The sequence below is a fragment of the Helianthus annuus genome, chromosome 14 (assembly GCF_002127325.2).
Source record: "Helianthus annuus cultivar XRQ/B chromosome 14, HanXRQr2.0-SUNRISE, whole genome shotgun sequence".
In the NCBI taxonomy this organism is placed as follows: domain Eukaryota; kingdom Viridiplantae; phylum Streptophyta; class Magnoliopsida; order Asterales; family Asteraceae; genus Helianthus; species Helianthus annuus.
Genome location: NC_035446.2, coordinates 88,553,004 through 88,697,182, shown reverse-complemented (window position 1 = coordinate 88,697,182; position 144,179 = coordinate 88,553,004). Strand labels below are relative to the sequence as shown.

At 36.8% G+C, this 144,179-nt stretch overlaps 4 protein-coding genes, 3 long non-coding RNA genes and 2 other non-coding genes across 31 annotated transcripts; 6 read left to right on the top strand and 3 right to left on the bottom strand.

The window, feature by feature from the left end:
- Positions 1-485: 485 nt before the first annotated feature.
- Positions 486-6,024, bottom strand: LOC110905585. The gene is made up of 3 exons (XR_002573246.2): positions 5,907-6,024; positions 2,171-2,257; positions 486-694 (listed from the first exon to the last, which is right to left on the bottom strand). It is a non-coding gene; the product is annotated as an uncharacterized LOC110905585 (long non-coding RNA).
- A 17,307-nt stretch (positions 6,025-23,331) lies between these two features.
- LOC110908638 (probable aldo-keto reductase 4) lies at positions 23,332-26,635 on the top strand. Its single transcript, XM_022153584.2, has 4 exons — positions 23,332-23,799; positions 23,993-24,165; positions 24,262-24,364; positions 26,123-26,635. The coding sequence occupies exons 1-4, from the start codon at positions 23,386-23,388 to the stop codon at positions 26,456-26,458; spliced, it is 1,026 nt and encodes a 341-aa protein (XP_022009276.1). The 5' UTR covers positions 23,332-23,385; the 3' UTR covers positions 26,459-26,635.
- Positions 26,636-46,189: 19,554 nt separating this feature from the next.
- On the top strand, positions 46,190-46,296 carry LOC118487053. The gene has a single exon (XR_004880220.1). It is a non-coding gene; the product is annotated as a small nucleolar RNA R71 (small nucleolar RNA).
- Positions 46,297-78,213: 31,917 nt separating this feature from the next.
- LOC110908640 (probable aldo-keto reductase 4) lies at positions 78,214-80,451 on the top strand. Its single transcript, XM_022153587.2, has 4 exons — positions 78,214-78,688; positions 78,881-79,053; positions 79,157-79,259; positions 79,939-80,451. The coding sequence occupies exons 1-4, from the start codon at positions 78,275-78,277 to the stop codon at positions 80,272-80,274; spliced, it is 1,026 nt and encodes a 341-aa protein (XP_022009279.1). The 5' UTR covers positions 78,214-78,274; the 3' UTR covers positions 80,275-80,451.
- A 603-nt stretch (positions 80,452-81,054) lies between these two features.
- On the bottom strand, positions 81,055-83,891 carry LOC118486261. Its single transcript, XR_004878137.1, has 5 exons — positions 83,596-83,891; positions 82,055-82,140; positions 81,679-81,952; positions 81,388-81,462; positions 81,055-81,269 (listed from the first exon to the last, which is right to left on the bottom strand). It is a non-coding gene; the product is annotated as an uncharacterized LOC118486261 (long non-coding RNA).
- Positions 83,892-93,471: 9,580 nt separating this feature from the next.
- Positions 93,472-105,138, top strand: LOC110906922 (auxin-induced protein PCNT115-like). The gene is made up of 6 exons (XM_035982548.1): positions 93,472-93,684; positions 94,027-94,230; positions 100,157-100,163; positions 103,495-103,660; positions 104,329-104,431; positions 104,698-105,138. The coding sequence occupies exons 1-6, from the start codon at positions 93,472-93,474 to the stop codon at positions 105,028-105,030; spliced, it is 1,026 nt and encodes a 341-aa protein (XP_035838441.1). The 3' UTR covers positions 105,031-105,138.
- Positions 105,139-105,410: 272 nt separating this feature from the next.
- Positions 105,411-105,887, top strand: LOC110906923 (G-type lectin S-receptor-like serine/threonine-protein kinase At5g35370). Its single transcript, XM_022151979.1, has 2 exons — positions 105,411-105,470; positions 105,543-105,887. The coding sequence occupies exons 1-2, from the start codon at positions 105,411-105,413 to the stop codon at positions 105,885-105,887; spliced, it is 405 nt and encodes a 134-aa protein (XP_022007671.1).
- Positions 105,888-106,408: 521 nt separating this feature from the next.
- Positions 106,409-106,568, bottom strand: LOC118486818. The gene has a single exon (XR_004879986.1). It is a non-coding gene; the product is annotated as a U1 spliceosomal RNA (small nuclear RNA).
- A 1,493-nt stretch (positions 106,569-108,061) lies between these two features.
- On the top strand, positions 108,062-115,259 carry LOC110908641. 23 transcript variants are annotated; one of them, XR_004878134.1, is made up of 21 exons: positions 108,063-108,465; positions 108,894-109,338; positions 109,441-109,627; positions 109,719-109,793; positions 109,871-110,983; positions 111,064-111,213; positions 111,289-111,363; positions 111,453-111,647; positions 111,806-112,052; positions 112,132-112,188; positions 112,289-112,441; positions 112,990-113,055; positions 113,136-113,285; positions 113,361-113,435; positions 113,525-113,719; positions 113,878-113,985; positions 114,078-114,142; positions 114,222-114,267; positions 114,378-114,465; positions 114,584-114,670; positions 114,995-115,259. It is a non-coding gene; the product is annotated as an uncharacterized LOC110908641 (long non-coding RNA). The 23 variants fall into 23 exon arrangements; XR_004878132.1 differs by having other exon boundaries at positions 114,378-114,670; XR_004878127.1 differs by having other exon boundaries at positions 113,878-114,142.
- Positions 115,260-144,179: the final 28,920 nt, after the last annotated feature.

The window sequence follows — 144,179 nt, the reverse complement described above, 5'->3', positions numbered from 1 at the left end:
AGTTTCGTGTCTTCGTGTAATCGTCACTTATGTCCGAAGAATTAGGTTTTGGCATGTGTAACATTTTCAAAACTTCATTACCATTCTATTATTATATTTCTTTTTAAAATTTTCCTTCACTTGTTAGATTTTACCTTTACATGCACATACAGGTTAAATTTACGTACCTGGGGTCAATTTGTCTTATCACATGCCTTGGTGCCGGTCCTAGACCGCATTCACGGATCATCCTCTCCAAGCAATTATGCTTACCTTACATACAACATACTGTTAGTTTTCTTCAAATACATACTTAAGTACATACTTACCTTTGCTTCTACCCTTAGATCTTGATCGAGTCTCGGATTGTACGGGTTCCTTGTCACAAGAGCACACAGGTTTGAGTCCAAGTATTTACCTCCTCATACTTGATTTCCCTCAAACCAGGGCTCTGATACCAACTTGTAAGACCCTTATCACACTTTAACCCAAAACGACGCAGCGGAAAATGAACCGTAAAATTTCTTTCTTTTAACTGCTCTAACACACTTGAATACTGTTTAGGTCAATCCTTTTAACATAAATACATCATTAATCATTTATTTAACATAACTATGTTAACAAATAGTTACAAACAACGTAACCGCTTTCCCGTACAATCCATGATCTTCAACTCGACCCTCGTTCACTTGTCCATCATGAATATCTGACTAACCTGCGGTCACCATATATAACCAACACGTTAGTACATGGTGACATCATATATAATTTAAAACATATACTTAAAAGGCTATATCGCATTCTTATTATGTAAGGTATTCTATTGAACCATCCTCTCAATTTTATTTACTCGAGTCCGACATCAATTCCTCGAGAGTCCGGCGTTCGCATACCTACACTTCATTTCATTCTCAATAGTAACATGGTTAGGAATACGTAATCTCAAACATGTTGAAAGCCAACATCTTCACATATACGTATACCAGTGATCTACAATCATTAGATTACAACACGTATATACACACTCATATATCTAAGTACATTCATACGTATCCTATTCATATGTGCATACATACAAGTCCACACTACTTACACACGCTACAGTTCCATATCTACATACATGTATACAAGTCACATTCACTTACTCATATTCAAATATCAAAGGTTGAACGTCGCAAGCATCTAAAGTTGAGCCTTACTTACAAACATATCAATTAAAATCGATGCAGTTACAAATAAACATAACCGACTAACTTCCAACAAACATGGTGAACATTCCATTGACATGATGAACGTTCCATTAACATGATGAACGTTCCATTAACATGATGAACACTCCATTAACGTGATGAACATTCCATTAATATGATGAACATTTCATTAACATGATGAACATTCGATTAACATGATGAACATTCTATTAACATGATGATCATTCCATTAACATGATGAACATTCCATTTACATGCTGAACATTTCATTAATATGATGAATATTCCATTAACATGAAGCAGTTCACCAAGAATGAACAATTAAAATCCAATTACTTTTAGAAGTCAAGGTCAATATCGATGCAGTTACAAATAAACATAATCGACTAACTTCCAACAAACATGATGAACATTCCATTAACATGATGAATGTTCCATTAACATGATGAACATTCCATTAACATGATGAACGTTCCATTAACATGATGAACGTTCCACTAACATGATGAACATTCCACTAACGTGATGAACATTCCATTAATATGATGAACATTTCATTAACATGATGAACATTTCATTAACATGATGAACATTCGATTAACATGATGAACATTCCATTAACATGATGAACATTCCATTAACATGATGAACATTTCATTAACATGATGAATATTCCATTAACATGATGAACATTCCATTAACATGATAAACATTTCAGTAACATGATGAACATTTTAGTAACATGATGAACATTTCCATAACATGATGAACATTTCAGTAACATGATGAACATTTCAGTAACATGATGAACATTCCATTAACATGATGAAACTATCATCTTAATTTACATTAAGGATAAACGAAGTTCATATGAATTTACCTTGGTACTTACGCTTACCCGTAACTTCTTACATGGTTCCCTATATACAACATACCAAGCTTCATTTATAAAATAAGAAGTGATTCCGGAAATCACTTACCTTTAGCATCCATGTTCATGCTTGCCTCCTTGCTTCCTCGTGACCCGATAGCCATCCATGCTTGAGTCAATTGATAAGATTTCCGTCCTTACATATCATTACGTTCACAACATTGTTAGCTTATGTGAGCATACATGTCACACCCCCAAAATCCACCTGCGGAGTATCACCAATTGGGAGCGTGACTGACCAGGATTAAGCCATCAATCATATTGAACATAGCGTAAATAATTAAAGTAATTCATAAAACCCAATTCAATACAATTGATGTTCCAACAAAACACAGTTTAAGTAACGGAAGCATATAAGTAACCCAACATAGTTAATAGTTTTAAATGTCATAACAGTTCAACGTAGAATCACGATCCTTGTCCACAACGACCGCGCCTCCAGTGCAAGCTCCAAAAGTACCTAAGGTCCTGCAAGGCATGCAGCAACGAATCAACAACTAGTTGAGCGAGTTCACAGAAAGTAAGTACGTAATGGTAATTCGTAAGTTCATTAATGGGGGCTTCCCATGTATGTATGTACTAATAGTGGGGGTTTCCCATGGTTATATTTATTACTAATGGGGGCTTCCCGTGTTTATCCTTTCTAGACTATTGTAACCATGTGTTCTTCCTAACCCGAGAATAGGAATACGTACGAGGTCACGTAGGTTTTACGTGAGTGCCCTTCCCCGAGGACAGAGGTACGCATGAGGTTTACGTAGGTTTTACGTAAGTGTCCTTCCGACCCGGAAGACAGTAGTGGGTATGAGTTTACGTAGGTTTTACGTAAGTGTCCTCCCGACCCAGGAGACAGTGGTAGATACTAGTTTACGTAGGTTTTACGTAAGTGTCCTGACTAACCTGAGGACGATGGTATATAGTCTAGCAATAGTGTAAGTACGAGTAATTATCCATTTCAAATCTTCCAACCCAATTCCCAACTCGGGAATCCCATGCCTTGGCTGTGTGAACTCACCTTGGTTTGCTCGGTATGCTAAGTATGTGCTCACCGTTAATCAATCACGTCCTATGGTACGCACGTATACATAGTCAGTTTGTATTCATGAAGTTGGCACGTAAGTATATTCATAGTAGACATCGCATCAGTAAACACCGAGTATCACATTGCACGTATTCGTAATCATACAAGTACTGTTTTATACTTAACAACAGTTAAATATCTCAGTTAACTTTTAACAGGATTAGACTGAGTTACTGGACAGATTATACATTTGGCGAAACACATTGTTGGCGAAACACTTGTTGGCGAAACACTAATTGACGAGACACATTCTGTTTCGCCAACTACCCTTGGCGAAACACCCCCTCTATTTCGTCAAACACCTTTGGCGAAACACCCCTTCTATTTCGTCAAACACCTTTGGCGAAACACCCCTTCTGTTTCGCCAAAAATTCCGTTTCGTGAACCAGTTTTAGTTACGTCAAGAATCAGTTACGATTTTACAGAAAACCCTAATCATGCTAACAGCCGTCATGAACATCATCGATCATCATCATCATCATCATCTCACAGAATTATCATCATCATACAGAATCATCATACAGAAATCGTTCAACATATAATCATCATCTAATTATCATGTACAACCTATACCCTAAGCGTAACGGCTGGTTAATGAAATCCCGAACATCTACACTGTCTAACATATACACACAGGTAGATCCGATATTTGTGATCTAAGAATAATCAGAATCTATGCTAACAATCATTAACATGCATAAGCATTACAAGATTCATGAAATCATATTTAACATCAAGTTCCGCATAAGATTATGTACTCGATTAGTCATGCATAACCAAGTCAAGACCATCATACTCATCTCTGTTCCAGAAATCAAACATTCACAACATGTATAAAGAAACAGAGAATCAAGAAACCGATTTAACAAGCATGCAACTAACCGAGATGGATGACACGAGTGTTTGATCATTCACGAGTACTTGGGAGAACACAGATTTGCCGTCACACACACAAAGGAGTTCTAGGGTTTTCCTGATTTGCTAAAGTGTGTCAAATGAGCGGTTCCGTATAACTTATACGCATCTAAGTGTTTTGGGCCTTTAATGGGCTTGGCGAAACTGATGGACCGGCGAAACACTAATGTTTCGTCGAGTGGTTTGATGGCGAAACAAAACTCTGTTTCGTTGAGTATGTTCATGGCGAATCACAACTCTGTTTCGTCGAGTTGTTTGATGGTGAATCAGTCTAAGTGTTTTATAATAATTCATGTTATATTTTACAACAACAATAAATCACATATATGCACAATCATAACACGTTTCATTAAAACATAACATGTATGGTTACAAGTCAAACAAGTCAACTACTAAACAGTCAAAGTCAACGTGCAATAAATGTGAAAGTGAAAGTCGAAAATTCGAGTTGTCACAATACATACAAACATTCATTTTCTTTCCATTCATAGAATAATCGACTTTCGTTAGTCAAATGCCGTATAAATAAGACATATACTAATAGTCATCTCGTTTCGAATCCACACAACTCAACTATCATCATGCATTATAAATCATCTAGCACATAACACATTGACTCTCTACTCTAACAATCATGTCCAATGGTCATTCCATGATATTCATACATTGTTAACTTTTAGAAAGTCAACTGTCTTACTTACACACTTTTCATTTATGAACATGTATTCATCTTAACATGGTTAACCATTGTATTAACGTCCTACGCATTTCATACTTGTATTGTACGACATATACAATTACATGATCACCTAATTATATACACATACACATTCGCATACACATACACATACTTTCACATGCTAATGCTTTGTGATTCTACAATTGGCAATGCCATCCAAGGTAACTGGTATAACAAACCTCCAACATTATTCATGTTAGTTTACTATTAATTACATCATTTTCAATTATATTTATCAAGTTCTTTCATATAATCTCACATTCTAACTTCACCTAGACATTTCATCAAACACTTAGCGTGCGTACTACTATCTAAGCACTGCGTACTACTATCTAAGCACAATGTACAACCCTTTCATAATTTATTACCTATTTCTTGCTTTCATTCATCATATTCAACTAATTTCACATAACTTTCATTCTAATCATATTCATTTAACAATAATATACAACATCAAGCTTCATACATATCAAAACTATACTCAATTTAGCACATGCAACATCATCATCTTCATAACATTGCTTCCACAAGTGGGTTTTCATTAAAGGGTTATTGGATTTTATCACTCTAAACTATTGGGTATTTGTCGCTGTCACTCCCAACTATCACTTTGATTCTCATCACTCCCAACTTAACACTTTGTGTGTTGTGTCACTCTGGTTGAGTGGTTTTTGGCTCCCATTTTGTCGTTTAGGAGCAGATTCAACTGCAACAATTAGTAATTCACAAAGTGTTAGCCTAATATCACCAATAACACAAGTCAAACACTAAGAAATATTCACATGCGGAGTGACACAACACATAAAGTGTTAAGTTGGGAGTGGTGGGAGTCAAAGTGATAGTTGGGAGTGGCAGCAACAAATACCTAATAGTTGGGAGTGATAAAATCCAATAACCCTTCATTAAAACATCAAAGTAATCCGAAATTCGAGCATGATGTCATGTTCCATGAGATGATTTTAACTCATTGTCATTCTAATTTCACATAAACTCACGGATTGAACACAACCCATTTCATCAATAATCACCAAATCATAAATTGTAGCATACCTTATGCTTAGCAAGTAGAGGTGATCAAAGATTGATGTTCATGCACTAGATCAATCATCAATTGCTCCATTAATTTGCTGAATTTGTGGTTAGGTTTTAGAGGGTGTTCTTCCCTCTTTTCTCCATATCTCGTAACGCACACATACACACACAAAATTCTGCATTTTGTTTTCTTTTTAATTAGAACTCCACCCCAAAATCTTCACCTTTAGTTCCTCTTGTTTGATACTAAAACATAATTGGCACAACTTTCCTTCTTTAATAGTTTTTGTCATACACTTAACTAGGTTACATAGCGTAGTTATTTATTTCATGATATATCATATAGGAACATATGGTGAATATAAACATTCGAATTTTTGGGGCGTTACATTTAATCCGTTGTTCATTGCGTTTTAGGCTATTGTCCATTGTGTTTTAATGTGCTGTCCATTGTGTCTTTTATCTGTTGTCATCAATTTTGTTTTTAGTTTGATTCTCATTGTGTTTAGTCTGTTGTCCATTGTGTCTTTTATCTGTTGTCATCGATTGTGTTTTTGGTCTACTTTCCATTGTGTTTTTAGTTTGATACTCATTGTGTTGTATGTTATGTACATTGTGTAATACGCAACTGGGTTTTCTCATTGTGTTTTATGTTATGTCCATTGTGTAATACACAACTGGGTTTGCGATTTTTTTTTTCTAAATATAACAATATGGTACTCATATTAAAATACGCAACTATGGTGGTGGTGATGGGCGGTGGTGGTGTTTAACTCTCTGCAAACCGTAGAAAATCTTAGAAGTGACCGGGCAAAGTCTGCACCAAGAAGAGGTCACGCAGACGTTTTTTAATGAAACGTCTTCAGAAAAACAAACAGTCTGCGCGTGACAATGTCTGCGTATGGTCTGCACGACGCAGAAAAAGAGCTTGTGCAGAGCTTTTTAGAAAAAACAAACAACACCTAAATGATTTGCATTTATAAAATACTATATTTTAACCATCTTATCCTCCAATAATAAGTGATTTACATTTATAAAATACTATATTTTAACCGTCTTAGAGCATCACATCCAGCCCTCTAAAATTATATGTAACAACTGTCACTAAAATCAATAATTAGGACGATAATTAGTCAATAAGAAAACCCTAATTGAGACACCCAAATAATTCTGCACTAACCCTAAGATTTTCAGAATAATCGGAATCAGGATCAGGGCCCCTAAAACTCAAGGGGGCAAACCTCAGTTGAATATTTATCTAAATATTACGTTGCTATATTCTGATTGGACAAAATAATTGATTCATGCAAGCTAGTCCCGAGCCTAGGCAGCCTATAATTAGACTGCTTAGCTTACGGACCGTAAGGGATCAGGCATACAGTCCGTAAGGGAGTCCCAAAAATTAGTATAAATAGCCGACATTGGCACTTGCCTTCTGAATTGAAAACGACGTAAATTGTCCCTGTGTACGTCGAGTTAGAGCTGTTACACTACAATAAACACACACGATCACGAGGTGCTGCTGCAATCAGGGTAATAACTCGATCGCTATTACGATTCAACATCCGATCGATTATAACTATCCAACGATTGTCTGAGTGCTGCTCAAATTGAGCTGATACTTTGTTATTCATTGTGATTTCGACTTGAATGTTTGAGTGCTGTTCGAATTCGGACTATGCTCTGTCATTCGTTGTGAATCCATTGAATTATTAAGTATTGCACTTATTAATTGTTGTGAGGGTTTAATCTCGTGAATTGACGTAACTGTTGAATTAGTTACTAACCCGTTTGTGTGTGCATTGTTAATTAAATTAGGTTAATCACAGGCAAATCAGTAAGGCTTAAACTCTGCTCGTAAAATCTGCAAAGTGAGTCATTCTCTTTTTATCAACTGTTCTACAAAACTCCAAGTTATTTTCAAAGTTATAATTACAGGGATTAAGTCTATGTAATCACCAAATTACAGCTGGTATGTGGGGTTTTGTATACATTACTTATTTCCCGTCACACTTGGACAACGAGTTAGCCAAGGGGTGATCTGACCACAGTCACAGACACCATTTGGACAACGAGATAGCCAATGGGTAGTCGAGTGACAAGTACTGTGGGTAGTTGGTTTGATATCAGAAACATTGTAATTCCCCTTAATACTGTAAATTATAACAAGTGTGTCATTTTAATAAACTGAATGATTCACTCAGTATTTCCCCGCTGACAAAACCTTTTTCAAACATGTTTCAGGTGATCTGTTGTGAGCAAGGAAAAGTGCCGTGGAGTACTCTTAGCTTAGAAAAGTGGCTCAATGCAAATAAATAAAAGAAACATGTTTTGAAAAATAAAGATTTCCCTGAGAAATCACATTATTGTAAATTACGGAAATTTATCCCTAAATTATGAAACGGGCAGTTTAAATTATTAAAAGATCCTGTTTTAAAAAGTCTCCCGCTGTCGCCTAAATTAAATACCACTGGATTTCTATCCCGCGGCTCCTGAAACGGGTCAAACCGGGTCGGGGGCCGTGACAGAAATAAGGTGGTATCAGAGCCACTGTTTTAAGCTTACTGATTAAGCTCACTGTTCTAATTGATTTAAGCCTATTGAAAAACAATTAGGAAAATTTTATTTGTCATTCTGTGAATATACGTGCATTAACTGATCAATGGTTGAAATTACAGTATGAGTAAACAAAAGATTTCTGCTATCTATCGCAAATTAGATAGTACACCTAAAGAACAGGGAACCTCTTCCTCCAATTCTTCCACCAAGTTAGAGGAAGGAATCTTTGGTCGTAAGGCAAATTATGAAAACCCGCTTACCCCGGAGAAAAGGAATTTGATTATTAGGAAGGGTCAAGAGAAAAAGAAACCCCAAACCAAGAGAGTGAGGTTTAACCCAGAGATTCAGGAAATTAGCAACAATCCACCAGGGGAAAATAACCTAGATGAAAAATGGGCAAATCTGTATTTGCTCGCTACCGTAGCAGAAAATGCAAATCTTTAAACTCTAAATCTAGAAATAAGTACTTCCCAGTAAATAAATAAATAAATCTGAGTGTGTTCTGTTTGCTATTATGTTGTACAAATTAGTGTGCAATAAAAATGTTTATTTGTTAAACTTTGTTCCAAAGTTTTAACTTAGCATTTTTGTGCATTTTGCATATATGCTACACAGCATGAGTGAGCTATCCGAGGCGTTTCAAAACCTCAACCTCTATCCTGTGCCAATTGAAGTCTCCCACAACTTCACTGGTTACATTGCTAACATAGAGGAACCTCTGGAATTCCAAGCTCCACCGCTGGAAAAAGCAAAACCTAAAAAGAGGAGAAGATATGTAGGGTGGCGAAAAGTGCGCAGAAGGAAACCTAGAAGACTCCCTAAAATAGAAAATCCTGTAAGTGTGAGCAAGGGAAAGGAAATAGAAACCGGAGAAAGTTCCAAACCAGTAGAAATAGGGATAGACCTAAAGCAAAAGGGAATAGAGATCGGAGAAAGCTCTAAACAGCCAGAGGAGATCACATTCCAGGACGAAATAGACCGTCTACTGGCCAATTGTGATGTCATAGAGCCTGTCAACAATAATCTCTTCTCTTATCCTGCTACAGCCCAATTCCCAATAAACCTAGAATCAGTTATACCAGACCCACTAGTACACACACGACTATTAGGCCAAATGGAAGAATGGTGGACCAATGACTGGCAATTCCAGAATATAGTCAATAGTCCCTATAGTTTTCTCCCACAGTTTGATCCAGAACCTGTCCCCAATCCGCCAATGAGCTATGAAAACCTGGCCGAGCTTCATCAGTTTGGTGAAGAACTGATAGGCACTAGGAATAGGATCAGGGAAATTGGGGAGCAGATTTCCTGGAAGTATGACGAAAGGGAACGTCACTACTGAACTGCCAGTAATCCAAGAATAGTGGGGAGGGTTTGGAAAAGTTTGTTTGTATTATAACTAATACAGTAAAACTAACTCTGTAAAATGGGCAATAAAACAATGTAAGATAAAAGGTGTGTATTGAAGCAGGTATAATCTATAAAACAGAACAGAAGTCGAGAAAATCGACAATTTTGGTTATAGATATGTGTTGTGAGGATTTATGTGTTTATGTGTAATTGCTTTATTATATTTAACTAGCAATTATTTGACACTAATAAATTACACTTATACCAATTATCAGATGGAAAATGCTAGTAATGAACCAGTTAATGAAGAGAATCAATCTGAGCAAAATCAGGAAAACCAATACATGACCAGACAAGATATTGAAAATATCATCACTCAAGGGATAGCCAATGCTATTCCAGAAATCATGGCTGCTGCTAGGAAACCTGTTGAATCACAACAAATCATTCCTAGTAAACGTACTCAGGAAGATAATTTTAGCCATAGTGTAAATGGAGGCGGCAATCATGATAATCATGATAACAATCCGCAACAGGCCCCACTCCCTAAGAAAATGAAAGCTGCAACGCCTGGTTGCACTTACAAGGAATTTCTTGCCTGTAAGCCAGCAGAATTTGCAGGTAATGAAGGGGCAACTGCAACACTGCGATGGTTTGAGAAAACCGAAGCAGTAATTGCAATAAGTAAATGTGCTGAAGAAGATCAAGTGATGTATGCGTCAAACTTGTTCAAAGAGGGGGCGCTAGAATGGTGGAACACAGTGCTACAAGCAAAAGGAAGAAGGGTGGCCTATGCGATGAATTGGGAAGAATTTAAAAGTCTTGTCGAAAGAAAATTCTGTCCCGAATACGAAAAGGAACAAATGGCAAACAAGTTCCTGAGTCATCGTATGATAGGCGTAGATTGTCGAGGATATACTTCGACATTCTTCGAATATGCGAGAGTGGTACCTAACCTGGCTTCGCCAGAACCGGTACTCATTTCCCGTTATATTTGGGGATTAATTGGAGAAATCCGTAACATCGTTAAAGCTGCAAGACCACGCACTATTGACGATGCTGTAGAATTAGCCAACACCTTAACCGATGAACTGGTGCGCACAAGAGAAGAAGATCGAAAGAAGGAATTAGCTCAGAAAATTTCCCAAGGATTTCGTATGGGTAATAATAACCGCTTCAAAAGAAGAGGATCAGGGCAATCCTCATCACCTCCTGTCTGCAGAAATTGCAATAAGAAACACTATGGGTAATGCAATATAGTTTGCAACTTTTGCAAGGCAAGAGGACATTGTGAGGAGGATTGTAGGAAAAAAAAACCAGAATTTGCTATAACTGCGGAGAAACAGGGCATATCAAACCCGACTGCCCTAAGCTAGCCAAAACCACAGATAATAAAGGCAAGCAAGCTGAAGGGACAACTAAGAAGAATGCTCGCGCATTCCAGCTAACCACTCAAGAAGCCGAACTCATTCCAGACGTGATAGCGGGTACGTTCTTAGTACATAACGTCTATGCAAAAGTATTATTTGACTCTGGTGCAAACCAAAGTTTCATTAATACTTCATTCTGCCAAGCTCTTGACTTACCTCTAAATACCCTTAGGCAGATTTTTACAGTCGAAACGGCAGATGGAAATTCTGTCAACATAGACAAGGTATTGCAAGAAGGAGAGATGGAACTATTAGGCCATAAGTTTTCTGCAAACTCGTTACCTATGAATTTAGCCGGATTCGATGTAGTCTTAGGAATGGATTGGTTAGTCGCCAACCATGCTCGAATCCTGTGTGATAAGAATTCCGTAGAAATCCGTACCCCCACAGGAGAAGTAATCTTAATTACAGGAGATAGACCTCAGAAGCCATTAAAATTCATTTCAGTAATGAAATTGGCTAGTTATTCAAGGAAACAAGAAATGGTGTATATGATTTCTGTAATCATTAACACTAAAAGTAAGGAACTCCAGGACATCCCTATAGTTTCAGAATACCCAGATGTCTTTCCAGAAGAATTACCTGGGTTACCACCGGATAGGGAAGTAGAGTTTAGAATTCATCTAATTCCAGGTACTACACCAATAACCAAGGCACCTTATCGATTAGCACCTACTGAAATGCTAGAATTGAAAAAGCAGTTAGATGAATTACTAAGCAAAGGATTTATACAACCTAGTTCATCCCCTTGGGGTGCACCAGTGCTGTTTGTGAAAAAGAAAGATGGGTCGATGAGAATGTGTATCGATTATAGGGAATTGAATAAGGTTACAATTAAGAACCGATACCCACTACCTAGGATTGATGATCTTTTCGATCAATTACAAGGAGCTAGGTATTTCTCTAAGATAGACTTAAGATCCGGATACCACCAGTTGAAAGTACAAGAGGAGGACATACCTAAAACTACTTTCAGAACTAGGTATGGCCATTATGAGTTTACAGTCATGCCCTTCGGATTAACAAATGCTCCAGCCGCATTTATGGACATGATGAATAGGATCTGTAAACCATACTTGGATAAATTTGTAATCGTGTTCATTGACGACATACTAATTTATTCCAAAAGTCAGGAAGAACATTGTAAACACCTGCATGCACTCTTAACCTTGTTAAGAAAGGAAAAGCTTTATGCCAAATTCTCGAAGTGTGAATTCTGGCTGCAGGAAGTACAATTTTTAGGTCATATGGTGAATCACGAAGGAATTCACGTAGATCCTGCTAAAATAGAAGCAATTACTAATTGGAAGGTTCCACGAACGGCTATGGAAGTTAGAAGTTTTCTAGGATTAGCTGGATACTATAGACGATTTATTAAAGACTTCTCTAAGATAGCTGTACCTTTGACTAAGCTAACCTGTAAGGCAGTTAAGTTCGAATGGGGAACTAGACAAGAAGAAGCTTTTAGGATTCTAAAGCACAAATTGACGAACGCTCCAATCTTAGCTTTACCCGAAGGAACCGAAGATTTTGAAGTATACTGTGATGCTTCAAAATTAGGATATGGATGTGTGTTGATGCAACGCAAAAAGGTAATTGCGTATGCCTCTAGGCAGTTGAAAAAGCACGAGGAAAATTATACAACTCATGACCTAGAGTTAGGAGCCATAATTTTTGCCCTTAAGATTTGGAGACATTATCTGTACGGAAGTAAGTTTACTATCTATACAGATCATAAAAGTTTAAGGTATATATTTGGGCAAAAAGAGTTAAACATGAGGCAAAGAAGGTGGATGGAAATCCTAAGTGATTACGACTGTGATATTCAATATCACGAAGGGAAAGCGAACGTAGTAGCAGATGCCTTAAGTCGTAAGTATCATGAAAAGCAAAAACGAGTCCGTGCTCTTAGGTTAAATCTACAATTAGATTTAATGAAACAATTGAAGAAAGTTCAGGGAACGGCAATCAAGGACGATGCCGAAGGAATGAAAGGTTACCTAAAGGAACTAGAACAAGGGAAGGATGGAATTTGGAGATTCCACAAGAAACGAATTTGGGTACCTAAGCAGGGAGAATTAAGACATAAAATTTTAGAAGAAGCACATAAATCTAGGTATACTGTACATCCAGGAAACAATAAGATGTACCAAGATTTAAGAAATAGTTTCTGGTGGATAGGAATGAAAAAGGACATAGCTGAATATATAACCAAGTGTCTTACTTGTTCGCAAGTTAAGGCAGAACACCAGAAACCTTTAGGACTACTAGAACAGTTAGAGATGCCTGTATGGAAATGGGAACTCATAACAATGGACTTTGTTACTAAGTTACCCAAAACCAGAAAAGGTAATGATGCTATTTGGGTAATTGTGGATCGATTAACCAAATCAACTCATTTTCTACCAATAAAGGAAACCTTTAGCATGGAAAGGTTAGCCAAGTTGTATGTAGATGAAGTAGTATCCTTACATGGAGTCCCACTCTCCATTGTATCGGACAGAGATAGTCGTTTCACTTCCCGTTTCTGGACAAGTTTCCAAGAGGCAATGGGAACCCGACTCAATTTAAGTACTGCATATCATCCTCAAACGGACGGACAAAGTGAAAGGACAATACAAACAATGGAAGACATGCTCCGAGCATGTGTAATTGATTTTGATGGTAATTGGGATAGCCATTTACCATTAATTGAATTTTCCTATAACAATAGTTATCATTCGAGCATCGAAGCTGCTCCATTCGAAGCACTGTATGGACGCAAGTGCAGAACTCCCGTTTGTTGGGAAGAAATAGGAGAAAGTCAATTATCAGGACCAGAGATTGTGCAAGAAACCACTGACAAGATATCGCAAATCAAGGAAAGACTGAAGACTGCTAGAGATCGTCAGAAGAATTATGCAGACAATCGCTGCAAGCCACTAGAATTTCAGGTAGGAGACAAAGTACTCTTGAAAGTCTCTCCTTGGAAAGGAGTGATACGATTTGGTAAGAAAGGAAAACTGAGTCCAAGATATGTTGGACCATTCCCAGTGATCCAACGAATAGGACCAGTAGCTTATCGTTTACAACTACGAGAAGAATTAGCTGGAGTACATGATGTGTTTCATGTATCCAATCTCAAGAAATGTCTATCAGACGAATCCCTGATAGTACCTCTTCAAGATATAGAGGTAAATGAAAAGCTGAAATTCGTAGAGAAACCCCTACAAATAGAAGACCGGAAGATCAAGTTTCTCAAACACAAACGACTAGTGCTAGTGAAAGTCAAATGGGAATCCAGAAGAGGACCAGAATACACTTGGGAACTGGAATCAGAAATGAAGCGAAAATACCCTCATCTATTTCAGTAAATCTCGAGGACGAGATTTTCTCAAGGTGGGGAGGATGTAACAACTGTCACTAAAATCAATAATTAGGACGATAATTAGTCAATAAGAAAACCCTAATTGAGACACCCAAATAATTCTGCACTAACCCTAAAATTTTCAGAATAATCGGAATCAGGATCAGGGCCCCTAAAACTCAAGGGGGGCAAACCCAGTTGAATATTTATCTAAATATTACGTTGCTATATTCTGATTGGACAAAATAATTGATTCATGCAAGCTAGTCCCGAGCCTAGGCAGCCTATAATTAGACTGCTTAGCTTACGGACCGTAAGGGATCAGGCATACGGTCCGTAAGGGAGTCCCAAAAATTAGTATAAATAGCCGACATTGGCACTTGCCTTCTGAATTGAAAACGACGTAAATTTTCCCTGTGTACGTCGAGTTAGAGCTGTTACACTACAATAAACACACACGATCACGAGGTGCTGCTGCAATCAGGGTAATAACTCGATCGCTATTACGATTCAACATCCGATCGATTATAACTATCCAACGATTGTCTGAGTGCTGCTCAAATTGAGCTGATACTTTGTTATTCATTGTGATTTCGACTTGAATGTTTGAGTGCTGTTCGAATTCGGACTATGCTCTGTCATTCGTTGTGAATCCATTGAATTATTAAGTATTGCACTTATTAATTGTTGTGAGGGTTTAATCTCGTGAATTGACGTAACTGCTGAATTAGTTACTAACCCGTTTGTGTGTGCATTGTTAATTAAATTAGGTTAATCACAGGCAAATCAGTAAGGCTTAAACTCTGCTCGTAAAATCTGCAAAGTGAGTCATTCTCTTTTTATCAACTGTTCTACAAAACTCCAAGTTATTTTCAAAGTTATAATTACAGGGATTAAGTCTATGTAATCACCAAATTACAGCCGGTATGTGGGGTTTTGTATACATTACTTATTTCCCGTCACACTTGGACAACGAGTTAGCCAAGGGGTGATCTGACCACAGTCACAGACACCATTTGGACAACGAGATAGCCAATGGGTAGTCGAGTGACAAGTACTGTGGGTAGTTGGTTTGATATCAGAAACATTGTAATTCCCCTTAATACTGTAAATTATAACAAGTGTGTCGTTTCAATAAACTGAATGATTCACTCAGTATTTCCCCGCTGACAAAACCTTTTTCAAACATGTTTCAGGTGATCTGTTGTGAGCAAGGAAAAGTGCCGTGGAGCACTCTCAGCTTAGAAAAGTGGCTCAATGCAAATAAATAAAAGAAACATGTTTTGAAAAATAAAGATTTCCCTGAGAAATCACATTATTGTAAATTACGGGAATTTATCCCTAAATTATGAAACGGGCAGTTTAAATTATTAAAAGATCCTGTTTTAAAAAGTCTTCCGCTGTCGACTAAATTAAATACCACGGGATTTCTGTCCCGCGGCTCCTGAAACGGGTCAAACCGGGTCGGGGGCCGTGACATTATACATATATTCCACTAAAAACAACTCCTATATCAATATATTTCCACTAAAAACAAATACTTTTTCTCTCTCATTTTCAATTAAATAATATTTTTATACCTTTATCATTACATTTTTCTCTCCCCTTCACTCACAACCACTTTCAATATATATTAAAAAATTATTGTGGGTGAACAGTGTCCCCCCAAATATACAGATGAACAGTAATATTTTCTCTCTCCTCCACTCACAACCATTTTTTATACTCTTTATATTTTAAAAACCCCACATTCACAATTTAGTTCTTTGGATGTGAATGCTCTTAGCCTCATAGTTTGGTTATTATTATTTATTTGTCTTTTTCTACTGATACAAAAAATAAAGCATTCAATAAAAGAAAAAAAATATTCTCAATAACAGAAAAAAAATATTATCTATTTGTCGGGTGCCGTACTCTTCGTTGATCTTTCAATTTTCAAAGGTCAAACTTTTACGTCTGATATCTTTGAAGCCAAAATGATTCCTCATTAACCTTGAAGCATAAATAAGTCGGCAGCTTGTAACTTACTCAAGATAATGTTATAATGATTTAAGCAAAATTACCAAAATTGTTTGTTCTAAACGAATAATCATACACGTATATATTTAATTGTTTCTAAATACATCTAAAACAAATTCACAACGGGTTTGTATAGAGAGAATAATGTTTATATGAGGCCATCTCTGTTGACAGTACGGGTGTTTAAGATCGGATTATCCCGTTTTTTGATATCCGAAAATTTTGGATAGCGAATATTAATATGTGAATCCGTATCCAAATACAAATTCAGATATTTAAACGGATATTCAAATTTATAAGAAAAATCAGAGAATCCGTTTCGTGCGTAGATTAAAACTAAACTAATATTCGATTTTCTAAATTTCCAACGTTGAAACAAAAAAAAATCATTCAGAAATACACTTCTAATCCGATTATTTATTAATTTTACTATATTTCAAACTAAACATAATGCCCATATAATATATATTTAATGTATTTTATTTAGTTTTCGGATCTCTATTAATCCGATTATCCGAACTTTTAAGAAATCAATATCCGAATTTGAAATTTCGGATTATCCGATCTTCGGTTATCCGAAATTCGCTTTCGGATCCGATTTTTTACAACACCCATAGTTGACAGATATTCATTTAACATTCTATTGGTTATGTTTTCAGATGTTCTTATTTGATGTTCTTATTTTATCTGGCTTCCCGCTCGTTATATGGAAAAAGGTTTTGTTGCTATTTAAAGAAAAGTTACTGATCTATTTTATTTTTAACAGAATTTATTTCCTTAGCAGGCAAATTTCTTTAATCCTTTTTTAATCCTGTCATCTGTGAAACTTGAAATCAAAATGTTCAAACTTGCTTGTTTCTGAAGACTTTTTTTTTTTGAACGGTCGGATTCTATGATTAATAGAACAGGGCCAGCATATGCTGTAAAAACCCAAAGTACAAACAAAACAAAATAAAAACGAAATAGATTACATACACCCCGCTATTACGACTTATTTTACTATATCTCGAATATTAAAATCCACCCATCTCTCCCAAACTATATTCCGAATTTTCGACCTACTTTTCAACCAAATGAAGCTGTCTGTCATTATATTTTCCACTATATTGTTGTCGAGTCTATAATTACCTTTAAACTCCATTTCATTTCGAGTCTTCCATAAGTTCCACATAGTTGATTGAAATACTGCATTGATGACTTTCTTCCACTCTTTTGTTTTTGCTATTAGAACATCAAATCCATTAGTATATTTTTAATAGATGAAAATAGTTAAAAAATTAGATGTCTTTATCAATAATAAGCATTATTATTGCAAAAGCCAAGTCTGGCTGTCCCTACCGTTAATTAGTCATTTGATCCCTCAAATTGATAAAAAAAAGGATCCAATTGACACTTTCTATCTTGCGCACTCATTTTACCCCACCACAATTATATGCATGCACCAAAAAGTCATTTCTGCATAAACTATTATCTATAGATAAAGTTAGTAGTTTAAGATACCGTGTGTTACATGGACTGTATAAAGAAAATACTTTTTATAAATCTATTGATTCAATAAATTACACATAGATACAGATACAAACTACTATAATCACAATTTGTTCCCGTATTACGATTATTAACATATTTTAACACCCCTTACTCTTTAACACGAAGTGGCTTCTCTTAACATAGGAACACGAAAAAAATTACAAGTCGTTTTATGTAATATATTTTACTTTATATAATATATAACATGATTTATTAAATAATAATACAAAATAATGCATGAAATATGGAAGAAGTTAAATTGCAATATACATTTTTTTTCTTTATATTTGTTGTATGAAGGACTTGAAGTCTTAATTATACGACCTTCAAATCTAAGTTTATCTAAAGGCTTTTGCCTTTGCTAATGGGTCACCAACCTCATTGATAATTACAATACACAAATAACAAATATATAAACAATCTATAAATCTCTAAATATTTCTTTGTACATCATATTATTCGTCTTATTTGTAATATTTTTTATCTTTGTCTAGTATTAGTAACTTGACTTTGTGTCTTCTTTTTATTCTCGATAATATCACATACATTATTCATCTTATTTGTAATTATAAGCTATGAAAACATTTTAAATATGGAAATTGTTTTCAGTTATCATTCAAGATTTTATTAAAAAAATAATAATAACAATACAAAGAGGTAATGCTTATTATATTGATTTATTTAAATAGAAAAAATGCAATTTAAACTATTATCATTCTTGAACATAATTAAAAACTTTAATTATTTTATAATTTGAATGCGTAAATATATATTATAATTTTAGAAGTCAGTTATAATTATATAAGCTACAATTATATATTATATTTTAAAAGGTCATTGCATTTATTAGGAGTCTTAGGAATGCCGACTTAAAAAAGGAAACTGAATTAAGAAAGTTATAACGAAATTACATTTACAATAAAGAACTTTATATAAAGGAGAACACAATATCAAAATTAAAGTAAAAAATATCACAAATAAAAATATTTAATTAATTTTAAAAAAAGGATTGTAACTAAAAAAAGCAATGATACATCAAAATAATCAAAAACATTTTTAATTATTTATTATTTTTTAAAAAATGCGTATGCAATCATTAATTTATTTAGATTAACAATAGAAAGTTTGGTAAAAGAAATAAATGTATATGATCTTAAACAAACTATTGACTACTATTTGGTGAATTAAAAGAATATTATTAATGTCAATAAATCAAACGATATAACTGAATATTTAAAATAACGTTGAAGTTTTCATTGAAAATGTTAAAGTAATTTAATATTGAAAATTTTAAGGGATCAACAAATAACTAGTTGAAAATCGGTGTAAAATAACTAATCATATGCAAGCTTCTGCAAGTAATTTTTCAATGAAGAAAATACTCTTACAAAAGATAACAAAGGAAAATTCATATACCTCAAAAAGAATACACATCTCTAATATCTCCTGTAAGTAATTTTCTACACATTAAAGAAGAAAATAATATTACAAACCCTTAATATGCTTGAAAACTAAAATGTCAAGATTGATTCTTATGGTCATTGTCATGGAAACCGTAATGAGAAGGGTAAGCATGTGAGTTTTGCAAAAAGTACAATTTGGTTAGTTATGTAGAAACATAATGAAAGAAAAAAACACAAATAATGAAGCTATACATAATTAATTAAGGTGATTAACACTCATGAAAAAAAAAGGATCACTATCGATAGACATTCATGTAAAGCAACAACCTAATAAAAATATATATCTATACATAACTACACATGGTTTTAGTAATTAACATTCATGAAAAAACAGTCATTATCAATGAACACTCATGTAAAGCAACAACCTAATAAAATATGTATCTATACATATCTATACATGATTTCAACATTTGAAGTTCAAATGAATGTATAGAACACCTATGTCAAAGAAAAAGGAATATAGGTTTCAAACAAACAAAATTAGGATTTAACATACATATTGTTGGTTGATTTTTTTTTTAATTTAGAGGTAGGGTTATTGGAAAGTGAATATGCAAACGCAATTATGGTGATGATATAGAGGAAATATTAGGGTTTGTGATTTGCAATCACATTTAAAAGGAAATGGTTTGCACAAAAAGGAAAGTCTGATTTCTATAAAATTTATGAGAAAAGAAGTGGAATAAAGGCCTTATATTTTCCCTCCTAAAGCAAAAAAAATGAGTATAACAATGTCAGATGGCAATTAATAGCTTAAATGACTGCTAAGTGGCCAAAGTTTGTTTTGCTTTACTATAATGTATAGATACTAATTAAGGTGGAAATATCATCAATATTAATATAAAACGGTTTTTAAGTTTTTTTCCTATTTATAACAATATTTTATTTGTTATTTTTATTTTTAATAACTTTTAAAATATTTGAATACGTAGCTATGTTAATACTTTTTAGCGTCATTGCTGTATGAGTTTTGTTGAAAACAGAGTGGTATTTAAGATAGAGTATTTTTTTGGATATCATAAGCTTTAGCGAGTACTAGTATGGTATCGGTTCCATGATGAACAAAAGAGATACCAACCACATATCAGTACTAAAAGGGACCTATACTGGTATATGTTTTTATGGTTTTCTATCTATGTAAAACACTTGTCAATATCGTTTTAGACTGGGTTTCTCTTTTGATTTCTATAGCGAGTGTCAGTACTGTGATTAACTGTCGATACTATGACTAACTGAACCGATACTGATCGAATTCCCGCCTCATCGCATGGGGAATCCTACTAGTTTTATATGAACTATAATGGATTACATATATTCATAAACTAGTTGTAGTATCCAACCTGTGCTTTGGCGGAGGTGTTAAAATTTGTAAGGCTCAATTTTGACGATCTGTACACTAGTATTCACCAATTGAAAAAACTAATGTCGAAACGCTGATACAGAAAAAACGCATTGAAACCAAATCCTGAATTTTATAAAGCATTATATTTTAAAGGTTGTTTGAAGAAAACAACTAAAAGAACGAAACCTTGAACAACGTCTACGGCTTATATGAGCGTGCTTCGATCACTTGTGCATTATCACAAAACTCGATTTACAAATAGGTTTTTAATTTATAAACATGATTTTTTACCACAATACTACACACATATGGGCAAATACACCTATCATACATGCAATATCATAAGGATGAGACACCATACTGAACCTCCAATAATATTTAGTCTAAATATTAATGATTATGAATTCAATGATAAAAGTAATATAAACAAAAGCACTATTAACTAGCTTAGATTAACCAAATATGAAAAAAAAGATATATCTCCTAGATGTAGAATCCTTTTGACCAATGAATGACTATCCAGAGTAACTTACATTATGACTGTTGTTCCTTTAAACTAGGCTCTCGCGAGAGTTACTTAGACGAGTTGATATCTAGATCGCTCTAAAATCCAAGGCCTTGCTACTATAAGACTTACTACAACTTAAAACCAGCAACTACTAAGTTGAAGTGCTAAAGTGGACTACTACCCCGCCACAACCTTAAAATTCTATGAAAGAAAGTATTGCTAAACTCTATAGACACAAACCAACAAACTTAAACCAAAAAGCAAGTTAACACCTCCTTATGACTTGGAATTTCATAAACATATTAGAGATGATGTAACACATGCCAATGATTTATCAATCAACCCAACAATGAATCAAAAGACCCTAACAAACTCCTAAACCCTTTTATATTTAATCCTTAGATAGCATACCTAATCAACCAAAGTTTACCACTGTATGCATCTATCGCCTACCAGGGTTCAAGCCCTAGAAGAAAGGTTTACAACCTAAAGATAGTATAAATCAATAATCACATGTAAGCCATATAATCAATATAAAAAGGCACAACTAACACATCATAAACCATCACTAGTGCTCTAGTGGTGGCTACGGGTATTTAAGTTCCACTTTTGGTGGGCCCGGGTAAGTTTTTCGACCTACTGAGTTGTGCTGTTGTGATCATAGGATAGGTAAAATTACTAGCGGACGATTATCAATTAAGAAAAAATAAATAGCGTATGTTTAATCTACACAGTGACGTCTCTAAGAATTTACGTACCCTTTCGAGCTCGAAAAATATGCCCATATACTTGAGACTTCACCAATTCTTCCGCTCGTTTCCTTTTTTGATTTTTTCGTCGTCCGGATGCTTATTTAGAAGCCATTAACGTCCAAAAATAATAATAGATGTTCACTTAACAAGATACGGGTTCAATCAACAATTAACAATCACAAAAATTAACAACATTTAACCGACTAACAACAATCAATAATCATAATCTGATGTTAACAAACAATTAACAATCACAACAATATCATCAAGTACCAGAATCTCATCAAGTATCAGAGAATCTGATGACATATAACAATAACAACAATTATCGGACCTTTTAACTTCATGATGAAAACAACCAGCAAATCAAACAGTGAAACAATTACGAACATATGAAATCAAACATTCAAACAGTGAAACAATTACCGAATTACGCACTGTGCCGTCGAGTTCTGAACTACGATGTTCGTTCTGTCTTCTCACTTCTGTGTTGTCGTTCAATGAATCAATGGCAGCCCTGCAATTCCTTCTGTCGTTCGGTGTTTCAAATCCAATTGCCGTTTCAGTTTCCGTGTTTTTATTATTTTTTATGTTTTAAAATCTTATTAGTATTGGGTTGGGCCCAATAAACCTAATGTATTTGGGTTAAATTATAAAACATAAAAAGGTATTTGATAATTGACCTCTATATTGGATTTGGTATGTATTTACAATTTAAAAAAAAATAACAAATATATATCGAATTTTTTTTTTTAAAATTCCGTGTCCCTCAAAATCGCGGGACTTGTGCGAAAGTCCTCCCCGCACACTATAAGAGCCGCCCCTAAATCTACATATCTATTAAAATAAGATTTTTTTTTGTTACAAGTATAGTGTTACGTATTAATTATCTATTAAAATAAGATTTTTTTTTGTTACAAGTATAGTGTTACGTATTAATTTATTTATTTTTCTAAATCAACTCAACTCCCATCAAAAAAGAGACAAAAACGCCTCTACGAATAAAGCATATTCTTCATTCGCACACCTTGGAACTATTGTGAGCCGCCATACGTAGACGCTGACGTCTCATAGGAATTAATTCTACTTGGTACCCACTCCTATTGCTATATATAGGATTGAATCATGCCTTCATTTCATCATTCAATCAATACGTACAAGAAGAAATTAAATTTAAAACAAAGTTATATCGAAAATGGCAAGCAGAGTACCAAGAAGGCATTTGGGTTCACAGGGTTTAGAGGTCTCAGCTCTGGGTTTAGGCTGCATGGGCATGTCCGATCTCTACGGGGCGCCTAAACCTGAACCCGACATGATCAAGCTCATCCACCACGCCATTAACGCTGGTGTTACCCTCCTCGACACATCCGATGTCTACGGCCCCAAAACCAACGAAATCCTTCTCGGAAAGGCCTTGAAAGGGGGGATGAGGGACAAGGTGCAGCTCGCTACCAAATTTGGGATCAAACTCGACGGTTCGTGGCAGGTCCAAGGAGATCCCGCCTATGTGAGGGCTGCTTGTGAGGCTAGCCTCGAGCGACTTGGCGTCGATTGCATCGATCTCTATTATCAGCACAGGATTGATACTAGTGTGCCAATCGAAATCACGGTTAGTTTTACATGATCCTTGCTTTTGTTAGATAGATGTATATATCAGTGTTTTCGTCCGTGTTATTTTACTTTAAAATTTAATAAACATGATTGTATTGTATTGTTTTAGTCAATGTATTTTATTTAGAGGTGGAATATATGCGTTTGGCGTACAATTTCGGCTGGATTTTGATGTTTTGTTTTTTTAATAGATGGGTGAACTAAAGAAGTTGGTCGAAGAAGGTAAAATTAAATATGTTGGATTATCAGAAGCATCAGCATCGACCATTAGAAGAGCACACGCTGTTCATCCAATTACTGCTGTACAAATGGAATGGTCCTTGCAGTCAAGAGATGTTGAAGAAGAAATTATTCCCACTTGCAGGTCTAATATCGTCTTTCCTCTTCTTCTTTTTAGGATGTTATAAATCATGAAGTATCCAAACTTCCAAAGTTCTTTGTGTTTATCATACTCTTTCAGAGAACTTGGGATAGGGATTGTTGCATATAGTCCTCTAGGACGTGGTTTTTTTTCACATGGTCCAAAGATGTTAGAAAAGCTAGAAGAAAGTGACGCCCGTAAGGTATGTTGGCTACACTTTTATTTTATTATTTTCCAATATCGTTCGGTTCCTTCCATCTATCTATTGCAATAAGGGGACTAGGGGTGGTTCACTAGTGATAGAATCTATCACTCCTACTATCCAATCAAGTCATGCCATGTGCACAACCAATATTCTATCACTAGTGATAGAAATGTAGGGGGGGTGGTATCACTAGTGATGGTATCACAACCTTTTTTATTTATACCATCAATGTACAACTCCTCAGCACTAGAGTACAACCCACCATACACAAAGTTCCGAACTTCAACGCGTGACCACCACAACGCGTTAACTCTTCCACGCGTGACCATCACTAGTGGCGGCCGTGTATCACGGCGTTATACATTTCATCACGGAACAATTTGTTCCCACCCCGGGTCCTCTAAGAAGATGTTAAACATCACAGATTAACTTGATTACTTTTTAAAAAATGATATCTAAATGGTTTAGAAAAATTATAAGTGCTTCTATGAGTTTTTGAACTTGCTTTGGTTTCTAGGGGGTCTGCTATTAAAGTAGCAAACTCAATTGAAATTTGTCGGTCCCAGACTCCTTTTTAGTTTTATCATGTTAGCATATTTAAGAAGTTGGTTTTCTAGGTGAATATCTAGTGTCATATTTTTTTTTAAGAAGCCGAGGACAAAAAACTTCAAAAAAAAAAAGCCTCCTATAAACATTCATTAAGGTGCTGTTTGTTTTTTCTGCGTGAAAAGGTCTGCAGTCTGCGGACCACATCTGCAGGCATCTGCAGGAGAAGAGATGGACCAAATGTCCGCAGTCTGCAAGGAGAAGAGGGTTTGTTTTTTTATATATAAAACATCTTCTAAGGTTTAAAACACACACACAACACACAGTCACACACTGATCTCTCTCTACTCTCTCTCTACTCTCTCTCTACAATCTACAGACCACCGCCGCCGCACCACCTCCGATCTGGGTTCAAGCACCACCACCACCGATCTCCGCCATCTCACCAGCTTGTTTGGTTCGATTTGGGGGTTTTCTGGGTTCAACCACCACCACCGATCTCCGATCTGGGTTTGATTTGGGGGTTCTCGTCGTTCAACCACCACCACCGGTCTTCAATCTCTTTCTCTCTCTCTACGGTATCTCTCTCGCTCTCTCTCTCTCTCTTTGGGTTCGATTTGGTGGCGGTGGTGGTGGAGGTGGTGGCGGAGACGTGGTGGTGGAGGTGGTGGCGGAGATGGTGGCGGAGATGTGTGGTGGTGGAGGTGATGCAGGTCTGTGGGCAGGAGAAGAGGTCCGCAGACTTAAGGCCATGTCTGCGTGGGGAAGAGGTGAGGCATACGTTTTTGGTCTGCAGATCTTCCGAAAAACAAACAAGCTGCAGAGTTCAAACATCTGCGCGCGTCTGCGCGGCGCAGACATAAGTGGCCAGAAGTACTTCTGGCCAAAAAACAAACACCACCTAACTGTTTGCTAGTTTTCCTTATAGTTGAAGTTCGTATAAGGATAAGGTTGCATAGGAGTCTAGCATTTTTGTGAATATCTAATGATCTTTTAATAAATGATTTAGAAGATTATCTTATTATAATCACATTTTAAGAAACGTTTTATAACGCTTTTTTCCCTTGAAAATCTTCATAAGAAATTCCCCTTAAATGGTGTAATTATAAATCTTCATAAGAAATTTCCCTTTAAATGGTGTAAGCTATATGTCTTTTTAAATGCCTTGTTAGAATTAACTTTAAGGTTGAATCTATTACTCTTTTGCAGCACTTGCCAAGGTTACAACCTGAAAATCTTGAACACAACAAGATTATGTACGAGAGAATTAATGACCTAGCGACAAAGAAAGGGTGCACAACTTCTCAGCTAGCATTAGCCTGGGTTCTTCACCAAGGAAATGATGTTGTACCCATTCCAGGTACCACCAAGATAGAAAATTTTGAGCACAACATTGGAGCTTTATCTGTTAAATTAACACCAGAAGATATGGCTGAACTTGAATCTATTGCATCACCTGATTCAATCAAGGGGGATCGATATGGTGCTGGTTTAAAAACATATAAGGACTCAGAGACTCTTCCATTATCCGCATGGAAAGCTTAATCAACCATACGAGTGTTTTGTTTATTCGTGTGCTCCTATATCCATAATATCATATTTGTTTTCTTTTAAGAGATGTTTTTTAGTTTTAAACCTTCGTTGCACTTGATAAGCGTTTACTTTACTATTGCATGTAATTTTGAGAAGAATAAATAAAGGCAGTTTTTTTTTTTGTTTGAAGTGCATGCTTGAGCAGGTTTTTTTGATGTATGGTCTTGCATGACTGGTACATTTTTGAAGGTCGCTTAGACACTCATCGTAAATGATCTTTGCGAAAGAAAAATTTAAAAGACAGATTTAGCGAACGTAATCTTCCAATCAAAGAATTAACACCTGTAGTAAGGAAACCCAAATCCACACCATCCAGTCTTCCTAAGCATACTTCAAAAACACCATCCAAAAGCCACCAACATCAAACCTCCACCCAAACAGTTGCTGAAACTTCTGTTGTACCAACATCTGTTGGTACTTCAGTTGTTACAACAACTGCTCTCACTTCAACACACACCACTACCACTACCTTATCACCACCAAAAACAACATCTCCACCATCATTTCCTGCCATAAAGCAGAAGACAGCAGATGTTAAAACATCTGTTGTAATGATAACAGTGGTTGAAGCACCAGTTGTTTCAACAACTGTTAGTCAGTCACAAACCACTGCCACTCAAATCACCTCCACTGTTCCACCCAAAACATCATCTGCCTCTCCTAAAATTAAAAGGAGAAGGATTATCATACCAGATGATGATTCTCCATCACCACCATCAACAACTTCCAAACCCCAAGCACTTGTCACAATTCCAAAACCCATTCCTCTCTCTTCAACTCAAATTCAAAAGCCATTACCTCCTGCAGGTGTTGTGTTTCCTTTAGAACTCATAGCAGTTAGAGATGAAATCAAATCTTTCTACTATGAGGATGACCCTGCCAAAAGGAGCTTGCCCTCAGTTAAAGGATATCCTAGGCCAAACAACATTGAAGAATATTTAGAAATTAAAGCCAAGCAAGCAGAGGATATCGCTAACAAAAATAAACAAGGGAAATCTGATAGGGAATTTCAGCAAAACTATCAGTTTCTTCTCACACAGGTCAGATCAATGGAGCAATTTGCCAAAAATGTTAGTCAACAAATTTCAGAAAGGGCAGATGAGACCCTGAGAAAAGACTACATTGAAAATATCATGACCTACAAGAAATACAAGGGGGAGAAACACATGTACAAAAACTGGACCATTCCTGAGCTTGAAAAAGAAGTAGCCAGGATTCATGAAATGATAAAAAATAAGGTCAAGCAGTCTCATCCTGAAAAATTCAAACAAATTGAAGCTGACAAGGCCTTAGAGTTGAAGAGAATGAAAGAGGAGCTGGTAACAGCTGATTATGGGTCAAGGAATTCTGTGTCAAAGTGGGGAGAAGCTAGGGTCCGGGCCACCTATAAAAGGTTGGAGGAACTTAGGAAGAAAGATCCAACAGCTCCACAAAAACCTGACTACTCCAAAGCAGAGGCCCCAAAACGACCACCAAAGCTGCAAGCCAAAAGAACCACTGCCCCTGCTGGTGCTACCATCTACAAAAGAAGGAGTCAAAACCAGTTGAATGCTGAAACAGTTCAAGATCTAATTGCTAGTAATGACCTTGTAAAAGAGGGCATTATGTTAATGATGAAAGAAGAATCTGAACTGGAACAATCTGCAAGTACTGCTCAGCCAGTCATGAATAGGCCAGCATCACCAAATACCTCATCATATAAAAATCTCCCAAGAAACCCACCAGGCTCAAAAGTACTAAAGTGGAAAACTGATAAACAGACCCACGTACTGACAGTGTTCAAGTCTAGTGGAGAAGTGAAGAAATTAACAAGGGAACAAGCTCTTGGCCAGAGCCTTGAAGATTTGCAGGATCTCCTTGATCTTCCACTTAGCAGGGATGATGATGATACAGAGGCCTTAACCTTTGAATTACAACTCAAAGGGCAAATAAGGGAACCGCTGATGAGGAAATAAAATTCTACAATAATGGAGAGTTTTGGCATTATCTGTTCCAGGGGGAGATTGTTGGGATTGAACCCTGCCAAAGGAACAGATAATGAAAGCCAAAACTGGATCAGAGCAGTGGATGTAGAATAAGCAGATGTTTGCATGCAAGTCTCTCCCCTTGAAAGTGATTTCAACATCTGCTGACCTCCTATCTGCTGATCATGCAAACTGTTGATCTACAACTGTTGATCAAGTCAAGGACTGTTGAAGAATTAAAGCTCTGCTGCTCAATCTACTGCCTCGGTTCAAGCAGTGCTGATCATGACAAGTACTGCTGGGTTCACAGCAGTGGAAGGATGCAGCAGTTGTTTCATTTGTTTATGTAATACAATGTAATATCAGTAGTTAGCTTAAGCAGTGTTTGTATAGGTCAGTTGTTAAGAGTTTGTTAGGAGGTTAGATGTCACTTTCATGGTGACATCAGCTTAGATGCTCAGTAGTTTGCTAGTGCCTATAAATAGAACAGTGCTCTATACTGTTCTGTTTATCTCATTCACCATCTTCTTCCTGCACGAACAAATACTGAGCTCGGGCTGAGGGGGAGTTTGCAAAGCATACATGCAATTTTAATCAAAGTTTGAAATAAATTTAAACATTTGATTCTTTGTTGAAAATGTATGTTTGAAAGCGTTTCTTCTATTTGATTGTGAAAAGTTTGCTTCCATTTAATTTCTGCTGCACAACTCACTCATAAATCCATTTTAATTCAAACACAAATCACAATCAATCCAAACTCAGATCCTAACAATTGACATCAGAGCTTGGACAGTCAAATTTGTATGTAGTGATAACTTAAATCTAAGTAATATATTTTCAAGTATGGTCATGTATTTAGAGGTAAGGTAATCCACTAACCTCATGAAGTTAACCAATGCACAAATCATCACATGGATGATTAGGATGGTCATGAATCATAAGTATGTAAAAGTATCTAAATCCCAAAGTAGCCAAATGAGAACAACCAAGACGTGTGCATACCCAACATGGCAAATGTTGGAGACGAGGTGTGGTTGGTTCACTTTGATTTCTTGGAAGCTACTTAGATAAACTAAATCATCTAACTCACCTAAACAACCAGGTGACTTGACTAGATGAGTACATTCCAAACATGGATAGTGTTTGGAGACTTGGTGTAGTCTTGTTCACTTTGTTACTTGGAAGTTGTTTGGTGGCTTAGAAAGTAAGCTAAACAGCTATCATTTTTGTAATAATCATCAATCCATCCTATCCCAACAAGGGGACTTGCGGCAACTTGAAGATGTTCAAGAAATGAAGTAGGATAAACAATGTTTTGAAAAGTTTAACAAAAACATAATTTTAAGTCCAACTTTAGGACTCAAAATGGTGATGTTCAAACTTAGTTTACAATGGTAAACTTGTGGATATACTCCTAGAGGTTATCCAAGTGGATTGAAAGAAGAAAACAAGAAGAAAATATGAGAAAAAGTGTTCAAAACTCACTGTTTTGAACCTTGACACAATCTGCCAACACTTGTGTTGGTGCAGTTGTCTGTCGACTTCATCTTCGTTCGAGTCTTAGATTAGAACTGATAGTTTAGTGCACGCAAAATGAGGAAATAGAATTTATAGGTGATTCCGCTTGAAATGACATGTGGTCATTACAAGCGAAATCAGAAGAATTACTTCAAGCGAAATCATGTGATTTGGGTTGAGTAGTGATTCCGCTCGAAATGTTATTCTGCTTGAAGCTGTTTCAAGCGGAATCACATGTCCTATAAATACTGTTCAAGTGGTATCAGTTGTAATGGTTCTTGTTTCCGACGGCGAAGCTCCGTCGAAGTGTCTCTGTGTTGTAAACTGCTTCTGTGATCAATAAACAAGACAATTAATAGTGAATGCAAGCTAAACAAAGACAGAATCAATGAATTCCGCCTCTAATTCTGTCTGAGCACTCTTCTGATCGACTCGTTAGGTCGTTTCACGATCCTACAACTTGGAGATTTTGGAGAGATTTGAGAGAGTGCAAAGTGTTTAGGAGGCGTGGGGGAAGGGTATTTATAAGTGGGTATTAGGGTTTGGGGTTTTAATGAAGGTAGTTGGGTATTTGGGTGGTTGAAAGTTGAGTCAAGTGCAAATTTTGCGAGCTGTCAAAAGGATCTGCCAGACCACTGCCTTATGGACCGTAAGAGGGGGGGGGGGGTCTTGTGGTCCGTAAGCCTATCCAAAAATCAATATTTTCATTTTTAGCCCCTTTACTTGGTTAGCTTGGTATTTTGGGACCTTAAGTTATTGTTTTACCATATTTCTAGGGGTTTAAAGTGTGAATAATCATGTTGTGTAACACCTCGGAAATTTACGTCCAATAATGCAATGACACGTGGCACAGGCTTTGGATATGTGAAAACATACTTTAGAGGGACTAAAGTTGACAAACAGTGAAACTATGGAAATATAAGGGTCCAAAGTGTCAACAATGGAAAAGTAGGCTCTACAATAACCCTACATGGTGTTTATAATCCTAAACGGATAAATCATGGATCATACAAAGCGGAAAATGAAAGAAAGTGAGGAATTGCAAACTGCAGGGGCTAATTGTGTCAACATGTTGAAAGTATACCTCTGAGTGATCTTTTGGCAAACCCGAAACTTTGTAATGATAAAATATACTCACTAGAATATGTGGTAAAAATTTCATGAAGTTTCGCTATCGTATGAGAAAGTTATGATCAAAACCGTGCACGAAGGGTTAAATGCGTCAACGTCGAATTTCGTGACTTTTCGGGTGAGCGCAAAGTTAACCGAGGACTTTACCATGTTTGTAAATGTCCCAAGGTCCTTAAAAATCATATTTGAAGGGCTAATGTGCAAGATAAATAGCCAAAACCACGTAACAAAGGACCAAGGACCAAAACGCAAACATTAAAAAGGTTTTTGGTGGATCAGAAGGCCCAGGCGGCCCGCCTGGGGACCCTTACGCGGGCCGCATGACCTGCCCAGCGACAGAAAACGCACAGATGCCAGTTTCAGGTCTGAATTCGAGTTGTAACCAGCTGTTGCCCACTCCAGAGCCTCACCAATAGTATTACATGCATTTAGGGGCACTTGTAACCATCTTACAACACCCCTAGACTTCTGTGGCATCCTTTAATGAGATCAAATTCTACATATAAGGGTCTTGAAGCTTGCAACATTCAACACTTGCAATTACAAAAATTCACAAGACCATCTCTGGAGCTTTCTGGACATCAAGGCATCTTCCTAGTGATCTCTAAGCTTATTTAGGACCATTGTAAGTGTTCATAACTCTTTCAAATTCGTTCTAGCTTAGTTTATTAACCGAAAGTCAATCTGTCGTAAATTTAGTTTGACTTTACGATTAAACAATAATGGCTCAGTCATTTCTCGAATTGAAAGTACCTACAAGTTGGTATTTATGTAGGTAACAAACCCTCAAAAGGGTATTTCCAGATTCTCACTCTAAGCATGATGATTGTCGAGTCAAAGCTTTTCTTAAAAAGTCAACAGAATGTGTTTTTGCAAAATTTAGCATAAATAGCAATGTAGGTCACATGCAATCTGTTTGATCATCAAAATAACTTTGTAATGAATGTAAGAACATGTTTCATCATGATCAACTCGACAATTTTCAGTTCAAACCCGGATCGGAACCGAAAGTCTCATAAATTGACTTTTCTTTGACTCTCAATTCTGATCTGTGCATGCATGTTTGAGATCTGACTTAGAGCTTATTTTGGACCATTTTTATATATGTACAACTCTCTAAGATTTTACAAACTTGGTTCAACACTTATCCGATTCATATGCATGTTACCGGTTTATGCTTAAATATGACTATTTTGCCCTTTTTGCTATAAAACGCGATTTTTGAAAAAGTGAAAGAGTAGAAACGTTTGTTACTGATTTATAAGCATGCACTTAAAATTTGATATCAGTTTGAGGTCTATATTAAGAGTTATGCTCAATATCGTAATTTGAAAGCTTTATGTTAAGTAAACGGCGTAATTAACGTATAGCCTATTTAAACCCACTTTTTAATATCAAACTTTTTACCCACTGATGTTATATAATATTTTAGGATTTTTGATGATTTTTATTTAATTTTTGGCTGAGCATAACATAGGTCTCTAAGTTTAATTCGGTTAATACCGAATTTACCCTTTTTAGCCATAAAATGAGTTTTATAAATCTTTTTGACCCCAAACCTTTTTCCACTGATTTCATTTGTTAAATAAATTATTTTGAGCATTCTGGAAATATAAACATATCAGCTTTCTTTTGAAAATCCGGAAACGGCTCTAAATCGCCTATTTAAGCGTTTTTAACGCCTAGTATGCACTATAACCATATTAAACATATAAGGTTGATACCTACTGATATTCTTAGTATATTCTTATAAAATAACAGTAAGTATAAGTTTTTGAACTCAGGTTTCCAGTTTTGACACTTTTAGCCCTTGTGAAATTACCAAAATACCCCTAAGGTGCATAGTTTGATTTTAAATGATAAGTTTCATATATGGGTCATACCCTACTGTTATAATATGTTAAATTAAGTATTTTTGCTGTATAAATCAGACCTACAACTCAGATTACAAATTTAACTCTTTTATAATCTTTTAAATGACCAAAATGCCCTTATAAGGCATAAGTTGAGTTTAAATTCATTCGGGGCATAATAGAACATAACTTACTGATATTATGACATATTTAGAGCATATTATCTCAGGGAACTTGCATATGACTCTTATGGTTACCCGTAACGCTCTTTTAGCGTTCGGTTCGGTTTATGTAACTAGTTTGCATAAATTGACCGAAACGGGTCAAACATTATCATTTTTGTCTCAAAATCCAGAATGTATTTAGCATGCCCATATTATACAAGTATCCAAACTTGTCAGGTCTAAATCACGTTCTATCCGGTATTCGCTTAATCGTGCGTTTGAACCGTAACGTCCTTTAAACTAACCGGTCTAAGCTTAGGCTTAAATAAAGATCCGTTAGGAATCTAATAGGTTATTATAAACCTTTGTTCCAGAATAGAAGAACCAGTAAAAGCTACCTACACTTGCTAGTTGTGATTTATACTTACCAAGGTAAATACTTTTAACTTATTTTCCCTATACGGGCTTGGGTTACGGTATATAGAATACCGCTTGATCGAGCATCAAATCTTACATCCTTGGGTGGTTAATTGAATAATTTGATCGGCTCGTTTAAACAGTCTTGATTACTTTAAGCCTTTGGGGGATTAATGACCATGTCCCGGATATCCTTGGCATCATCTTACGAGATGGCCACGACCAGAGCACGAGGTGTAGGCGTACACCTGTCAGTGTATAACTCATTATTGTGGTGTGTCTATTGATCTTTAACCCGGACAAGATCCGGGCTACTGAACGCACAAGTAACATGTAATTCGTTCACAAGATTATGATAAATAATTATCCCAAGTTATAAAAATGTGTTGTGCCTTGAGCATTCAAATCAATTTTCAACCTTTTCAAAATGTGTCAGTTAAATTGTATTTACCAGTGTAAACTGACGTATTTTCCCAAAAGGTTTAGTGCAGGTACTACTCGTAATAGGCTGGCTGTCTTCTAGAGCGTCCACAATAAGTCTCGCAAGCTTGGATGACAATAAATCTGTTGAACATTATCCTATTTTATTTTGATCCGCCTGTGGATCCGTTTCAACTATTAGTGATATTTGATATTACACTTTATTAAAGTTGAAATGAATCTATCTTTGCTTCCGCTGTGCATTTATTTATATTGTGTTGTTTGTCTATGATGATGCCAACTACGTCACTATACTCCCCACCGGGCCCACCGGTGACACGTGGAAATTAGGGGTGTGACATGTTGTAAGTATGATACAAGTATGATTATAATTTGAACGTTGTATAAACATAAAATGTGTCTCGATTTTGTGTAAGAATGTGCGTACCTCGAGATTGTTTGTGTATTGTGTAAGCATGAATAAACAAAGTAAACAATTGTGAATAAGATGCAATTTCCATTATGATCAAAGTCTTGAGATTACAAGGATTGAAATGAAATACAAATACAAGTTTTCTAAGAATAGAAAGTATGAAAATACAAAATGTTACAATAGTCGACAGAAAATTTCAATCAAAAAGCTGCTAGATGATTACCAACACATACGGACTGGTTTCAATCGATGATAAGAGACCGATAATTATCTTAGTTGCCTTTTTCATGTTTAATTACAATCAATTTTCAAGAAAACAGACAATTTTCACAAAATAAGTGACATGATCAATTACGGCACACCAGGTCGAACATGGTCATACTAGGTAAAAATTGGTCACATTAAAGATGATTACCAACAAACTACAACAAATTCAAATTCAAGCAAACTACAACCATATAATCCCTAGAAGTCCTAATACAACAAATTCGAGTCTCAAACTACAATAAATTCAAAAAAAATTTATATGAACAATAGTTAACTACAATTTGTCTGAACGTACGATGCGTACGAGATGCAGTTACAACATACGGGTTTTTCATTATGGGAGTTATAATGTGCAGAATTCACATCTCGTACGCTCGTAAGATAATGCACATTGTACATTACACAAAGTCACTTTTGGTCATAACAAGTCATTACGGTATTTATGACATGTGTATGATGATTAGTACGTTGATGAGTCTTATCATTTGCTATTGAGTTGTTTATTTGTTACACTTAGTTAGATTAGATCATAAAATGTTAACTTAGTGTTCATCGTAAGTGTATGACGATTAACACATTCATAGTCTTAGTTAATTGGTTTAGGTTATACAAAGTCACATTAGATCATAAAAAGTCATTTTAGGGTTAATTTAAATTTCCACATCCTATAAATATAGTATTTACTTACTTCACTATGTGTATTAAAGTACATTTCCATATAAATAAAAATACTTTTGTATTAAATTGCATATCTAGATCTTATATATTATCTTGCCACATCCATCTCAGTTTCCATATCCGAACATTGTGAGTATATGTGCACCCCCAGTTCCCATATACACCACAATACAATCCAGAAAGTGTGAAAATCCTGTGACATATGAGGTATATTCCTATCTGTATTTCACTTGATAGCCTCTTTTACAGTGGAAAATGTCAAAAAAACATGTGACTTTATGTCACACCCCGAATTTCCAACCAAATCCCGGTAGGCACGGGTGGGGAGTATCGTAACGTAAGATTGGTATTATTATAGACATAAACACAGATAGCACAGCGGAAGTCATGGAGATTAAAATATTATTACAAACCAAATGTCCAAATGTTCAAAATAATATACAGACAGCTTGTACTAATAATAAAGATCGACAAGGGAAACGTAAAATGTACAAAGAGGAAGATTATCAGACTACTAGGCTTTATGTAAAGGAGTTGCAAATTTCTCTTCTAGCATTACCGAGCAACTTCCAGCCTATTTACGTGCTTGTACCTGTAACTTAGTCTTTTGAAAATGCGTCAGTTTACACTAGTAAATACAATCAGCCGACTCATTTTGAAAACATTTTCAAAATCATTTTAGTGCACAAGGCACATGATTTTATAAATAACTTGGGACAATTCAAAATGATCTTGTACACAATTTTACAGGCCTGTCAATACATATGGGGCCAAGTACTAAACCCCGAGGCATGATTAACTGACACGCCAATGAAACCCACAAAGGGGTATACCCATGTAGTGGGTAAGGAAAACATTTTATAATAGCATTAAACATCTGTCGGGTGTATGCCTACATCCCGTGCTTGGTCGTGGCCATTAGTAACTTAAATGAGTCGTGGATATCCAAGACACAGTCGTGTTAAACCCCAATGTTTAAGTTATCAGACAAAACAGATTAAAACGGGTTATGAAGATTTTGTAGCCACAATCCAACATATGATCCTATACCTGACTAAGCGGTAATAATTTACCGTATCCCAAGCCCATATAGGGAAAATAGGTTAAGAGTATTTACCTGAGCTAATACTCGTCTTAATATGCAAGGTTTATAAATAGCTTAGTTGTTAATAAAAAATATAAGGTAGGTAGCAATTTACTGGAAGGCCCTAGTCTAGAATGATGGTATAAATAACCAATTAGAATGCTAACGGGTCCCATTCAAGTCGTAGAATTGGACCGGTTAACTTAAAATATCGAAGACGGTACGATACACTTGATTAAGCGATGACTAGAATAGAATATAGTTTAAACCCAACAAGTACTAATACTTGTATAATATGGGTAAACAAATAACATTCTGGAATTTGAAGTAAAAATGATAAGGTTTAACCCGTGAGTCATGAACAATTTCTATATGCCAATATACTTTAAATAAGTTGTAACATCAGTAGGATATCAACTTATATGCCCATGAAGGTTTTAAAATCAAACTATGCCTTATAAGGGTATTTTAGTCATTAAGCGACGTATTAAAGGAACTTGCGTATAAACCGATGTTATGGATATGATCATTCTGTAAAAATGTTATATTTATGATATAATATTAGTAAGTAATCAAACATATGTGTGATTTATGATTTAAGACTAAACCATGCACCGTAGGGGCATTTTGGTCATTTCACACATAGTTCGAGAACTTAATTGAAAATCCGAGTTAAGATCATGTACCTACTGTGGAAACATTTTAAATAAGTTTTAAAATCAGTAGGTATCAAGTTTGGATTGGTAGTTATGGTTTAAAACCATACTATGCGCCAAAAGGGTGTTTTGGTCATTTAATAACATAATTTACGACCTTTAATCAAAACTTAGGTTATGATCAGATTTGATATTCCAAAATATGTTGATTATGATATTATATCTGTAGGTAATAGGTTTGATACGATAAATTAGGTTTAAAATCATATTATGTGCCAAAAGGGTACTTTGGTCAATTTAAAACATAATTTGCGATCTCGTACGAAAACTTAGTTTATGATCAACCTCATAACATCAAAATATGTTAATTATATTAACACATCAGTAGGTAAGTCATTTACAAGTTCGTTATTGATGAAAACCTTATAGTTTGCAAAAAACAGGCATTTTGGTCGAAGTATGGCATAATAACGAAACTTGAACAAAAACTCAGAATATGATTATGATCATGTAATATAACCTCAGAGGTTATGCTACATTAAATTATAATCTTAATGCAACCTTAAGTCAATAGCAAACTTGGCTAAATCGGGTCAAAATCGAAAGTCAAAGCATAAGTCAAACTTCGCGACTTTCGGTTGCGAACCGACCTTAAAACTGGAATTGACGAGGCGAACATGTTCCTACATTTTCTAATAATTATTACCAACTTGTTTAAGTGTCAACACATATTTTAGAACATATATATAATCAGATTATAACATTTATGAAATCTAATCGTTTGACTTTTTAAACATTATAACTTTGACCCGTCAATTGACCTAGTAAGCGTGATTTTCAGGAGGTGCCCTTTTGAGAGATTAACACCTACCTAATTATGATCATGTATCCATGTTCGACTCGAACAATGGCTAGACCATAAAGGTCTAAACCGAAAGTCAAAGTAATTATTAACTCTTTTCATGCACTACTTATTCTACTAAACAAGTATGTCGTGCAAGTGCATCATATGGGCGTTTAACCAATTTGTCAAAGTTTTCACTCAAGGCTTTTAGGATTCCCTCTTAATGCTATAAATATCTTCTTTTTTTGACCATTAAAACTCGAACATTTCATACCATACCATATTTATCCTACCATTCATTTCGTTCACAAGTACTAATCAATCTACAAATTCTTACTTATCAATCAAGAACTAAACATTTTACTAACCTTGATTTCATTGCATAAACCAATGATCCGCGACCCGGATCGGACTGCTCCTTCACGAGTCTATACCATAACCGATTGACCTCATTCATCCGTGCGATGAGCTTCCGCCCGTGCACATCCTTCCTGACTCTACTGGCTTTATCACACTGGGAGTTTTACCACCCTTATCTATAAAATTAAGGATTAGAATATTTCGTTCAAATTCCTTCAAGTATGGAGTTTATCAAATCATCTTGTTTACGTACTAATCCTTTCTAAATTCTTTTAAAAAACATTAGTTGATTTGACACATTCATAACGGGTCAATTCATGACCGTTCCTTAGCATATCATTTCCACTCATTCATTTACTGTATTCGGTGTTAACTCACCTATATTCTTTCACAATTTCTTACTTATAAGCTATCCTACATTGATCATTTTTGTTTCTCACGAACTATTCTTACCGCTCATTAATTATTGTCAACTTCTACAGTTTGACTTTTCAAAGTCAACCGCTATTTATTACTTATTGTTTATACATATGGAGTACGTGTTGTACTTATTTTCAGTTCAAACATACTTACAAAAAGTCATTTCATCATTTTAACATTTTCTTGCAAAAACCTTCCATTTTCATCTATACTTGAGCCATTCATTGAGGTCTTAACCGTCATTTATTCTAACTTTCTCATGAATTACTTTTCCAATGTGTACATTTCATAGCTTTATTCGATAATTATTTCACACAATGCATATATGTTTATTTATCACGACAACAACTTTCGACGGTCTTCTTTAGTTAGCATATCAAACCTTTCACGTTATATTAACATTACTTACCTTCTAACTAACAATATCATCATCTTCTTTTGACTTTTCAGAAAGTCAACCCGTACGTACATTCTTATTCGCGTTTTCTTAACAATTGGCTACAATCGTACCCAAACGTGTTCATACATGTTTAACCCATATTCACCTACGGGTTTACATTCCCACCTTTCATTCTTACTTGTTTGATTCGTACTTACTTACGGATTCAAACATCTTCATTATTACCATTCATTCTTACTTGTTTGATCCGTACATACTTACAAATTCCAAACATCTTCATTCTTATCTTTCTTTCTCAAGTTTGAACCGATTCTTAAAGAATCGTTGGACCCCTCCCATCCCACACAACCCCTATTTCCCAATTCATCCGAACATACATGTGATGATACTCATGGGCTCGCGAGCATCCTATGCTTCTTGCACACTGGCAACGCGTGCAATCCACATACTAGTCTCGTGTCTTCATTAGAATCATCACTTTATATCCAGGGATCCGGTCTTAAGTTTGTGCCACACTCATTTGAATCCCTCTAGGATTACACCCTCGTATTTAAAGGCATGCTAAATACCGTTACTTACCAAAATTGAAATTTGTGTACCTGGGGGTCCGATTGGTTGTCTTATCACACGCCTTAACCTTCATACTAGCCCTCGACTGCGGAACATCCTCATTGTCTAACAAGCTCACCTTACGACATTTATCATTGTTAGTAACACCACACATACTTCTTTATATTAAATTTTACCTTTCGGTCTTGATCGAGTGTCAGATTATACGGGTCATTAATCACAAGAGCACACGAGTTTGAGTTCAGGTACTCACTTATTTATACTTGATTTCGCTCAAACCTAGGCTCTGGTACCAACTTGTAACACCCTAACGCGTTTTAACCGAAAAGACGCATCGGAAATACGTACCATAAAATTTCTTTGTTAAAATGTTCCTTTATACTTGAAATTCACTTAAAAACAACTTCTTTAAAAGAATTACAACGTTTATCCTTCATTAATGTACCGATTATAACATACTAATACAGATTACATGACCACCCATTCCGTACAATCCATGTCTCTTTAACTCGATCTTCAATCACTTGCCCTTCATGATATTGATCCACAATTCTGTACAACCCGCACTCACCACATACATTCGTAACGGGGTTAGTACACATTAAATATAATTAAGATTCATAATTATAGAGTTTCATCACGTTCTATCCTCGTATACTTTCCATTCTGTTATCTTTCTAATTTCAAGCATATCATCTTGGTGAGACAACAATAATGTACCTGCATTACATTTCATTCTCAAGGCACATCATTAGTAAAGTAAATATTCGAACGTATTGAAGCCATGTATATATATTAATACACACATACATACTTACATACATACACATATACATTTATACATACAAGTTCTTACATATCACTTACACTCTCATATGATTATGCTAACATATCTTAGTCACAAACACCCGTATAAATAGATCTCATACGTATCAACCTACGTGCGCACTTCTTTCTAATCATGCTTACCTATGGATTCCATTGCTAACATGTAAGTAAATCCAAACCCATACTTATATATGCCTCTAGACTTATTTCATTCTCTCATATACTTACGTACACGCTCATCGCACCTCATAAACACTCTTCAGTGAGTTTGGAGTATATTCCAGGACTCTTTAAAGGTTACGGAATAAGTTTCGGAAGGCACGGAACTCATGGTGGGTCAAATTTACAATTTCAGCGTTTCTGGACCAGTAAGGGGCGTCGGCGGCGCCCTCGCATGCTTCGGCGACGCACCCCATAAACATGCGTCGGAGGAATTTCACGTAAACACTGGTTTAACGCGTCGGAAGCAGAACAGGGCGTCGGCGACGCACCAGGGGTCATGATTTTATTTAGAACTTTTTAAGAAAAATAAATATTTTTAACCATAACATATATTTTAAAATTTCATTTAACTATATTGATGCGTGTGTAGTGTAATATATTTTAGATATATATTTTAAGCCCTTTTTACACTCTTTGACCAAGTTTTAAATTTATAAAACACGATATTTACTAACACTAAACACACATATGGGCAAGTTCACCCATCGTGGACGTAGTATAGTGTTGATAAGATACCGAGGTCGTCCAAGGACACAAGAGCTTTTAGTACCGGTTTATCCTCAACGTCTAATCAAACCAAAATGTTAGAAAAAGATTTTTAAACTAAGAAAATAAAACTAACTAAATGCTGAAAAAATAAAATAAAAATAAAAACAGATAGACAAGATGAATCACTTGGATCCGACTCGTTTGTTAGTATAACCTTTGATTATTTTCACACTTTTGCACTTGTTTAAGAGATTATCTTAGTTATTGTAGTAGGCCCCTCTTTTGAAGGCGACGTTACCCTCAACCCAGTAGTTTGAGTCAGCAAGGATACAATCCTAAAGGGTTGGATTATTGAAAGATAATTGATTAAGTTATTAATGCAAATTATGGTAGGCCCCTCTTTTGGAGGTGACGTTACCCTCGACTAAGTAGTCTGAGTCAGCAGGGATACAGTCCTAAATAGCCGGGTTATAGTATTAATAGTAGTTAACTTATGAGGGGATCAAAGAGTTTGGACCCCTGCCATCCAATACCTTTGGGTATTGAAGGAGGTCCTACTAAATTTGACCCAGGTCCCTTGCAGGACCTCTAAACGCTGAACAAGGGCAAGACCCTTACCAAACTGTTCCCTTAACCACCGACCAGGTAGCCAACATACCTCCATATAGACCGTGGAGATATGAATGGTGAAAATCTTTTATTTTATATAGACAGTAAAATAATGCCAAGACACCACGGACAAACGATAAGGAAGAATCACCTTCAACATAAGAAACTAGTTATTAAAGTCATTAATACAAAACCAATTAAGAAGTGCAAAAGATTAAAAATAAAAAGTATTATACTAAACACTTGTCTTCACCAAGTGATGTAAGAGACTTAGGCAAACATGGCCTTGATTGTCAAGAACTCTTACGATCAATCTTGGATCCCGAGATGACTCACACACTCTATGATGGACAATGGATGATGGTGGTGGATGATGGTGTTGTGATGGTGGTGGGTGGTGGATGAAGTGTGAGAGAGGTGGTGTGCCAAGGGATGAGTTGCAATGAATCCAAGCACTCCTATTTATAGGCTGAACAGAGGCCTGGGCACGGCCCCATGCCTGTCTGACACTATCTCTCTTCATTAATTGTAATTCGCAATTACAATTAATGCGCCTGCAGTACTTTGGGCACGCCCCCGTGTTCACTGGGCACGACCCCGTGGTGAGCAATAGAAGCTTCTACAGGTTTGTCTTTTCTGCTGCTTCTTGGGCACGGCCCCGTGCTCGCTAAGCACGGGGCGTGTTCAGCCTTCTGTCTTCCTTGTTTTGCTTGGGAGGATGCTGTCGAGGGGTCGGGCAATCCACTCTTGTCCCTTTTCTTGTATTTGTGTTAGATTTAGCTGTCTTTTTGCTTCTTTTGTTAATTTGAGCTCATTTCATCCTGAAAATATAAAAGGAAGACAAAAACACACTTTTTCCAACATTAGTACTTAAAAAGGGTTAGTTTTATGCCTCATTTGATGTAATTTATATGTTGCATTTTACACACATCAAATATCCCCACACTTGAATTTTTGCTTGTCCTCAAGCAAAACTCTTTAATATGTGGCTTACACTCCCAAATGGAATGGGTAGAAGAGAAGGTTTTGGGCTTGTCATAGAGTGTCGAGATTTTCCAAGATTGTTTAGGTTTTATTTTTACTTATTTACAATCCTATTCGTCATGATTTATTAAAAACTTTTCATAAGGTAAATCATTCATTAAGGCATAACATACCTTTCTAAAATTCCATTTATATACAAGTTCACATACCTCACGGGAGAAATCACTCACTCGGCCGAAGGTGTATTTTTAGTGAATCACTCGAGAGCGGCATGGAACTTATTCCTACCATAAGTTTGCCAAGCAATCAATCCTCCTCCTTTTTAACTTTATACCTTTGTAAATATCAAGAGGACTTTTTGGGTGAAGGGTTAGGCTTGGGCTAAAGGTGGGTGGTTGGGTTAGTGGTTAGTAGAAAAGGGCGAAAAGCGTAAAAGCGTCGGTTTTCGTAAAACATTTTGTTTTTGTGACTTTTTATTTTCAATGAAGTATTTATTCAAACAAGCTCTTGTTTGAGGAGCTTTGTTTGCTTATTTCTAACTTCATTGTATAATAAATATAATTTTTTTTGTCACACGAAGACCGAGCTTGTTACTAAAATAAAAGGTAAAAATAAAAAGGGTTTTTTGGTGGGTAAAAAGGGTTTTGAGTTAAGAAATGAAAAGGTTTAGGCTCAAAGGGGCTAACTAGGGGGAATTTTTGGGTAGGTGAAAGGAAAAATAAAAATAATGGTGTTGAAAGAAAAAGGGTTAGTCCTAATGCCTCCATCATTTACTTACTTGGGTTTAAGTTAGTAAGGACCGGGAATGAATTGTCGTGGCAAGTTCTAGAGTCGTAAGAAGCAAGCGGCTATTCACACAAGAAACGAAAAATGAGCATTTAGCGTAGAGATGTATATTTGTATGCTCAATAAAGGCTCAAAACTCACTTTTGTGGGAATGAGTTTTTATGTGATCAAGTATATATAATCGAATTTTAACTAAGCTTGTCATGCCGTTTCATAATTTTCTTATGTTGGTTCTTTTTATCACGACGCTATCGGTTGTAAACTTATAAAAATATAACCTTGTTAGTCTTAGAATTCCCAACTTAAACTTAGACAAGTAAAAAAAATGAAAATTTTTGAAAAAATTTTGGGGTGATTAGCGGTTCCAATAGAGTTTTGTGTAAGGCTTGTTATTAGAACTTGCAAAATTCAAGGTTTTAGCATCCCCCCCCCACACACACTTAAATTACACATTGTCCTCAATGTGTCCCAAAAATAAATTTTTAGGTTGATTGAATGTGCAAAATGGTGCTAAAAGCAAAATTTTTATGTTACTGGCAGTCTGGACACGGCCCCGTGGTGACCGGGCACGACCCCGTGTTCAGGTGCCAGTAAAAATAATTAAAGAAAAGAAACAGAAGCCTGGACACGAGGGCGTGTTTGGTGAACACGACCCGTGTCCAGTTACCTGAACTGGGCATTGGTCTGTAGGATGTTCAGCACGGGGCCGTGTTGGCTGGGCACGGCCCGTGCTGAACTTACTGTAATGGAGAAATTGTTATCGGATGCCCTGTTTTCATGCATGGGGTTATGTTTCTCGTTTCCCTTGTCATCCTTGACCACCATGAGTGTGTTTTATTCCTGCAAATTAAAACTAAAAGATTAAACTTAACCTAAGGATAGTTCCGCGGATTGTCTCCGTGGTGCGCCACGTTTATAAGGGTCCTTGGCTAGACCCAAGGCAAGGTTATATGTTTTCTGAGCGGGATGTTTTGCATCCGATGTTGCACCGTCGGAGAGCATCATCCAAACTCGAATCAATAACCTTCATGTAATTGACCGGGTCATCGTCCTCTATTCTCTTCCCAACCCCGAACTTTACTTCATCATCCCCATATTTCAAAGTGAGCGTTCCGTCATTCATGTCTACCACTGCTTGTGCGATGGCGAGAAATGGTCTCCCTAGTATGAGGGGGACTTCGGTGTCTTCTTCCATATCAAGTATGACAAAGTCGGCTGGGTAGACGAAATTGTCGACCTTGACTAGGAGATTTTCAATGACACCTTGCGGGAATTTGACGGATCGATCAGCAAGTTGTATGCTCATTTTTGTAGGACTCGTTTTTCCTAGGCCGAGTCTTTTGAACATTGATGAGGGCGTGAGGTTTATGCTAGCTCCAAGGTCGGCTAGTGCATTACGAATGGGGGAGTCCCCGATCGCGCAAGGAATTGTGAAGCTTCCGGGATCGATTTTCTTTTGGGGGAGTTTGTTGAGTACGAGGGCAGAGCATTCTTCGCCTAAGTTAACTAATTGCAATGTTTCAATTTTCCTTTTATGAGTAAGGAAGTCCCTCATGAACTTAGAGTATTTAGGCATTTGGGTTAGGACGTCAATGAAAGGAATGTTGACATGCAATTGTTTTAGTAGACTTTCGAATTTTGCGAATTGCTCATTGGTTTTTTGACGGATTAACCTACCGGGGTACGGAACTCGAGGAGCCTTGGCAGGCTCTGATGAGGGAGGGGAACCCTTCTCTTGTAAGGGCGGTGTTACGGTCTCCTCGGTAGGCGGCGGGCCTTCTGTAGGACCCACGGTGCGGTTCCGTAGTGTTATGAGATGAACTTGCGCCTTTGGGTTTGTTTCGGTATTGCTTGGTAACACGCCTTGTGGTCTCTCGGAGAAATTTTGTGCTAGTTGACTTATTTGTTTTTCGATGTTTTGAATACTAGCTTGTTGATTTCTAAAATTTGATTCTAATTGTAGAAACCTATCCGAGTTTTTCTTTTCAGTGTCGGAGATGAGGCGAGATATAGTATCTTCAAGCCTTTCTCGTCCACCTTGTTGTTGAGGGAAATTTTGTGACCCATTTCTTGGTTGTTGAAAGTTTGTTCGTTGGTTTACGCTCTGTTGGTTACTACCATTGCTGGGTTCTCTCCAACCAAGGGTTAGGGTGATTTCGCCATCCTTGGTTGTAGGTGCCCGTTGGAGGACCCGACGGCCTAGGTCTATTATCAATGTAGTTTACCGATTCTTGTTGATCGTCTGTTTCTTTCATACAACTCCAATTTTCATGTGGCCCACCACACCCTTCACAAGCCATAACCGAGACCGTTTTTGTCATTTCCAATTTTTTTATTTTTGAAGAAAGGGCCTCGATTTGGGCTTGTAAAGAAGTGCTTTCATCAACCTTATGGGCGCCCGGGGCAATGGATTTATTGCCTCGGGGAGTGTGCCACTGAAAATTGGTTTGAGCAATTTCCTCAATTTGATTATATATTTCATGCGGGCGGCGATTACCTAAAAGTCCCCCGGAGCTAGAGTCAAGTGTTTGCCTTGTGTGTGGCAACAACCCATTATAGAAAGTGGATACTTGTTGCCATATCGCAAGGCCGTGATGTGGACACTTTCGCAATAGCTCCTTGAACCTTTCCCAAGTTTCATATAAGGATTCCCCGTCCTCTTGTGAATATGTATTAGTTTCAGTCATTACTTTAGCCGTTTTAGCGGGAGGGAAATACTTATATAGAAATTTTTGGGCTAGTTCATCCCAGGTGTTTACCGATCCAGCTGGGAGGGCGTTAAGCCAAGCTTTTGCTCGGTCTTTTAGTGAAAAAGGAAACATTCGGAGGCGGATGGCGTCATTTGATGCTCCATTGATCCGAAAGGTATCACATATTTCTAAGAAATTAATAATATGTAGATGGGGATCCTCGTCCGCAAGCCCATGGAAGGTTGCAGAGTTTTGAAGCATCTGTATCAAATGCGGCCGAAGTTCAAAGTTATTGGCTTCATCATTCGGTGCATTGATAGCGGCACCGAGATTACCTACGGTGGGTCGTAGATAATCCATGAGGGTACGTTGGTCCGCCATTGGAAGTGAGTTCCCCGAAACCTTCTCTTGGCTTTTAGCTTTTAGTCTTTTTCTGAGAAAGCGTTCGGGTTCTTCTAGAGGTTCTTTTATGTCTTTATTAGAACTGGAGCTCATACACTACGTAGAGGTGGCGTCTGGTTCCAAGTCCTGCAACAAAAAAAAAAAGACTGTTGGTCAGAAGGTTCACCACGGCCCCGTGCTCAGTGAACACGGCCCGTGGTCAAAGTTACCGTGATTGTTTTCCAGATCCCAGTTACTGGAGAGTTTGGACACGGCCCCGTGATGCACCGACACGGCCCCGTGGTCAGCCTTCTGTAACTTGGAAAACTAAAAACTGTCAGTAACAATGCTGGGCACGGCCCGTGTCCGACCAGGCACGGCCCGTGCTGAACTCTGCAGAAGCTGAAAAACTAAGAAAATCCTAAAAAAATTAAAAGAAAATAAAAAAATGATTAGGCCGTTGATTCCTAACTTTCTTAAAATCCTTGTGTCCCCGGCAATGGCTCCAAAAACTTGATGCGTGTGTAGTGTAATATATTTTAGATATATATTTTAAGCCCTTTTTACACTTTTTAACCAAGTTTTAAATTTATAAAACACGATATTTACTAACACTAAACACACATATGGGCAAGTGCACCCATCGTGGACGTAGTATAGTGTTGATAAGATACCGAGGTCGTCCAAGGACACAAGAGCTTTTAGTACCGGTTTATCCTCAACGTCTAATCAAACCAAAATGTTAGAAAAAGATTTTTAAACTAAGAAAATAAAACTAACTAAATGCTAAAAAAATAAAATAAAAATAAAAACAGATAGACAAGATGAATCACTTGGATCTGACTCGTGTGTTAGTATAACCTTTGATTATTTTCGCACTTTTGCACTTGTTTAAGAGATTATCTTAGTTATTGTAGTAGGCCCTTCTTTTGAAGGCGACGTTACCCTCAACCTAGTAGTTTGAGTCAGCAAGAATACAATCCTAAAGGGTTGGATTATTGAAAGATAATTAATTAAGTTATTAATGAAAATTATGGTAGGCCCCTCTTTTGGAGGTGACGTTACCCTCGACTAAGTAGTCTGAGTCAGCAGGGATACAGTCCTAAATAGCCGGGTTATAGTATTAATAGTAGTTAACTTATGAGGGGATCAAAGAGTTTGGACTCCCGCCATCCAATACCTTTGGGTATTGAAGGAGGTCCTACTAAATTTGATCCAGGTCCCTTGCAGAACCTCTAAACGCTGAACAAGGGCAAGACCCTTACCAAACCGTTCCCTTAACCCCCGACCAGGTAGCCAACATACCTCCATATAGACTGTGGAGATATGAATGGTGAAAACCTTTAATTATATATAAACAGTAAAATAATGCCAAGACACCACGGACAAACGATAAGGAAGAATCACCTTCAACATAAGAAACTAGTTATTAAAGTCATTAATACAAAACCAATTAAGAAGTGCAAAAGATTAAAAATAAAAAGTATTATACTAAAAACTTGTCTTCACCAAGTGATGTAAGAGACTTAGGCAAACATGGCCTTGATTGTCAAGAACTCTTACGATCAATCTTGGATCCCAAGACGACTCACACACTCTATGATGGACAATGGATGATGGTGGTGGATGCTGGTGTTGTGATGGTGGTGGGTGGTGGATGAAGTGTGAGAGAGGTGGTGTGCCAAGGGATGAGTTGCAATGAATCCAAGCACTCCTATTTATAGGCTGAACAGAGGCCTGGGCACGGCCCCGTGCCTGTCTGACACTATCTCTCTTCATTAATTATAATTCGCAATTACAATTAATGTGCCTGCAGTACTTTGGGCACGCCCCCGTGTTCACTGGGCACGGCCCCGTGGTGAGCAATAGAAGCTTCTACAGGTTTGTCTTTTCTGCTGCTTCTTGGGCACGGCCCCGTGCTCGCTGAGCACGGGGCGTGTTCAGCCTTCTGTCTTCCTTGTTTTGCTTGGGAGGATGCTGTCGAGGGGTCGGGCAATCCACTCTTGTCCCTTTTCTTGTATTTGTGTTAGATTTAGCTGTCTTTTTGCTTCTTTTGTTAATTTGAGCTCATTTAATCCTGAAAATACAAAAGGAAGACAAAAACACACTTTTTCCAACATTAGTACTTAAAAAGGGTTAGTTTTATGCCTCATTTGATGTAATTTATATGTTGCATTTTACACACATCAATATATACATTCACATACCTCGCAAGTGGTCACTCAACATTCGGCCAAAATGTATAAGTGAACCGCTCGGTCCCGGTACAGAACTCACTCCTATCATAAGCTTGACAAGAAATCAAATCTCCTCCTTTTTAACTTAGTCCTTGTAATATCAAGAGCACTTTGAAAGGGTAGGCTTTTGGTTAAGGGTAGGGTAGTTTTATTTATGTGACACCTCGTATTTTCAATCTTTCCATTTCTGGCAAGTCTACTTGTACTTTCTATTTTTGTAAGTTGTACCTTTGTGGTATTTGGTTTTATTCCCAAATTGTACTCGAGACTTGAAATCATAATGAAAGTGCATTATTTTATTCATATTTGTGTTTGAATACTATGTATTGCCAAAACAATTAAAAACATGATAAACTATGTTAAACACGTAAAAACAGTGAAAATACATCTTAATCTCAGCTCTCAAATTCATCATTGCCAAGAGATTACCCTAAACCGTACAAAAATCGGGAATTTATACGTTAATTCGGTGAAAATATCAAAATTGGGTTAAAATAATTTTTATATTATTTTATTAATATTTTAAATAAGTAAGCTAATAATTAAAACTAAATAAATAAATATTTTAAACTGAATTTTTAATGATTTTTTATTATTTTGGTTAGTTAAACTAACCTGGTTAGCTAAATCCTGGTTAAATCAGCTAACCAGGTTAATTTTATCAAAGGACAGCACTAACTGAGTTAGAAAACTCAGTTAGTGACTAACCCAGTTAGTTAAAAAGAATATAGTAAAAAGGGGGGGGGGTCTCCTGGGTGAGAACCGGCCTCCCCTTGGGATCGAACTCGCGTCTCTCGCATAACATACACACGCACTTACCACTCGGCCGGGCATGCCACATCCGTTCAATATTGAAACCAAATTATATTTAACATCAGATTAAGAGGCGCCGAATTTAAATCAGTAACCGCCAACCTGATCGTCTTCTCCGACGGTTGACATGGTGACCGGAAAGCTTGTGACCTTTCCACACTCGTAACCGATATCCTACATTCCCTTTATAAAACGATCAAACCTCAACACTTAATCATTCCTTCACTCTCGATCACCGAAGAAAAACATAACTCGCCGGGATTTTGGAACATCGCCGGAGAACCGTCGGGAACTTTCGACCACCACCTTCGCCGCCGGGAACCTTCGACCACCACCGTTTGCCGCCTGCAACCGGTCCGGTGACCTTGTCCGGTATAAATTCCGGTAACCGATTCTCTCTTTTTTTTTGGTAGTTTGTTACAGTTTTTATTAATATTATTATTATTATTATTGCCATTATTATTATTATTATTATTAATATTATTATTATTATTAGATATTAATAATATCAGAAATATTATTAAACAGATTTATTGATATTTTTAAATCTGAATTTTTATAACAGAAGTTATTAATTCCTGTTTTATATAATAATCAGAATTATTATTTTATTAAATCAGAAATTATTATTTTATATAATAATCAGATTTATTTTTAGATTTTCAGAATTATTATATAAAATCAGAATTATTAACAAACAGAATTATTATTTAATTAATCAGATTTATTATTTTATTAAATCAGAATTTATATTTTACAATCAGAATTATTATTTTATAATAATCAGAATTTTATTTAATATTACTATCAGAATTGTTTATATAGATATCAGAATTTTTATTTTATAATTAATCAGATTTATTATATTACTTAAATCAGAATTATTATCAGATTTACTATTTTATTTAGAATAGAATTATTATTTTATATAATCAGATTTATTATTTTAAAACAGAATTATATTATTAATATTAATAATAATCAGAATTATTACTTTATATATATATCAGAATTATTATTTTTAAGTACATAATAATCAGGAATTATTATTTATATAATCCAGAATTTTAGTAATAATATTTATAATATTATGGTAAAATCAAAAATATTGTTTTAATAATATATAAAAATCAGTATTTATTTTACTCACTTATTTATAAATAAATTGACATGTATTTCATTAAATACAAAATATAAAAAAAATGAGACATATGATTGTTATTTTAGAAATGTTAATATTATTTTTTTAAATGCCTTGTTATTTAAATAATCTCTAAATTCCCAATATTTAACAATCCTCAAAATTAATAGGGTAAATCTCTTGTGCACATTCTCTTGGGCAATCTCTTGTTTTAACCTTTTCCAAGAAAAACGCAACGCAACCTAAGGTGAGTATACATGACCCATTTTCTATTTTACACTTTTGGGTGCTGTATGCATTTCTATATCAAACACATTATGTTAAACATTTTTGCACTCTCAATCCACATTTCATGTGAATCTATTTGACTCATGTTAATCACGTTATGCTACTGTTAAACATTTATGACTGTGTGTTCATTAACTTTGCAACCCTCCCCTAACAATGGCAGCGCTGTAGACTGAGAAACGCCCCTCCCATAATATTATGGGTATTGTTAGGTTTATTCTATGTTACTCATGTTACCACCCTTCTAGGGTTAGGCTATGTTAATTGCGTTAAACTTTGGTTTGAACACATAGATTTCATCGTTACGAGTATAACTGTTAATATGAACTCATGTAGTCACGTGGATTTGAGCATGTTAAACTATTTCAAACCTATTATACTATATTCAAACTTGTATACTCGCCAACATGTTTTGTTGACTTTATTTTAAATGCATACTGCAGGATGAGGAAGTCAAGATTTGAAGAAATGAATAGGATGGCCTAGAAACCCACTTTTGAAATAAACTATGTTTAATGTTTGTTATTTCCTTTTATGACAATGTATGAAACTTTGCAATTTTAATAAATGAAATTTAATTATATTGTCACATGTAGTGTTATGATATTTTGAGCAATTTGTTCGTCTCATCCCGATGTTTCCGCCATCGGTTGGGGTGTGACAGATTGGTATCAGAGCCATAACTATAGGGAATTAGGAAAAGTAGGAATGCTTTTACCTAGTCTATAGTTTAGGAGCTTTCTCATTTATTTGCTGTTTAAGACAATATTCCCTTCTCTCTTCCTTGCTTCCCTCTATTCTTTTGGACTTCTAATATACAAGCCTTTCCTAAGGCTAACACAATACACACATGGAAGCTGTGAAGACACTCATGTAACACAATCGAAATGATTCATCAAAACAGGGGTGATTCCCATATTTGGTGATGATTTTCATTCAGCTTAAATTTGATTTTTGCACGAAATCTACCCTCAAGTTAGGAGTGACATCCATACCTTGATGGGAATTTCCATTTCATATTCTAGTGGACCCTCATCTTTGGATGAGTACCAACCACATCAGGGTATGATGTTATTAAGTTAGAGGTGAAACTCGCATCTTGTTAACTAGTCCCATTCCTTGATTTTCAATCTCGCCAAAGTTTCGATTTTCCCAATCGATTAAGGACGTGTAGTAACTGGAAGGACAAATATCGTTAGTCGCTCCTCGATGAGAGTATTTGTCTATTAGGCCAAAGCACGTCTCCTTAATTCGAAAAGGATTTCGATTCACTTTGGAATAGTCTTATGTTACGTTCCGTGACAATCCATATTTTTATGATAAATCTCTTTTTATGTTATCTCAATTATCATGCGATTTACATTTGAGCGTTATCTTCATTTCAAGTTTGGGAACACGAATCACGTTATTATCGCAATCTAAAACAATTAATAATTACTCCATCGTGAACAAACTAAATTTATCTTGTTTTCATCATACATGTTATTCTATGTGTAACGTCATGTTATTCTGTGTGCAATGCTATGTTATTCTATGTGAAACTATTTGACAATTCATGTGAAAAAAAAAAAAAAACAATGTGCTATGTGGTGCATACATGAAATCAATTTTCCTAAACAAAAACATTATGATTAAAGTCTCATCCATTTCTTGTTTTGAATTTCTAGATGTCGTCATCTCGTCAGTTCTCTCACTCTCCCAGAAAATCCAAGGCTAATTCCAAAAAGAAAATGCTGACGTTCATGGCAAATCAGATTGCCAGAATCGTGCCAAAGATAGTGTCTGAGATTCAAGCCTCCAGCACTCCCAATCATTCTGGCGATTCTCACGTAGTACAGCCTAAACCAGTCTCGTTCAACTACAAACACTTCACTGCCTGTAACCCCAAAACTTTCACTGGGAAGGATGGAGTGACAGCTATGTTGGAATGGTTTGACAGCATGGAAGTCACGTTCATAAATAGTGAATGTCCAGAGGAACTCAAGGTGCGAAGTGCCACTGGTGTTTTCCAAGCCAGGGCACTAGACTGGTGGACTAACGAGAGAAACATTCGATCCAATGAGCTAGCTTACGCGTTGTCTTGGGAAGAGCTCAGACAGCTTATGATGGAGGAATTCTGCCCTCCTCATGAGCAGCAGAAGTTAGAAGAAGAGTTCTGGACCCTCAAACAAGTTGGGGATGAAAACCTTGCATACACTACCCGGTTCAAGCAGTTGTGTTTTATCGTGCCTCATTTGGTGTTGACCACAGAACGCACCATTCGGAAATATATTAATGGGTTGCCTCCTACGATGCGTGATACCATCGAGGCGGCTAGGTTGGATAATATTGAGGATGTGTACCGCCTCGCGGCAAGTTTGAATAATAATCGAGTTCGTGATAAACAAATCGCAGCAGCATCTAAACCTACATCCTCCTCCAAACCCGCTCATCAAATCACCCACAACAATAGGGGAAAGAAGCGTGCTCATCAATCCTCAGTGTGCAACGCTGTTACACCAGTTGAAAATCCAAAACCTAACCCAGCAAACCTAGAAAAGAAGCAATACACAGGAACAAACCCTAAGTGCACCACTTGCCACTTTCATCACCCAACTACGAGCCCATGTAGACACTGTACCTCCTGCAATCGTTATGGGCATTTGGCAGCATACTGTCGCAATAACCCAACGATAGCCCAAAACACAAAGCCAACAAATGTGGTCAGGGCATGTTTCAAATGTGGGGATCCAACTCACCTACGACCTTAGTGTCCTCAATTGAGGCAAGATTTACAGCAGAAGGCACCACAAGGCCGTGCATTTGTTATCAATGCTCAGCAAGCGCGCAACGACAATGAGGTCATGAACGGTACGTTCCTCATTAATAATTTGTATGCCTCTGTTTTATTTGATACTGGTGCAGATAAATGTTTTGTATCTGTAGAATTTGAACCATTGTTAAAATGCACACGCTCAAAACTACCTAAGTCATTCCCAGTCGAAGTTGCCAATGGCAAGTCTATTCGTGTCGATTCTGTTCTTCGTAATTGTACTCTCACTTTGAATGATCATGCCTTCTCAATTGACCTCATACCCATGGAGTTGGGTAGTTTCGATATCATAGTAGGCATGGATTGGCTTCGAAAGAACCATGCTGAAATTGCCTGTTTCGAAAAATACGTTCGTTTGCCTCTTCCATCAGGTGATACCCTACATGTTTATGGGGATCGACCTTCCAATGGTCTAAAGCTAATGTCATGCACCCAAGCGAACAGATACTTACGTAAAAAGTACTTTGCCTTTTTAGCCCACGTAGTGGAAGAAAAGGGTAAGGGAAAATGCGTAAGCGATGTTCCAGTGGTGTGTGATTTCCCAGAAGTTTTTCCTGAGGATTTACCTGGTCCTCCTCCTCGGTCAGTTGACTTTCGTATCGACCTTGTGCCTGGTGCAACTCCTGTTGCACGAGCTCCTTATCGCCTTGCACCATCTGAGATGCAAGAGCTTTCCAGCCAACTCCAGGAGCTTCTTGACAAGGGTTTCATTCGACCCAGTACCTCTCCTTGGGGTGCTCCTGTTCTATTCGTTAAAAAGAAAGATGGTTCATTTCGAATGTGTATCGATTATCGAGAGCTCAACAAGCTTACTATCAAAAATCGATATCCACTACCTCGCATTGATGACCTCTTTGATCAACTCCAAGGTGCAAGTTATTTCTCCAAGATCGATCTTCGATCTGGCTATCATCAACTTCGTGTCCTCGAAGAGGATATCCCAAAAACCGCATTTCGAACACGCTATGGACACTACGAGTTCGTAGTCATGCATTTTGGTCTGACTAACGCGCCCGCCGTGTTCATGGATTTGATGAATCGTGTTTGCAAACCTTATCTAAATCGATTCGTGATTGTCTTCATTGATGACATTCTAATTTATTCTAAATCTCGAGTCAATCACGAGCGTCATTTACGTCTCATACTCGAACTTTTGCGAAGTGAACGTTTATACGCAAAGTTCTCAAAGTGTGAATTCTGGATCAAGGAAGTCCAATTCCTTGGACATGTCGTCAGCGAAAAAGGTATTCATGTCGACCCTGTTAAAATTGAAGCAGTCAAAAGTTGGATCGCACCTAAAAACCCATCAGAAATTCGTTCATTCCTAGGATTGGCGGGTTACTACCGTCGATTCATCTCGAATTTTTCTAAGATAGCTGTTCCTCTCACTATGTTGACCCAAAAGGAAAAACCTTTCGTTTGGAGTCATGAGCAGGAAGAAGCTTTTCAAACCCTCAAGGACATGCTTTGCAATGCTCCTATCTTAACCTTACCTGACGGAAATGATGACTTCATAGTATATTGCGATGCATCAAATCGTGGTCTTGGTTGCGTCCTTATGCAACGAGGCAAGGTCATTGCGTACGCTTCTTGCCAATTAAAGATTCATGAGAAAAATTACACTACTCATGATCTTGAACTTGGTGCAGTCGTTTTCACATTAAAAATATGGCGTCACTACCTCTATGGTACGAAATGTGTTGTATACACTGATCACAAAAGTCTACAACATATATTCAATCAAAAAGAACTAAATATGCGTCAACGTCGTTGGGTGGAATTACTTAACGACTATGACTGCGAAATTCGCTACCATCCTGGAAAGGCGAATGTCGTAGCTGATGCCCTGAGTCGTAAGACTCATTCCTATCGTATGCGTTGTTTTCAAGTGTCAAGTGACCTTCACAATTGTATTCGTGAGGCACAGTTTGCGTCAGCTAACGAAGGAAGTCTGCTCGTCGAAATCCGTGGTGCCTCTATGGATCAACTTGTGACGAAATCAGACGGACTTCAATATTATCTTAATCGCATTTGGGTACCAAATCGCGACAATCTTCGTGAATTTATCATGAACGAGGCTCATAAGTCTAAATACTCAATACATCCTGGTGCTGATAAGATGTATCATGATCTTCGAACATCTTATTGGTGGCCTGGTATGAAGAATGATATAGCCTTGTATGTCTCAAAATGTCTTACCTGCTCGAAGGTTAAAGCAGAGCATCAGCGTCCCTCTGGTTTGCTCGAACAACCAGAAATTCCTGTTTGGAAGTGGGATAGTATTGCAATGGACTTTATAACTAAACTTCCTCGAACCTCATCTGGTAATGATAGTATTTGGGTCATCGTTGATCGTTTGACCAAGTCAGCCCATTTCTTACCTATTCGGGAAGACTTCAAAGTTGAAAAACTTGCTCGAGTCTATACGGATGAAATCATCTGTCGTCATGGCATACCTCGTGACATCATTTCAGACCGTGATGGTCGTTTCACGTCTCGCCTATGGCAAACTTTTCAATCAGCTATGGGTACTCATTTAAATCTTAGTACAGCCTTCCATCCTCAAACAGATGGACAGACTGAGCGTACCATTCAAACTCTCGAAGATATGCTTCGATCCTGTGTCATTGACTTTGGTGGTAGTTGGGATGTGCATTTGCCTCTGGTCGAATTCTCGTACAATAACAGCTATCACTCCAGCATTCAAATGGCCCCATTCGAAGCATTATATGGGCGAAAATGCCGATCACCAATCAGTTGGCACGAAATTGGTGATAAGCAATTTACTAGTCCTGAGCTTATTCAAGAAACCACGGACAAGATTCTTCAAATCCGTGACAATTTACTCAAGGCCAGGAATCGACAAAAGAGTTACGCAGATAAAGGACGCAAACCCATGGAATTCAATGTTGGGGTCAAGTATTACTTAAAGTATCCCCATGGAAAGGGGTTGTTCGATTCGGTAAAAAGGGTAAACTTGCCCCTCGTTACGTTGGACCTTTCAAAATCCTCGAACGAGTTGGCAAGGTAGCGTATTTGCTGGATCTACCACAGGAACTGAGTAATGTTCATCCGACATTTCACATTTCAAATCTCAAGAAATGTCTAGCTGATGAAGGACTTCATGTCCCAGTCGATGACTTGCAAATCAACGATACGCTTCATTTCGTGGAAAGACCAGTTGAAATTGTGGATCAAGGTACCAAGCAGCTCAGACGCAGCAAAATTCGCATTGTAAAAGTACGATGGGAAGGCAAGCGTGGTGCTGAGTTTACTTGGGAACTCAAAAGTGACATGATGGCAAAGTATCCACATCTCTTCGATCAGTCTTCTTCTTAATATTTCGAGGACGAAATCTCCTAAAGTAGGGGAGACTGTGACACCTCGTATTTTCAATCTTTCCATTTCTGGCAAGTCTACTTGTACTTTCTATTTTTGTAAGTTGTACCTTTGTGGTATTTGGTTTTATTCCCAAATTGTACTCGAGACTTGAAATCATAATGAAAGTGCATTATTTTATTCATATTTGTGTTTGAATACTATGTATTGCCAAAACAATTAAAAACATGATAAACTATGTTAAACACGTAAAAACAGTGAAAATACATCTTAATCTCAGCTCTCAAATTCATCATTACCAAGAGATTACCCTAAACCGTACAAAAATCGGGAATTTATACGTTAATTCGGTGAAAATATCAAAATTGGGTTAAAATAATTTTTATATTATTTTATTAATATTTTAAATAAGTAAGCTAATAATTAAAACTAAATAAATAAATATTTTAAACTGAATTTTTAATGATTTTTGATTATTTTGGTTAGTTAAACTAACCTGGTTAGCTAAATCTTGGTTAAATCAGCTAACCAGGTTAATTTTATCAAAGGACAGCACTAACTGAGTTAGAAAACTCAGTTAGTGACTAACCCAGTTAGTTAAAAAGAATATAGTAAAAGGGGGGGGTCTCCTGGGTGAGAACCGGCCTCCCCTTGGGATCGAACTCGCGTCTCTCGCATAACATACACACGCACTTACCACTCGGCCGGGCATGCCACATCCGTTCAATATTGAAACCAAATTATATTTAACATCAGATTAAGAGGCGCCGAATTTAAATCAGTAACCGCCAACCTGATCGTCTTCTCCGACGGTTGACATGGTGACCGGAAAGCTTGTGACCTTTCCACACTCGTAACCGATATCCTACATTCCCTTTATAAAACGATCAAACCTCAACACTTAATCGTTCCTTCACTCTCGATCACCGAAGAAAAACATAACTCGCCGGGATTTTGGAACATCGCCGGAGAACCGTCGGGAACTTTCGACCACCACCTTCGCCGCCGGGAACCTTCGACCACCACCGTTTGCCGCCTGCAACCGGTCCGGTGACCTTGTCCGGTATAAATTCCGGTAACCGATTCTCTCTTTTTTTTTGGTAATTTGTTACAGTTTTTATTAATATTATTATTATTGCCATTATTATTATTAATATTATTATTATTATTAGATATTAATAATATCAGAAATATTATTAAACAGATTTATTGATATTTTTAAATCTGAATTTTTATAACAGAAGTTATTAATTCCTGTTTTATATAATAATCAGAATTATTATTTTATTAAATCAGAAATTATTATTTTATATAATAATCATATTTATTTTTAGATTTTCAGAATTATTATATAAAATCAGAATTATTAATAAACAGAATTATTATTTAATTAATCAGATTTATTATTTTATTAAATCAGAATTTATATTTTACAATCAGAATTATTATTTTATAATAATAAGAATTTTATTTAATATTACTATCAGAATTGTTTATATAGATATCAGAATTTTTATTTTATAATTAATCAGATTTATTATATTACTTAAATCAGAATTATTATCAGATTTACTATTTTATTTAGAATAGAATTATTATTTTATATAATTAGATTTATTATTTTAAAACAGAATTATATTATTAATATTAATAATAATCAGAATTATTACTTTATATATATCAGAATTATTATTTTTAAGTACATAATAATCAGGAATTATTATTTATATAATCCAGAATTTTAGTAATAATATTTATAATATTATGGTAAAATCAAAAATATTGTTTTAATAATATATAAAAATCAGTATTTATTTTACTCACTTATTTATAAATAAATTGACATGTATTTCATTAAATACAAAATATAAAAAAATGAGACATATGATTGTTATTTTTGAAATATTAATATTATTTTTTTTAAATGCCTTGTTATTTAAATAATCTCTAAATTCCCAATATTTAACAATCCTCAAAATTAATAGGGTAAATCTCTTGTGCACATTCTCTTGGGCAATCTCTTGTTTTAACCTTTTCCAAGAAAAACGCAACGCAACCTAAGGTGAGTATACATGACCCATTTTCTATTTTACACTTTTGGGTGTTGTATGCATTTCTATATCAAACACATTATGTTAAACATTTTTGCACTCTCAATCCACATTTCATGTGAATCTATTTGACTCATGTTAATCACGTTATGCTACTGTTAAACATTTATGACTGTGTGTTCATTAACTTTGCAAGCCTCCCCTAACAATGGCAGCGCTGTAGGTTGAGAAACGCCCCTCCCATAATATTATGGGTATTGTTAGGTTTATTCTATGTTACTCATGTTACCACCCTTCTAGGGTTAGGCTATGTTAATTGCGTTAAACTTTGGTTTGAACACATAGATTTCATCGTTACGAGTATAACTGTTAATATGAACTCATGTAGTCACGTGGATTTGAGCATGTTAAACTATTTCAAACATATTATACTATATTCAAACTTGTATACTCGCCAACATGTTTTGTTGACTTTATTTTAAATGCATACTGCAGGATGAGGAAGTCAAGATTTGAAGAAATGAATAGGATGGCCTAGAAACCCACTTTTGAAATAAACTATGTTTAATGTTTGTTATTTCCTTTTATGACAATGTATGAAACTTTGCAATTTTAATAAATGAAATTTAATTATATTGTCACATGTAGTGTTATGATGTTTTGAGCAATTTGTTCGTCTCATCCCGATGTTTCCGCCATCGGTTGGGGTGTGACAATTTAATGGCGTAAAAAGTCAGTTTTCTATTGAAAATTTTATTTGTGACTTTGTAAACTAACTGTGTGCTTTTAAGCAGTAGATTTGCTTATTTATTTCAAGCACTTTAAGCAATAGCTTTTTTTTATAACACTCAGTCACATGTTTTTGTGTTTTTTCAAAAGAACAGATTTTTACTAAAATAAAGGGTGTAACGATAAAAATATGGTCTTTAGGTGATGGTGTGTTGTGGGTTTAGAAATAAAAAGGTTTAGTCTCAAAGGGCTTAACTAGGGAGAGTTTTTTTGGGTAAAAATAGAAAATAAGGATGAAATGAAAAATCCTAATGTCTCAGTCATATACTTACTTGGATTAGTCGGTAAGGACCGGGAATGTATTGTCTTATCAAGTTCTTGATTCGTAGGAACCGTACGGGCTATTCACACAAGAAATAAAGAATGAACATTTAGTATAGATATGATATTGTATACTCATTAAAGGCTCAAAACTCACAATTTTGTGGAAAAGTGTCAAAATGTAAAAGTATATATACCATCAATTTTTAAAACTTTGTCATGCTCTTTTTATGAATTTTTCTTGTATGGGTCATTTTTTATCACGGTGCTATCGGTTGTAAATTTGTAAACACTTAAACTTTTTAGAACTTGATTTCTTAACTTAAACTATAAACAAGACAGAATAAAAATAAAAAGAAAATTTTGAAAAGATTTGGGGTGTTTTAGTGGTTCCAAGTAGAGTTTGTGTAAGCCTCGTTTTTAGGACAAACAATTTTTCAAGTTATTGAAGTCCCCCCCCCCCACATTTATATTATACATTGTCCTTAATGTGTCTAAAATAGGTTAGATTGATTAAATGTGTAAAACGTGTAAAAAACAACAAAATTTTCATAAAATAGACACTCAGCACGGGGGCGTGTCTCTGAGGTACGACCCCGTGTAAAAGAGCCAGTATCAGAAAACTTACAGAAGCTGGGCACGGGGGCGTGTCAAGTGGGCACGACCACGTATGGCAAGTCCAGAAAGAAAAAGTTACAACGACAAGGAGCCACAGGGGCATGTTTGAGAGACACGACCCTCGTGTAAAGCTTCTGTTTCTTTTTGAAAACAACTGTTAAGGTGTCAGGCCTCCTGTTTCGGGTTGGGGGATTGGATCCAAGCATCCCAAGGTACCTGTGTACTTATTCATACCACAACAACACAATATAACGATAAAACATAAAATCCTAAGTTACGAAAGTTTAAACGTTAATATCCATCACCACCACCACATAAAAAAAGAAAATAAAAGTATGAAAAAGTAAATTGTTCAACAAGTTAATTGTTCAATGGGTCGCAGCCCGCACATCATCACCACCATCAGAAAAAAGAGAGAAAAGATTTAACCTTTATGTCGCCACCACGCGACCTCAATTGCCAAAGCCCTCTAATCCGACTCCATATCCTCACCCTCCTCCTCGTCCTCCCTACACGCCATGTGTCACGGCCCCCGGCCTGGTTTGACCCGTTCCAGGAGCCGCGGGACAGAAATCCTGCGGTACTTTATTTATTGTGAGTTTAGCAGCGGAAATTTTATTTACAGGATCGGCTAAGTTAAAATTTTTCCCGATTATTTTATTTCACAATTCGGGATAAAATCCCGGTAAGTTACAATAACAAGATTTTTACTGATAAAACATATTTCTTTATTTTATATTGAGCCACTATCTTAAGCTTGAAATGCTTCCCCTGCATTTTTCCTGAATTACAGCAGATCACCTGAAACATGTTTGAAAAAGATTTTGTCAGCGGGGAAATACTGAGTGAATTATTCTGGTTACTGGAAAATGACACAGTTGTTATAATTCACAGTGGTAAGATCTTTTACAATGTTTCTGATATCAACCAACTACCCACAGTACTTTACCACTCGACCCATTGGCCCACCTGTCCAATAGTGTCTGTGATTATGGTCATATCACCCAATGGCTGCCCCATTGGTGAAGATTATCAAGTAATGTGCACAATACCCCACATATCGGCTGTAATTTGGTGATTACATAAACTTAATCACTGTAAGTTATAATTCTGAAAATAATTTGGAGTATTGTAAAACAGTTACCAACTCACAAACTGTGAGAAAAGAGTTTATAAAAGAAGAATAACTCACATTGTAGATTTAGTACTTGACAGAATATGATTTTAGCCTTGTTAACCTAATTTCAACAATAATGCACACAAAACAAGGTTAGTGATCAATACAGCAGTTACGATAACTCACGAGATCAAATTCTCACAATGAATGACAAAGTGCAATACTTCAACTCATTTATCGAATTGACGACAAACGACAAAGTATAATACTTCAACTCATTTATCGAATTAACGACAAATGACAAAGTATAACCCAATGTGGGCGGCACTTAGACATTCTTTGGATATATTGATCCCGGAAACTAAATCGTAATAGCGATCGAGTAATTACCCTGTTCTGCGGCAGCAATTCGATAACAGTGTGTGTTTAATTAGTGAGATACGAGCCTAACTCGATGTACAGAATGAGTTTGATCGAAATTTTAACACCAACTGTTGAATGCCAAAGTCGGCTATTTATAGCCCGAAAATCGACTCGCATACGGACCGTATGACTGGACCCTTGCGGTCCGTAAGGGAGCTGGTTGGCTTACGGTCCGTAAGGACTAACCTTTACGGTCTGTAAAGGGTGCATTTTAGCTTGTAGACTAGCCTTCTCAGTGGTATAGGCTTGATGACTCAACATTGAAATCGAATTTCAGTATAACAACGAGTTTTCAAAGATAATTATCAAATAGCGTTTAGCCCCCCCCCCCTGAGTTTTAGGGGCCCTGATCCTGATTCCGATTATTCTGGAAATTTCAGGGTTAGTGCGGAATTACTTCGGTGTCTCAATTAGGGTTTCCTTATTGACTAATTATCATTCTAATTATAAATTTTAATGAGAGTTGTTACATTCTCCCCACCTTAGAAAAATCTCGTCCTCGAGATTCATTGAAACAGAGGAGGATACTTGCGCTTCATTTCTGACTCTAGTTCCCATGTGTATTCTGGTCCTCTCTTGGAATTCCATTTGACTTTCACCAATACAAGTCGCTTGTGTTTGAGGAATTTGACTTTCCGGTCTTCTATTTGTAAAGGTTTTTCTATGAATTTTAGCTTCTCATTTACCTCTATGTCTTGAAGAGGTACTACCAGGGATTCGTCCGATAAACATTTCTTAAGGTTGGATACATGAAATACATCATGTACTCCAACTAGTTCCTCTGATAATTGTAAACGATAAGCAACTGGTCCGATTCGTTGAATCACTGGAAATGGTCCAACATATCGGGGACTCAGTTTTCCTTTCTTACCAAATCTTACAACTCCTTTCCAAGGAGATACTTTTAGTAGTACTTTGTCTCCTATTTGGAATTCAAGTGGTTTGCGACGATTGTCTGCATAACTCTTCTGGCGATCTCTTGCTGTTTTCAATCTTTCTTTGATTTGGGTTATCTTGTCTGTGGTTTCTTGCACAATTTCTGGGCCTAATAATTGACTTTCTCCTATTTCCGCCCAACATACAGGTGTTCTACATTTGCGTCCATACAGTGCCTCGAATGGGGCGGCTTTAATACTTGAGTGATAACTATTGTTATAGGAGAATTCAATTAATGGTAAATGATTATCCCAATTACCTCCAAAGTCAATTACACATGCTCGGAGCATGTCTTCCAGAGTTTGGATCGTCCTTTCACTTTGTCCGTCTGTCTGTGGATGATATGCAGTACTCAGATTGAGTCGGGTTCCCATTGATTCTTGGAAACTGGTCCAAAATCAGGAAGTGAAACGACTATCTCTATCTGATACAATGGAGAGCGGGATTCCATGTAAGGATACTATTTCATCCACATACAGCTTGGCTAATCTTTCCATGCTAAAGGTTTCTTTTATTGGTAGAAAATGAGCGGATTTGGTTAATCGGTCCACAATTACCCAAATTGCATCATTACCCTTTCTGGTTTTGGGTAACTTAGTAACAAAGTCCATTGTTATGAGTTCCCATTTCCATACAGGCATTTCTAACTGTTGTAATAAACCCGAGGGTTTCTGGTGTTCGGCTTTAACTTGTGAACAGGTTAAACACTTAGATACGTATTCAGCTATATCTTTCTTCATTCCTATCCACCAGAAATTCTTTCTTAAATCTTGGTACATCTTATTATTTCCTGGGTGTACAGTATACCTAGATTTATGAGCTTCTTCTAAAATTTTTGATCTTAAATTTCCTTGTTTAGGTACCCAAATTCTGCTTTTGTGGAATTTCCAAATTCCATCATTTCCTTGTTCCAATTCTTTTAGGTAACCTTTCATTCCTTCGGCATCGTCCTTGATTGCTGTTTTCTGAATTTCCTTCACTTGTTCCCTTAAATCTATTTGTAGATTTATTCTAAGAGCACGGACTCGCCTTTGCTTGTCATGATATTTACGACTTAAGGCATCTGCTACTACGTTTGCCTTTCCTTCGTGATATTGAATATCACAGTCGTAATCACTCAGGACTTCCATCCATCTTCTTTGCCTCATGTTCAACTCTTTTTGCCCAAATATATATCTTAAACTCTTATGATCTGTATAAACAATAAACTTGCTTCCATACAGATAATGTCTCCAAATTTTAAGGGCAAAAATTATAGCTCCTAATTCTAAATCATGAGTCGTATAGTTTTCTTCGTGCTTTTTCAATTGTCTGGAGGCATACGCAATTACCTTCTTGCGTTGCATTAACACACATCCGTATCCTAATTTTGAAGCATCGCAATATACTTCAAAATCTTCTGTTCCTTCTGGTAAGGCTAAGATTGGCGCATTGGTTAATTTCTGTTTTAGGATTCTGAAGGCTTCTTCTTGTTTTGGTCCCCACTCAAACTTAGTGGCTTTACAGGTTAGCTTAGTTAATGGTACAGCTATCTTGGAAAAATCCTTAATAAACCGTCTATAATAACCGGCTAAACCTATAAAACTTCTAATTTCCATTGCAGTTTATGGAACTTTCCAGTTGGTAATTGCTTCTATCTTAGCAGGATCTACGTGAATACCTTCGTGATTCACCATGTGTCCTAAGAATTGCATTTCTTGTAGCCAAAATTCACACTTTGAGAATTTAGCGTACAGCTTTTCTTTTCTTAACAAAGTTAAGAGTGCATGCAAGTGCTGACAATGCTCGACTTGACTTTTGGAATAAATGAGTATATCGTCAATGAACACGATCACAAATTTATCCAAGTATGGTTTACAAATTCTGTTCATCATGTCCATGAATGCAGCTGGGGCATTGGTTAATCCGAAGGGCATGACTGTAAACTCATAATGACCATACCTAGTTCTGAAAGCAGTTTTAGGTATGTCTTCTTCTTGTACTTTCAACTGAGGATATCCGGACCATAAGTCTATTTTAGAGAAATACCTAGCTCCTTGTAATTGATCGAAAAGATCATCAATCCTAGGTAATGGGTATCGATTCTTAATTGTAACCTTATTCAATTCTCTATAATCAATACACATTCTCATTGATCCATCTTTCTTTTTCACAAACAATACTGGTGCACCCCAAGGGGATGAACTAGGTTGTATAAATCCTTTGTTTAGTAATTCATCTAATTGCTTCTTTAATTCTAACATTTCGGTAGGAGCTAATCGATAAGGTGCCTTGGCTATCGGTGTAGTTCCTGGAATTAGATGAATCCTAAATTATACCTCTCTATCTGGTGGCAACCCAGGTAAATCTTCTGGGAATACATCTGGGTATTCTGAGACTACAGAAATTTCCTTGAGTTCCTTGCCTTTAGTACAAATGATTACTGAAATCATATATACTATTCCTTGTTTCCGTTCATAATTAGCAACTTTCATTACTGATATGAACTTTAATGGCTTCCGAGGTTTATCTCCTGCAATCTTAATTACTTCTCCCGTAGGTGCTTGAATTTCTATAGAGTTTCGATCACAAATGATTTGAGCATGGTTGGCTATTAACCAATCCATTCCTAACACAACATCAAACTCAGCTAATTTCATAGGCAATAGGTTTGCAACAAATTTATGACCTGAGAGTTCTATTTCTACTTTTTGCAAAACCTGATTAATTTCTACTGAATTCCCATCTGCAGTTTCAACGGTAAAAATCTGCCTAACGGTAGTTAATGGTAACTTATGAGCTTGACAGAATGAAGTATTTATAAAACTTTGGTTTGCACCAGAGTCAAATAATACTTTTGCATAGATGTTGTGAACTAAAAACGTACCGGCTATCACATCTGGAATGAGCTCTGCTTCTTGCGTAGTTAGCTGGAAAGCTCTGGCATTTTTCTTAACAGTTCCTTCAACTGGTTTGCCCTTGTTATCGGTGATTTTGTTCAGTTTAGGACATTTGGTTTTATAATGTCCTGTTTCCCCACAGTGAAAACAGGTTACAGTTTTCTTCTTACAGTTTTCTTCACTATGGCCTACAGATTTGCAGAAGTTACAATTTGCATTGCATTTTCCAAAATGTTTCCTTTTGCAATTTCTGCAAAATGGCGGGGTTGAAGGTTGTCTTACTCCTTTCTTCTTGAAATTACTACTATTACCCACCCTAAATCCTTGGGTAATTTTCTGAGCCAATTCTTTCTTCCTATCTTCATCTCTTGTGCGGATCAGTTCATCGGTTAGGGTGTTAGCTAATTCTACTGCATCGTCAATAGTACGAGGTCTCGCAGCCTTGACGATATTGCGAATTTCGCTAATTAATCCCCAAATATATCGAGAAATGAGTACTGGTTCTGGCGAAGCCAGGTTAGGTACCACTCTCGCATATTCGAAGAATGTCGAAGTATAACCACGACAATCTACCCCTGTCATTCGATGATTGAGGAACTTATTTGCCATCTGTTCCTTCTCATACTCAGGACAGAATTTTCTTTCAACAAGATTCTTAAATTCTTCCCAAGTCATAGCATAAGCCACCCGTCTTCCTTTTGCTTGTAGCACTGTGTTCCACCATTCTAGTGCTCCTTCTTTAAACAGATTTGAGGCATACATGACTTGATCTTCTTCAGCACATTTACTTATTACAATTACTGCTTCGGTTTTCTCTAACCATCGCAGTGTGGCAGTTGCTCTTTCGTTGCCTGCAAATTCCGCGGGTTTACAAGCAAGGAATTCTTTGAAAGTGCAACCAGGTGTTGCAGCTTTTCGCTTTTTAGGGCGCGGCGTGTGCTGAGATTCATTGTCATGATTAACATGATCATTGCCCCTGTTTATACTATTACTGAAATTATCCTCAATAGTATGTTTACTAGGAACGATATGTTGCGGATCGTTCGGATTTTTCATAGCAGCAACGAATATTGGAATTGCGTTGGCTATTCCTTGAGCAACAATATTTTCGATATCTCTTTTGGTCATATATTGATCTTCTGGGTGTTGCTCCGATTGATTAACTTCATTTACTGGTTCGTTACCATTATTTTCCATCTGATGATAATTTATTATGAATAATTAGCAATTAGTAATTTATACAAATAATCTAACAAATTATAACACATAAAGTCAAAATTATCGATTTCTCGATTCCATTTTATATTAGTATAGTAGGCATCAATACACACCGATATTTTACACTGTTTTATTCGTTATGTTACAACTGGTTTCACTATTTACTTTTACTATTATACAAAGATAGCGTTACCACTTTCCTACTCGTCATCCTAAAAACGGAGTTCCCTCTCGTCATACTTCCAAGCAATCTGTCCCCCTATTTCCCTGATTCTATTCCCGGCATCCATTAGTTCTTCACCAAAATGGCGCAGTTCAGCCAAATTCTCGTTGCTCATTGGTGGATTAGGTAGGGGTTCTGGGTCGAACTGTGGAAGAAATGAATAAGGGCTGTTGACAATATTTTGAAATTGCCAATCATTCGTCCATCATTCTTCCATTTCTATAGGTTGGTCATGGACTATGGGTTCAGTGATTGTTGGTGCAAAATTCATAGGGATTGGGTTTTCGATAGGATAGGTAAAAATATTTGAATTGACAGGCTGTAAAGTATCACAGTTTGCCAATAGAATATCTATCTGTTCCTGAAAAGTTAACCTTTGGTTTTGATTGGAACTCTCCCCAATTTCTACCTGAGTTGGTCTAGAACCTTGCCCTATTTCTGTTTCTATTTCTTGAGAATATTTATCAAACTGTTCCTCCATTTGCCTAGACTCGTCATTGGCTTCAGTTTCCTTTTCTTGCTGATTAGGGTTTTCCTGGATTATAATTGCCTTTCCTTTTCCTAAAGGGTTGTTATTTCTAGAAGGTTTTGTAACTGTCTTCTTCTTACGTATACGGCTTCCCCACACATAGTTTTTCTTTTTCTTTCTTTTTGGTTTGGTTAATGGTGGAGTAGGGAATTTTACAGGTTGGTCTACATCAGCAAAATATCCCGTAAATTCATGAGAAATTTCGATATTCACTGGGTACAGATTGAGGTTCTAAAAAGCTTCAGATATCTCGTTCATGATGTGTAGCATATATGCAAAATGCACAAAATATCAGGTTAAAACTTTGGAACAAAGTTTAACAAATAAACATGGAAGTTTTATTGCACACTATTTGTACAAAATACAGGGAAATACACTCAGATTTATTTTACTAAATTTTATTTATTTACTTATTGGGAAGTGCTGTTTGCTAAATTTAGGGTATCTAAAGATTTGCATTTTCTGCCACAGTGGCTAACATATACAAATTTGCCCATTTTTCATCGAGTTTATCTTCCCAAGGTGATTTCTTAATTAACTCCTGGGTTTCCTTTTTAATCTTCTTTTCTCTGATTTGCTCCTTACTTTTCTTAATAATCATATTCCTTTTTCTAAGAGAAAGCGGATATTCATAATTTGCTTTTTGCACAAATATTCCTTCTTCAGGAATTGTAGGGAGCTTTGAAAATTTAGTTTTGGATGAACTTCCCTCTTCGTAAATTGATCTATCTAATTTAAGATAGATATCTTGCAACTTTTGTTTACCCATACTGTAATTAACAAATAATCAGTTAAAAGCACATAAACACATAATCACGTAATAGTAATCAGGAAAATTAAGTATCGTTTAAATACTTAATTAGCTTAACTTAGTGGCTCTGATACCACCTTGTTTCTGTCACGGCCCCCGGCCTGGTTTGACCCGTTCCAGGAGCCGCGGGACAGAAATCCTGCGGTACTTTATTTATTGTGAGTTTAGCAGCGGAAATTTTATTTACAGGATCGGCTAAGTTAAAATTTTTCCCGATTATTTTATTTCACAATTCGGGATAAAATCCCGGTAAGTTACAATAACAAGATTTTTACTGATAAAACATATTTCTTTATTTTATATTGAGCCACTATCTTAAGCTTGAAATGCTTCCCCTGCATTTTTCCTGAATTACAGCAGATCACCTGAAACATGTTTGAAAAAGATTTTGTCAGCGGGGAAATACTGAGTGAATTATTCTGGTTACTGGAAAATGACACATTTGTTATAATTCACAGTGGTAAGATCTTTTACAATGTTTCTGATATCAACCAACTACCCACAGTACTTTACCACTCGACCCATTGGCCCACCTGTCCAATGGTGTCTGTGATTATGGTCATATCACCCAATGGCTGCCCCAATGGTGAAGATTATCAAGTAATGTGCACAATACCCCACATACCGGCTGTAATTTGGTGATTACATAAACTTAATCACTGTAAGTTATAATTCTGAAAATAATTTGGAGTATTGTAAAACAGTTACCAACTCACAAACTGTGAGAAAAGAGTTTATAAAAGAAGAATAACTCACATTGTAGATTTAGTACTTGACAGAATATGATTTTAGCCTTGTTAACCTAATTTCAACAATAATGCACACAAAACAGGGTTAGTGATCAATACAGCAGTTACGATAACTCACGAGATCAAATTCTCACAATGAATGACAAAGTGCAATACTTCAACTCATTTATCGAATTGACGACAAACGACAAAGTATAATACTTCAACTCATTTATCGAATTAACGACAAACGACAAAGTATAACCCAATGTGGGCGGCACTTAGACATTCTTTGGATATATTGATCCCGGAAACTAAATCGTAATAGCAATCGAGTAATTACCCTGTTCTGCGGCAGCAATTCGATAACAGTGTGTGTTTAATTAGTGAGATACGAGCCTAACTCGATGTACAGAATGAGTTTGATCGAAATTTTAACACCAACTGTTGAATGCCAAAGTCGGCTATTTATAGCCTGAAAATCGACTCGCATACGGACCGTATGACTGGACCCTTGCGGTCCGTAAGGGAGCTGGTTGGCTTACGGTCCGTAAGGACTAACCTTTACGGTCCGTAAAGGGTGCGTTTTAGCTTGTAGACTAGCCTTCTCAGTGGTATAGGCTTGATGACTCAACATTGAAATCGAATTTCAGTATAACAACGAGTTTTCAAAGATAATTATCAAATAGGGTTTAGCCCCCCCCCCCCCCCCCTGAGTTTTAGGGGCCCTGATCCTGATTCCGATTATTCTGGAAATTTCAGGGTTAGTGCGGAATTACTTGGGTGTCTCAATTATGGTTTCCTTATTGACTAATTATCATTCTAATTATTAATTTTAATGAGAGTTGTTACACCATGTCCTCCTACATGTATGAAATATCGGCTCGCATGGTGTTGATGCTTCTTTCCATGCCCCCGATGCGGGTGCTGGTGATCTGACCGAGGCTGAAGGCTTTCCGGCTCACCTGAAGCGTTTCCTGCATTATATTATATAAATTGTGCATGTTAAGGGAATCGCATCCTCCTTGAGAGGAGGCTCTGAGGGCAAACCCATAAGAGGAACGTGGAGGACGATTTGGGTCATCCTCAATGGCGAGGACTTGGTCTGGGTCATTTGGGCTCCAAATTTTGCCCTTGTTATCCCTGAAGCGTATAAGACCATTGTTGCAGTCGGCAATGAGGTTGAGGCTTCGGCAGAGGTTGATATCAGCCCGAGTTACGCCTACACCCTTGGTAAAGCTGCATGGGGGTGCGTGTGGCGTAGGTCTTGTAGACTCGGGCAATCCAATCTCCAAATAATATGGGCGTGGGATGTATAGCTCGCGTTGGTGGCCATATTCTTGAGGAGCATGAAGGAGACATTTTGGGGTTGTTGGTTCGGGACGCAGTATAGGCAAGTTAGCTACCGAAGGTTCACAACACCCCCTACTATCTTTTCTCTGGCACAAGGTACCACTCAGGATCCGATGTATGCAGTGGATGAGTGGGTCTCTGATTTTGGTGCTCTTGGTAGCACTCGGGTTGTAAACCCCTTCCCCGATTTGTGCCCAAAAGCTATTCCGTGTGTTGTAGGGCATTTCTATAATGCTATTGGTGAAGATTGATTCCCCAATTTCCTCCTCGGTGCAGATTCCCCACATCCACACCATTCAGAGCCACAGAGACTCCAAACCAGGTACCCCCACAACGAAAAGTCACCACTTCGTTGTCAAACATATCGTCGATGTCCTTTTTGAGGCTAAAACTACTTAGGAAATTGAGTTTGAATTCGTAAGTAGACTGCAACAAAGCCTCCAAAAAGGCACGCAATGGTCCTGTCACCAAGCTGTGGTACCTCTCTCTCTGCCCCACACTTTCCAGAGTATCGTAACACACTTGACGAGGCGGTTCCTCATTCCTAGCCTTTAGGATCTCCATGCGTTTTGCATAATGTGTGTGCTCGACTCTGAACCTCAACCATTTGTGTGAGGCCATTGTCTGTAGAGAACAAGTATTAACAGTTAGGTGCAATAAATTGTGTGAAAAAACTGAAAAACAGGGGATTGGCACAGCCCCATGTCCAGTAGTCACGACCCCGTGCTGCAGATCTTCAGAGGGCATGACCCCGTTCCATCAGAGGCACGACCCCGTGTTCAGTCACTATTTTGGGCAAAATCCGACTTTTTCAAGCCGGTTTTGAAAAGTCCAAAATGTTCGGTCCTCTGTATCCGGTATAGCCCGAAAATGAAACCTCAAGTATCAATTTTTACTTACCAAACCGTTTCCCCTTTCGATTTTGAGTATTTCCGTCAAGAACAAGCGTTTTGCAAAACTGGTTGAAATGTTTCGATTTTTCTGTGAATGGTTGATGATTTACTTCTTAAAACACTAACACTAACTATTAACAACAAGATCTAGGAAATGTTTTTGAACCGACACGGGTCTAGTTCAAGAACGCTAGAATTTTCCCCAAATATTGATGTTATTACACATGCAAAACACGAATCTAACTATACTAAGTATTAGTAACATACCTTGTGAGTAGATCGTGGAAGAAGATCGTCAAAAAGTGTCAGGGGCAGCGAGGAACCGAAGGTTGCAGAGAAAAGGGTCGTGTGTGTTGGGACAAAGTAACTGTGAAAAGAGGGGTTTAAACCGTCTGCAGAGAGGCACGACCCCGTCTCTAAGAAATACTGCCCCGTGTCTTTTATTATATATATACATACATATGTGTGTGTGTATGTGTGTCTTTTCTCTAGCCACTTGGTTCCTCTTGCTCAACTTACATGACTTGTATACTTTTTGGTTGTCGTCTTCCAAAGTGTACCTACAAGATGGATTATTGAAATAAACCAAATAAATATATACAAGTTGTTACTACGTTCCAGTCACTTATCTATCTCTTCCAAGGTAATTTCTGTTTCTTCGTCCTCGAGAAATCCTTCATAGAATTTAAGCCTTTGTCCATTAACTTTGAATGGTTCTCCGTTTGGAGGCTTAAATTCTATTGCACCATGGGGGTAAACTTTTGTGATGGTAAAAGGTCCGGACCATCTCGACTTAAGATTTTCAGGAAAAAGACGCAGCCTAGAGTTGAAGAGTAGTACTTGATCTCCTTCCCTGAATTGTTTAGGTTCACTTATATATCTATCATGTATTCTTTTTTAGCATTCCTTATAAATTTCAGAGTTGGAATATGCTTGTATTCTTAATTCATCTAACTCATTTAACTGGTTTAAGTGATCTTTTCCTAAAGTTTATTGGTCTAAGTTTACGTTTTTAATGCCCAATATGCTTTGTGTTCAATTTCTACTAGGAGATGACAGTTTTTCCATAGACTAGCTTATATGGTGTTTTAGCTATTGGTGTTTTGTACGCTGTTCGAAATGCCCATAAAGCGTCGTCTAATTTATCTGACCATCTTTTTCGATTTTGACCCACAGTTTTTTCTAGGATTCTTTTTAGACCCCGATTAGTTATTTCAGCTTGACCATTGGTTTGAGGATGATTGGCGTTCGAGAGACAATGATAAACCCCAAATCATGTTAGAGTTTTCTCCATTTTTAGATTGCAAAAATGGGTGCCTCTATCACTAATGAGGGCTTTTGGAGTTCTAAAACGTGAGAATAGCCTTTTGAGGAATTTTACTACCACTTTCCCGTCATTTGTGGGGAGAGCTTCAGCTTCGGCTCATTTAGAAACGTAGTCGACAACCACCAAGATGTATTTTTTTCCTCTCGAATGTGGGAATGGTCCCATAAAATCCAATCCCCAAACATCAAAGATTTCACAAATACGAATGTTGTTTCGTGGCATTTCGTTTCTTCATGATATGTTACGTGCTCGTTGGCACACATCACATGTTTTTATCAATACATAAGCATCCTTGTGTATTGTGGGCTAGTAAAATCCTGTGCCGTACACCTTTCGTGCGGTGTTGGCTATCCCGTGGTGTCCACGACATGGTCCTTCGTAACAATGACGAACAATTTGTTTTGCTTCACGACCATGGACGCATCGTCGAATGAGTTGATCGGCACATATTCTTAAAAGATATGGCTTTTCCCAAAAATAATGTTTAACAACAACAAGGAATTTGTTTCGCTGATGAAAAGTCAACCCTTTGATAATGGTGCCACTAGCTAAGTAGTTAGCATAGTCGGCGTACCAAGGTTCTTCTCGATATTCCACATTTATAAGGATTATGTGGGGAATTTCTCATTGATGAGATCTTCTCGAGTTCCTTCCAAAGCAGGGTCTTCAAGACGAGATAAGTGGTCAGCAGCTGTGTTTTCTTCTCCTCGTTTGTCTTTTATTTCTATGTCAAATTCATGAAGGAGAAGAAGCCATCTTATGAGATGGGTTTTGCGTCTTGTTTTTTGAAAAGGTATCGAATGGCAGCATGGTCGGTGTAAGCTATAGTTTTTGAGAGCACGAGATAGGAATGAAATTTATGAAATGCAAATATTACAGTTAGTAATTCTTTTTCAGTGGTTGTATAATTTTCTTGAGCATCGTTAAAAGTTTACTAGCGTAATATATGGGGTGAAAATGTTTTTCTTTTCTTTGTCCTAAGACTGCTCCAACTGCAAAATCGCTTGCATCGCACATGATTTCAAATGGTAGCTTCCAATCTAGTGCGATCATGATTGGTGCTTTGAAAAGCATATCATTAAGGGCAAGAAATGCTGTCGTGCAATCCTCGTCAAAGATGAATGGGACATCTTTTTTGAGTAGCTTGGTTAGAGGTCGAGAGATTTTAGAAAAGTCTTTGATAAATCTCCTATAAAATCCAACATGTCCTTGGAAACTTCGAATGGCTCGAACGGATGATGGAGGAGGTAGGCGTGAAATAGTATCGATTTTTGCGCGGTTGACTTCCATTCACGCGTTTGAGATTTTGTGACCGAGTACTTTTCCTTCCGTGACCATGAAATGACATTTTTCCCAATTAAGGGCGAGGTTAGTCTCTTTACATCTAGACAACATTCGCTCAAGGTTATCAAGCCATTGGTCAAATGAATCGCCAAAAATAGAAAAATCATCCATGAAAACTTCCATGGTTTTTTTTCTATCATGTCGTAAAAAATGGCTACCATGCATCGTTGAAACGTTGCTGATGCATTACGTAGACCAAATGGTATGCGTCGATATGCAAAGGTTCCGTAGGGACAAGTGAAGGTGGTTTTCTCTTGGTCTTCTGGGGCAATGGGAATTTGAAAGTACCCCGAGAATCCATCGAGAAAACAATAAAATTTACGACCGGATAATCGCTCTAGCATTTGATCAATGAAGGGCAAAGGAAAATGGTCTTTTCATGTGGCTTCATTGAGTTTTCTATAGTCGATAGAAACTCTCCATCCGATGATGGTTTTTGTTGGTATAAGCTCGTTATTTTCGTTGGTTACAACCGTCATTCCACCTTTTTTCGGCACAACTTGGACGGGACTTCCCCACGGACTATCGGAGATAGGGTAGATAAGACCGGCATCTAAGAGTTTTATTACTTCTTTTTTTACTACCTCTTGGACATTCGGATTAACGTATCTATGTGGTTGGATTACCGCTTTATAGTTGTCTTCCATTAAAATTTTATGTGTGTACATGTAAGGATTTATTCCTTTGATGTCCATTAATTTCCACGCAATCGGCGTTTTATGTCTTTTAAGTAGATTTAATAATTTTTATTTTTCGTAAGAATTAAGATACGAAGAAATGATGACAGGAAGTTTGCCTTTATTATCTAAGAAAGCGTATTCTAAGCCTTTTGGAAGTCCTTTGAGTTCTAAAGAAAGTGGATCTTCAATATATGGCTTAGTCTTTGGTTCGTTATCGTGGTCAATGGACGAAATGATTTGGTTGGTGGCTACTTCCTCTTCAACGATTTGATCATTTTGTTCTTCCGTATTTGGTCGCTCAACTTCATCTTCCAACAAGGGTTCGTCATTGCTGATTGGATACTTCATTGCGTTATTTAAATTAAAAGTTCTTTTGTTGGCCCCAAGTTTTGTGGGAAAATCTTGATTTTTTTTGTTTAATCAAAGTTGATGGGTTTTAAGAAAAGGTTGCCCAAACACGAGCGGAGCATCATCTAAGATAACAAAGTCGGTCGGTTCAATCGTTTGGTTTGTTTGAATGAGAACGTCCTCAACCACTCCCCTGGCATTTTTATTTTTACGATTAGCCAAAAAGATTGAAATTTTAATTGGAAGAAAATCACCGGTACCTATTCTTTCAAACATGTACCTTGACATTATATTAACACAAAGATCTTTATCTATTGAAATATTACTAATATAGATATTTTGAATAAAACATGTTACCAGCTTTATGTTTGATTCATTTTATTCATCTTGTATTAGCGAAGTTTGATCTTTAGTTAATATAATACTTGCCATTTCTTTAATGTTAGGATTAGTGTTTAACTCTTTTAAGAACTTAGCATGAGATGGAACCAAACTATGATTTTCAAAAGAATGTTGTAAGATGTGTATTTCTTGGAGCTCCATGTTCATCTATAATTGTTTGATGTGTTTACATATTATTGTTTGATTGAATTTCCCAATTTAGTTAATTGTTTTTACCAACAACAATAGACTGGATTCGAATATACACTCAATATGTGGGTTTTTTTTGGATCATGGATGGCTAAAAACGTGGGTGAGGTTAGTGTCACCAAAAAACTAGGGTGGGAGGGAGGGGGCTTGAAAAACATGGTTAAGTTCGATATTGCCAGAAAGAAAAAAAATTCTGAGGTAATTAATGGTGATGATAGGCAGAGAATTTTGAAGAAAGATAATAGTGTATTTAGAGATACATAGCAGAGAGTTGCGGGAGAAAGAGGGGGGGTCAGTTTATTTGTTGTTTTTAATTTTATTTATGTTTTTATAATTTTTTTAAACCAACAAAAATGGCCACACATTTAGCATAAAGTCTAACAGAGTTTGAAGAAAATACGAAAACGGTTAAAGAATTGGAATGTAACCGCACCATATTTTAAATTTGGGATTTCGAACCGAATTAGTTAAAATAACCAAACCTAAGGGACGAAAAACAAACTTAACTCTCTGTGGTATTTACCAAGGATTAAAAAACAAAATTGTTGTCCCTCACATATCTATTGTCCCATTGACGGTGTTGTATATGGTTGTACCTTATGCATTGTTGGGTATGCATACTTGATGTTATTCATATGGTACAAACACTAAACCCCTTATTATCTTCACTGTATATATTTCATACGTTAGTGTCTCTATCTTTAGAGTTGGTTATCTATAACAAATTCTCCAATCAACCCTACCATGTGCATTTCGTGTTTGAACGTTTACATAGTTGATGCTCCGGTATAACTCTTGAATTGTACCTTGGTAACAGTCTTGTCAACGAACGTCGTTACTTACGCATCCCATTCCAACAATAAAACCAAAAAGTAAAAAGGAGACACAACGAGTTATCTATCTTCTTAAGTATTTAAAATAATTTATTTTAGAAAAAAAAAAACTAATATAAATAAGATAACTTCAAAAAGGCATTCAAGATTCACATGTGTAAGCAGCCAGAATTGACTAAGAAATTCATTATTTCTTGGAATTTTGGAAAGGAGAAACTTCAAACACATTCTAATTCTAGAATACCATACATTATCAAATATGGCAATTCTCAATCGCCAATATATTTATTCTATGTAGTGTTCTTTTATTGGTTCCATTTGCATAAATAATTGTTAACCGAGTAATCTGCCTTGCATTTTAAATAAAAAAATAACAACTGATATCATAATGAGGATTAAGTTAATTTCGACATTACTAGAAGATATTTTTACCACTTTAGATTCTGAGGCATCACAACATGTGATTGTGGAACTCATGAAGACTAGAACGAACCTATTTTGTGACCAAAAACCAAATTAATTTGAAGCAATTTAAACTAAATGATTCCCTTCCGGGTAATTGTGGCCCTCCATAGAATAATGTCTACAATAATGAAGTTTTTACCCTACAAATGTACTGTATTAATATATTCTAATTAAAAGAAATAGATTATAATTATCAATAAAGTAAACAGATGTTACAAATAATTAAATTAGTTTTCAAATCATTGCTGATAATAACACTTGTAGGAGAACATTGTATGTGTCTTTTATCTATTTAAAAAAGATTGATTTTTTTTTTAAGTCAACACAACTACTTCAAAAAAGAGACATAACACGAGTCTACAAAGATTGCTTATTCGCCCACTTGGGACTATTGTGAGCCGCCATACGTAGGGTCTGACGTCCTCAGATCCATATGGAATTAATTCTACTTCGTACCGACTCCGGTTGCTATAAATAGGATTGGTTCATGCCTTCATTTCATCATTCAATCAGTACAAGAAGAAAATAAATTTAAAACAAAGCTGTATCAAAAATGGCAAGCAGAGTACCAAGAAGGCATTTGGGTTCACAGGGTTTAGAGGTCTCAGCTCTGGGTTTAGGATGCATGGGCATGTCCGATCTCTACGGAGCTCCCAAACCCGAACCCGACATGATCAAGCTCATCCACCACGCCATTAACGCTGGTGTTACCCTCCTTGACACCTCCGATGTCTACGGCCCCAAAACCAACGAAATCCTTCTCGGCAAGGCTTTGAAAGGGGGGATGAGGGACAAAGTGGAGCTGGCTACCAAATTCGGGATCAAACTCGACGGTTCGTGGCAGGTCCAAGGAGATCCAGCTTATGTGAGGGCTGCTTGTGAGGCTAGCCTCAAGCGACTTGAGGTCGATTGCATCGATCTCTATTATCAGCACAGGATTGATACTAGTGTGCCAATCGAAATCACGGTTAGTTTTACATGATCCTTGCCTTTGTTAGATAGATGTATATATCAGTGTTTTCGTCCGTGTTATTTTACTTTAAAATTTAATAAACATGATTGTATTGTATTGTTTTAGTCGATGTATTTTATTTAGAGGTGGAATATATGCATTTCGCGTACAATTTGGGCTGGATTTTGATGTTTGTTTTTTTAACAGATGGGCGAACTAAAGAAGTTGGTCGAAGAAGGTAAAATTAAATATGTTGGATTATCAGAAGCATCGGCATCGACTATTAGAAGAGCACACGCTGTGCATCCAATTACTGCCGTACAAATGGAATGGTCCTTGCAGTCAAGAGATGTTGAAGAAGAAATTATTCCCACTTGCAGGTCTAATATCGTCTTTCCTCTTCTTTTCTTCTTATTTTAGGACATTGTAAATCATGAAGTACCCAAACTTCCAAAGTTCTTATTGTTTATAATACTTTTTCAGAGAACTTGGGATAGGGATTGTTGCATATAGTCCTCTAGGACGTGGTTTTTTCTCACATGGTCCAAAGATGTTAGAGAAGTTGGAAGAAAGTGACGCCCGTAAGGTATGTTGTCTACACTTTTATTTTATTATTTTCCAATATTGTTCGGTTCCTTCCATCTATCTATTGCAATAAGAAGACATTAAACATCACAAATCAACTTGATTACTTAAAAAAAAATGATATCTAAACGGTTTAGAAAAATTATAAGTGCTCCTATGAGGTTTTGAACTTGCTTTGGTTACTATAGGGTCTGCTATTGAAGTAGCAAACTCAATTGAAATTTGTTGTCCCAGACTCCTTTTTTAGTTTTGTCATGTTAGCTTAGTGAAGGAGTTCGTTTTCTATGAGAATATCTAGTGTCGGATTTTTTAAGAAGCCGAGGACAAAAACTTTAAAAAAAGCCTCCGATAAACATTCATTAACTATTTGCTTGTTTTCCTTATAGTTGAAATACGAATAGGGGTAAGGTTGCATAGGGGTGGAACATTTTTGCAAATATCTAATGATCTTTTAACAAATGATTTAATTAGTAGATTATCTTATTAAAATCACATTTTAGGAATCGTTTTATAATCCTTTTTTCCCTTGAGAATATTCATATGAAATTCCCCCTTAGATGGTGTAATTAAAAATCCTCATAAGAAATTTCCCTTTAAAATGGTGTAAGCTATATGTTTTCTTTTAAATGCTTTGCTTGTTAGAATTAACTTTTAAAGTTGAGTCTATTACTTTTTTGCAGCACTTGCCAAGGTTACAACCTGAAAATCTTGAACACAACAAGATTATGTACGAGAGGATTAATGACCTAGCGACAAAGAAAGGGTGCACAACTTCTCAGCTAGCATTAGCCTGGGTTCTTCACCAAGGAAATGATGTTGTACCCATTCCAGGTACCACCAAGATAGAAAATTTTGAGCACAACATTGGAGCTTTATCTATTAAATTAACACCAGAAGATATGGCTGAACTTGAATCTATTGCATCACCTGATTCAATCAAGGGGGATCGATATGGTGCTGGTTTAAAAACATATAAGGACTCAGAGACTCTTCCATTATCTGCATGGAAAGCTTAATCAAACCATACGAGTGTTTTGTTTATGCGTGTGCTCCTATATCCATAATATCATATTTGTTTTCTTTTAAGAGATGTTTTTTTAGTTTTTAAACCTTCGTTGCACTTAATAAGCGTTTACTTTACTATTGCATGTAATTTTGAGAAGAATAAATAAAGGCTGCTTTTTTTGTTTGAAGTGCATGCTTGAGCGGGTTTTTTTTTATGTCTGGTTTTGCGTGGCTAGTACATTTTTGAAGGTCTCTTAGACACTCACCCTAAATGACACTACAAGAAAATGAACCTAATGCAACTCCGATAAAAAGTTGCATTTGGCCCTGTAAAGGTTGCATTAGGCCTAATGCAACCTTTTATCGGGGCTGCATTAGAAGCAGTTGCATTAGATCTAATGCAACCTTTTTAAGACCAAATGCAACCTTTTTTTAAAGTGTTGCATTTACTAGTCAAATGCAACCTTTTTAGTATGCAACCTTTTTTACATTATAATGCAACTTTTTTTTGTGTTTTAGTTACAAAAATGCAACATTTTTTACACTCAAATGCAACTTTTTCTATAAAAATGCAACCTTTTTTCTAGGCCTAATGCAGCCATTATTATTTTTTAATAGAAAAAATGCAACCTTTTTTATAGCACAAGCAACATTATTTTCACACAAATACAACCTTACAACATAAGTTCAATTGCTATTAATTGATATAAATTCAATAGTAACTACACGAAAACAATAATAACAAAGATATCATTCATAATCAAAGTGTGTACTTCAACATGTTTGTCGAAAATTAAATAACTCTACAGTCAATTACAATAATAAAAAAGTGAAAACATTCTACTCATCTCGATCTCCAACTACTTGTTTCATATCCTTCCGCATCATAGCTTCTAAGTTGTCGCTGGCTGGCAAACTCTTTTCGCATAGTTTCAAGCTCGACTTTTTTTTCTATAATGACCATCTTCAATCCTTTAGCGCATTTCCAGCAACTAGTTTTTCTCAACTTCAACATGTAAATTAGTTGAAATCAGCCTTAAAAATTAATAACTTGATAAATAAAATAATTTCCTAGCGAAACATAATGCACAACACAGAGACATAGAAATATATTTTAAGCATACCATTCCACCACTACCTCCAAGTTCAACGGCCATGTGGTAATCTCTGTTTCCATCAAGCTCTACAAGTGTGACTTCCTGCATAATACAAGAATTTTGGTAAACATTCTTACTTCCAACCATACTTGTGCCCAAATAAACAAGTGTTATACCAAAAATAACAATGAAAAGATTGAATGTCTAAAGTTACAGTCTACACATTTTTTAAACGTACAGTCCTCCTCATTTCTAAACCTCAAAAAGACTACTAGAATAACTTTTTAGAAGGATGCCACACAAAATATCAATTCTAACCTCCTACTTGTGCATTGGACAGAGAGAAGAGTAGTGTCTTGTCTTTTATCATTTTTTTTACTACATGAAGGAAACACAAATATCAATTGAAATATTAAAATTTTAATAATTTAATCTAAATAAAATAAAACAGGTACCATAAAAATAATTTATAAATAACTTTTCAAATATTCAAAACCACCAATGGAGGACCCCGATTGAAATCTAAATACCCCATCGCACTCTATCTTCTTCATCTAACCCATCAAACCCCATGGCCGGAAAAACATGGTACCTGTAAAATATTAACATATAACCACAAACACTTTAACAAAAAAATTTACATCCCTTTCTATGAAATAGAGTATAAAAACACTCTTTTTAATAACAATCTTACCACTTCCCTCGCTAAAAACTTGGAAGAAACAAAAAGCTCCAGCACGCCGCATATGATCCTTGATAAAAGATGAGATGTGATGTTACCTGAATCATGAAACAACTCTCTATAACCATACAAAAATATGATTCTAGATTATTAGTAACTTAATATAAAAAGAACAATGTCACCATCAAAAATATCAAAGTTCTTAGACCAGACTCCTGAATACCAGACATTCTACAATATAACTAGTGTCACAAAGTAAAATCTAGTATCACTAGGTAGCAGACAAATTAACAAACTAGAACGAACAAAGTAACTGATAATTTAAGAGTTCAGTGGTGATGAAATTAGTAAAATACATATTAAAATATCCCATAAAGCTTATTTCAAAAAGGGACCCATAAAGCTTGTTTATTTATTTTCCAAAAAAAACACCCAATTTACCAACATCAAAATCATAATGAACTTAAGGTCCTGCCATGATGCAAAAGAAGGTAACCAAGTTACCAAAACTGTGTCAATCACAAAAAAACAGTAAAACAAGTTAAAAAACTATTTTTAACAACAAATGGCCAATTTATTAGACTATCCACATCAAGGATGTTTGTAGGTGATTCTTGGCCTATGTGGAGGGCATTTGTGAGAGGGATGGATTAGTGGGTGTTGTAGAGGATGACATGGAGGGTGTTCATTCTTAAGGATTCTTGGGGAATTATGGTGAAGAATGGGGGAATGGTGAGTCCTTTCTTTTTTTTATTTAGTTTAAATTTAATAAAATAATTATAATAAGGTTGTTTGTGGGAAGGATATATATATTATTGTTGTGGGTAAAAAGTGTTTGTGGAAAGAATAAGTGAAAAGCTGATGTGGCATGCTGATTAGGCTGTTTGTAGAAAGGATAACCTTTCACTGATGCGGATATACACCAAACAACCCAGGAAGTGACTTAATAACTACACAAAAACAATACACATATCTCAGCCTAAACCACCAGTACACAAATACAATCAACCAGTTTTGACTTGTGCCTAAGCCCTGCACTCCTACTCATTTTACCATCTCTAATACTAGCAAGCAACACTAGTCTTGGTACAAACACACATTCATGCAATTCTTTAAATGTCTCTAACAATACCAGGCAATGCCCATTTCTAGTTAAATAATATATATTGGAATACCACGATATGCAATCTCTTTGAGGAGTTTCATTGAACACCTTGTGAGCATATACTTTTGGCTTTGTCAATAGACATTACAAATCTACCAAAAACTTTCTTACCTCACTAGTCTAAGTTAGAGTAACATAAAATAACATGTTAACAACAATTTCATACCCAAATCTGATAGTTAAGAAACCACTATACATGATAATCAACAAACTGAAAAAACCATAATATATATTATAAATCATGTAGATCCACCTTTATCTGTTTAATTTTGAGAATGATTAAAACTAACCTAAAAATAAACAAATTTTCCTAAATTGATACAAAAGAAAGAAAAATCCCCAATTTTCTAACCCAATAGATGAGGTAAAAAAGAGTGAAGGATGATACCGATTGTAATCGTGAAACGCCCAAATGATATCGAGTGAAAGAGAGGTCAATTGCACAGTGACGACGGTAAACCTCCTTGTTCCAGTCGCAATCACTACAAATTCTGGTTCAGTTTTCCATAAACACTGTGAAGATCGATGTCCACCAGAGCTAGATTTTGCGATTATCAATTGATAGAGAGGGAAGTGTGAGAGCAAACGAAATATTGGGTTTGAGAGGAGTGAGCAAATTAGGGTCAGAGAGGAGTTAATTTGGTGTGTTGAAGTGTGGGCGGGAATCAAAATATTGGGAGAAGCGGGAAGTTTGAGAAGGACTTTTCGTTCTTGAAAGTAAATTTAAATATTATTCAATTTCTAAAGCTCGATGTGCAAATAACTTCAAGGATGTGTGAATATGTACTTAGGTAGTCCCTTTTTAAATAATTTAATTCGGCTAAGATTTATTTAAATTGTATAGTCTTTGGTATAAAATTACAAAAATAATTTTTTTAGCAACACAAAAGTAAGGTTAATATTAATAATAATATTGAATACAATATTCTATTTCTTTTTACCTTAGAACCACATCTTTTGGCTCACTATTTTTCTAAAAACACTCATAAGATGCGGTTAAATAAGAACCACATCTTTTGGCTAAGGATTTTTTTCAAAACATACATAAGATGCGGGTTAGAGTGGGGAACCGCATCTTTTGGAAGCACTAAGCATCTTTTGATCACTTATGTACTAGTGTTTGTCGATTAAGTCTGTATTATTATCTTATACAAATAAGTAATTCACCAAATAAGCTCAATACAATTAATGGTGAGGCTAAATTGGAAAAATTAAAAACTTTTTGGTTAAAACTACAAAATCAAGTAGTTTTAGGTGTAAAGTGAAATATCAATTTTTTTGAAAAACCCCAAAACATGGGGTACAACACCACAATGCCTTAACTTGTTGATGATTTATATTATGTAAATGGTATTTTGAGTTTAGTTTTTCAAAATTTTCGTTTGTACAATTATATAAATATTGTCGACGAAAAACGATGAATACTAACTTTATTTTTATAATAATATATAGTTTTTGTTTTTCTTTTATTTAATATATTATAATAGTTTATTATTATATTTACTTTAATTAACATATTCTATATTTTCCCCTTTTTTTTAAACCATATATTTCCTATACTATTTTTTTAATAGTTCTTTTTTATTTCTTTTTAAGAACATATATTAATTTTTCTATTAAGATGACTTTTATGTGAGAGTTACTTTTAAAATTTCCTAATGCAACTTTTTTAACAAAAGTTACAAATTTCAACTAAATTTGCAACCTTTCAAGAAAAAGGTTGCAATTTTTAATAAAATTTGTAACCTTTTAACAAAAAGGTTGCAAATTAAAAAACCTATAAATTACCAACCTTTTTGTGCATCTATGTCTTGTACCCAATGCTTTGGGTGTTTTTCAAAAAAAATTTGATATTTTCACTTTTCACCCAAAGGTATTTTCTAAATTACTTTTAACCCAAAACTATTTGTTTTCTTTACTTTTAACCCAAAACTTTTTATCTTTTACTATCTATCCTCACAATTTTTTTTTACTTTCAACTTTAGTCTTTTATAGTTTTCATTTTTCGCAAATTTTTCGCTTTATGCTTCGTTCTAAATTTTGTGGGTTAACACATCGCAATGTGCGTGCGTGGTGTACCATTTTTACGTTTCGTTCTAAACTTTGTGAGTTAACACCACGCAACGTGCGTGTGTGAGTGAACGTTTTGACATTGTCTGTTGTTTTTCCCGTTTCACAGGTTCAACATAACGTGTGGGTCCTAAATCGACTTAGTTATAACTAAAGAATCCCCGCCGCAATTGCGGCGGGTCGTAATTCTAGTTCAATATAATTTTGCAACCTTTTTTGAAAAAGGTTGCATTAGATCTTCTAATGCAACCTTTATGTTCAACAAAGTTGCATTAGAGTCAAATGCAACACATTTGAAAAAGGTTGCTAATAAAAAGTTGCATTAGGCCAATTATGTTTGCGAAAGGAAAATTTAAAAGACAGATTTAGCGAACGTAATCTTCCAATCAAAGAATTAACACCTATAGTTTTCCTAGAAAATTAACGACTAACTTTGTGACCGTTAAAAAACAAACATATTAGCAATCATTTTAGGGGCATTGTATTTTTTTTAGTTTGCCACTACTTTCCGTCACAAACATTACAAGAGAACTAGGCTATCATTGTCACACCCCAACCGATGACGGAAACATCGGAGTGAGATGAACGAGATTGTTCAAAACATCATAACATACTAAAATGTGACAATAATTGAATAATCAAAATTTCATTTCATTGTCAAGCTACGTGGCTAAGGAAGATTCTCATCGAGTTGGGTCAGTTGCAAAAAAAAGGCCACACCTAGTTTCTGCGACAATATGTCAGCTGTATTCCTTACAAAGAATCAAGCATACCATGGCAGAAGTAAGCACATAGACATAAAGTATCACTTTATTCGGAACTTGGTTGATGCTAGGCAAATTGAGCTAATCCAGTTGGTGTTGATCAGTTCTATTACTTACGAGGGAAGATGGGATTAACTACTCTTTGAATTACGTAAGGGTTTTAAGATTAATTCACAAAGTAGTCATTGGTAGTTTTTTAATAACGGAATAGTCCATATTGTTGGACTAGTACCGAGTCTTTAGGGTTGCTGAGTCTATCTCGTAGTTTTCTTTGTATTGCTCTTGTTTACGTTGTAACTCTGGCGTTATTTAAAGCAATCTTCTGACAATTAATAAACAACGATTCCTGGTTATTTGATATCACAAGTAAGAGGTGGTGGTAGTGGGTCAAGGAGGTGGTGCGAGTTAAAGATGAATGTTGGGAGATGAAGAAAGTAGAGAGTATTTTTAAGGGGGTAGGGGTGGTCATCACTCACCACTCACTCATCACTCACAACATCCAATCAATTTCCGTCATGTCATCGAGCTTTATTCCATCACTAGTGATGGTTTTTAGTGGAAATGTCCATCACTCACCACAAACTATCAAAATCATTATCTATATATACAAAAAACAACTTGCACCCCTTCAAAACACACATGTCCCTTTTAAGTTTTTTTATGACAACCTTTTGAAGCGATGCGATGTTTCAGATTTACTATTTAACATCCATATGTCCTTTAACGGTGGTTTCGATAAACCGATGTCTCAACTAAAACAAACCATAAAAACATTAAAATGAAATATTAGATAATTAAACCGTTGCTTTGCATGAAATATTAAATAATCAAACCGATAAGTCATCTAAAACAAAGAGACAAAAACATTAAAATGAAATATTATTATATTAATAAACTAAAAAGAAATCACCAACATGATTTGCAACCGACAGAAAACATTAAATTGAAATATTATATTAATAAACTACAAAAAAATACCAACGTGCTTATCTTTTCCGTTCGAACAGAAGACATTACGCAACCATCTTACGAAGAGGGGTGTTGATTCATCACACCGGTTCACGATACATATGCATATCGAAATGAAATAGTATCATAGGATTAGGTTCAAACGTGAACAAAATCCCAAGGGTGAACTGCGTGAACTGATCTTGGCCCTTGATTTTGTTTTAAGATGATAAAGGATAAGATTGTAATTACACATTTTAATTAATACTAATTCATTACTGTTATTAATCCAAATCAGTTACACCAACCTATATTCTTGTGATTTCAAAATATCTAACAATATCCTAATCACATTTAATTAATATAAATTCATTATTGTTATTAATCCAAATCAGCATCCAATCCGAAATTGAAATTCAAATTCAGCTGTCATTTTCAAACGGGTCCCTCGTACACTGGAAATATGATTGTTATAATTGTTATAATCTTTTTTAGATTTATTCCTATTCATTATTATATTATTACCTATAAACTATATCTAAATCAGAAAGTATTAGAATTTTATATTTAAGCCACCTTGTCCTCTTTAATTTATTAATATCTAGTCTATCTTCCATAGTTACATATCAAAATGTAGTGTTTATGTGATATTTAAAAATTAGAAGGTACATAAAAATGGGATGTTTAAAAATCATCCACTAATTGTACACATCAATTTTTACACATGCATACCTATATTTGCAACAAATGCGTTATCGGCTGTCATAATAATCATTCTAATGTGTATTTTTGTGTCATCAACCAGTTCCTTACACATACTATTGTCTACCACAAAATCTACTATTCAAAACTCCTATTCGCCTTGTCGTATGCAAGCGCTTCTTTCAGTATTTGATCACGGTGCTTGTTTTCATCTGAACCAAGTCTACTATCCCATATTTCTGTTGTTACCCCGAACCAAGTCTCCATTTGTCGCATAGCAAAAACGCCACTATCAACCGAATTTCAAACAATCGCATAGCAATGCCCCATCAAAGTCCCGCCACTTCGGATGATTAACTGATTTTCAAGTACTTTGCGACAACGTCTTTCTATAGAAAAATAAAAAATATAAAGTTCACATGTGTACAACTTGAACATACACATGTGTACACCGGTAATTCTAATGTACACATGTGTATACCGAACCGGTTCACATCAAATGATCCAAACAAGTTTTTGCAAAAATTAAACTCTACCCAACTTAAATAATATACATCAGGACATCAGAAAAACAAAAAAAAAATGTTTATTGGCTACAAGCCCTAGATTGAATAATCCGGCAACAGAAAACGACACCAAAACATATAATATCTTAGATGATATCGGTGTACCACGGTGGCTTGATAATGTTTGTAGATTCCGACCACTCTTAACTGCGTATGATTACATGCATGTATCATCAAAATTAAGTATAATAGTATGTACACCTGTGTACAAGGATCACTGTACACCTGTGTACAAGGAACTGTACACCTGTGTACTGAATCGGTTGAAGCACATATTTTATACACAGACGTAAAAGACCACCGATTACACATGGGTCAAGAGACCTATGTAAAGAACATAGTACATATATGCATTTAATCCATTCAAGCATAACATTTAAACCGAACATTGTTTTAATCGAATATTAATCTGCACAAAAACGACCACATCACACTTAAATCCAGCAACTTATACACACTATATTAAACAATTTAAGTTATTTGAAAACTATGAACTACAAACCCTAGATTTTACATGAAACAAAAAGGGGGAAACAATGAAACAGAGCAAGAACAGAGCAAGAAGAAATCACTATATGCATTATTATATACCTTGATTTGCCACCAGAAGTAGAAACACGATAGAAGGTGATGTTCATCTGCATCAGAATCGTAGTCGATTTGCTCTTAGAGAGAGAGAGAGAGAGAGAGAGAGAGAGAGAGAGAGAGAATAAGGATTTTTATAGATTGGAACAATGATCTTTTGGTTAATTGATATATGCGACAATTGAGGGAATTGAAGTTGTTTTCAATAAAGGAAATGATTATGGATTTAGAAGATGGGAGAGATGGAATGACTAATATACCCTTTTCCATTTAATTAAATAGTAAAAATTAAGCAACTATTTACCATCATGCCATTAATTTAAAATCTCAAGATGATGAAAATCAAGGGTCCATATCTGTTCACGCAGTTCACTCTTGGGAGGTTGTTCACGCTGGAACCCTACCCTAGTATCATATGTATATACATAACTGTTAACCAAACTAATGCATCGATTAAAGCATTCAAAAGACATACAATATTTAATTAACTACAAACTTAAAATTAATAAACTATAAATGGGCTCCCACATTTTGGGTTCTGATTTCGATTTTACGCCTTAGCCTTCGTTCGATTTGTATGTGTATTCTTTATCTAATTTTGTTTGTTAGTTTCACGGTGTAAGTATATAGGATAAGTCGCATATCCAATGATATAGATCGACATGGTAGTGATGAACAAGAAAAACCCAATTGCAAATTTATCTAAGGTGTGTAAATGATTTGATTTCTATTTTGATTTTGATCCAGGTTCTATGATGATGAAGATTCAAGATGGATTTATGTGGTGTGTTCAAAGAATCGCTCAAACAATGGTGTTGACGTCAAACAAAGAACTGGATTTTTTTATCAACATCGACGAATGGAAACAGAATGGTGTTGACATCAAACAAAGAACTGGGTTTTTTTTATCAACATCGACGAATGGAAACAGTCTAACAAATGCGGCATTTATAGGGGTCTTAGTCGCCGACTTAAGATGTGATTTGAACTAGAATCAAAGCAAGACTGGTGATGGCGATAACAGATACCAAATAAGGAGCCGAATTGAAATCAGGTATGAAATTTGTCTCTATTGTGAACACCCAGATGATGTACTAATTTATTATATAAAGTCTTTAAAAATGTGTACTTTTTTTTATGCAAATGAATTAGAGTGTCCTGCCCTATTCTTTTCTTTGCATCAACAAAGATACCGTAACACCAAACAAGAAAGTCAAATGTGAGTTCAAATTCAAGCAGGCAAATTTGATGTTTTGAAGAAATTTTATGTAATCAAAATCATTTTTTTGTGTCTTAAAAGAAATTCGTTTACTTTTTCCCAAATGTATATGTTTACTCACTTCAAATTCAAGTAGGCAAAATTGTGCGTTGATCATAGAAGAAACAAATCTTCAATTTATTTAAATTTATAGTTCTAGATCGATGTATTTTTTTGGACATTTGGGTTTTCTCTGCTGTAACGAGTGCCCGTTGCATAAGGAACCAATGTTATCGTTTCAACATACTCATTCTTTTCATAAATAGTTTTACGTGACGGTCCGCAACGCGCGTTTGTGATTCAATATTTTAACACATATTTTATTCGGTCTAACAGACTCGCAGTAACGCGCGGGTTTGCGTTAACTCGTTAACAAAACTAAACTGAATTCAAAACAAATTGTTCACACGTGATATGGTTCACGCATTATAAATTTCCGCTGTGATGGAGTATGGAGACGGTGGTGTGCGTGATACTTTCACGAGTGATGACTCATCCATTACTGACCACCCCGGATGGCCTAAGGATTCAATGTTATATATAACTATTGGCATCTTGTAACCATTTATATTAACTTTTTGAAACGGATCACCCATCATAAAATTAGCCAACAGATTACCATCGATCAGAAACTATTTAACAACTGAAAATGCCTGGCCGAAAATCTTATCCGAAATCAATCTTTTTAGTATTTATCCCGAATTGCTGAGGCGTCAATGGACTCGGTGATTTTTTTTTATCTGCGATTCACCAATCCAATCCGTCAGTAATTAATATACCTTTTACTTCTTTTAATAATCCTTAGGTGAAAGAAATTGATTAATTAAATTCATATTTACCTATATATTAAAAACTTAATGGAATCAACAGTAATAATATACATTTATTGAAAACAGAATGGAATGAACACTAATAAAAATAAAATTAAATGAATGGTATCGGGTATCGGTATCCATGGGCGGACCTACATAGTGGTCAGGGTGGGCGGCCGCACCCCTTGAAAAAAAAAAATTTAGTGTATATTTTAGGCAAAAAAACCCGACCGCACCCCTTAAAAATATGGTTGAACACCTCATCCGCACCCCCAGCAAATAATTTCTGGGTCCGCCACTGCCGGTATCGGTATTAAATTTATCAAACCAGATGTATTTTCGGTACCGGTTCGGCACCGGTGTTCATCGGTTTTTACCCTCAAATACCGGTGCCGTACCAGTACCGACCGGTACCGTACTAATACCGACTGGTACCGTACCAGGTATATTCGGTACCGATACCCGCTTTTGGGGATTTCGGTAACAGTATTTTCGGTACCGGTTGGTACCAAGCTCATCAAATCCTGTAGCAACGTAGCAATGCAAATAATTGCACTATTTAAAATACTTTTCATACACACAGTAAGTAAACTGTATTTCGTTGGAATGAGGTTTTATATACACAACAACTTATTTTGCTTTATTTTTTGTCTTGTTCTGTAATTAATGCATTGTAGCATATAAAATTAACTTGGATATGTAGATTATTGATGAGTAATCGTATCAAATCCTGTAATCAAACCGGTACTGTATCAGTACCAAATTTACTATACCAAATCATTTTCGGTACCAATTTGGCACCCATCTTTTGGCGTTTTCAGAATCGTTACTTTCGGTTCGACACCAGTCTAGCACCATACCTGTATTTATTGATATTTACTTTCAAATACCATACCGTATTGTATCGAGCATTTTTGGTGCCGGTACCTAATTTCGATGATTTTCTGGATCGGTACTTTCGTTGCCGTTATCGGTACCGAGCTCATCCATATTTTAACGTGTTAACACCGTAATAACTGAACTGAAAACAACCGAATTTCCAACGTGTAGGACGCGTGGGTCCTATTATTATATATTAGGTTATTTAAAATCATTTTTTTAGGATGGAGTGACTATTCTTTTCACGATATTTTTATTTATGTTTTGATATTCGGTATTTGTTTGCCGTTACTGACACGCGTTTTGCAGTTATTGAGTCCCGCCGCAACGTGCGGGCAGAAAATCAACTAGTATGATAAAATTTAAACTGAATGAACAGTGTTTGTTATTATATTAAATTAAAATTAGAATTAGAATTAGAATTATTTAAAATTAGAATGGAAGATATGAGCAAATGGTATCGGGTACAGGTACCGGTCTCAAATTTATCAAACCGGTGTATTTTCGGTAACGGTTCTGCACAGGTATTCACCGGTTTTTACCCTCAAATACCGGTGTCGTACCAGTACCGACCAGTACCGAACCGTACCATACTAGGTATATTCGGTACCGGTACCCACTTTTGGGGATTTCGGTAACGATATTTTCGGTACCGGTTGGTACCGAGTTCATCAAATCCTGTAGCAACGCATCAATGCAAGTAATTGCACCGTTTAGATTACTTTTCATACACACAGTAAGTAAACTGCAATTCGTTTGAATGAGGTTTTATATACACAACAACTTATTTTACTTTTTTTTTTGTCTTTTTCTGTAATAATGAACAGTGAATTTATGGTATATTAGAATATGGTGTATGGGGTGGGGGTTGTGGCGTGGGTTGGGTACAAACGCCCAAGTCACCACCCCGGGTGGGCTTGGGTTTCGGCGTGGCCCCTTGGGCGGGGGTTGTGGCGTGGGTTGGGTACAAACGCCCAAGTCATCACCCCGGGTAGGCTTGGGTTTCGGCGTGGCCCCTTGGGCGGGGGTTTCAGCCCGGGCGTTGGACGAGCTATCAAGATGACATGGCGAGATCTCATTGGCCAAGACAAGTAGCCGTTGGCCAACGGCTATGTGTTTTAAAAAAAAAGTATTCACTATAAATACTCACACTTCTGTTCAATTTTTTACCACAGCTACTCCACCTCTTCTATAATCATCTCTATCTTATTTTTAAAAAAAAAATTCTCGTCCAACCACAATACGAAAAATGAATCCTCATAATCGTGGTTTTGACCCGAACAATCCGTGGGCATTCCAAGAAACACCTAGCCCAGCATCCAATCGTCCAATTGCTCCCTTTTTAATACACTCCACGATGCCGGATATGACTGGTTACGCATCGTTTATCTCGAATCGTTTGAAGAATGATGTCGGTCGAAAACACCAATGCCTTTTGCGCAACGCGCGTCATTGAAAAACACTAGTATATGATGAAAGGAGACAACTCAAAAAAAAAATGAAAAACAAAATATATAGAGAGACAACACGTGTCAGCTTGTACTGCATGTATTTTCATGCAGTCGACTATTCCCACCGCAAGGCCTACCACGGCAAACCACAGGCGCACATCGTTATAAATCCTACCAGGTACCAACTCCCACCTTTGATCTTCCAATTTCACAACAACAAAGATCGAAAATGGCTAGAGTTCCGAGAGTCAAGTTGGGTTCACAGGGTTTAGAGGTATCAGCTCAGGGTTTAGGTTGCATGAGCATGTCTGCTTTCTACGGAGCTCCGAAACCTGAACCCGACATGATCAAGCTCATCCACCACGCAGTTAACGCAGGTGTTACTTTCCTCGACACCTCCGATGTCTACGGCCCCGAAACCAACGAAATCCTTCTTGGCAAGGTATCATCGTCAATGTTTTTTTCTAATTTTTGAACAACATTTTCTAACTTTTCTAGGATAAATAATGCGCTTTGCAGATTTGTGGAGCGCATCATTTAACCATTAGTCACGTTTGTTTATTATGTTTTTTCGGTCAAAGTAATGGGTTTGTGGGTATGTTGATTCCTTTTCTTTTGATTCAAGTGTGTTTGTTTCTCTTTATAAATTTTGCAATCAATGAAAAGTGGGTTCGAAGCAGTAAATTCTTTTGTTTGTCTGTGTGTTTTCTGTGTGTGTTTAAAGCTTGAAGCCCCAACATTGTTTGTTCTGTGGATCGATTATTTAACAATTATTGAATTGCAGGCTTTGAAGGGAGGGGTGAGGGAGAAAGTTGAGCTGGCTACCAAATTTGGGGTCAAATATGTAGACGGTTATGCGTGGGAGATTGAGGGAGATCCGGCGTATGTAAGGGCTGCTTGTGAAGCTAGCCTGAAGCGACTTGAGGTTGATTGCATTGATCTGTATTATCAGCACAGGATTGACACTCGTGTGCCCATAGAAATCACGGTTAATTTTTACTCTTTAGACTATACTTGTTTTGATCTTCCTGCTTATATTTCTGCATTACTTAAAATCAGGATCCAATCAGGTTTTCTTGTTTTTGAACTTAATTTGAGTGTTTGGGACTGATATTTAGGAAGATGTTGAGTGGTAGATCCTATAAGGCTGTAAAGTATAAGCACATAATTTTGCAAGAAAGTATAGTAAAAAAGAACATGAATGTGTAGAAGTGTTTCATTGATTTGTTTGTTCCCGGTTGTTGATATGATTCTTAATTATGATTTGTTTTGAATTATATTAAAGTAAAATTAAAGTCTCCAACTCAATTTTGATGTATTTTGAACAATGGGGCGAACCTTGGAGGCTGGAGCAACCATAAGGTTGCTTACTTGCTGCCATATGTGGAGATAACGGATTCGAGTCATGGAAACAACCCCTTGCAGGAAAGCAGCGTAAGGATGCGTACAACAGGTTATAGTTGTCTCGGCACCCCCAGACCAAGCTCATGCGTGAGCCTCGTGCACCGGGTTTGCCCTATGTATTTAAAAATTTTTTACTAACTTTAAGATTCCAAAATTTAGTTCGCCAGTTTTTGTCATGCAGATGAGAAAGTATGTTGGTTTTTATGAACTTATCCCAAGATATAACAAGTGGCTACACCTGAGCCCTAACTGTCATAACTATTTTTTATGAACTGTGAAAGGGGGCTAAGCCCTGAAATGAGGTGTTGCACTGCCCAGGGGCGGATGTAGCATATAGTAAGGGGTGGCGTCCGCTACGGCTTGGCGTTCCGGCGGTAGTGTAAAATTAGTGTAAATTTTGGAAAAATTTGACCTTTTTTCGATTTCGTTACCGCTTATTTATAAAACGTTACGGCTTGGCGCGAATCCTAGATCCGCCACTGGCACTGCCCCCTGCCACCTCTTCCTGTGTTTAGTAGTTGGCCCAAGTTTTATAGTAAAACTTAGAAGGGGTTTCACTATTTGTTTTAGAGTGTGCCTATTGGCACACCAAACCCTAGCAAAAGTTAGGGTTTATCTACGCTGCGTATTGGTCAATACGCAGCCTATAAGGTTAACCCTAGACGCTGCGTATTGACCAATACGCAGCGTAGATAAACCATAGATCTCAGTGCCTGATTACCAATCATTGCACAGAAAACAAGGTCCCTATACGCTGCGTATTGACCAATACGCAGCGTATACAAAACTGATGCACATTTGGGGTCATTTTGGTAGGTTTGAAGTGTCAAATTTTTGCCAGGTTTCTATACGCTGCGTATTGACCAATACGCAGCGTATATAAACTTGGTAAAATTTGACACTTCATACCTGGAAACATTTTGTGTCAATTTCAGAAACATAAGGGACCATTATTGTAAATCCTGGAAACATCAGGGACCATTTATCTAAATTATCAAACATCAGGGACCATTTTTGTAATTTTATGAAACTTCAGGGACCATTTTTATAAAAAATGAAACACCAGGGACCAAAGTGTAAATATATATAAAATCAGTATAAAAGGGGGTCTTCTTTAAAGAACCGGCCCTTAGCATGAATCGAACTCGTGACCTTTCATTTAGAACCGTAACGCCTTAACCAGTTTATCCTCCGTTCCGGAGCTGTTAGAACATGGAACTTAATTCTTATATGCAGTGACTCCTAATACGCTGCGTATTGACCTATACGAATCGTATACTGACACTTTGTATACGCTGCGTATTGGTCAATACGCAGCGTATAAAGCCTTCTGAACTTTAAATTCACACAGAACCTGTTATGTTCCAGAGACACTCGTTAGAACATGGAACTTAATTCTTATATTTTTTTTATTATTTAGTCGACGTCGTCCGTAAGGCGCGTACGGGCCTAACGAGCGTCGAAACTAAGCCCGTCGTTAAACGGACTTAGTTTCGACGCTCGTTAGGCCCGTACGCGCCTTACGGACGACGTCGACTAAATAATATTTTTTTTATTATTTAGTCGACGTCGTCCGTAAGGCGCGTACGGGCCTAACGAGCGTCGAAACTAAGTCCGTCGTTGCCCGTTAGGCCCATACGCGCCTTACGGATGATAAATTTACAAAAATGGTCCCTGAGGTTTGATGTGTTTACAAAATTGGTCCCTGAGGTTTGATAAGTTTACAAAAAATGGTCCCTGAGGTTTGATAAATTTACAAAAATGGTCACTGTAAACCCTAATCAAACAAATCAAACAAATACCCCTAATTCACTGTAAACCCTAATCAAACAAATCAAACAAACACCCCGAATTCACTGTAAATCCTAATTTACCTATGATACAGCCCTAATTTACGGATAAAATACCAAAAAAATCAAAATTACTTAAATAGGTTGAGTATATACCTCGTTTATACTTCGAATTCGCGTGTATACGGTCGGAAATACGTAGTCGCCTTCGTAGGGGTTCGTAGAGGTTTTGTATGTAATTTGGGGAAGAACATACGCTGCGTAGGGGTTTTCCTGATTTATATCAGAACCTATACGCATCGTAGAGATCAATACGTATCGTATGCCAAAGTCTGAAATTACGATTTCGCCCTTCTATCAGTGCTATACGGGGCTTAATATAAGGGCAAAAAGGTCATTGTCCACCTCTATATACGCTTCGTATTGATCTCTACGATACGTATATAAGAGGTCATCACAATGACCTTTATACCCTTCTGTTTAGCCTATACGAAGCATCTGTAGAAGGGCATAAAGGTCATCATGATGAAAATTATATACGCATCGTAGAGACCCATACGAAGCGTATATAAAGGTCCGAAAATGACCTTTTTGCCCTTATATTTAGCCTCGTATAGCCCTAAAAGAAGGGCAAAATCGTAATTTAACATATTTATATTTTCAAACTTCAATTTGGGGGGAAAATTGTCCGCCTTTAACCTACGATGCGTATTGATCAATACGCTGCCTTGTTTAGCCTCATTTTACCTTTTTACCCTTGTTCTGAGGCTAAAGGAAGCCAAAAGAGGGGCTTTATTGTCATTTGGATAACATACGATGCGTAGGGATCCCTACGCACCTTAGAAGACCTTTTTTTTTTGTTTTTTTCTTGGTTTGTATTTAGAGAAACTAAAAATAATCCAAAAATTATGTTTATAAAAATTTGAATTATAAATTATAAATTATAAATTATAAATTATAAATTATAAATTATAAATTATAAATTATAAATTATAAATTATAAATTATAAATTATAAATTATAAATTATAAATTATAAATTATAAATTATAAATTATAAATTATAAATGAATTAAAAATGATATTATTTGAATTATAAAAATTAAAAATGATAAAAACTTTATAAATTAAAAAATTTCTACAATTTACAAAAATACAAGTTTCCGCTTAATCTTCGATAACATTTAAACTCGGTTCTCTGTCTTTGTCTCGGTCTGATTTAGGATGCATTAACTCGTAGTAGTGCTCTAACCGCGGTGTATACATTTCTTCCCACCGTTTCGCAGCTATTGATCGATGTGCCGACCACAGCGGGTTCACTAAAGGCATGGGGTAGTCTCCTTCCAACTTAGCATGTATGAAGTGTCCCCCGTGAACATGTATAAGCGTTATCGCTTGAGGTCGTGGATCTAGTGGGGCATCCGTTAATGGGAAGATGGTAGAGCTCCATTCAATGCTTAGCACGTGGAGGACAATATTATACCTTTGCGCTATGAGAAGCCCTACCTGGGGCATTTCCATCCAGTGACTTTGATCGCACCCTTTCACTGAATGCCATTCGATGCTCTTACGTATTCGTTTAAAGTCTCCTTCGTTATATGTTTCGAATACATGCTTCCAACGCGGTTTGTTATGGTCAATCTCCAGTAGTAAATCTCTTCGAATATTGGGCCATGCGTGTTCCGTAAAACCTAACCCGACAGCCACAGACCTGTACCCACAATGACCGTCTGGGGTCACATCTTGTATACGCGATATGTAAGAGCGAAACTCTGATGGAATTTGATTCTTAAACCTCTTAATGCATAACAAGTGCTCGTCCCCCTTTATTAATGGAAAAACCTTATCATCCCTCGTCTCCTTCTTTTTAGAACTTGTTGAACTGTTTGGTTGCATTTTAGGTTTTTCAGACTTCACAAACGAACCAGTTCCACGAGAGCCCTCTGACGGTACGTATGAGCTGTGTCGGGGTAAATCGTACCTATGCTTGGGGGAAGCGGTAATTACGTTGCTGTCCTCGCCACAGGAGCTGTATCTCGCAGCTTGGTCTAACCTCGCAGCTTCATCTAGCCTTTCTTGTACTTTCTTTGATGTAGGCCGACCGCGAGTGTTTTGCTGGACGATCGGTGGTTTCTTGGTTGACGATTTCGGGGTGAAAACCGCTTTTATCTTTGAAAGCATACTCTTTTGCTGAACGGGGGACTGCGCCTCTAAATGTTGCCGCACATTATTGAGCTCTGCTACAATATCGACCTCCTCGTCTACCAGTTTACAAGGGAGCAAGTCAAGCTTACGCCAGAATACATCTATCTCGTCGAGTTGTATTATACGCCCTGCACAGTTAAGTTAATACGGTGTGAGAAACAGCTAAATCGTACAAAATAACAAAAGGTTTGTGGTTTTAATATTTTTTACCTGTACGTGTGTAGTTTTCCAGCCTACAAGCACACGACAATCCTTTGCTAAGCCACATATGGCAACCACATGATGCGTTAAGTTTCCGCAACACATCCATCTTCCTCAGTAGCTCTTTTTCCAGCAAATCAAGTGCTTCATGGGAAACCTTTCCACGTAGGTTGTCCAACATTCGGTGTCTGTGGTGGTTCATCGTTTTTTCGATGCTCTCAGTGAAACTTTTTTGTATTTCATCGTACTGAGTTTCAACTATATCAATGATGCATCTTGCTATTCGCTCCAATGAACTCCCGCGCGTAATGTATCTTTTTAAATTTGCGTGCTGGCTCTCAACTCTGTTGGTGGTGCGCTGACCAAAGTTGCGACACTTATCGGTCCACGCATAAACGAACATTTCTTTATAGTCTTTGAGCCAGTTTTCGTAGACGTAATCATAGACACCTGTAAAAATAAAATAATGAAATGTAAAAGCGTGTGTGAAATATAATAGATTGGGTGAGTCGTTTGTTGAAGGAACACTTACTTTCTCGGTTGGCAACCACGAGTCGGTTATACATTTTCTCCAAGTTGTACTTGTACATGGCCTCTGATGAAGATTCGCACAATGTCCGCCAGTACGACATAAATTTCCCCCAATCTTCTTTATCGAACCCTGACTTGCACTTTCTAGCTATATTTTGTTGGATGTGAAAGTGGCATAGAAGCCTTTTTGCGTTCGGGAATACTTTAGAACACGCGTTTATTAGGGCAAGCTCCCTATCCGTGACTATCACACGCGGCATCATACATTCATGCAATATTGACTTGATCCGCTCAAGCACCCACACGTAGTTACCCCTTCGTTCTTTACAAATAACGGCATGTGCGATACAAAAAGACTTCCCAGTCGACGTCATACCCACAACCTGGACAAATGGCATGTTGTAGAGGTTTGTTTTGTAGGTCGCGTCGATCAACATCACGTGCGGGAATGCACGCCACATAGTGATTGAATAAGGATGAACAAAGAAAATCTCTGTTACGACATCTGTTTTGGGATCTTGTCGGGTGTCGTAAATGAATCGGCGGTCATGCAGCAGGCTTTCCAGTGCCTGAATAGGATTCTTTCCGTCCATTATTGTCGCTCTAATTTTTTGTACCGCATTTTGCACGTCTTTCTGAACGTGCAGGCTGTCGGGGAACTGCTTTCTTAGGGTTTGAAATATGATACGTGGCTCCATGTTTTGAGCAGTTAGCTGCTCCACTAGCTTGTATTCGGCTTTAGTAAATCTTCGCACAAAAGCGTGGCCCAACAGACTCGTCGTAGGTTCGTGGTTATGGTTCGCACAGTCCACTTTTAACTCCCACGTGTCGTTCGTCACGTCCCGGATGGCGAGTAATGAAAATGGGCAGCCGATTTTTTTGCTACCAGCTTTCCTAACTGTTGCTTTACTACGGTGTTCACCACTACGGTCGCACACAAGCCATACCATCCCAGTAGTACCGCCAATATTTTTTGATCGGCGGGTAACAATTACGTAACCATTATCCTTTCCCGTTTCTTGTACCCAATTCTTCAAATCAGTTAGAGACATGAAACGCTAAAAAAGTTACGTTAATAATAATATAATCGAAACTTCAGGGACCATTTGTGTCAAAAAGACATTAATAATAATAATAATAATAATAATAATAATAATAATAATAATAATAATAATAATAATAATAATAATAATAATAATAATAATAATAATAATAATAATAATAATAATAATAATAATAATAATAATAATAATAATAATAATAATAATAATAATAATAATAATAATAATAATAATAATAATAATAATAATAATAATAATAATAATAATAATAATAATAATAATAATAATAATAATAATAATAATAATAATAATAATAATAATAATAATAATAATAATAATAATAATAATAATAATAATAATAATAATAATAATAATAATAATAATAATAATAATAATAATAATAATAATAATAATAATAATAATAATAATAATAATAATAATAATAATAATAATAATAATAATAATAATAATAATAATAATAATAATAATAATAATAATAATAATAATAATAATAATAATAATAATAATAATAATAATAATAATAATAATAATAATAATAATAATAATAATAATAATAATAATAATAATAATAATAATAATAATAATAATAATAATAATAATAATAATAATAATAATAATAATAATAATAATAATCATAATCATAATCATAATCATAATCATAATCATAATCATAATCATAATCATAATCATAATCATAATCATAATCATAATCATAATCATAATCATAATCATAATCATAATCATAATCATAATCATAATCATAATCATAATCATAATCATAATCGAAACTCATACTTAAGGTACTAATATGGTTATTATTGAAACTATTTTAACAGAATGATTTAACAAGGTTAACTTTCATATAAAGATTTCATCTTTAAACACTAACTCAGTTAGCATACTTAACTGAACAGTATAGGGACCATTTGTGTCAATTTTTGAAACTTCAGGGACTATTTTTGTCAATTTTCGAAACTTCAGGGACCATTTTTGTCAATTTTCGAAAGTTCAGGGACCATTTTTGTCAATTTTCAAAAGTCCAGGGACCATTTTGCAATTTTCGAAAGTTCAGGGACCATTTTTGTCAATTTTCGAAAGTTCAGGGACCATTTTTGTCAATTTTCGAAACTTCAAGGACCATTTTTGTCAATTTTCAAAACTTTAGGGACTGTTTTGTCAATTTTTTGAAACTTCAGGGACTATTTTCGTAAAATTTGAAACTTCAGGGACTTTTTATTGTTTTTGGCACTTAACTGGACTAACTGAGTTCTCTAACTCAGTTAGTGGTCCCTTGTATTAAATGCTAACCTAGTTAGGATATAACTATCATTTAACTAACTAAGTTAGGTTTAAACTAACCATTTTATTAATTAGACTAACTAGATTATTATTATAAAAAGAATACAATTTTTAATAATAATAATAATTATAATTATAATATTTTTAACAACAACAACAATAATAATAATAATAATAATAATAATAATAATAATAATAATAATAATAATAATAATAATAATAATAATAATAATTACAATTATAATTATAATTAAAGTATTTTAACAATAATAACAATAACAATAATTATTATAATTATATTATTTTTAACAATAATAATAATAATAATAATAATAATAATAATAACAATTATAATTATAATAATAATAACAATAATTATTTTAATGTGATACCTCATTTACTTGAAATGGATTGCCCGGGGTAGATGGTTCATAAAGTGATGTGTTACGGGACTCATAACCATATCCACCATGTTCTTCGTATCCACCGTATCCAACTTCATCCCTAGATCTATCGTATACACTGTAACCACCTTCACCCCCGTATCCACTGTAACCACCGTCACCCCAATATCTATCGTATCCACCGTAGCCCCCATATCCACTATAACCACCTTCACCCCCGTATCCACCATCACCACCGTATCCACTGTAACTTCCGTATCCACCTTCATCCCCGTATACCCCATAACCCGGATACGATTGCTGCGACGGGTAATATGGTTCATCAACAGGTGCATTCTCAACACCGTATCCACTTTGTTGCACGTACGGAGATTCATACCCATATCCGTAATCTGGACACACTTGATGCGCCGGGTAATTTGGTTCATCAACAGGTGGAGTGGGAGTCTTGTTCAAGTCTGGCAACTGTGTTTCTTGATTAACAGGGACTCCAGACACAACCTCCTCCTCCTCATTGGCAGCATTTGATCCCCATGTGTCGTTAGAATAACGATTACCGAAATAATTATCCTTCCAAAATGATGACATTTTAACAAGGTTGAACCAAAAACTAACAATTTACTGAAGAAGAAGATGAAAAGGAAAGCAAAGTATATGTCGGGTGATGGGTAACAGATATGAATGGAGGGATAAATAGACTTTCATCTGGCATGTCAATACGCAGCGTATTGATCCCTACTCACCGTATTACTTTATTCACGTGCCCTGGACAACATCGTATCAGGTCAAATCAGTCTATCAATACGGTGCGTATTGATCAATACGCACCCTATGTAAGACTGATTTGACATGGTACTAGGTTTGACTGTCTGGTCGTGCACCTACCACTTATATACGCTGCGTATTGACCAATACGCAGCGTATTCAGGTAACCCTATACGCTGCGTATTGACCAATACGCAGCGTATGCAAACCCTAATTGTGCAGATAGCCTGACTTGGTGTGCAGATAGTGAGAGCCTTGTTTTAAAATTGGTTACACATAGTCAATTTCTAGTGTTTGCCAGGGATAGTGAAATTGATCCTGATTATTTGATTATTTTGGGGTTAAGTTAGTAATACATACAACATAACCAATTCCGATTACTTATTAATTAGGCTCATTTTACATTTTGGCCCACAAACAACAAGTATTTGTTTGAAACACGACTACTTATTATCACAATTTCAACAGAAGGACATCCAAACATCATATCTTACAACCGGTTTTGTTACAGATTGATTATTTTGTATCATGTAATCGGTAGTTATGTTTTTGTTTTTTTTAATAAATGGGAGAATTGAAAAAGCTAGTGAAAGACGGAAAAATTAAATACGTTGGATTATCTGAGGCATCGGCATCAACGATCAGAAGAGCCCATGCTGTGCACCCAATAACTGCCATACAACTAGAATGGTCCTTGTGGTCGAGAGATGTTGAAGAACATATTATTCCTACTTGCAGGTTAGATACCAACGTTTTTTAACCAACTTAAGATGGCCACATTCCATTTTTGGCCCAAACGATGCCATTTTCAGAATAGGGCCGACATTTCATCACTTAATTAGTTGTTTGGCCCCACCATTTTTGAGTTTGAATGCCTACTGCCACGTCGTTTGCGATATGTAACCCAACGTGGGGTATTTGATTGAGTTATATGTTCCTGTAGGGTGAAGTTCCTGTAAAAATGACTCTTTTCATGAGAAGTATGAGAAGGCATAGGAATTGACATGTAGACATCATATTTTGGACTTATGCACGATGTTTTGGGTTATTTTGGTAAGAAAAACAACAAACGTAACAATTTAAGACACGATGCAATGAATTCTAGGTATGAAATTTAAGACACAACTAAAACACACTAATTAACACTTAAAACACACTACTTAACAGTGTTTTAAGTTTTAAGCCTAGATTTCATTCCATTGTGTCTTAAATTGTTATCTTTGATGTTTTTCTTGCCAAAATAACCCAAAACAGCATGCTTAAGTCCAAAACATGATGCATACATGTTTAAAAATGTTTGTCAAAAGGATCATTTCCATGACCATTCCTTACTTTTTTATAATGATATAAATAATGAAGTATCCAAAAATACAAATATCTAAATTATGCATATCATACTTTGCTAGAGAACTTGGGATAGGGATTGTTGCATACAGTCCTCTCGGACGGGGATTCTTCTCATATGGCCCGAAGGTTCTTAAGGAGTTGGAAGATGGCGACATGCGCAAGGTCTGTCAAATACATCTTTCTAATCTTTATATCGGATTGGTTGGCCCAAGACACCTTTTGTTCAAATTCTTTCTACAAACATATAAATAAAATCGATTGAATTGTATGTACTAGAAGTACATAGCACCCACTTTCAATTTGTTTGCCCTGATGCATTTTTTGTTAGTTTTCTTAATATCACCCGTTGGCTCATTAGAGATAATCAAACAAAATGGGTCAAACCGAATTTGTTTCCATTAGAACTAATATAAGTTTCCATTTTGTAGCACATACCGAGGTTCCAACCCGAAAATCTTGAACACAACAAGATCTTGTATGAGAGGGTTAAAGAAATTGCGTCAAAGAAGGGGTGCACAACTTCACAACTAGCATTGGCTTGGGTTCACCACCAGGGAAAGGATGTTGTCCCCATTCCAGGAACCACCAAGATCGAAAATCTTGAACAGAACATAGGAGCTTTATCTCTTAAGCTAACACCAGAAGAGATGATGAAACTTGAATCCATTGCATCTGGTGTATCAGTCAAGGGGGCTCGAGATGGGCCTGGTATTTCCACATATCTAGACTCAGAGACTCCACTGTTACCTTGGAAACCTTGATCTTAATCAATGCTATGGGTCGTATGTTTTTATCAGTTTTATAGCTACAGGTTTTTGTATGTTGGTTGTCACATGCTTGTATACTTATATCAGCTTTGTTTTCATGTAAGAACCTTAGTTTGTGTGATGAAAAAGTGAATTGTGTGATGGGCCAGAAGTTTATGACTTGAACCCGGATGCTTGCTGCAAAAGTGTGCTTGGTAGTTATGCAGATCTGGGGATTAAACCGACAGTTCACTATCATGGTTTGTGAAACTCACGTGGCTTTGAAATCTATTGACCTGGGGTTTAAACTTACCCGTGTAAATCTATTCATCAAAAACTTCTGGATTCCAGATCCGGATAAAACATATATACCACAGACGACGGGCCTAAACCATATGGCGCGATTGAGAGAAATGAAGATCCCCGCGCTAGGGTCTCAGGGAAAGAAGGATTCGGTACTGAAATCACCATCATTGGCAACATTCATCATTTAAATCTTTTTAACTCAAGGGGTTCTGTACACACAGGCTAGAACGATTTTGGTGTATGAGTATATGAACCGAGGTTCGTTGGACCGGACCCTTTTTGGGCCTGGTCCGCCTTTAGAATGGCATGAGCGGTTTGAGATTGCGGTTAGAACTGCTCACAGTCTTGTGTACCTGCATAGCGGGTGCGAGCACAAGATCATACATTGTCATGTTAAGCCCGAAAACATTCTTGATGATATGCAAGTAAAGATTTCGAATTTTGGGTTATCGAGACTACCGAGTCCCGAACAATCTGGTTCATTTACAACCATGAGAGGAACCCGCGTGTACCAAGCTCCCGAGTGGCTCCTGAACGAGGCTATCTCAGATAAAACAAATGTCTAAAGCTACAGTATGGTATTTGTTAGAATTGAGTGGGTAGGGTGACAAAAGATGAAGCCGAGAAGCTAGTCAAGGTGATCGCAATGCTAGAAGGAACGTTCCCAGTGGGTACGCCACGGTTGGAGTCTTTAACTTTTTGAGGTTCTATAGAAGGCGATTCACCGAGCCTTAAATGGTTGTAACCAGGGCAGAGGTCGAGATAAGGTGTGGTTTTATGGTGTCCGCCATCAATAGTAGAGGCACGAGTGTATCCCGGAGTTGTTTTCGTACATGTCATCGCAACAAGTTTCCGAAAACAACAAATATAAGAAGTTTTTACATAATTAAATAATAAAAACCCGCAACGACTCAAACAACTACGAGTGCTCCCAAGACGATGAGACGCATGCGAAAGAAGCGGCTCTTCCCACGGCGGAGCCCGCATTGACTCTATTTATTATTATGGTAAATCACCTTGGTGCATGTTCGAGAAAACGCAGTTTGACCCAATAAACAACAAATAATCTTTTAGACTAATGGTTTAGTAGGGGCCGATGCGAACGCAGGCCCCCACTACAACAAATAATGATGTAGGCTCGAACACTTGGGTCGACTTTAGGCGGGCACTCTTCCCAAGTGCAATGGAGATCACCAACTAGGCCATGGACCTTCTTGATCATCGATAGAACCCGTCGAGGTAAGTGAGTATTCAATTGGCCCATTTCTTTTTTTGTACAACATCATTCTCTTTTGTTTTCTCTCCCCACCGATGTGGGATAACCTCTAAACTTATGAAAACTGACGGGAATATAAATAAACTCTATCAATAATGGACAAACTATGAAAATTGAAGTGAAAAAACCAAGGCTAAAGCGGTCCAATGCTATCTTGATCTCATCATTTATATAATTTTGGCCGGTTAGGTCGGGTTTTCCTCCTATAGTACCCCTATGGCGTTGTTGAGGAAAAAATGATTTCTAGACTTTTTGAAAAAAAAATGATTTCTAGCATTATGGTTTTCAAGTTGACTTCGATTGACATTTTCATGAAAGTTTTAAAAACCTTTCTAATCAATTCCTGAACTAAGAAAAAGTGGTCAAAGTCTCCGGTAAAACTAGCCCAATTTTAGTAATTTCTTTAGGAGTTTTTAATAGGGGTGTTCATTGGTTCGGTTTATAGTTTATTTGGTTTATTTGGTTCGATTTATTCGGTTTTCAAAATTTTGTACCCAAACCAAAAACCAAACCAAACCAAATAAGGAATATGCAAACCGATCCAAATCAAACCAAATTCAATTCGGTTTGGTTTCAGTTAGAAACCAAATAAACCAAATAAAACAAATAAACCAAATCTAACCAAATTGTACCTAAGTACTTTTTTGCCTAATTTATATTTATGTTTGTGTGCCAACTTTTGAACATCACAACTAATTTACACCTAACAATATACGAATACAAGAAAGTTTCATTGCGAAATAAATCAAACACATCCTAATGACACAAAATATAAACAGTTAACAATTCTAATGGCACAAAATATAAATAATCTTCAAACATGAGTCTTTCTCCAAGAAAATGTAGAAATCCTAAACCCTAGTTTATATAGGTCTGAAGTTCTATTATTTTAGAAATAAGTGGGTTTGAGTTGGGCTTTTAGATTTGCATTTGTTATTTTGGGCTACATAAAAAATAACTATTTTGGGCTAATAAATTGTATATGATTTATAAAATATTATTATTTTTATTTAATAATTAATTAAGTTAGATGGTTTATTCGGTTATCCAAATAAACCGAATAAACCAGATAAAATAAAATGTGGATCCATAAACTGAACCAAAAACCATATTCACAATTCAGTTTCGGTTAGAAACCAAACCAAAAACCGAATTCGTTATTCGGATCGGTTTATTTGGTTACGGTTACGGATCGGTTTACGGTTTTTATTTGGTTACGGTTTTTTCTGAACACCCTTAGTTTTTAAGCGAACCGATTTGGTTTGTAGATTATTGGTTTATGCAATGAAGTCAAGATTACTAAAATGTTTAGCTTATGATTAAGGTAGATTGAATCTATTATCTATTATAACTAATAATTGAAAGTTATTTGGGCCACGTGTCACTTGATTAGGGCATCCTCAATTCCCTTTTCCCGCCCAACAGTACCACTCCCCTAAAAAACCCTAAAATCTTCTTCGTCACTTCACTTCTCATGTACTCCTCCTCTTTTTTCTTTCTCACGCTTCTTTTTCAAACCCTCATCTTCTTCCTCTCTCTCTTTCTTCCCCAGAATTTCATACTCTTGAAGAAACACTATGTAGTTTAGGGTTAGATCTGGCAAACTCATTGAGTTTGGTGGACGAAAAAGAGTGACGGTGGTGATGATTTGGTTACAAACTTCTATACGGCAGTGACATTGGATGATCGGACAAGATCAGAATCAATTGTATACATCTCCTTCGATTGGTGGCTAGAGATGCTTTGCAGAGAGATGATGTTAAACATCTAGGGTTTGGGAGTATAGATGGATTCATCGCTGTGGTGGGACACACTCATGTTCTTTAAGTTAAAGGTTATCACAGTATGTTTGTTCTCCTTTCATTAAGGTAATTTCGTTTCCATATTTACAAAATTAGGGCTAATTTTAACACTACCAAGTTAAAGGTTATCACAGTAGTTTGTTCTTGTGGTATCTACCCAGTTCTTTCGAGTGGTAAATCATTTATGAGATGTATTGTGTTGTGGTTAAGTTTGATCTGTTTGTGTGAACAGTTATTTTGATCTGGATCTGGTATTTATAGCCATTTTAACGATTTCTCAAAATGAATTGTGTTGTGTTGAGTTTAATCTATTTTTGTGAACGGTCATTTTGATCTGGATCTGGTAATTATAGTGTTTTCATCATTTTTATGAGATGAATTAAGTTTGTTCTAGTTTTGTGAACGAGTATTATGATCTGGATCTGGTAATTAGAGCAGTTTCAACGATTTTATGAGATGAATTGTGTTGTGGTTAAGTTTGTGTGTGGGAACAGGATAATTGGGTTCCAGCTTACTACGCGTTGGCGATTTACAATGTTGTGGTCTGCTGCTGCAATGGTGGATGCACAACTTTATGTAATCACTAGGACTATAGCTCAGTGGTACTTCTCCATAGACGATCCGAGGGTCAAACATCATATGACGTTCTCTAAGGTTTATTTTCTTGCAGTTTATAGGTTTTACACAATCATATGTAGAAGGGATGCTATAAAGATAATATCTTTGTTCATTTATTGTATGCTTTTTTTATAAACGTATTTGGCCTGTTCTCAGGAACAATACGTTTTTTAGGACTATTGATTGTTGTTGTACGAATAGTGCGCAGGGCAGTTGTTACTGCAGCGAACGAAGGTGCAAGTGGGATGATCAACGTCGTTTTTAGATGCTATGTCAATGCCCTATTATGGAGATAATTTCAACTTCATTCATGTTTGCCTTGTACGTGTGCTTGGTGTTGTTGGGGAACATATAATGTGTGACAACTTCTGAATTGGGTTTAGATTATCTATAAATATTCACCATGCATTCTGCTCTTCTTAGTGCAGTGGATGCAGCGTGTGAGAAAAATCCTTTTGAGGGTGCAGCTACTGCACCAAAAAAGACTGTTAAAGCAATAGATTCTGTATCTTCTGTGTTTGGTGGTGCTTTGGATAGCTTGTCACGAGAGGATATAAGCAGAAAGATAACATCGGCTCTTCTTAAAGGATTGGAGAGTAATGATTGGAAGGTGATGATGCTTTTATAACTACTTTATTAATTAAATTAATAAATAATAAAACATGGAAAATCATTTTGACATTGTTTTTGGTTTTGTTCAGGCCCATCTCAATCTATTGAAGCAGTAAGTAAAATTGTGGATGAGGCTAACAAGCGTATTCAGCCTACTGGAACAGGTACTTTTTTTTTTTGCATTTTTTTGATATAATTTTGTTTGTTTATCATCTTTTACATGTTTTTGTGTTTTTTCCAGTGGAATTGTTTGGGGCTCTTAGAGCTCAGTTATATGACAGCAACAAAAACTTAATTACGGCTACACTGACTTCTATAAGTGCTCTTGCATCGGCAATGGGACCTGTAGTAGCGAAGGCCAACAATGTCAATAGATACGTCTATCTCCATTTATATATAAATAAGTTAGGTTATTGTAAATCCAAGATTTAACATTTAACAATTATACATATGAATATAAACACCCCATGAATAGTGATCAACATATTTAAAATATTATTTTTATTTTTTATCAATCTTTTTAAGTATTCTTTGTAATTTCTTAATAACATGTCATTTATCACTTAATTTAATTTATTTTTTATAACTTGTGTTAACTTAAAAAAAATTCTACCTCCAACTATATTTTGTAAAGCCTTGATGAATAGTGATCATATTCTTTTAAGTATTCTTTTTAATTTTTGATCTAATTTTTTAAGTACTTTTTTAATTTTTAATAACATGTTATTTATCATTTATTTTGATTTTAATAACTTACGAAGGTTAACTTTAAAAAAAAAAATCTAACTCCGTAGCTATATTTTTTTCAATATTACCATATAATTTTTATTAGAAAGGGATACTTGCCGCTATCGTAGCAAATTGAATCGAAGAATAGTAATTAGATTTTGGTTTTCAAAACAACACAATTTTTTGTATAGTAAATTATACGAGTGCCGGTAACAAAATTATAAAACATAACTTTTTTAATCGTAAAATATATGAGTATCAATAACATAACCGTTTTCGACCAAACGACAATGGTACCGATATCGGTAGTAGCAGAACCGATACTCTTTTTTATCATTTTTGATTGATGTAAAACACGTGTCGATATCCTTTTGGACATATCATGACGTCATATTTGTAGTTTTTTCTTTCAGTTGTTATAGCACCGAAACGAACAGAATCGATACCAACTAAGCTCCCGCCGCACAGCGCGGGGGAAAACCACTAGTAATAATAATATATGCTTTTCTTGCAGAGAATTTTGTCCGATGTTATCAAATGCCTTGGTGACAATAAAAAGAACACGAGAGAATCTACCTAGATAACTTTGGATGCTTGGGTTGTTGTTACCCATCTTAATAAAATGGTACATGTTTTATTCATATCTAATTTTGTGCGTTCTAATTATATTTAACTGTATTAATCGTGACTTTTGGTTATTTGTAGGTACCATATATTACTGCTTCTTTGATTGATGCTAAACTTGGGGCAGAAGGACGTAAAGACCTTTTTGACTGGTTGTCGAGGTAACTTACAGGATTGGCAGAGTTCACTGATGCCATTCAGTTACTGAGACCAGTTGTTGTTGCTATGACGGTATTTATTATTTATAAAGACTATATTCGTTGTTTCATTTGTCAGTCAACAGATTAAGTAGTTTTTGTTTACCAGGATAAACCAGCAGATGTTCGTAAAGCCGCAAAAGCGTGCTTTGGGGATATTGTTAGAGTTTGTGGACCAGAAATGGTGTGTAAAACTTCTTACTTTTAAATTTGAATATTCATATGTTTTACTTTTGCATAATCGTTTTGAATCAATTTTTTCATCCACTGTAGGTCATGAAGAATGTAAGAGATATTCAAGGTCCCGCGCTGGCGATTGTTCTTGAACGATTGAAGACACACGGTGCATTTCCAGAAGTGCATGAGAACACAAGAACAGTCCCAGCTGGACAACCATCGAAAACAGGTTCAAAGATTGGCAAATCAAATGGTCATGCATCAAGGCATGGAAGCAGATCTGTATCTTCGGTATTGATATACTATCTGCTATACTTTGTTCATATGAATCTATTAGTTAGGTTTTATAATGGTTGAATCTAAAGTACACGATTGTGATCTGTAAGTGACTTATCATCTCTATAACATTCTGGTTGTTTTGTAATCCTTACTTAGTTCTCAAACATTAGGCCAAAGTTAACTCCAGGCTCCATTGAATTAAGCACCCAATGATTCGGAACTCCTTTAACCCAGTCGAGCATGACCAGTGACGAATACGAGTCAGCAGTATTGCAAGTGAAGCAACACATTATTGCAGGTGATATTTTCCAGATTGTTATAAGTCAGCGTTTTGAATGTCGAACGCTCGCAGATCCTTTCGAGATTTATCGCACGCTAAGAGTCGTGAATCCAGTTCCGTACATGACTTATTTGCAGGTACATTAACATTATTCATAAATTAAACTTTTCCAGTTGTTTTTTTTACTTAACACCTTGTGTCGTTTCATGTTGTCAGGCTCGGGGGTGTATCTTGGTTGGTTCAAGCCCAGAAATTCTGACTCGTGTGAAATCTGTAATTTATCAGTTTACTTCTTTTATATATATGGGCATTTCATTTCTATTATTGTAAATTATCAAAAAGATTTATGAACTATATATTCTTTTTTTGACAGAATACGGTTGTTAACCGACCTTTAGCTGGGACAGTAAGAAGGGGAAGGACTCCGGATGAGGACGCACAGTTGGAGAAGATGCTGTTAAGTGATGAAAAGCAATGTGCGGAACACATCATGCTTGTTGACTTAGGGAGGAATGATGTCGGAAAGGTTAGTTTGGCTTTTTTTATTTAATATGCTTTCGTAGTTTATAATTATTTAAAATATTTACTTTCTTAATGCAACTCAGATGTAGGTCACGAAACCTGGTTCGGTTAAACAGTGTTTGTAACCACTGTTGGGTTAAACAGTGTTTCGAAACGACCGTTGGGTTAAATAGTGGTTTCAAAACACTGTTGGTTTGAAACAGTGTTTTGTGGAGAAAACAGTGGTTCTTTGTTTCCAAACAGTAGTTTGACTTTGGTCAAACAGACTTTGATCAAACAGCGTTTTAACTTTAGTCAAACAGTGTTTTAACTTTGGTCAAACAGACTTTTGAACCACTAAGAATCATATTTTTGCAAACAGTTGTTTGACTTTGGTCAAATAGTGGTTTGACTTTGGTCAAACAGTGGTCAAACAGTGTTACAAGAGTCCAGGCAAGATGAAGTTGAGATTTGTGCATAAAGTAAGCTCTTGAACTGTGATGCATATTAGTTCCACTGTAAGACACTAATATTTTGTCTAATGTTATCAAATGCCTTGGTGACAATAAAAAGAGCACGAGAGAATCTACCTTGACAACTTTGGATGCTTGGGTTGCTGTTACCCATCTTGATAAAATGGTAGATGTTTTATTCATATCTAATTTTGTGCGTTCTAATTATATTTAACTGTATTAATCGTGAATTTTGGTTATTTGTAGGTACCATATATTACTGCTTCTTTGACTGATGCTAAACTTGGGGCAGAAGGACGTAAGGACCTTTTTGACTGGTTGTCGAGGTAACTTACAGGATTGGCAGAGTTCCCTGATGCCATTCAGTTACTGAGACCAGTTACTGTTGCTATGATGGTATTTATTATTTATAAAGACTATATTCGTTGTTTCATTTGTCAGTCAGCAGATTAAGTAGTTTTTGTTTACCAGGATAAATCAGCAGATGTTCGTAAAGCCGCAGAAGCGTGCTTTGGGGATATTGTTAGAGTTTGTGGACGAGAAATGGTGTGTAAAAATTCTTACTTTTAAATTTGAATATTCATATGTTTTACTTTTGCATAATCGTTTTGAATCAATTTTCTCATCCACTGTAGGTCATGAAGAATGTAAGAGATATTCAAGGTCCCGCGCTGGCGATTGTTCTTGAACGATTGAAGACACACGGTGCATTTCCAGAAGTGAATGAGAACAAAAGAACAGTCCCAGCTGGACAACCATCGAAAACTGGTTCAAAGATTGGCAAATCAAATGGTCATGCATCAAGGCATGGAAGCAAATCTGTATCTTCGGTATTGATATACTATCTGCTATACTTTGTTCATATTAATCTATTAGTTAGGTTTTATAATGGTTGAATCTAAAGTACACGATTGTGATCTGTAAGTGACTTATTATTTCTATAACATTCTGGTTGTTTTGTAATCCTTACTTATTTCTCAATCATTAGGCCAAAGTTAGCTCTGGGCTCCGTTGAATTAAGCACCCAACAATTCGGAACTCCTTCAAAATTCGGAACTCCTTTAACCTAGTCGAGCATGACCAGTGACGAATATAAGTCAGTAGTATTGCAAGCGAAAGAACACATTCTTGCAGGTGATATTTTCCAGATTGTTTTAAGTCAGTGTTTTGAACGTCGAACGTTCGCAGATCCTTTCGAGATTTATCGCGCGCTAAGAGTCGTGAATCCAAGTCCATACATGACTTATTTGCAGGTACATTAACATTATTCATGAATTAAACTTTTCCAGTTATTTTTTTTACTTAACTCCTTGTGTCGTTTCATGTTGTCAGGCTCGGGGGTGTATCTTGATTGGTTCAAGCCCAAAAATTCTAACTTGTGTGAAATCTATAATTTATCAGTTTACTTTTTTTTTATATATGGGCATTTCATTTCTATTATTGTAAATTATCAAAAAGAATTATGAACTATATATTCTTTTTTGACAGAATACGGTTGTTAACCAACCTTTAGCCGGGACAGTAAGAAGGGGAAGGACTCCGGATGAGGACACACAGTTGGAGAAGATGCTGTTAGGTGATGAAAAGCAATGTGCAGAACACATCATGCTCGTTGATGTTTCATATTTTTTTCTATTACAACAACAATCTATCGATAATCTTGAACCGTTATGGCTCCCTTTTGGTTCTTAAAGGTGACTGTGGAGTTGCTCGATAATCTGACTTGCTGGGACGCCCTTTCTGCTGCACTTCCAGTTGGAACTGTTAGTGGTGCTCCAAAGGTTCGCTCTTCATACCATTAGCTTCTATATATTGCAAGATAAACGGGTTGGGTAACAGGTTAAAACGGGTTGGGGTCATTTTTCTATATTTTTTTTGAAACACGTCCAGTCAAGTTTATCCAGTTGTATTTTTTTTTCTGAATATATGGTTAAAGAGGTTAATACATTAAAAATAAATTTCTGGGACTTTTAATCCATTTCCTTTTTAGTTATTTTTCATTTTACCTAATTGACCCGTTGGTTATTTTTCAACTCTTGGACTTTTGATCGGATAAAACATAACCCGAGGCGACCCATATTCATGAAAATTCCTATCTGATGCAGGTGAAAGCCATGGAACTAATAGATAAACTGGAAGTTACAAGACGTGGGCCCTACAGTGGTGGGTTCGGATGGTTTAAGCATACCATTATACCCGACTTCTCCACTTATGCAGTTTCATTATTACAAGACTGTGGTTTAAGCATACCATTGTTGTCTTCGTTAGCATATAGTTTATTTTTAGTTTTTGTCAAACCTTTATGCATGAACAAAATTAATAATAATATAAGTAACTTTCTTCAGCCCGGGAAGCAATTCCGGGTAATAACCTAGTAATACATATGAATAAACAAATGGTAGAATAAGTATGGTATAGTATTAAAAGGAAATTTCAACCCAAAATTTCTGTCATTAAAAGGAAATCTCAAAATCCTTGAATGAGAATTTGGGGTATTGGTTAAATACTCGTACGATGAACTTGCGCAACATGGTTACGTGTGTAGTATAAGTAGTGCATGAAGAGAGCTAATCAGACAAGAATGAAATGATTCGGAATTTAACTTAACGGTGTGCATAGTACAGGTAACGCTAGCAAACATAGAATGATGCTTAACTCTCGAGTGAAGTACGAATAAGTGAGTATGAAATAGTGGTTATTTTGCGGTAGTGATACCATAACGGAATGTTGATGATATACGTATGATCATATTCTGACTTTTTATGTGACTATGAAAGTCATTTGAAGGAATGTTAATAATTGAATATTGTGGTAAGCTCATGAGGAATACCTATATTACTAATTCAAGAATGAAGTATCAACCATGATTTAAGGGTAAGAATTCGCTATAATCAATAAACACATGAAAGTATTTTGCTTAATCTAAGAGGGTAGGGGCAAAACATACGAATTTGTTTGTTCATGAACGAATTCCTTTTGTATAAGACATGAGTGGATTCGTGCTATGGTATGCATCTTGAACGAAATGAAGGAATAAACAATCAGAAAGTAAAGGTAGATATAGTCCGATAACAATGAGGCCGGTTTCGAGGACGAAACCTCTTTTAAAAGATGTAGACTTGTAACACCCCAAAACTCGAATATTTTTATTCGCTAGTAACTTCTCTTTTGTTATGTAATGACATAAAATAACTAGGTAGCTTAACTTAGTTAAAGGGTTTGTTAGATAGAAAGAAGGAAGGAAATGAAGGGACCATTTGTGACATTCCTCGAAAGATTATAAAATCGTCAACAATAGGAATTTGGGGTTAAAATTCTGCACTTTTGTGTATGTGAAGAGTGTGTGTGTGTGTGTATGTCGATGTGTGCAAGAGGGTGGAAGAGGGTTCTCCCAAACAACCCAAAACTCCAAATTGGTGACGAAATTTGGATCTAGTCTCTTGCATGAATGAAGAATTACCATCATCTAATCCTAACAAACATGTGGTAAGTTTTAATTTTTGATTTGGTGAATTTATATGAAGTGGGTTTATGATCAATCCACGAATTAGTATGAAATTAAGCAAGTCAATGATCTCTAGATCAAGTGGTGGAAGGCTTGCATTTCTCTTGAGAGATGCAGGTTCGACTCCCACTTGGTGCAGAGTGAGGCATTGGTGGGCAATGATAGGAGACCCATGGAAACATGGGTTGGATCCTTGAGCCAAACGGGTTTTACCGGTAATTTCACCGTCATGCCTACGGGCGGGTGGGTTACAGGGTTTTCCCCGAAATTAGTGGTGGACTCGGGTTACTCTCGGAGAACTCCGTTTGTCCAGTGGGTGCCCCGAGAGTGCTCGGGATTGAGTTTGTTGGCCGTTCAAAAAAAGTATGAAATTAAGCATGAATATGTGTTAGAATAACCATATGGAACATGAGTTATGCATGTTTTTGAGTAATCTGATGTTTTGGATGAAACCAACTTGTAGTAGTGTCACACCCCGATATTTCCACATATTACCGGTGAGCCCAGCGGGGAGTATCGTGACGTAGTTGACATCATCATAGTAAAATATACACAGTTTATTGCACAGCAGAAGTCTTGGTAGAAAATACTATTACAAACCGAAATGTAAAGTACCGAATAAATATAATACATACGGTTGTAAGAACATCCACATGCCGATCTAAAACATAATACAAAATATTGTTCAACAGACTTTAAGCATTAAGAACTTGCAAGATTCTTTAACTAACGCCCAGAGCTCCCAGCCAATTACGTACAATACCTGTCACTTAGTCTTTTTGAAAAATACGTAAACACTGGTAAATACAATTAACAGACTCTTTTGAAAACATTTATGAAAATTGATTTGAAAGCACAAGGCACAAACATTTTTATAACTTGGGACAATTATATTAATAATAATCTTGTATCAGATTTACATGTTTGTCCAACATTTAGGGCCGGTATAAATAAATCGAACAAGATTAAACAACACACCACAAATATAAACTCACGGCGGGTCACCCCAGCAAATGAGTATATCGTTTACATACGCAACTGACAGGTGTATGCCTACACCCCGTGCTTAAGTCGTGGCCATTTACGATTTTTAAATGAGCCGAGGATATCCAGGACACGGTCGTTAACCCCCAATGTTATTTGTTATCAAGCAACACTGATTAAAACGGGATTATGCAATCTAACCATATTCGGTTAAAAAGTTTCTACACCCGACCAAGCGGTAATATTTTACCGTATCCCAAGCTCGTATAAGGGAAAATAAGTTAAAAGTATTTACCTGAGCTTAAAATGCAAATTTTTGTATACTCAGCCGTATAGTCTACTCAAACAAGTGCAAATAACTTCTACCGGGGCTTTTAATCTGGAACGAAGGTTTTATTAACCTATTAGATTCCTAACGGGTCTTATTTAAGTTGTAAACTTAGACCGGTTAGTTTTAAAGAAGGGTTTACGGTACGAAACGCAAGATTAAGCGATGACCGGATTGGAATGTAATTTAGACCCGACAAGTATGAAGACTTGTATAAAATGGGTAAACTAAATACATTCTGGATTTTGAAGTAAAAATGATAAGGTTTGACCCGTTTCGGCTAATTTATGCAAACTAGTTACATAAATCGTACCGAACGCGTATATGCATAACGGGTAGCCGGATGAGTCATGTACAAGTTCCATAAGTTATTATGCTTCAAATATGTTATGATATTAGTATGATATCATCAATTATGCCCAAAAAGATTTTAAAACCAATTTAAGTCCCGCAAGGGTATTTTGGTTATTTAAAGTTTATAAAAGAGGTTTAATAGTAAACTGAGGTTCTGGTCTAAAACATTTTGTAAAAACATTTATTTTATAATGTTAAATCAGTAAGATATCATACATATGTGTGGTTTACCATTTATGGCCAAACTAAGCACCGTAGGGGCATTTTGGTCTTTTCACATATGTTTTTAAGCACAAAATTGGAAGTCTGAGTTCATAACTTCTACCTACTGTAAAAGTATTAAAAATTAACTATAAATTCAGTAGGTAACAAGTCTTGGGCGCTAAATATGGTTTTAAACCATATTATGCACTTATTTAGCGTAAAAGTCGATAATTGACGATATTTGCGGTGTTTATGTGATTATTAGATTTTGACCAGCCTTGAATGGTCAAAATATTTTATTCAACATATAACATTAGTAGGCAATGGTTTGTATGTTAATTATATGCAAATCTTCATTTATTAACAAAAAGGGAATTATCATCATTTATCGAATTATACAAGAAATCAATGATATGGTCCGTTTATAATCTGACCCAATATTCCAAAAATCCCTAAAAATAATATCATAACAGTAGGTAATGAGTTTGGTGCCAAAATTTGGGTTTAAATATGATTTACGCTTAAAAGCGTAGTTTAATTAATAAAAAGTTCAATTTTACGATATCTTGCATAACTTTAGTTTGAGACCAGAAAATGATGTCAAAATAACTTGTCATACTTATATATCAGTAACAAAGCTATTTGTATACTCATATTGTTGGTGCACTACATCTGTCGACTTCGTCTTGTATCGAGTCTTACATTGTATTGTATAGATTAGGGCGCGTTTTACGAGAAAACTGGAAAGTATATGTGTTTAGGAAGTTAGTTTCGCTCATATGGTCATAGGGTATAGGTTTCGCTTATTCGTACACATGTAGTTTCGCTTTTATGGACGTGTCCATATAAGCGAAACCTCCAGGCTTATATATAGCAGTCCATTCGAGCGAAACCATATCAAATGCCTTGTATTCCATGCCGAAGTGCTGCCGGTGTGAGGTTTGAGCTGTAAACGTTGTCAGATCAATAAAATCAGCATATTTAGTGAAGAACAAGCTAATTCTACCTCCGTTTCTTGTTATTCCGCATCTGAAACGTAGTTGAACGCCTCTGAACGACTCAATCGGGTCAGAACACGATCCTACAAGTGGTATCAGAGCTCAGGAGGAGGAGTTCTGCAGAGATTAGCTGGAATTTATCTTGTTTTCTTGCTTCTACACCTTCTTTCATCAATTCAGAAAGTTTTATCGGTCGAAATTCGCTCAAAATTTCACAGACTGTGCGCTATTGAACATAGACAAATCCTGGAAATTTTTTGATCAAAATACAGACTAAAAATGGATCAAATGACTTTCGAACTAGGTTTCGCTCTTTCAGACATAGTGTAGTTTCGCTTATTTGAACCACTAGTTTCGCTTTTGTGACCAAAGATCAGGGGTTTCGCTCCAAATTGCATGAAGGTTCCGCTCTTGTGTCACCAAGGTTTCGCTCCAAAGGACTAGTCTGGGGTTTCGCTTTTAGGGTTCATCAAGGTTTCGTTCATTCAGACAAACTCTAGTTCCGCTTTTTTGTACATCAACAGGTTTCGCTCCAAAGAATATCTGGGGTTTCGCTTTTACAGACAAAATCCTAGTTTCACTTTTGTGGACTATCTGGTTTCGCTTTTGTGTATAAACACCAAGTTTCGTTTGAAAAACGTGTCAAGTCATCATGGATACTGAGTTCTATAACGCGTTCGCAACACCGTCTGGTCCAGCCGCCGTTGTTCAAGCCATGAATATAGAAAACGAGACGGGAACCACCCAAAAACCCCTGAAATTGATGAGTATCGAAGAATATTACGGGTGGAAAGACAGATTCGAGAACTGGGTTCAGGCAAACCATCTTAGGTCGTGGGAATGTATCTTGAAGAAATACGTGTTGCCTCGAACAGAATTGCAGACTACCAAAAATCTATCAGAATTCATGGAGCAGGAACGGGTTATGTACAAAGCTGAGAAAATGATGATAAGTCTACTTCAGCAAGCGATCAAAGAAGACATCTTCATTTTGCTACAGCACGACAAAACTGCAAAGTCAATCTGGGATGCACTTAAAGTCAAATTTGAGGGAAGCGAGAACATGATAAAGAGCAAGAAAGCGCTGCTTAAGAAAGAGTTTGATCTGTTCAGCAGTCTACTGGGTGAAGATACAAAGAAGCTGATTGAGAGATACTGTCACCTTGTACGATCAATGTCGATGTTAAGTATTGAAAAAGATCGTGAAGAGTGGGTAGACAAGCTAGCTGATGCATTACCACAGAAAGAATGGGGAACGTATTTGATGATTCTGAAAAACACGGGTGTTTATGATGGGTTAACGATTTCTCAGTTCATCGAAAAGATCGAGAGTCAGGATCTGGAACAGCAGAAGATCGCCAGGATGAACAGTCCGAGTGGTCAACAGGATGTGAAAATGTATTACAAAGGTAGTATTCCAGTTCTAGAATCTGAGAGAAGTCCGAAAATCCAGACTGCGTTTAGTGCTGGAGATTCTACAGAAAAGGTTGATCAGAGTTCAACTAAAAGCAGCAGTGGATTCTCATCATTTCCGAGTGTTAATCCTAAAGAGTCAAATACGAGCTTTCAGTCTCAAGGCACAAAGACAGGAAATGGTTATGTGATTCAGTGCAACATAGCTCTAAATCTTCCAGAAGGTCAAAGTTTTTCTGAGGAAACTGCGAAAGATCACATGGCTCTACTTGGTTCAGTGTTGTTATCCTATGAAAGGTTAGTTGCTGGTCGGATTGGAAATCCTATGCTTACCAAAGAGGATTACGATCAAATAGACGCCGAAGAAATGGAACTGATGGATATCAAATGGTGTCTTGCTAGTGTTCTTAGACGTGCTGAAAAATTCAAGACAATTACCGGGAGAAATGACTTTCTTGATGCTCATGTATCTACTTTAGGTTTTGATTAATCTAAAGTTACTCTTTTTCGATGCAGGGAGAAAGGCCATTTCAAACGGGAATGAAAGAACAGGGAGGCTAGTGGTGCTCAGAATCCGTTCGGAAAAGATGACTACTACCAGAAAGCCATTTATCAGCAGGTTGGTCAATCACAAGACTCACAGACGGCTCATGGTAGGAAGATTGAGGATTCGAAGAGAGCATGTTTGGTGGATTTCAATTGGAGTAACTACATATCTCCTGATAGCAAAGCCTGTTTAGTTGATCAAGATGATGAAAGACTACCTGAAGGCTTCAGCTGGGATATGTTTGTTAATGAAAAGGGAGAGTTCAAAGCTTTCATTGCCAAGATTGTCAGAGAACCAGACATGTTTACCACATGGATGAAGTCTATTGGTGTGATTGTAGAAAGGGTGGAGGAACAGTCTGTTACGTCTGATGAAAGTTTAGAAAGTGCTGATGAAAGTTCACAAAGTTCAAATGAGAGTGTTCAGAATGATGTTACTTCAGAAAAAGAAGCTGTTTTTGATCAAACACCGTCTGATTCTGGTGTATCAGATGCTGATTCTGAAAAATCTGTACAGTTTGATTAATCACCAGTTGATAGCAGTAGTGATGATGAGGAAGAGAAACATATCAATATTGCTAAAACTCATCTTTCTCCTGAAAGTTTTCATTTCTATTTTGCAGATCGCATGGAGAAATTGAAGGAGAAAAGAGCTGCAAAAGAACAACAACAACTGAAAACTGAAGATGTTGTCCAGAATGAGAAAGATGAAAATGTGGCTCAGGAGATTGCTAAAGATGAGAAGGTGATTGAAGAAGGAAAATTGATTGAAGTGGTAAAGACAATCGAGATTGAAAAGATTGTTGAAGTTGTAAAGCCTTGCGAGAAATGTTTGGAAGCCTGCAAGGAATGCGCAGCAAAAGATGACATAATAGCTGATTATGAAAAGAAGAAGGAGCAGTTACTGTTCAACCTTAATTATGTGAAAGAATCCTATGATGTGTTGAACAAAACAGTAACTGGTCTCCAAAAGACAAACTCAGAAAGAGAACAAGCACTTACGATGATGAATGCTGTAATGATGACTAAGCAGAAAGCTATCAACTTTTACATTGAAGAGAGTGCTAAATGGAAGCAGGAGTTGGAGACAGAGAAGATTGAGAATGAGAGAATTAGACGTTTATTGCAAAGTTATTCTAGTTCTGATTATCTCATTGATTATATTTACCCAACTGTTGCAGGTATGGAAGCTTTTCAAGATGAGAAGCCAAAGAAGAAGAAAGACTGTGGTAAGAAACCGACTGTTAGCTATAACAAGTGTCCGCCTCCAGTATGGGAAGGGTATTCTCCTAGAAAACCAAACGAGGAGCAACTTGCAAAAGTAGTCAATATAAAGCTTAAAACCGACACAACTGATGAATTACCAGAAAACATTGATGTCACGTTCACCTCGTCTGACACTGATCATGAGTCTGAGTTAATCAAAAAGGTGGTCAATCAGGTGTTGGATACTGATGAGGATGAGTCAAAGTCTGAGTCTGGAGAGTCAAATTCGTCAGTCAACCGTTCAAAGTCGTCGGTTAAACAGTCTTACAGTAAAAAGTTTTTATTATCGAAAGCAAATTTGGATGATGAAACATTTGAAGTAGCATACACTTTAAATGATTCTGACAAATTATATTCTGACAGAGAGCTTCCAATAAGGAGTGTCAGATTTGAATTGATCAAAAAGGTTTTCAAAATGACAGAAATTAATATTTCTGAAATAAAAGATTTAAATCTTAATGAAAAACCTAAAAAAATACACTTCAAGAGTTCAACAACGTTTAAACAAGAAAAAGGGTTACAATTCTGGTTCGAGTTCCCAAAAGAAACCAAACCAAAATCATAGCTACAAAAAGAAAGGAATTGGTTTTATTCCACCAGAAAATCATAAAAATATGAAAAATTCTAATACAAAAACAGAATTTGTGTCAGGTGGAAGTTCAGAGGATGAACAGAAGAAACCGTTCTGGAGACAGTCAAATCAAGAGTTTCTTGCTGATAAGAAGAAAAATGGAACTGAAATGTGTCATTCAAAGGAAACTCGTACCTGTTACAGATGCAATGAAGCTGGTCACATTGCTTGGAACTGTTCAAAAAATGCCAAAACAAAACAGGGAGTTTCTAGGAAATTAAAAGAAAAGGTTGTTGATGTTGAACCACCAACCGAAAAACTTAAAGATTTTAAAAATTCAATTTATGAGGTTGGTGAGTGTTCGAGGAAGATTTTTTATAAAAAGAAAGAGAATGACAACCAAATGTGGGTTGTTAAGAAAGTTGAAAAGAATGTCGGCGATGAATCTGGTTCCACAAAGTCAGAGGAGCCACAAGGTGAGATAAAAATTTCAGTGAATGATGTTGATTTTCCATCACTGAAGTTTGAAGAAGTTAAAAAGAAAGTTGGTAAAATTGAAATCTCGAATCAGTTTTACAAAGAGAAAAATGAATTTGATGTCGAGAAAACATTTAATGGAAGTGTAAAGAAAATATTTGGGAAAATGTTGAATGGGAAAGCAAAGGGGGTTAAAGATTTTTATGCAACTAAAAAGGCAATATACAACCCTACTGCACAAGAACTGAAAGCCATCAAGTCTGAGAAGACTTGGATGGAAGTCTGTTTCCCATAATAGTCTTAGGACTACGCCGGAGATCCCAAGTTTATATCGTGGATCAGGAATCGGCATCATTCATGTTTATGAGTGTATATGAAAAAGGTTGAGATTGTTTGAATGTTTACAGGTGAAAGGACTACGTCGGAGCTTCCAGGTTGGTAATTGAGAAGCAGGAATCGGCATCTTTGTGACTAATCTTACAAGTGGTAAAGAGGTTAATGTAGATGACTCATTCCTACAAGTGGTATTGGTTAGTCATACCTACAAGTGGTATTGATTATGATCTTACAAGTGGTTATTTTTACAAGTGGTACAGAGGTTGCTTGAATGCAAAACGGTAAATCAAGGACATTAACTTGTACTTGATTTACAAACATAAAAACTGACAAGATGATGAACCATATCCCCGTTTTTAACACGTGTGTAACCTACAAGTGGTAAAAACAAACTCATTTTCCGGAAAAATCATTTTGATTAAAACAAACTTAAGTGTTTTGAGATCTAAATGAGAAAATGGTTTGTGAAAGGGGGAGTTCTGATTGTTTATGCGTTAGTGGATGGCGAATTGATGCAATTCGATATCAATTGTCAAGTTTTTGTACAGTTTGTTTTGTGATCAAGTGGGTCTAGAGCTTAGTTGTTTTCAAATTTTTAATGTGTTTGCATTTTAAGGGGAGTAGAAAATTTCAGAAAATCCAAAAACAGTTGAAAATTTGAAAAAGACAAAAACATGATAAAATCAAAAACGAGTTTGTGTTGTGAAAAGAGGAAATGATAGTACATCAGTAGACTGTCACAACATGCTAAAGAAATGTAAAGATAAAATGTGATAAACAATCTCACTGAAGATGTGCCAGTAGGTTTTTGCACATTTAGTAAATTGTGACGAGATATAAACATAAAAATTTCAAACTTGCTTGTTCTTGGGTTAACAATTTCTTGGATATATAGGTAACCCCTGAAATCTTGTTTGAAAGGTCCCTTATTCTGAGATACTAGGTCTTTATGCTCAGTGATATCTGGGGTATTATCCCGGGACATCTGCTGTATGGAAGTACTGACCTAGTCCCCGGATAATGCTTTCCGCAAACGCTTGAAACATAGCATCGCCCTCAGCAAGCTGATGAAACAATAAAATTGATAGTCGCTGCTGTTGTAATCAAAAGATCCTCTAAAGGGGACACACCAAAAGTCGAAGCCGTCATCTCTTTGCGTATACGGAAGTATCGACCTGAGCTCTCACGGCCCTCGCATCTAAACCCTAAACATATATCATCTGGGGTATACTCACCTGTAAGACTGAATATTGGGATCTGGATACGGGAGTATATTCAAGAAGTGGGACACTCGAATAAGTTTAAGTCGCTTAAAACATTAACATTGTATCTCAAAACAATTGAACTTTGTGTAAAAATTTAAGTGGACCAATATACTGACAATCTAAGTGAATTGTTTAAAACATAAAATGTAATCAGCTTAACGGTGTTAGTGACATGTCTCATAAATTGATATGATCCTCTTACACGAACTCACAAAATATTGTTTGTAAATATTCCATTTCTGCATTTTGACGTTTTTACAAATTGATGTCAGTTCGTATCTTTACAAGTGGTGTTAGTTTACATTCTTTTAGAAAATCCAAAAAGATTTTGTGTGTGTTTTTAGCATAAATTTTTAAATTTAAAAAAAAAGTCAAAAAGATTTTCGACAACTGATGTTGGAAAGTTGATTTTCAAAATTCCAAGTGCTAAACATGATGACATTGTTGTGAGGGGGAGTGTGTTTTGAGTGTCAAAATATGTTTTCTAAATCAACAAGTGGTTCATCATGTATGTGTGAATTGAGAGAGAGTGATAGTTGGTGCATATGTTTGAGAGGGAGTTAGTGTTGATGCATTAAAGTGATAAATTTAGAAAACTTACTATGAGGAAGAGTCTATGCAGGTCAAGTTATGCCAGGTCGATCTTGAGACACAAGCTAGATGATTGCCAGGTTTCGATTTTGGATCTAAAGACAAAGAGCCAGGTTACAATACCTGAGGACTCTGATTGAAGGAAGTCAAGTTTCTGATTCCTGATGAGCCAGGCAGATCGATCCTGGAAATTAAAGACTTTGCAGATAGAGCTTGAGTCAGGTTTCGATCTTGGAACATGAAGAAGCAAACAACGATCCTGTATCAAATGTTGCTGAAGAACAAAGAAATGCCAGCAAATCGAGAAGGGGAGTCTGAAGATTGAAGATGTAAAGACACAGTATTGTTTTGACTCGATAGTCGACTTCGTCAACATCTGAGGGGAGTCTGTTGGTGCACTACATCTGTCGACTTCGTCTTGTATCGAGTCTTACATTGTATTGTATAGATTAGGGCGCGTTTTACGAGAAAACTGGAAAGTATATGTGTTTAGGAAGTTAGTTTCGCTCATATGGTCATAGGGTATAGGTTTCGCTTATTCGTACACATGTAGTTTCGCTTTTATGGACGTGTCCATATAAGCGAAACCTCCAGGCTTATATATAGCAGTCCATTCGAGCGAAACCATATCGAATGCCTTGTATTCCATGCCGAAGTGCTGCCGGTGTGAGGTTTGAGCTGTAAACGTTGTCAGATCAATAAAATCAGCATATTTAGTGAAGAACAAGCTAATTCTACCTCCGTTTCTTGTTATTCCGCACCTGAAACGTAGTTAAACGCCTCTGAACGACTCAATCGGGTCAGAACACGATCCTACACATATATCCAAAAATCTCGTTTTTACACTATAAGGGCATAATAGTCAAAATTAAGCAAAATAACGAAAACATGCAAATAACTCATATTACTAAGGGACCATGTAGTATAACCTCAGAGGGTTATACTAATATATAATATGGTCACAAAGCAACCTTAAGGCATAAAGATACTAAGCTAATTCGGGTCAGAACTGAAAGTCAAAGCAAAAGTCAACTTTTCCGACTTTCGGTTGCGAACCGAGCCTAAACTTAGAATTGTCGGGTTGAACATGTCTAAACATGTTCTTATAATATTTACCAAGTTATTAAAGTGATCAAACGTATTTTATAGCTTCTACATTATCAGATATGAATTTTTAATAAAATCTGACTCGTTTAACTTTTATTTTAATTACTTTGACCCGGCAATTTACTAAGTAAACGTGATAATTAGGAGGTGCCCTTTTGAGGGATTAACACCTACATAATTACCAACACATAGCCACATTCTTTTAGAACCATGGCTGGACTATTAATGATTATTCTAAAAGTCAAAGCAGAATTACGCTAACTTTGACTTTTGGTCCTTATACTAATAAAAACTGAACTATGGAAGCTAAGAACACTTACATAAGGTCCTAACTCGAAGATTTAACTGATGAGGGCTTCCTTTAAGACCAGGATGCTCCAGAGAAGAAGTTGTGAGTGAAATTTGAGAGTGCAAGTTCAAAATGATCAAACAAAGACCCTTTATATAGAGATTTGAAGGCTCTTGAGATCATTCCAGCTGTTATGGAGTGATACCAGATGATCACAAGTGTCCTTGTGGCAGTAAAAACCATCAACATGCAGCTGCTAGTTTTTTGGTCGCTGGCAGCTTTGTCGCAGCCCGCGTAGGATATAAGGGAGGTCTACGTGCCCCGTGACGCTCCCTTATTCCGGTTAAAAACTTTCAATTATTGCAATTTCAGTCCCTGGTCCTCTAAAACTTGAATTAACTTTCATTTATTGCACTTTTAACCCCCAAAGTTAACTTTTAAGTATCTAGAGACATATAATAAACATTGTTAGGCTCCTGATCAGTTACGAGATCACCCGAAAGGTACTATTTCTTCTCGTTGACGTTTTTAACCCTTTTTCTTGGAATTTGCAAATTAAATCATTTAATTGTACTGAAACTTCACGAGAGTATAATAAAATTACAAAGCCTCGGGATCGTTAAAAGGTCACTCAGAGGTAAGAATTAACATGTTGACACGTGTAACCCCTGTGCTTTGTAAACTTTTGATTTTAAGCACAAACGGCTTCTTGCGAACGACAATTTACTCATTAAAGAATATGAACATCGTGTGAGGTCAATCAGAGGCATAAGTTTGGCATGTTGACACTTTTTGTCCTTCCACATACAACTTTTCATTACTTGACAACTTTAGCCCCTCATAGTTATCTTTATACATGATCAGGGTTTATGACACGTGTCATCACTATATTGGACATGATTTTGTGAGGTGTTACAAGTAGTAAGGATGATATGTGTGAATCTTCCAAGTTCAATTCGTGTGCTATTTTTATATAGTATGTAGTATGTGATGTATACTTGTTATTTAGATTGAGTATGGTATGGAATTTGTTTGGTATATACCTATGTTGATGAATGAAAGTAATAAGTATGAAGAAAAGCATGAGGTACTTATACATTATGCTTAAAAAGTAGTACGTACACCAAGTGTTTATGAAATGTCTAAATGACTATAATATGTGAGATTGTATGCAAGTAATGGGTAAATATGTCACAACCCCAAAAATACCACAAGCGGAAACCCCCGCGAGGCGTGTGACGTACCAGGATCTAGCCACTAATCACATTGAACCATAAATAAAATAGAACTTTCCATTAACCAAATGGTATAATTCAGTCATCTGTTTAGAAAAACGTACATGTTCAGCGGAAGCATAATAGTTTATTCAATAAGTCTAACGATAATGTTTAAAATAATAAGACTTCAAAAGAGCTTTCCAGTTGCCATGACCCATGACCACTCCCGCTTCCCAGACAGCAAGTCCATGACAGTGTACCTAAGGGCCTGCAAGCATGCAGAAAAGTGTATCAGCGAAAGCTGGCGAGTTCACAGTGTTTTTAATCGTTTGTTACCAAGTATTGATTTATGTTATGTTGATAATAACTCGATACCGCAGACGGATCCTTTTTGCCCTTCTCCAATGCTCTATCAAACATTGGTCATGATTTTAAATTTATTAGTTCATGCCCGTCCTATCCAGGTACGTCGTGAGGGTGCCAAACCTAATAGCGCTATCAACTAATAACCCCGTTGCCCTACAAGCAACTTGTTCGGTAGTATGATGGGACTTATGTGATAGAAAGTGAGTATATTATCCAACATCAACGTTTACTGAAAAACGCCTCATATCCCCTACAAGGATATGGGTTTGTGAAAGACTGTTTGCTACTGAAAACTGCCTCATAACCCCCGCAAGGATATGGGTTTATAAAAAAACTGTTTGTTTGTTTGCCTGTTTGATTGTCCCCACCGGACGCATGCTTGTATTGAGAGAAGTGAACTCACCTTGGTTTGCTCGGTTAGACTAATTACTTGTTCACACTTAGTCAATCAAAGGCTATGATGCTCATGTAGTCACACAAGAAGATTACCTCATAATATATATACAACACACTATCGGGCCATCTACATTTCATCAATAAATCATACAACACAACCATACACAACAGGTAATTCACATAACCGATAATGTGTGGTCCAGTCCAATTGGAGGCCCATTGCCAAGTTGTGCGATTGAGGAATTAGGCCGGTGTGGGTGTGTGTAGTTCTGGTCTTGTGCGATTGGGCTCATCTTGTGCGATTGTAATTGGGTCCATGGCCCAGATAAGACTCAAGCCCACCAGTTTGTGCGACTAGGCCTATTTGTGCGATTCATGCAAGCCTATTTGGACTTGTGCGACTGATACAAACTTGTGCGATCCGAATGACCTTGTGAGACTCGATTAGGTTGTGCGACCCACACCACATTCGGCCCATATATCTTGTGCGATTGGGCCAAGATGTGCAACCGATGCTTGTGCGATCCAGCCCAAACACCCGGCCCAAGTGCATGCTACCCCAAAGACTTGTGCGATTGACCCCATGTTATGCGATTTGTTGTTTGCACAATGTCAGTTACGAGGTAGCATGATTTATGGCAATTTCCATAACCACCCTCCCATTTACTCGATTAATCAACTTTCCAAAGATCAAATAAACCATCAATTGCCATAATCATCCTAAACATTAATCGGTTTAACCTAAACACATAACCATTATCAAGAAATCTTGCAATCATAACTAATTCTTGTTACCAATCATTGTTTAGTCGCATGCAGTCAAAGAACATCATGAAAACCATCTATTCTACAATCATATGACCATCTCCATGTAAGAACACATTACACTAACATCATGAATCATTATTTCATGCAAATCCTAACTCTATACAAGTCAGTGTTAGAATCACAATGATTATCATGGTATTGATCATATAGCATTCATCTAGCATTTATTATCAAACAATCAAACACACCAAAACTAGAAGGGAACTAACCGGATCAAACTATACCCCAAGGGTTATGTGCGATGCAAGGCTTCGAGAGAGGAGGAGGAGATGATCGCCGGCCTTCACTTCGAAGAGAGAGAGAGAGGAGGGTTGCCGTCGGTTTAAGTGAGGGAGAGGAGAGGATTAGGGTTTGATGGTATTTCATGTTTTGCTAAATTATGAGGGTTACACATCTACCTTGATGTGTTATGCGAAAACAAGAGGGAGGAGCTTGGCTCGAATCAGTTGGGCTTTGCTTGGGTTACAGACTTGGACCGAGAACCAGTCCACTCGGTTAAAAGGTTTGTGCGATCGGGTTACAAAACTAATGACTAGCTATCATACTACATACACACATTCAAGCATACAATTAAATACGTCCATTCAGTTAAATACATCCATTCAACCATGAACAATCACATCAATCATTCACATAGTGTACACATAAGTTACATCAAAACACGACGTAAGCTTCTAAAATGCGAGTTATCACAAAATATGTATAGAAAGTGATAATGATGTGTTTGATAATAAACTAACAAGAGAAATGTATTTTGGATATAATTCATGTGGAAGATTAGAATTGTTAGTATGATGTGGTGAAAGTATGCTTTAAGAGTGGTACCTTATCCTTGAATGATGCAGTGTACATCATGTGTTTCATTGATTTCTTAAATGAGATTATCAAGTAATTGTGGAGAATTGGGTTAACTAATCATGGGTTATGGTGCTACATGTAGGATTATGAAAATACTAGTAAGGATGCAAGTTTATTTTGTATATGCGTGCTTGTAATCTAAGTGATGATGTGGCGGCATATGTCTTAAAACATAAGTATAAAATGTATATGCTGGCATTAGTATGGCCTACTATATATCAATATGGACATATGTTCATAAATTTGGAAGTGGTACGTTTGGCAATTGACTTTCAAATACCGGTACCGGTCGGGTACAATACTAGTTCCGTACTGGTATTTACTGGTTTTTACCCTCAAATACCGATACCGTACAGCTACCGGTACCAAACCGTATCATATCAGGTATATTCGATACCGTTACCTACTTTTGGGGATTTTTGGTACCGGTACTTTCGGTTCCGGAACCGGCAGGGCCGACTCAACCATTTTGGTGGCCTAAAGCGAAGTAAAAACTAGAGGCCTTTTTCTCTCAAAAAATTGAGTAAATCGCAATTGCCACCCAAATACAATACTCCATATGCAGCGCCCCTACAAATCTGCTATACATCAATAGTATCCATCACAAGTGATGTAGACTAGAAAATGGGATACGAAATCAGACGTGTTGCTTCACATAGAATACCAGGAACGATTCTTCCAAAATTCGTTGATTCTCGTAGAATACCAAAAATTGGGGTTTCACACTTACAAGTGAATTGGGAGAGAAAAATGACTTTTCATATATTTCAAAACTGATTATCCTCCTCCTATTACAGCCATATAAATAATAACGTAAATTGAAAACGGGCCTCAAAACACACTTGGGCCAAAAGCTAGAACGAAATAAAAGCCAATAATGTTATGCTATGTCAAGTCCGCATTCCACTACCCATTTTGCACTTAATCACTGACAATGGTTCAAACACCTAGAGAGTGGTAAAGAATTTAAAAAAAAAATTGTGATTGGTTGAAAGGGGTTGGGACCCACCATTAAACCACCCTGTCTCCTCCTTCCCTCCTCTTCCCGCATCGGTGACTATACACCGAAAACATTCAAACAATCGGTTACTCAAACAAGCGGCTGTCATTCACCGATCGGTGAAAGCAAGTCCCCGAAGGGTTCACCGAATCCATACCGTCTACCCTAATGTGAATTGGGGTTTGCGTTAGGGATCAGTTTTGTCTTTTTTAAACAACTTCGTTAATAAATCGAATTGAATAATTTTGTGAATGATTTCAGTCTCAGATTAAGATGTGAATCTTAGCCTTTCAAATAGTCATTCATCTGTGCCAGAAACTCCCCGGAGTGGAAGGTGAAATTTTGCAGCAGTCTAATTTGAAAAGTTTCCGCTTTTGTGTAGGGCTGACAATTCTAACACGTACACGAAAACACGACATGAACTTACACGAAGTTATCATGTTTCGTGTTTGACCTTAACATCTTTCGTGTCTAAAACAGGTCGACACGATAAGACCTTAACAAGTTTCGTGTTTGAACATGTTAAAACCCATTAACCTGCTAAGACCTGTTAAGTACATGTTAATAATTAAAATTTACAAATTAAAAAATATTATATGTGGGTGTAGACATGGGGTCATCAGTCGTGGGACCTGGGATATTATACACAAACACACGTGGTTCCTTTTCCACAATCAAAACCCTAATTTCTAAATCTCTCTCACAAACACCACCATTCCCAATTCGGTTCACAGCTTCCCCAATTCGGTCTTTTTTTTTCTTAAACAGATCGTGTTCGTGTCTTAACAAGTCGTGTCCATGTCTTAATAGGTCGTATGATACTTTGGTAATTTTTTCGTGTCTTAACAGGTCGTTTCGTGTAACATGTTTATTAACAGGTTTGTGTTCGTGTTTTGAAAATCTAACACGATAAGATTTCGTGTCGTGTTTGTGTTTACATGTTTTGGGTTCGTGTCTTATCGTGTTCGTGTCTTAACAGATCGGTTTGACCCGTTATACCAGCCTACTTTTGCAAACATACAACCTTATAGTAATCACTTTGTAAGTAAATAGGCCCAAATTTCCAGCTATACTCTATTTGTCCTTTGTCTGAGGATTTGTAGAAAATTTTTCTAGTTTACTTCTCCAGTTTTTTTTTTATGTTTTTTATGTCGGAGGAGACAATACCCTAATATGGTTTTATTTTTGTATATTTTGAGCAGGTACAAAGTACTTAGATGCTCTTGCACTATGTAATGTGCATATCATAGTATCTTTGTTTTCTTTTTCATTTTGCACAATTAGAGATTTGTTACATGTGGTTGTTACTTAACACTTATCTTGTGACATGCCACCACAAATCACATCTTTTGACACTGGAATGGCGATGAATTCTATGCTTGACAAGTCGTCCTCTCTCTGGTCATCAGATGCATCTTATCTTGTGACACCTATATTTTATTAACACCTGCTATTGATTAGTTTTAAATCATTTTTATTGATATAGATGGTTTTAATTTAGAGAATTATATGATATAGGGTTAAGTTCATGTACAAAGTGCCTTATCGTATAAAACGTATGAAAGGCTTGAAAACACCAAAAAAAAAAATGCGGTGATATTTTCGTAATTATTTGCTCGTAGAGTAATTATCAAAATTATTCTATAAATGACATTGTAGAGTAATTTTGATCTTGTAGCGTAATTTTATAAAATGATCTTGTAGAATAATTATCAAAAGTACTCTACAAGTGTATCAAAATTGCTTTGCAAGTTTATCAAACAACATACAATTCAAAATTACTCTACAAGATCATTTGTAAAGTAATTATAATACTCTCCAAAATTGCTCCTACAAGATCAAAATCATCATATAAGATCATTTGTAGAGTAGTTATGATACTCTACAAGAACATTTTACAAAATTAACTTACAAGATCAAAATTACCATACAAGATCATTTGTAGGTTAATTTTGATAATTACTCTACGAGTAAATAATTACGAAAATCACATATGTTTTTTTAACTTTTCATCATATTCGTACATTTTGTATGACATTGGTATTTGTATTTGATCTTTGCTCATATAATATAAATTAAATTCTATTGTATGTAAAATTCTTGGGTTATAACCTAGTATGCATGTAGATTGTTGAAGTGAAGAGAAAACTAAAAAAACTAATTGCTCATGTTTTTTAGTTCCACATCGTTAGTGTATGGAAGACAAATGGAACTTAATCCTTAAAAAGGGACCCCACGCTGAAGAAAAAAAGAAGGTGCGCTACACGTATATGATGTGGTTGTAGGGGAAGGTTTAAATGAGAACTTTAAATATTGTGAAATCGTGGGAACGAATGGAAAAACCACGAGACATTGGTCAAAACCAATTCAAAGTTAAATTTTTTTACACTTACTATTATTATTATTATTATTTGAATACAATCTTAAAAATTAAATTTACGTGAATTTGTAAATAATGAAAATTTACACATGTGTAAATTAGCCATTTACACATGTGTAAATTAGCCATTTACACATGTGTAAATATAACACATGTGTAAATATAACATATTTACACATGTGTAAAAAAAATCTAATAATAGGGATTTTGAGAGGAGAAATGAACTATTTGATGTTGTAATTCTTCTTCTTCTTCTTCTTCTTCTTCTTCTTCTTCTTATTATTATTATTATTATTATTATTATTATTATTATTATTATTATTATTATTATTATTATTATTATTTGATGTTGTATTTTAATTACAATAAGGTTTGTATTAAAGAAAAATTGGTTTTAATTGGTTTTTTCATTCATTCTCACGATTCTTGTAATATTTAGCGTTCTTAAGATAAGTCTCCCTAGTGATGCTATTAGGCTTTATTTTTATTTATTTTTTTCAAAGTGTTAAGTGTTAGTACAAATGTACAATTGAAAAAACCAAAATCAAATCAAGCCCATTATTAACTCAAAACCAAAAACCAAAAAAATGAAACCTAACTGTTTTATAAATCCCAAAAACCGAATACTTAGCTTTTGTTTTTAGCATAAACCCGATTTAAACTGAGTCATGTACACCCCTAACCTATAATATGGGTCCGAAAAATAATTTATTCATGTTACATGTATTTATTTACTTTGGCAAATTAATCGTAAAAATGATTATATTGTAAAAAAAGCAACAACTTAGAGCTTCTTCAATAGATTTTTTTATAGAAGAGAGGGTAAGATGAATGAGAGAAATGATAAGGTGGAGGATAAAAGGTGTGATGTTGTATGTGTAGAAAACAGATGATAAGAAGAATGTAAGTTTTGTTTTTGGGGTTACGAGGGTGGGTCAAGTAAGGGTGTTAAGTGGGTCGGGTTTGTGGGTTGACGGGTTTAATCCTGTCTGAACCCGAAAATTTTTGGCGAACCTGAACGCGATCGGAACCAGAAAATCATATCATACATATAAACCCGAACACGACCCGAATATTCGCAGGTTGACCTTAACACAGACCGTTCAACCCGAATTTTTAAAGTTTCTAATTTTTTCTGCAAATTAATATATTAAAATTTACTTAAAAAACACAAATTTATATGATACAATTTACATTTAAACTAGTCTTAAGCCCCCGCGTTGCGGGGTGGGGGCGTAAAACCGTGCTATCAGCTTTGTTGAGCAGGGAAGTAAAACCGTGCTAAGTAGCAACCGAATGACGATAAACCGCAAAACGACATAAAACAAAGCATGAGTTTTTAACCCTAAGTGACTCACGTGCCATGAAACATAGACAAAGTCAAATTTATATCGACATGTATTAGAAAGTCGAGGGGGGTAAAAAAAATCAAGGAACCAAATGTGATCAGCAAACTGTTAGGATCTGAGTTTCTTTTTTATTGTGTTTTCGTTTGAGAATTAAGAAGATGAACAAGTAAATGCAGCGGAATTAAAATGGAAATAAACTTTTCACACAATCAAACAGGAGAAATGCTTTCAACATACAAGTTTAACATTGAACCGAATGATTGAATTTATTTCAAACTTCAATTACAATTGTATGCATGTATCACAAACTCCCCCTCAGCCTGAGCTCACAACACTTTGCTCGTACAGAATGACAAGTGATGAAAGAGCTAATAGAACAGTACAGGGTACTGTTCTATTTATAGGCATGAGCAAACCACTGAAGCATCTTGGCTGACGTCACCATGAAAGTGACATCTAACCTCCTAACAACCTGTAACTACTGATCTAATACAACTACTGCTTGCTAACTACTGATTACATTACAATACAATACAATGAATAAACAAACTATTGCTTCCCATTCCACTGTTGTGACTCCAGCAGTACTTTATGTCTTCAGCAGTGCTTGACCCAGATCAGTAGTGTCACACCCCCAAAATCCACCCGCGGAGTACCACCGTTTGGGAGCGTGACATGACCAGGATCAAGCCATCAATCATATCAAACATAGCATTGAATATAAAAGTAATTAATGTAAATCATCATGACATGATTGATGTTTCAAAACCAAACATCGTTTAAGTAGCGGAAGCATAGTATGTAATCTCAAAATAATTATAAGTTCGAATAACGTTCATGAATCCAAATCCCACAACGACCTGCTCCTCCCTGTGCAAGCTCCATAGTGTACCTAAGGTCCTGCAAGGCATGCAGCAAATAATCAACAAACTAGTTGAGCGAGTTCACAGAAAGTAAGTTCATAACATAGTGCATAAGTATAACTAGTGGGGGCTTCCCATACTAGTGTGTACTAAAGGTGGGGGCTTCCCAAACCTTGTGTTCATAATACTGGTGGGGGGTTCCCATGTTTATCCTGGCTAATGAGGGCTTCTCATTAACGGTACTTACTAGACTAACTTCCGACCATGTGTTCTTCTTTACTGAGAACAGGAAAACGTACAGGGTCGCGTAGGCTTTACGTGACGTGCCCTTCCCCGAGGACATGGTACGCGTGGGGGCTACGTAGGCTTTACGCAGCGTGGCCTTCCGACCTGGAAGCCAGTAGATGGTATTGGGTTACGTAGGCTTTACGTAACGTGTCCTCCCGACCCGGGAGACAAATGGCAAACATACTGGGTTACGTAGGCTTTACGTAACGTGTCCTGACTAACCTGAGGACGATGGTCTATAGTCTAGAGAATGCGTAAGTACGAGTAATCTTTCCATATTCAACGTATCCAACCCAATTCCCAACCCGGGAATCCCATGCCTTGGCTGTGTGAACTCACCTTGGTTTGCTCGGCAGATACACAAAGAGTACAGGTAGCAAGTAAATGGTCAACCACGTCCTATCATGGTTATTATGCAAGTCAGGTTCGTGTATAGCACGTTTGTATCACGTATGGTATCGAGTATGATAATGGCAACTCACATAAACGTATCAGCAGTTCAAATCATGTAACGAGTCCAAGTAGTCGGCCCAAACAGATAAGCAGTCCAATTAGCAGTCAAGAGCATACTTGTGCGTGTTAATCTTGGCCCAACATAACCCGGCCCAATTAACATTCACCCCAAATAGTAAACGCACACTAGTCCAATAGCAAACAGTCCACAAATTCAATCGTTGGGCCCAATAGATTGGGCCCGTGACAGTGAAGGCCCAAACAGTGTACGTGCATTAACTCGTCTCGAGTCGCAACCGGCGATCTCGAGTCGCAACCGGAGATTACGAGTCGCAACAGTTGGTTACAAGTCGCAATGGTGATCTCGGTTCATCATGGTCTGGTTACGAGTCGCAACGGGACTCGCAACCGTGGTTACGGTTCATGCTGTTGTGGTCTCGAGTCGGGATCATGGGGTCTCGACTCGCAATCTGTGTCGCAACCAAGTGTAACAGTTTTCCTGATTTCAAGCAGATCGGTTACAACATTCAATTGTTACCAGAATTATCATTCAATCAATTAACACAATTCCTATTATTCAACTAGCAAACCATCGATTAAACAGGATTCTTAACACTAAATCCGTATGAACCCTAATTTACAACATCATGAACAATGACAATATTCGTACCACTTAATCATATGATCATCATCAATCAAACCGAAGAACATCATACATGAACCCTAACCAAACATATGAGCCGATTTATGAACATCAACAACAATCATATCCGATTACAGCAATCCGAAACATATCACAGCCGAACATAACAATGGATTAATATTATCATAACCGTACATGTTAGCCAATTAACAAACATTCCGTTTCATATATCAACAATCCGATTATTATTGCAAAACACATATAAGTCGACTAGCTATAACACCTCAACAAACAACAACAACAACATCACTTAATCATACTAACCGAATTGGAGAAGGAACAAGGATGATCCGGATGAGAATGATCTTCGGTTGTAAGGGTGTGTGTGTCGTCGGGTTCCAAGCAAACAAGAGAGAGCAAGAGCTTCTAGGGTTTTGTGTGTGTGATGTTTTGTAACAACAATAAGAATCAAACCCTTACCAAAGGGTTTAGTGTTTGCGAGTGGGGAGTGGGCCGAGCCCACTCGGTTGTCTAATGGTCCGCGTACAAGGTGTGGCCCAAAGGGCTTGTGCACTCGAATGTAGTGTTGTGCGGATCGGTTCAAGTTGTGCAGTTTGGGTTCGCGAACACATAATCATTCATAAAGCATGCATATACATATGGCACATAACATCATAACATTCATTAGATCATATAATTTAGTTCTCGTAAGCACGTAACGTTACATCAAAGCAAGTCTAAAGTTCGAGTTGTCACATTATCCCCTACTGATTGGAAATTTCGTCCCGAAATTTGGTATGCACTCACTGAGGAAGCTAGGTAACTACATAACTGCATTGTTCACTGATTTTCCTGGGGTGTCACATCCTCCCCCCGTTGATCTGGAATTTCGTCCCGAAATTCCGAAGTAGTAGCTTCAGCCTCAGTAGTGGTAGCATTGGTTTCGAATAACTGGGGGTACTTTTCTGTCATTCTGTCTTCGCGTTCCCAGGTGTACTCTGGACCACGTTTGGAGTTCCAACGAACTCGAACAAGAGGGATTCTCTTGTGTTTGAGGACCTTCACATCCCGGTCCGTGATTTCAACTGGTTCCTCGACGAACTGCAACCGCTCGTCGATAGTGAGTTCCTTAAAAGGAATGATAAGGTTTTCATCTGATAGGCACTTCTTTAAGTTCGATACATGAAAGACATTGTGAACTGCCCCGAGTTCAGTTGGTAGGTTCAACTTGTATGCTACTTTGCCAATCTTTTCTATGATTTCGAATGGTCCGACGTACCGCGGATTCAGTTTGCCTCGTTTGCCAAAACGTACCACACCCTTCCAGGGTGAAACTTTCAATAAAACCCGGTCCCCGACCTCAAATTCCAATGGCTTTCTACGCTTGTCCGCGTAGGCTTTCTGACGGTCGCGTGCTGCCGCCATGCGTTGTCGTATTTGTGCGATCTTTTCTGTGGCGTCCACTACAATCTCTGGACCCGTGATCTGACTATCCCCCACCTCTGCCCAGCAGAGGGGTGACCGGCATTTACGCCCGTACAATGCCTCGAATGGAGCGGCTTGGATGCTGGTGTGATAACTATTATTATACGAGAACTCCACCAAAGGGAGGTGCTTTTCCCAGCCGTTGCCGAAATCTATAACGCATGCCCTAAGCATGTCTTCAAGAGTTTGAATTGTTCGCTCAGACTGCCCATCCGTCTGAGGGTGATATGCTGTACTCATGTCTAACCGTGAGCCGAAAGATTTGTGCATCGCTTGCCATAGTTCTGACGTGAATCGTGCATCGCGATCCGAGATGATAGACGTGGGCACCCCGTGCCTCGAGACAACTTCTTTGAGGTATACGTCTGCGAGAGTGGAGAACTTATCCGTTTCCTTTATAGGTAGGAAGTGTGCAGACTTAGTGAGTCGATCCACGATCACCCATATGGTATCGTTCCCACGCTGGGATCTGGGTAGGCCTGTAACGAAATCCATGGAAATTTCTTCCCATTTCCATTGCGGTATCTTAGGCTGCTGAAGTAGGCCAGCTGGTTTCTGATATTCGACCTTGACTCTCGCACAGGTCAAACATTTTCCAACGTACGTAGCAATGTGGGCCTTCATACTAGGCCACCAATAAGTAGTGCTGATGTCGTGGTACATTTTGTCCGACCCTGGATGTACCGAGTAGCGAGACTTGTGAGCTTCGTCCATTACGAGTTCGCGTAGACCGCCATAAAGTGGGACCCAAATACGCCCCGTTACATAGTAGGCGCCGTCTGCCTTCTGTTCCATCTGTTGTCGTGAGCCGCGTAAGGCTTCAGCCTTGACGTTTTCGGGCTTCAATGCTTCTACCTGAGCATTTCGTATCTGTGCTGGAAGGCTAGACTGAATCGTAAGCTGTAGCGCTCGCACGCGCTTCGGTAAGGTGTCCTTTCGACTAAGGGCGTCAGCCACAACATTGGCTTTGCCTGGATGATACTTGATGGCGCATTCGTAGTCGTTCAGTAACTCGACCCATCGTCGTTGACGCATGTTCAAATCCTTCTGCTTAAGAATATGCTCGAGACTCCTGTGATCGGTGTAAATCGTGCACCTGGTACCGTACAGGTAGTGTCGCCATATCTTAAGCGCGAAAACAACAGCTCCCAGCTCTAAATCGTGCGTCGTGTAGTTGCGTTCATGAACCTTGAGTTGACGAGAGGCGTAAGCGATAACCTTGTCGCGCTGCATTAACACACATCCAAGTCCCCGAATGGATGCATCACAATAAACCACGAAGTCGTCCGTGCCCTCTGGCAAGGAGAGGATAGGTGCGCTGCAAAGTCTATCCTTTAAGTGCTTAAAAGCAGTCTCCTGGGGCTCTCCCCAGCGATAGGTAACACCCTTCTGTGTCAGTAGCGTAAGCGGCTGAGCAATCTTCGAAAAGTCTCTAATAAACCGTCTGTAGTAACCTGCCAGACCCAAGAATTGGCGAATTTCTGTCGGTGTACGCGGTGCAGGCCAGTTTCTGATCGAGTCTACCTTGGATGGATCGACATGGATCCCATCCCTGTTCACCACATGGCCTAAGAAGTGGACTTCACGAAGCCAGAAGTCGCATTTAGAAAGCTTGGCGTACAATTGTTCTTTCCGAAGGAGTTCCAAAATAAGACGAAGATGCTGCTCGTGTTCCTCCTGACTCTTGGAGTAGATCAGGATGTCGTCAATGAATACTATGACGAACTTGTCAAGATAGGGATTGCAGACCCTGTTCATAAGATCCATAAATACAGCAGGCGCGTTTGTTAACCCGAACGGCATGACAAGAAACTCGTAGTGGCCATAACGAGTTCTGAAGGCTGTCTTGGAGACGTCCTCATCCCGGACTCTCAGCTGATGGTAACCAGACCTCAAGTCTATCTTCGAATAGTAACACGACCCTTGCAACTGGTCGAATAAGTCGTCTATGCGCGGAAGAGGATAACGGTTCTTCACCGTCACCTTGTTGAGTTCACGGTAGTCGATGCACATCCTGAACGTACCGTCTTTCTTTTTCACGAAAAGTACTGGAGCTCCCCAAGGCGAAGAGCTTGGACGAATGAAGCCCTTTTCCAAGAGCTCTTGCAGTTGCTTTGACAGTTCCTCCAGTTCTGATGGAGCAAGACGGTATGGTGCGCGAGCTATGGGTGCTGCTCCTGGAGCGAGCTCGATCTGAAATTCGACCTGACGATGAGGCGGTAAGCCAGGTAAGTCTTCAGGAAACACCTGAGGGTAATCGCGTACAATTGGAATATCCTCCAATTTCTTTTCCTTTGCTGATGCGTCTGAAACAAGAGCCAAAATGGCTGTGTGACCCTTTCGTAAACATTTCTGAGCCTTCAAGAGAGAGATGATGCCAACCACAGCACCACTCTTGTCACCTTGAACTTCTAGAGGTTCCTGACCAGAACGAGGAATGCGAATAACCTTCTCGCTGCATAAGATTTCTGCCTGGTGTCGGGATAACCAATCCATCCCAATCACGACGTCGAAGCTACCCAAAACTATGGGAATGAGGTCGATAGAGAAAGCTTGACCAGCTAAGATAAGATTACAACCCTGAACTACGTGCGTGGCTTCTAGACTTTTACCGTTAGCTAACTCTACTACATGTTTGGTGGGTAAAAGTGTTGGTGCACGTTTTAGCAGTTGGCACATTTTCACAGACATATAACTTGTATCCGCACCCGAATCAAACAAAACAGTAACGTAAATATTGTCGAGGAGAAACTTACCCATAACAACGTTGGGATCGTTCACTGCGTCGCCTCGACCTAGCACAAAAGCGCGTCCCCTAGCTTCGTTGCCATTATTGTTTCCCCCGTTGTTGTTATTCCCGTTGCCCTGGTTGTTGTTGTTGTTGCGGTTCTGGTTCTGGTTCAACTGAGGGCAATCGCGTTTGAAGTGACCTTCAGCCCCACACTGGAAACATCCCCGGTTTCCACGCTGTGGTTGCTGCTGCTGCTGGTTCTGTGGAGCAGGTTGCTGAGACTGCTGATTCTGATTCGCAGGCCGTGGACTCCTACAGTCTTTGGCCTCATGCCCCATTTTGAGACACCTTTGACAACGACCCTTGTTGCACGGGCCATTGTGATGTCTGTGGCAATTGTAGCACTTAGGTTGACTTCCCTGATATCTCCTCTGTCTGTGACCACCAGAGGATTGCTGACTGGGACTCTGATAGTGGTCAATCTTCTGCTGCTGAGCTTGTGGCTGAACAGTCGCTGAACCTTTACTAGAATCTCCTTCCCACTTTCTTTTACTGTCACCAGATGTAGCAGGAGTAACTGAGGTGGTGACGTTAGCAGTAGCACTAACACGCTTGGGCAGTTTATTCTGATCCACTGCCTGATCGGTGATGCGATGAGCGAGGCGCTGAATTTCCTGAATGTTGTCGAGATTAGCCGAAGTAACATGGCTCTGGATCTCTGGCGCCAATCCCTTGAGATACATCTCAATGCGCTTGTATGGAGGGTCCACCATAGTTGGACACAGAACGGCCAGCTCATTCGACCGTTTAGTATACGCTTCGATCTCTGATCCAACCATCTTCAGATTATACAGCTCGTCTTCCAGCTTGTGAATATCTTCACGCGTACAATACTCACGCTTGATGAGTTCCTTAAAATCGTTCCATGGGGTGGCGTTAGCAGCTGCCAACCCTAAGATCTGAACTTGGGCGTTCCACCAAGTCAGTGCTATCCCTTCCAAGGTGCCGGTGGCGAACTTGACCTTGCGAGCCTCAGGGCACTCGCACATTTCGAATACTGATTCTAGCTTTTCAAACCAATGGAGGAGTCCCACTGCCCCCTCGGTGCCGCTGAAAGAATTTGGACGACAGTCCATGAAGTTCTTGAATGTGCAGACAGGCTGCTGCGCGTGTTGACCTATTGTGTACGAATAGGACGAAGTTAAATACGAGAGTTAATGTAGGATCTAAAGATCCTAGTGTGTGCCTATACTGCAGGATATACTACCTGCTTGAGCTGCTGCAACTGCCGCAGCAACTTGAGCTTGAACGAGAGCCTCTAGCTGGGCTTGTGTCATGTTGATTCGTCCAGACATGATCTTCATTGTAACAAGTAGCATAGGTAAGAATGGTTCGCGAATAGGGCGATGACAGAAAAGAGTAAGCACGTAGTGATTCTCATGCTATAGTATCATGTGTATCTAAGCGTAATGCGAGCAAAGTTCTAAACAGTTCTAGCAAACAGGCAATAAACATAAACCTTATTACCTAGGATGTCGAGTCTTGCACGTGGAGCGAAGCGTCGTTGTGGATCGTTGAGGGCACTGTTCTGGTTATAGTCCGGTTTTAATAAAAACGTTTTCCCCATATTAAAACCAAGTTCTCTATAACCAATGGCTCTGATACCAATCTGTCACACCCCAAAATCCACCCGCGGAGTACCACCGCTTGGGAGCGTGACATGACCAGGATCAAGCCATCAATCATATCAAACATAGCATTTAATATAAAAGTAATTAATGTAAATCATCATGACATGATTGATGTTTCAAAACCAAACATCGTTTAAGTAGCGGAAGCATAGTATGTAATCTCAAAATAATTATAAGTTCGAATAACGTTCATGAATCCAAATCCCACAACGACCTGCTCCTCCCTGTGCAAGCTCCATAGTGTACCTAAGGTCCTGCAAGGCATGCAACAAATAATCAACAAACTAGTTGAGCGAGTTCACAGAAAGTAAGTTCATAACATAGTGCATAAGTATAACTAGTGGGGGCTTCCCATACTAGTGTGTACTAAAGGTGGGGGCTTCCCAAACCTTGTGTTCATAATACTGGTGGGGGCTTCCCATGTTTATCCTGGCTAATGAGGGCTTCTCATTAACGGTACTTACTAGACTAACTTCCGACCATGTGTTCTTCTTTACTGAGAACAGGA

Excerpts from the sequence above, each read along its gene's own strand:
- LOC110908638 (XM_022153584.2), top strand. The coding sequence starts at position 23,386 with ATGGCAAGCAGAGTACCAAGAAGGCATTTGGGTTCACAGGGTTTAGAG. Across the intron at positions 23,800-23,992 it reads GTGTGCCAATCGAAATCACG|ATGGGTGAACTAAAGAAGTT; the intron begins GTTAGTTTTACA and ends TTTTTTTAATAG. Across the intron at positions 24,365-26,122 it reads AAGAAAGTGACGCCCGTAAG|CACTTGCCAAGGTTACAACC; the intron begins GTATGTTGGCTA and ends ACTCTTTTGCAG.
- LOC110908640 (XM_022153587.2), top strand. The coding sequence starts at position 78,275 with ATGGCAAGCAGAGTACCAAGAAGGCATTTGGGTTCACAGGGTTTAGAG. Across the intron at positions 78,689-78,880 it reads GTGTGCCAATCGAAATCACG|ATGGGCGAACTAAAGAAGTT; the intron begins GTTAGTTTTACA and ends TTTTTTTAACAG. Across the intron at positions 79,054-79,156 it reads GAAATTATTCCCACTTGCAG|AGAACTTGGGATAGGGATTG; the intron begins GTCTAATATCGT and ends ATACTTTTTCAG.
- LOC110906922 (XM_035982548.1), top strand. The coding sequence starts at position 93,472 with ATGGCTAGAGTTCCGAGAGTCAAGTTGGGTTCACAGGGTTTAGAGGTA. Across the intron at positions 93,685-94,026 it reads ACGAAATCCTTCTTGGCAAG|GCTTTGAAGGGAGGGGTGAG; the intron begins GTATCATCGTCA and ends ATTGAATTGCAG. Across the intron at positions 104,432-104,697 it reads AAGATGGCGACATGCGCAAG|CACATACCGAGGTTCCAACC; the intron begins GTCTGTCAAATA and ends TCCATTTTGTAG.
- LOC110906923 (XM_022151979.1), top strand. The coding sequence starts at position 105,411 with ATGGCGCGATTGAGAGAAATGAAGATCCCCGCGCTAGGGTCTCAGGGA. Across the intron at positions 105,471-105,542 it reads CTCAGGGAAAGAAGGATTCG|GCTAGAACGATTTTGGTGTA; the intron begins GTACTGAAATCA and ends CTGTACACACAG.